Source organism: Gorilla gorilla, chromosome 14 (assembly GCF_029281585.2).
Source record: "Gorilla gorilla gorilla isolate KB3781 chromosome 14, NHGRI_mGorGor1-v2.1_pri, whole genome shotgun sequence".
Lineage (NCBI taxonomy): Eukaryota > Metazoa > Chordata > Mammalia > Primates > Hominidae > Gorilla > Gorilla gorilla.
The window spans coordinates 7,063,560-7,207,738 of NC_073238.2; the positions used below are offsets into that span (position 1 = coordinate 7,063,560).

Below are 144,179 nucleotides of genomic sequence, written 5' to 3' on the forward strand. Positions count from 1 at the left end.
TGTTTGGGGTTGCTGTGGACACAGAGTTCTTATTACAGAACTGACTTATTCTCAATAGGAGGTAAAGACCTAGAGGTGAGGTCTCTGAGCAAGGGAGTCCCATCCCATCCTCTGCCCTCTCTGTTGGCTGTTGTCCTCTCATCTTTATCAGGAGAATTAAAATCATGTAAAGTTTTGGCGGGGGAACTAGATGGTGGTCTCTGCGGCCCATAGACAGGAAAGTTTGCTTATACCCAGCTGGGGGGACCACTAATTGACATTCCTTTCCCCTCCCAGGGACCTTACAGAGTCCCCTTACCCTCACGGTACTGGGGGACAACCCGTGGGTGTAAGGCCAAATAGCAATAACCTTGTTACTTGCCAGGAATTGGGTCAAGATTTGATTTAACAAGCTTGGTTTTGGGAACTAAAAAATGAAAAAAGGAAAAGCCATAATCTTGAAAGGCAACAAGAGAGAAAACTGCTAACAGGATCTTGATTAAATTTCTCCCTCTTACAGAATGTTGGACCGACGACACAAGACCTCAGACTTGTGTTATTCTAGCAGCTGAACACACCTCAGGCTCTTCTGACCGGCAGTGGCTCTGGAAGCAGTCTGGTCTATAGGTAAGCATGTCCAGGGCTTACAGGGAGAAACTCCCAGAAATCCAGCTCTGCCTTGGGTTGCCCTGGTTCACGTCCAAAGATGTGCTTGGGCCACATCTCTGGAGCACAAGGTGGTAGACTGAGAGCTTTGATATTTCTACTCCTACGGCAGATGAGCTGGTATAACTCCAAAGGTATGGAATTTGCTGTTGTCTGTGACCCAGCAAATAAAAATAGAAAAATAATTCGATAGAAAAATAATAGAAATAGAAAAAATTTAAAAAACAAGCCAAGCCTCATTCTATGACATTTTAGGCAGTGTGATAATATGCATATACTGGTCACTTTAATCTTTCCTACAGGGGCAGCTGGTTGCCCTAATGTTGGATGCTCTGTTCAAGGATGGTGAGCTAGTGTTCAGCTCAGGAAGCCACTCCACAGAGATGGCCACCAAAAGGGCTTCAGTGGTCCCATCTCAATTGACACCTGAAACACTGTTAATAATTACAGTAAAGGTCACAAATGGGTTTTTATTAGTGAAATTGATGGCTTACAAAGCAGCATGATGGATGTTACAATTATATGACATTTTAAGATCTGTTAATCAACTAACGTGTTTTGGAGACAGCCCACCCTTGCATAAACAGGATAAAGGTGTATGAGGGTGGCCTGTAGTGTATATTTAGAGACAACACCCAAGGCTTGATCCTCATATGGTCCTATCTCCAGGAAGGTTTAGGAAGATTTTGGCCTCTGAAACATTAGGAATCTGTTGAGAATGAAGTTTTCATGCTTGGAGCACCTAAAGTGCGGAAAGCTTACAGAAGCTTGTGTACTGTGTCTGCTTGCTACTGATTGTTTTGTTAAATGAATATCTGTATGTGTGGCAGATTTGGTCGGAGACCTACTTTTCATTATAACCTGGTAGCATGATTATAAAGGTGTAGCTAACCTTCAGCTAACTCAAACTTCTGTGGTTGCTCCTATCTACCAAAAAGCATTTAAGAATTCTGCATGACCACTTCAGTTTAGGACAGTTTGCAATTCTCACCTTCCTTAGAGGGCAATTTAGCTAGTTACTTATTCATGTCCCATGAGGAAAGTCATTCTGTGCTCCAAAGCAGCTTATCAAAGTATTATTTCAGACTTCATGCAGTACTCTCCCTGAAAGGAGTTCAGGTAACATCTATGGATGTCTCGTGCCCTTTTTGGAGATTAGTTTCCCAAGGAACTTGCTTAGCAATCCTGGCTTGTCACCTGAATCTGGAGTAATTTGAGTGTCTTCCAGTTCTCTTCCTCAGTAGAGGATGTCTGAAAAATCCAGTAATCATTTAATAAGGCTGCTTATGTCAGAAACTCAAATTCTTACCTTTTTGGTGTTTTGAACATTTTCCCCTGTTATGATTTATTAGTGTATTCTGCATAGACAATCCAATTATTCATCCTGCTGAAAAGTAGCGGATGCCTATAGATGCCTTTCTTTTTGTAAAAGGTATTGTTTTTCCTGAGACCTGGATGAATTTCCAGGAGCCATTCAAGGACATGAGAACACCCACTTAGAACTTGAAAGGTTCCCCTCATGGATCTCAGACCAGGCTAATGAGATGCGATAATTTGAACTCTGGCACTCCTTTCCTCACAGGCTGAAAGACTAACACAATATTAGTGTCTGTCTGTGCTTAAAGGTTGGAGCTATTGATCAGAATCCAAAATTAGTTTGTGTAGGGGAACTTTTCTTAAAGACGTAAAAAGATACCATTTAATATATTGTTTCCAAAATGTGTTTCTCACACATTTCCACTGTGAGAAAGAGGTTCTGTGGTCAAATAGGTTAAGAAACCTCAGCACACTCTTAGAGAATCCCAGTTGTTATCAGCAGCAAAAAAATGTATGTGATCAGTTTCTTAAACTTATTTAAATGTTTGAAAAGTTAGAAAATTGTGGCAAAGAGCATTAATTCTTGAGTCTTGGGAGTGTATTACCTTGATGAGAATGTTTGTGTATTTGAAACTAAAAATGTGTATCAGTTTATATTGCCACATACTGATTTTTATGGCATAATATATGGTGTAGAGAGCAGGTTGTCTAAAAACCAATATTGGCAAAATGCTGAATATTCAGCATGGTTTTATGAAGTTGACAGATGTGGAGTGTATTTTGCATGTGTCTTAACTTACAGATGAGGAAATGAAGTAGCAGAGAGATTAAATTAGCCAAGCCAGGGGTTTCGGTGCTAGGAAGTCTTGATATTGTAAAACATAGCCATATAACTTTAAGAAAATGAATCCAGACAAAAAGAAAACAAAATCATTGTAAACACATAATCCACTTTAAGTTCACAAAATGTTTTAAACATAATTAAGGCTATGCTTGACTTATCTACTTGTTTATTTCCTACCAAGGATGACCGGGAACTAGCCATTGATATAGAAACATTCATTATTCTTACATTTTCTTTCTTTTTTCTGTGTCCTCTCTCTCTCTCTCACACACACACACACACAGACACACACACACACACACAGTCTCAGAAGTACTAGTGCTGTATCCTGAAATTGTTTCTTTAGTTCTTGTCAAAATTCCTCCGATTTTATTTTTTGTGTCCTGAAATACTGTTGACATTAACATCCTCATTGCCTTCCAAAATATCTGACTTTATTTTTTGTATGTGCTTTTTACTCTTTGGTAGAGTTATGGATTCACTACCAGATTCTACTGTATGCTCTGACAACTATGACCACAATGGGTGAGTTGACTGATCTAAGTGGTGAAAAACACTGGGAGCATCAATGGCAATAACAGCTTTCTATCAGAGACTTTAAGCATCTTTGGTAACATTGTTTTTGAACCAGAGTGGAAAAAATAAGATCAGGTCAGAAGAGGGATGCTTGGTACTCAAAGATTGTTTGTGACTCTAAGTAATTAGCAAACAAAACCTTAGGAAACTATCAGAATGCCTGTGTATGAGACTCTCTCAAGAGTGATCCAAGAGAGTAGAGAATCCTACTTGGAGAAAGAAGGTGGTAGCATTGGACAGGCAGCAGAGGAGCCCTCAGCATAAAGAAAGGAGCTAAGAGACCCTGTATCTGTCCGTCACCCTTCAGAGCTAGTGCCCCAAACTCAAAGCCATCATCACATTGGATGGAGCCCCTGCCTCAGGTTTAGTCACTTGATCCTATTTGAGGAGAAGCAAAGATATCTGTGACTCATGAAGAGCATGAAGGTGGTGGAGGGACTTGATAATTAGGAAATCAAAATGGGCAAGAATAATGTGTGACTACAAATGGGACATGAATTCGAAGGAAATTTAAGTTAAATTTGCTGCCACACATGATGATCAGGTTCAGTAATAAAGAATTGTATTTAAATCTTGATTCATTAAACTTTTTTGAGAGTCCTAAACAATTTTTATTACCAACACATAGAGACTTGTTTCTAGAGAAAAATCAAGTACCAGGTGCCAAATAACAGATTTACATGAGAATTTTTAGGGACAACACATTGTAATTTGTAGCGCAATCATAGCCAATTTGAACCAAAAAAAAAACAGTCGTGTATGCATTTATGTTGTTTCTTACTATTTACCTTTCAATCCTTTGCACTGACTCCAATGAATTGACATCAGAAATCTGTGCTGGAGTCAACAATGAAAGGTGATGTCATAATATATATTGGAGATGGGAGGAATTCAGGTTTGTGAAATTCAGTCTCAGAATTATTCATGGGAAAATAGTTTTCTGGACACTGATTCTAAAATTCTTTCTAAAAAGTTGGGTCTTAAGTAAGCTAAGTCATATTTATCATATCTTTTAGATTCAAGGAATTTTGTTGTTCAAATAAATTGGTCATATCACCGCTCCATGTGGCAAATCTCTAATATATTTTTGCATTTGATGTTTGAAGTAAAATGCAGCAACCTTACATAGAGCTTTATAATAAGCTTCATGTGTTCAAATATAATTGGTACTTTTATAACCGATGCTGTTTGTTATACTCAGAAAGTTATTTCTTATCGTAAGATTACCAATATAGTCACCAAAATATTTTTTATATTTTGAATTAATTTTCCACATTTAAATAAAACAAGCGCTGCTGCTGTTGTTACTATTCCCTTTTAACGTCTCCCCAAATTAGTGTTTTATTCTGTACACTTTATGAGATGGCAGCTTAACAATACCCTTAATATGGCCCAAGGATTCTACAAAAGGAAATGCTGGTGTGTTTGTCAAAAGTGTTTTCTGGCTGGGCATGGTGGCTCAAGCCTGTAATCCCAGCACTTTGGGAGGCTGAGGCAGGTGGACCACGAGGTCAGGAGTTCAAGACCAGCCTGGCCAATATGGTAGAACCGCGTCTCTACTAAAAATACAAAAATTAGCTGGGCATGGTGGTGCATGCCTGTAGTTCCAGCTACTCGGGAGGCTGAGGCAGAAGGATCACTTGAATCCGGGAAGCAGAGGTTGCAGTGAGCTGAGACAGCACCGCTGAACTGCAGCCTCGATGACAGAGCAAAACTCTGTCTCAAAAAAAAAAAAAAAGTGTTTCCTGTGCAGATTATCTATTCACCACTTGCAGATTTGAAGTTTACTAAGCATGTGTGATATCTAAAAGTTCATTTGAAGAATAAGTTTCAATGCCAAAAATGTTTAAAAGTGGGATATAGGAAGATGATGCAAAGATCGAATATCCAAACATTTCCATTTTCACCAGGAGGACTTAATAGAATGTCTAACAGCTACTTTTAGATATTTTTGAAATGTGAGAGGGGTGAGTTAACACAAAGTAGACTGTGAGATTAAAATGTCTGTTCACTCTAAAATCTCAGCATTCACTTTCTTATTGTCAAGTTATTCATCAGACTCTTTTCAGAGACAACCTAAATGCAAGCTCTTAGAATATTACAACATCTGTTATATGAGATGACAGGAAATAATTTCATGGCCTTTTAAAGGATAGATGAGGGATTTGAATACCACTTTCAGATTAAGTAACTCCTCTATTGAATATTACACTGTTTTATGGTTCATATCTCTATTGTGGTTGAGAGGTATTGCCAGATTTATTCGCTGACAAGTAAATGTTATTCAGTTTATAATTAATATGCACGTTGGGGGGAGATACTTTCTGTCTATGTTAAAACTATCTTCAATGTTCAGTATCCTGTTCCACATAAAACTTTCATGCCCTAGTTTTAGCATTCATTGACTTTTATGTGAATCAGTTGTAACTGTGATCATTACAAAATGGTGATTTTTTTAAAAAAAAGTAGTTTTTCTGTGTTTAGTAAGTATCATTCTATTATAAGGAGAGCTATTCCTACCCCTATTTGTTCACTATTACTATGAACTTATAAATTCTTACATTATTTCAATGAATTACAATCCTTTCTCTCATTATTTATTTTGATCTTTAAATGGTCCCATATTTGGCCAGTGGGACTCCCTAAAAGCTAGCCCCTGTGTCCTTTTGACTTGACATGTTCCCATCACTTTTTGAGCATTTCCCCAGCCCTGGAATCAGCCATTTACCCAAAGAACCTCATGTCCTTTAGAAACCAATCAATATTTTGCATTTGGTATGCTGATTGCCATTGGCTCATTGCTACTTGTAGGCCTTTTTAATATATAGATGAGAGTACAGTTATACATATTGACATATACAGATACATGCACATATGCAACAATTTTAATGTGTTTAATACACAGTATATACATTTATATGTGTTCTGTAAACTACGTATTATTGTTTTGCCTATATGTTTTTAAATTTACTTAAATGGTATTAAGTTGTATCTCATTTTGTTAGTTTTTTGCTTAGTAACATAAGATTATTCTTCTTGTGCATACCTTTTGTTGTTGCTTTTAACTGGTATGAAAAATTGCACAGCATGCATGCATCCCCTAGTGAGGAACAATATATTGCTTCCTACCATTTGCCTTCACAAAGAGTGCCACTAAATGATTATCCTTATGCCAGACCCCTATAGACCTGTTTGAGTATTTCTGTAGGAATATGAAACAGGACTTGATGGGCCATGGGATTGCATATTTTGAATTTTACTGAATACTGCCTATTGCTCTCACAATGGTTATACCAGTCTGCATCTCATGAACAGTGCATGATGGTTCCTACACATACACATTCACAACAACACTTGACATTATCAAACTTTCTAATTTATATAATCAATCTAATAGGTCATAACATATTGCATTATGTTTTACTTTGGATTTATGTGATAACTTATGAATTTGAGCATCATTTTATGTTCTTATAGCATTTGGGATTTCTTCTGTAATGGTTCATTCATGAACTTAGCCCGTTTTTCCACTAGTGTTCCTATCTTTGTCTTGTTAATTTACGTGTGCTGTTTTTGAATATTTTATATTTTAGAATAAGTTAATCAAATTTATTTTAAAATTATGTTTAATTTTCAAAGTGATTATGTTACATTTGTAAACAATATAGCAATGATTCACTCTTTTTAGTAACATTAAAAACATGATGCTATTGTTTGGAGGTTTGTACCCCCACACTGCATGTTGAAGTTTGATCCCCAATGTCGGAGGTGGGGCCTAATGGAAGGTGTTTGGAAGATGAATAGATTAATTCCCTCCCTTGGAGTGAGGTTGAGTGAGTACTCACTCTATTAGTTCTTGCAAGAGCTGGTGGTTTAAAAAGAGACCAGCGGCTTCCCGCACCTTGATTCCCATCTTGCCATTTGATCTCTGCACGTGTCAGTTCCCCTTCATCTTCCACCATAAATGGGAGCAGCCTCAGAAGCAGATGTTGGCATCAGGCTTCTTGTGCAGCACACAACTGTGAGCCAAATAAACCTCTTTTCTTTATAAATTACCCAGCCTCAGGTATCCCTTATTAAACAGACTCAGATGCATGGAATCCCATTCAAAAGTTTGGACTATCGCTTTATGTATTCAAATCATCCTTCATGTCAGTTTGAGACATTGAAGTTATGTTCTCTAATCCGTCATCTGCCTGTTAGCTTTGGCATTGTTGTTCTTCATTATCTTCATGACAGAACTTTTTGCCTTATTATTTTACTTTTGAAGTTTGAAATTTTCCCACTTTCAGTCTACAAAGGTAATTTCTAATCCTCATAGTTTTAATTTACACATTTAATGCTTTAATCTACTTAGTGTCTACCCTTCAATATGGTGTAAGGTAGGGATTTGGTTTCATTTTTCTCCCAATGGTAGGCTGATTTTCCAAATACCATCTATGAAACAATTCATCCTTTTTCCTTGTTTATGTAATCATCGTCAGTGACATATATCTACATAGGTTTATCTCTGAGCTCAATATTTTGCTCCATTGATACTTATGGCATCCCTACACCTTTTTTATTAGCATGATTAGTTAAGTTATTAATGGAGCCTTTATATGTTGACATAGATTTTGTAGTAAGTATGTCAATATTCTAAAAAATTTTGAAAAATACCTATGTGGGCCCTGTGGTGTTTGGGAGAGGGAAGGGCTTTAAATACTAGGTTGATTTCTTTGTTACTTGAGTATTCTATTTCTATATAAATATATTTTCTTGCACTAATGTTAGTGTTTTATATTTGTCTAGGAATTTTTCCATTCCATCTAAGTTTTCACATTTATTAACATATAATTGAATAATCTTATTTTAAAAAATTTTAGTTGTGTTCCAGTTATGCTCCCTTCTTGTACATTTTATTTGGATATTCACTCTGTTTGTTCTTGATTATTCTTGCCACACGTCTATTGTAGTAATCTTTTCAAAGAGACACACTTTTGTTTTGTTAATCTTCTCCACGGTTTTTTCTTCTCCAGTTCAGTGACTTATGCTTACCTCCTTATGTTTTGCTTCCTTATTACTCCATAGACTTTGCCTTGTGCTCCTTTTCCAACATCTCTACTTAAATGTGTACTCTTTGCTTTTAACCATCTTGACTTCTTATTAATGCTTATATATTGGTAAATTTTCTTCTAAATATTGCTTCATTGTATCCTACACACTTTGTCATGTTATTATCAATCAGTTCTTAGTATTTAAAATACTTCATGATTTCCCTTTTAACATAAGAGGCATTCAGTAATGTGTAATTTAGTTTCAAATGTGGGTTTTTTTAAAAAAGCTAATCATATTACAATATATTCAGAGAACAGCAATATGATATTGATCCTGTGGACTTTATCCTGTGGAAGCTTTCTTTATGGTACAGAGAGCTATGATGTTGGTCTGTCCTTGTGCCCTCATAGGTCTTTTGCTGTTTCTAGAAGGTGTTAGAATTTTCTCTTTGTCTCCATTAGATACTTAAAGCTGATATATTTCTTCTTTCTTGAATTTTGGGAAATTTATCATCATAAATTTTCACATTTTATTTTGCATTTTTAGTTTTCATTTCTTCTTAGATTTTCATATTCTAGATGTTAGATAGCTGTTTTTATCCTCCATAACATTCTTCTTTAGTATGTTCTCTTTATTCTTTTCTACTATTTTCTGGGTAAGTTTCTCAATCTAATCTTCTAACTCTAAATTAATTAGCTTTTCACATGTATCCAAACTACTATTTATCCCTCAACAAGTTATATTTTTTTGACAGTCATACTTTTACAGTTAAGGCTTTCTCTTTTATTTTTTCTTACGACTCCCATTCTCATTTCATGTTTCAACATCTTCCTTTGTGTCCTCTTATCCTTAAGAATATTTGTCATGCTTACTTTAAAATCTTGGTCAGTGTGTTCCAGTAGTTTTGCTACAGTCGGTATGCTGTTGTTCAGCTTGTTGTATTTCTTTTTCAGTAGTTGTATTCCTCAGATATCTAATCATGTTGGTTTGTGAACTCAGATTTTTTGTGGCTGTTGGCTACTCTGGTCATTTGTATTGGGGAAGGACTGAAGGACAATCTCAGTCTGCTGCTGTTGTTGCCACATAATTATTAATAGCACCCACTTTTTCCTTTCAAAAGTGTCCTGGTTTGGGCAGGAATTATATAGTCAGTCTCACTGAAATCTAGGACGTAAGCTGTGTCATTGTCAGTAAGTTTAAAATGAAGAGAAGTGATGTGCCCCAGGGTAGAGAGTCTCAGAAACCATGAAACACTGACCAGGCAACTCCTCTGGGTTGTGAAAAGGAAAAACTTTAGACAAGGTAAATTTAAGAGTTTAATAGTGCAAGAATGATTCGTGAGTTGGGAAGCTTTTAGAACGAGAACAAGTTCTGAGAACTGCAAGCTGGCAACGTGGCCAGACAGCATTATGGACAGAAAATGGAAGTGAGGTCCAGAAACAGCTTTGTTGTTTACAACTGGTTACAGCTGGATGTTTTGTCTTATTTGAATCAGTCAGCCACCCGCAATTGACTGAAGCTCAGCTGCTGCAATTGACTGAGACACAGCTATCTGTTACAAGTGTGTATTCTATTCATAATTATGCTGTTAGTTTACACACTAGGTTAGCTTGCAGTTTGTTGCATAAGGACTCAAGTACAGAGGCAACCACAGGGAAAATTTTGTTTAATTAAACAACTATATCACCTTGAAGCTCCTGAACAAAGCAGCATTGGAGGAGACAATCTCTCTGGTTTGTAACCTGGGCTTTGGAGATGGAGGCAGGTGGAGGAGTGAAGGCCCAAGGATGGCTCTTCAGCCCTTCCCTGTTTTCATCAGCCAGCCTAATGCTCTCCTAATTTTACTGTAACTACTCCTGGGTAGTTGCTGTTGTTGTCTATGGAGACAGGCAGGGATGGTCACTATTGTTTCCAAATGGCTAAATTGCATGTGTTTTGTTTTGTTTTGTTTTTTCAGAACAGCTAGTTTATTAGTTGTAGGGTTATTGTAGCTAATTTGAATAAAAATTAAGCCTACAAATTCACATGGTATTTGATTATGTACAATTTAGTTTAATTCTTTAGCTCTGACCCAAATGAAGTGATATCACTAACCCATGATGGAGTCCTCAGTGAAAGTGAAACGATATCACTAGCCTATAATGGAGCCATCAGTGAAAGGTGTTATGTGTGTGTATGTTCATAAAGATACACACAAATGTTAACTATAGAGTTTCTTGGACACTGTTTCTAAAGCACTGGTAGTTTCAGCTTCTGTATGTAACATCCTTTTCTTTTTGGGTCTAGTTGGATACAAGATAAGTAGATCACAAGAAGTCTACTTCTTCTTCCTAGCTGAATTGACTAGTAGCTAAAACTTTTAGAAAACTGTTGGATTGCCTGTGTATGAGATTCTACCAGGTTAGGCTATATTGGTTTCTAGGGCTGCTTTAACAAAGTATCACAAACCAAGTGGCTTAAACAAAAATTAATGATCTCATAGTCCTAGGGACTAGAAATCTGAAATTGAGGTTGTCAGTAGGGTTGGCTTTTTATGAAGGCTATAAGGAAGAATCTGTTTCATACCTCTTTGCTAGCTTTTTCTGGTTGCTGGCAATCTTTGGCATTCCTTGGCAGGTAGACTCTTGTCTAGAGTAACTGCAGCTATTTGACCAAAAGTGTAAGTCCAAATTGTGTTTGTATCTGAGTAATATGCTTTTATAATTCCCCAGCCCACAGCCAATTGAGTTGATGGTAGTAACCTATGATAGAGCCACCCATGAAATGTGAATGAGAAACAGATTTATATACAAGTAAGTGTATATATACATATATACACATAACATACACGCATGCATACACATACACACACAGAAACATAAAACAATGAAAGAGAAAGAGAAGTTGATATTTGTAAAATTCACTGTCAGGTGTATCCTTGGAAATACAGAGTATCTTTGACACTATGTCTAAATCTTCTCACTGTAGGATCTATAGATAACCTTCTATTTTTTTTTCAGACCAAATTGGATAAAAGAGGATGAAGTCATGAAAGGGATGCTTCTTCCTCTTAGTATATTTGTCACTCTCAGTTAGTCGTATCCAATCCCTTAGGAACCTCTGAGGTTTTCCATTTATGAGACTCTCCTACTACTAGAGTGGGCCAAAGGGAGAGAGAATCCTATATGGAGCAATGGGGAGGTAACAGGTGACAGGGAGGAGTGAAGCACTCAGCAAAAAGAACAGAGTTCATGAAACCGTAATGGGTTCCTCACCTTCTAGAGTTCTACCACCATGTGAGGCTGGTGCTCCAAACCCAAACCCACAATCATTTTGTAGGGAGTTCCTGACTCAGGCCTACAGCTACATGGTCATATCTTCTGGGCAGGAAAGACAGCCATGATGGGTGAAAGTAAAGAAGTGACAGAAGGACTTAGGAATCAAGAATTTAGATGGGGTAAGAGGCATGTTTCCTTACAGACTGCAGTTACATTAGAAATAAATGCCACTGGCCAGGCATGGTGGCTCATATCTGTAATCCCAGCACTTTGGGAGGCCAAGACAGCTAGATCACTGGAGGCCAGGAATTTGAGACAAGCCTGACCAACATGGCTAAACCCTGTCTCTACTAAAAATACAAAAATTAGCCAGGTGTTGTGGTGCATGCCTGTAATCCCATCTACTCAGGAGGCTGAGGAAGGAGAATTGCTTGAACCTGGGAGGCGGAGGTTGCAGTGAGCCAAGATGGCACCACTGCACTCCAGCCTCAGTGAGAGTGAGACTCCACCTAAAAAAAAGGATACACCTAGTTCGAATTAGTGATATACACATGAATATTTAAATGTCAACCAGATAGTACATCGTAGAGTAACTGTAGCTGTTTGATTCAAAAAGTAAGTTTAGAATTACATGTGTGTCCAACTATCTACTTTTATATTCCTTTAGCCTGCATACAGAATTGACATCAATGACCTATGATAGAACCACCAATGAAATGTGAATTATAAAATATATATACACAAATATTTAAAGAAATATATATGTAGATATACATACTTCTGTCTATCTAGACACACAGGGAGAGAGAGAAAGGGAGAGAAAGAGAAAAGAGAGAGAGAATCGACAGAGAGAAAGATGAAGATTATGTGCTTACACTCAGGATCATCTATGGCCATACAGAATGTCTTTTACACTGTTTATAAACCTCCTCACTATAGGCCCTGCAGGCCCCTTATCCAACTTTTTGATTAAATTGGATAAAAAAGGAACAGGGCAAAAAAGGGAAACTTCTTGTTATTGTCTTGTCACCCTTAGTAGCAGGCACATACTTAGGAAAGTCAGATTTTCTGTGTATGAGACATACTAGAGTGGACCAAGGGAAGAAAATCCTATGCAGAGCAACAAGCGAGTAACAGTGGACAGGGAGCAGTGGAGCCCTTAGGGAAAAGAAACAGAGCTAATGGCCCTGGCAGGGTTCCTCACACCCAGAGCTCTACCACCATGTGAGGCTAACACTGCAAGCCCACACCCATCATCACATTGTATGGGGCAGTTTCTTGACCCTGTGTGAGAGCAGAGAAGACACCTATAATGGCAAAAACAAGGCACTCATGAAGGGATTTTAGTGTCAGGAAATGAGATGGGGTCAAGGGGATTTGTATACAGAAACTGCAGCTGAATTTGAAATAAAGTAAACCACCAAATTCTTAGTTTGTGCTGTGTTCAATTGTAAAGAACTAAACATCGCTTGTGAGTAATTCAAACCAGAAAGTGAAGTCCAGGATGTCATATTGGTGTTGGACGATACATATATATATTTAAATTCTGTAGCACTGCCAAGTCTAAATTCAAATCAGTACCCTGGAGTGGAGCTGTCAGTGAACTGTGAGACAGAAATAATATAGAGGCTGGGCGCGGTGGCTCACGCCTATAATCCCAGCACTTTGGGAGGCCGAGGTGGGTGGATCATGAGGTCAGGAGATCGAGACCATCCTGGCTAACACAGTGAAACCCAATCTCTACTAAAAATACAAAAAATTATCTGGGTGTGGTGGCGGGTGCCTGTAGTCCCAGCTACTCAGGAGGCTGAGGCAGGAGAATGGCATGAACCCGGGAGGCGGAGTTTGCAGTGAGCCGAGATCGTGCCACTGCACTCCAGCCTGGGCAACAGAGGGAGACTCCCCCTCAAAAAAAGAAAAAAAAGAAAAAGAAAAAGAAATAAATCAATATAGATATAAGGATGTATGAACAAGGGAGGAAACGATTATATACCATTTATATATACCTATATGCATTCATATTAAATCAAGGCATGCACCCACAGGTACTGCAGAGAAATATAAAGGTTGAGGTTAGGGAAGTTCCCATTCAAGGGCATTAATGGAAAAACAAAAAGCTTTTGACACATGTGTCTGCGTGATCTCACTATAGGATATGAAGGTGACTTTATGTCTTGAATGAATTTAGATAAAAGATGGCCACATAAAAAGAAGAATGATTTTTCTTACTAGTCTGTTTGATACTCGAGTAAAAATAAAAAATAATTTTCAGACTGCCTGTATGTGAGACCTTACTATAATGGCTGAGGACAGCAGAGAATCCTCTTTGGAAACAGGATAGCACAGCAGGGACGGAGAGTAGTGAAGACCTCAGGAGAAGAGAAAAAAGCTAACAACCCTAGAAATGTTTTCGACCCTGCAGAACTCTGCCGCAATACAGGGTGGTGCTCAAAACCCCAAATACCATCATATTGGATTGTGTCCTTGACTCAGACCTGCAGTTACTTTATCGTACTTGTGGACCAAGAGAGACAATCAAGTGAAGAAGTAATGGAGGGCTTTCGAGGCAGCACATTTAGTGGAATAAGAGGGCTGACTACCTCCACGCAAAAGTTTAGTTTGAAATAACTGCCACCACAAAGGCTGTCACGCATTGGGACTGAGGTCATAATAAAGAGGTTTATTTAAATCTGAAAGCATTACTATTTTCCCCAGCCTAAGATGTTGGTTGCCATCATATAAATCCTCCTTTTTAATAAAAAAAATGACATTTTAGAACCAAATAGTGCTATACACATGAATAGTCAGAACTTAACTGGTTTATGTGCAGAGTAATGAAAGCTAGTTTTACCAGAAAAGTAAATTTTGAATTGTGTCTCCTGTCTGACTGTATTCTTTTGTCATCCTCTAGTCCACCCACAAATGAATTATCAGGAGTGAACCCAGAGGCACGTATGAATGAAAGGTGAGTTATGCATATGTGTGTCTTTATTTATCGAATTATAACTGAGCATAGAAGTATTCACACACACAGGCACATAAACAAATATATCCATCCATCCATCCATGCATCCATCCGTACACACTTCTCTCAAACACATCCACTAACAAATCCACGCATACAGTGGAAACATACAACAAGGAGACAGACGGCCGGACATTTGTGGAGTTTATTCTGGGAAGCCTGCGTGGCCATAGAGAGTGGTTTTTAACAGGATTTCCAATTCTTCTCCTCGTAGCCTTTGTAGGTAACATTGCTTCCTTTTCTAACGGAGTGATATAAAAAGGAGCAGGTCATAGGAGAGCTGCTGCTTCCTATGTTAGTGTATTTGTCACTGTTAGTTCCTAGTAAGCAGCTTCTTAAAGGACTCAGATTTCCTGAGTTTGAGAGCCCACCAGATTGACAGAAAGGAGGAGAAAATCCTGTTTGCAACATGGAGGAGATAGCAGCTGACAAGGAGCAGTGAAGCCCTGGGCAGAAAAGAACAGAGCTAATGGAACATGGACTTGTCCCTCACACTCCAGAGCTCTGTCAACATATGAGGTTGGTGCTAAAACATAAACACAAGCACACCACCTCATTGGATGCAGCCCTTCCTTAGGCCCACAGCTACTTGCCTGTGTCCCATGGACAGGAAAGACTAGCATGATGGGTGAAAGGAAAGACGTGATGGAGAGATCCAGGAAGTGGGCCATAGATGGGATTAGGAGGAGGAATGCCTACACAGTGGAGTTGAATTTAAAAGAAATTCACCCACAAAAGGCTGTCTGTCGTGCATTGGCCAGCTCCAGTGGTACAGAGTTTTGGTGAACTCTTGAGTCAGTGAGTCTTAGATAGATGTGCTGCAATCATATAAAGTATGATGTGTAGGGTAAATGGCATGGTAGATTCCAAAGAACCAAATACACACATGACTTCTGTAAGGGTAAGGCAATTTACAGGTTGAAAAGTAGTTGGAAGGTCGGGTGCGGTGGCTCAGGCCTGTAGTCCTAGCACTTTGGGAGGCCAGGGCGGGTGGATAACGAGGTCAGTAGTTCAAGGCCAGCCTGGCCAACATGGTGAAACCCCATCTCTACTAAAAATACAAAATTAGCCGGGTGTGGTGGTGGGCACCTGTAGTCCCTGCTACTCGGGAGGCTGAGGCAGGAGAATTGCTTGAACCCGGGAGGCAGATGTTGCAGTGAGCCGAGATCATGCCACTGCACTCCAGCTTGGGTGACTGAGTGAGACTCTGTCTCAAAAAAACCAAAAACAACAACAACAAACAAAAACAAAAAACCAAAACAAAAGCAGTTGGAATTATTTTGAACTGAAAACCTTAAGTCTAGGAAGTTACATGTTGTCTTAGTATGTACATGTTAACTTCTTTGGCATGGCCCTGTGTGTGAATTGAGAGTACCTTCTAGTAGGCTGGCCAATGCACCATGTGATATCAAGGAATACAGTTATACATGTATCTATGCATATACAAACACGTACATACATGCATTCATACACACAAGAGAGACTGAGTAGGGCTACTGAGTGTGACAAGCATCCATGGGAACAAGGAGTTCCCTTGAAACTATTTCTAGAGTCCTCTCAGAATGAGCTTTGTATGCAATATTGTTTTGTTTTTTGGATGGAGGTAGGAAAATGGGGAGGAACTCATAGAGGGAGACTTTTTATGTTAGTGTTTGTCACATTACCTTTCTGTGAGAATGAGACTTTCCTAGTAGCATGAACCAAGGGAGAAGCGAATCCTGCTTGCAGGGAGAAGGAGATAGGAGTGGACAAAGATCAGAGAAATCCCAGCCAAAACAAAGAACAGAGCTAATAACCCTGGAATTATTTCACCCCCTCCAGAGCTCTACCGTTATGTGAGGCTGACTGCCTTTGCCCATACCCACTCTCACATGGGATGGAGCCCTTGCTTGAGGCCTCCAGCTACTTGGCCGCAACTCTTGGGCAGCAAAGAAAACTAGGATGGGTGAAAAGTGAGGAGGTGATTGGAGGTGATAGAGAATGAGGAACTCAAATGGGATTATAAGAAGGGAGACTCAGGAACTAAATTTGAACTAGAATTAAATGCTCTCCAAAAATGCTGTTACACCTTGAGGTGTAGATACCCTTACTTAATCTGCATGCATCGCTATGGTCACAGCCTAAAATGCTCACTGTTGGCATATGAAACCTCATTTCTAATAAAAAGACAAATGCCATCCCAGGTCAATTTAGTGATATACATACATGTGAATAATAAAAGTGTAACTGGGGAATGACACATAGACTAACTGTAGCTATTTGTTGCAAAACATTAGAATTACGCATTGTGTCTGACTCTGACCATATTTGTCCTTTAGTCCCGATCCGACTGACCTGGCGGGAGTCATCATTGGCTCGGCCCCAATGACAGGTGAGTTATAAAAGATGTACACATGACCAGGTGCAATGGTTCACACCTGTAATCTGAGCACTTTGGGAGGCTGAAGCAGGCAGATACCCTGAGGTCGGGTGTTTGAGACCAGGCTGGCAAACATCGTGAAACCCTGTCTCTACTAAAACTACAAGAACTAGCCAGGTGTGGTGGCAGGTGCCTCTAATCCCAGCTACTCAGGAGGCTGAGGCAGGAGAATTGATTGAACCTGGGGAAGTGGAGTTTGCAGTGAGCTGAGAACATGCCGCTGCATTCCACCCTGGGCAGCAGGAGCGAAACTGTTGCAAAAAAGAAAAAAGAAAAAAAAAAAAAGATGTACACACACACACAAAACAGTGACAGAGAAAGAGACCGAGATTAGTGGGATTAACTCTCAGATGTGTTCATGATAATACAGTGTTTCTTTCACACAGGTTATCATCTCACTGTATCATGTATAGATAACTTCCACATTTTTACATTGTTTAGAAAAAAAGAAACTGACTATAGAGAGAGGCTTCCATCTGTTACTGTCTTGTCACCCTTAGTAAGTAGCAGGCAAATGCTTTGGAAAAGCAGATTTTTTGTGTACCAGACATACCAGAGTAGGCCCAGGGAAGAGAGAATCCTGTTTGGAGTGAGGAGGAGGTAGGAGTACTTGGGGAACTGTGAAGCCTTCAGCAGAAAGCAACAGAGGTATGAGCCTTAGAGGTGTTCTCCACCCTCCAGAACCCTGCCACCACAGAGGCTGGTGCTCCAAACCTCAAATCACCATCCTATTGGATTGTGCCCCTGTGTCAGACCTCTAGTTACCTGACCCTTTTTGTGGGACATGAGAAACCACCATGCTGGGTGAACATAAGGAGCTAATGGAGGGCCTTTTAAGCAGGACATTGAATGGAATAAGAGGGCTGACTACCTACAAATTGGAGTTGAGTTTGAAATAACTGCCACCACAAAGCTGTCACACATTGGGACTGAGGTCATAATAAAGAGGTTTACTTAAATCGGGAAGCATTACTATTTTCCCCCGCCTAAGATTTTGGTTGTCGCCATATAAATCCTCATTTCTAATAAAGAGGAAAAAACATTCCAGGTTCCAGTAGTGCTATACACATGAATAGTCAGAAATTAATTGGTTTCTGTCTAGAGTAATGAAAGGTAATTTTTCCAAAATATAAATTCAGAATTATGTCTCCTCTCTGACTGTTTTCTCTTATCATCCACTAGTCCACAGACAAGTGAATTTAAAGGAGCAACCGAGGAGGCACCTGCGAAAGAAAGGTGAGTAATAAATAGTTAAAGTCACCCGTCAGCATAAGTGTGCATAGAACTATACACACACAGGCACATGAGCAAGTATACCCCATCCATCCATCCATCCATCCATTCATCCATCCATCCACACGTCTCTTCAACACACTTACACAAACTAATCCATGCACATGATGGAAACATAGACCAAAGAGAAAGGAGACTGGTGGACATTTGTGGAATTTACTCTCAGGAGCCTGCATGGCCATAGAGATTTTTTTTTTTTTTTAACAGAGTTTCCAATTCGTCTCATTGTAGCATTTGTTAGTAACTTTGCATCCTTCTTTGGTGGAGTTCTATAAAAAGGAGCAGGTCATAGGAGATTTGCTTCTTCCTGTAGTGTATTTGCCACCCTTAGTTCCTACTAAGCAGTTTTTTTATGGGACTCAGATTTCTGACAGGAATTCATTGGTTTCTGTCTAGAGTAATAAAAGCTAATTTTCCAAAAAAGTAAATTTAGAATTGCGTCTCCTATCTGACTGTATTCTTTTATCATCCTCTAGCCCACACACAGGTGAATTTAAAGGAGCAGCCCTCGTGTCACCTATCAGTGAAAGGTGAGTTATAAATACATGAAGACACACGTATGCATAAGAGTGCATAGAGCTATACACACACCAAGCACATACACAAATATATCCATCCATCTTCATCCATACACACTTTTGTCAAGACATTTACACAAACAAACCCATGCACAAAATGGAAACACAAAACACGGAGACAGATGGACATTTGTGGAATTTACTCTCAGGAGCCTGCATGGCCATACAGAGTGTTTTTTAACAGGGTTTCCAATTCTTCTCATTGTAGCATTTGTAGATAACTTTGCACCTTTTTTTGATGGAGTTGTATAAGGAGGTCAGTTCGTAGGAGAGCTGCTTCTTCCTGTTAGTGTATTTGTCACCCTCAATTTCTGGTAGGCAATTTTTTAAGGGATTCAGGTTTCCTGAGTTTGAGACCCTACCACAGTGTTCCAAGAAAGGAGAGAATCCTATTTGCAACATGGAGGAGATAGCAGCCAATAAGGAGTAGTGAAGCCCTGGGAAAGAAAGAACGGAGCTAATGGAACGTGGACTTGTCCCACACACTCGAGAGCTCTGTCCACATGTGAGGTTGGTGCCTAGACCCAACCCAAACCCACCACCTCATTGGATGCCGCTTTCCTCAGGTGTGCGGGTACTTCACTGTGTCTCATGGGCAGGAGAGACTAGCATGATCAGTGAAAGGAAGGAGGTGGTGGAGGGTTTTCCCAATCATGTGAAAACCTCTCCTGGAAATAAATCATAAAGGTGTAAGTAATATGGAAAACCTGATTCAAGTTAATTATAGTGTAATGCTCAAGAAACCTTGCAAAATGAATGAGATTTTACAGAAGGAATAAAAGGATTGTGTTTAATCAGTGGCTGATTAAGGAAACATCTAGGTGAGAATTCTTAGCTGCTCATTAAGCAATAGCATGTGAGTTTTGTATGTAGTATTGATTTTTAAGCCAATAAATAAATTTTTAAAAGAATTTATTTTATAGGACGTTGGAGGCATGGGCAAATTAAAACGTATTTCTATTATTATTATTATTTTTTGAGATGAAGTCTCGCTGTTGCCCAAGCTGGCATGCAGTGGCGTGATCTCGGCTCACTGTAACCTCCATCTCCTGGATTCAAGCGATTTTCCTGCCTCAGCCTCCTGAGTAGCTGGAACTGCAGTCATGTGCTACCATGCCAGACAAATTTTTTGTATTATTGGTAGGGGCAGGTTTTCACTATATTGGCCAGGCTGGTCTTGAACTCCTGCCCTCGTGATCCACCCGCCTCAGCCTCCCAAACTGCTGGGTTTACAGTCATGAGCCATCAGATTGTATGGAGGCCCTGCCTTGGGTCTGTAGTTACTTAACCCTATCTGAGGGGCAGGAAAGACATCCATGATTGGTGAAGAGTTACTGGTGGTATTTGAACGTGAGAAGGCAGAAAATTACAAGGGTGAGCAAGGTGGGTGTTTACAAACTAAAGTTGATTTTATGTAAATTTTGCCAGAAACAGTAACTTGGGGATTAGGTTTAGGAGTAAAGAAATGTATATAAACTTGATTCATTAAGTTTTTTTCACAGGCCAAAAAATTTCATTACAAACCTCTAAAACCTCATTTCCAGAGAAAAATTAAATACCATGTTTCAAATAAATAACTGATTAATGTCCATTTTTCAGGGGAACTAGATTATAAATTGGAGAATAATTATTACTAATTTGTATCAGAAAATTAAGTCTAGGATAACATGTGGAGTCTTGCTATGTTCATTTTTAATCCTTTAGCTATTACCTCATTGAATTAAAAAGAGTAATGTGTGGTAGAGTCATCAATGATGGGTGAGATTTCAAAATACGGAGAGAAAGAAGAGAGGCATATATTAAGATTGGTAAAATTCACTCACAAATGAAGTAATAAAGAACTGCACTTAAATTGTGATTCATTAGTTTGTTTTTTAAGGCCCAAGAGCACCTTTACATAATATAAGGTTTTCTTCTAGGAAAAAATGATATATTAATAGTAGATTCCAAATCACTGACATATACATTTTCAGAGTTCAGCCAGTTTATAAATGTAGAGCAATTGTACATAATTTCAACCAGAAAAGTATGTCTCTGAAGTCACTTGACCTGAAGTGTACATTTTTAATCGTTAGCACTGGCCCGGATAAAATGACATCAGTAGTCTTTCACTAATTTGATATATATTTGATATAACTCACCTTTCAATGGTGGTGTCATTGAAAACTACTGACATTATTAATTTGGGTCAGTGCTAAAGGATCTATCTACACACACACACACACACACACACACATAACACACATGTATATGTGTGTGTGTGTATATATACAGATATATCTTTTAGCTATATATGTAATATATATAGATATATAAATATGTATGTGTGTATATAGATATACATATATCTATATACATATGTCTACATATGTATATAGATACACATATCTATATACATGTCTACATATGTGCATATTTAAATGTGTGTATATATATCTATATATACATATCTATATATAGATATATTCTTTAGCACTGACCCAAATTAATAACATCAGTAGTCATATATATATCCTTTAATATATATATGAGCATGCGTGTGTATATATGTAAACATATATGTATATATCCTTTAGCATATATATGTATATATACACATATATAGTTTATATATACATATATGTGTGTGTATATGCAGGTATATCTTGTTTTCTTGTGCTTTATTTTATTGCCCCTCAGATATTACTTTTTTGTAAACTGAAGGTTTGTAGCAACCCTACATTGAGCAAGTCTCCTGGTTTTATTTTTCCAACAGCGTGTTCTCACTTTGTGTCTCGTCACATTTTAATAATTCTTGCAATATTCCAAACTTTTTATTATCATATCTGTTATGGTGATCTGCGATCAGTGATCTTTGATGTTACTATTGTAATTGTTTTGGGGCAACACGAACCATGTCCATATTAAGATGACAAGCCTAATCAATGACATGTTTGTTGTGACTGCTCCACTGACTAGCCATTCCCCCATCTCTCTCCTTCTCCTTGGGCCTCCCTATTCCCTGAGACACAACAATATTGAAAGTAGGCCATTTAATAAGCCTATGATGGTCTCTGAGTGTCCTAGTGAAGGGAAGAGTCACATGTCTCTCACTTTAAACCAAAAGCTAGAAATGATTGTGAGGAAGGCTAGACTTCTTGCACCACTTCAGCCAAGTTGTGAATGTAAAACAAAAACAAAAACAAAACAAAACAGAAAAGCCAAAAAACTTCTTGAAGAAAATTAAGACTGCTACTCCAGTGAACATACAAATGTTGAGAAAGCAAAACAGTCTGATTGCTAATATGGAGAATGTTGTAGTGGTCTGGATAAAGGATCAAACCAGCCACAGCATTCCCTTAAGCCAAAGCGTAATCCAGGACAAGGCCCTCACTCTCTTTGATTCAGTGAAGCCTGGGAGAGGTAAGGAAGCCGCAGAAGAAAAGCTTGACACTAAAAGGTTTGTTCATGAGGTTTAAGGAAAGAAGCCATCTCCATCACATAGAAGTGCAAGGTAAACAGCCAGTGCCGATGCAGAAGCAGCAGCAAGTTATCCAGAAGATCTAGGTGAGATAACTGATGAATGTGGCCAAACTAAACAACACATTTTCAATGTAGACAAGATAGCCTTTTATTGGAAGAAGATGCCATCTAGGACTTTTATATTTAGAGAGGAGAAGTCAATGCATGGTTTCAAATCTTCAAAGCACAGGCCAATTCTCTTGTTAGGGGCTAATGAAGCTGGTGACTTTAAGTTGAAGCCAACAATCATTGACTATTCTGAAAATCCTGGGGCCCTTACGAATTATGCTAAATCAAGCAAGATGGGTGACTAGAGATGTCTGGTGCTCATCTCCCCTACAAGAAAGAACTGAGGCAAGAAATACACATCTAAGATTTGATTAGAGTGTCAAAGGGATAGTCCTGGAGTGCAGCAAAGGAGTGGAGACACATCTGTGGTGACTGAAAGTTGCCATAGTACGGAAGCACTCAGCCTGTGCAGCCGCTTCTGCCCCATCTGGATTGAATTGGCCCAGAGACAGGAGGGACTTCTCATTGCAGGGTGAAGGTAGGCAGAAGATCCCCACCAGCCCCACTGCCATCACAAACACAAAGTCTTTACAACAAGAGAATCTCACAGTCTTTGCAAGCCCTCAGGCCAGTTTGGAGTATTGCCAAGAATTGACACAGCTGCATGTCCTGGACTAGGAGTACAAGGTGAAGACTTCCCACCCCCAGAGACTTAAGCTGCAGCAACACAGCACCATCTTGAGAACAGAGTCATCTCTTGAGTGTGCCCTCCTCTGGGGGCCAGTAGCCACTGCGCCTCTCCAGCACTGGAACTTTATCTTCAGTACACCAAGCCCACATGGGTGGGTTAAAGCCACAATCCCAGCTGTGTGGAGGTTGGTCCCAGGACTGGCTGTAACTCAAGTAATGCAGAGTAGGGAAATCAACCCCCACCACCACACTTCCAGACAGAGGAATAATCTGCAGTCCCATCCAGGGTAAATTCACTCTTAAGACAGCCAAACCACTACATGCCCTCTCCCAAGTGGGAGAGGCCCCTAAGCCTCTGAGCAGCTGATACACCCGCAGGTCAACAGAGTGACTATGAGCCCATGCTCAGGACCTGAGAAACAGCCTTGCGGGCCCCATCAACCACAGACATGCTCCTGGCGTGCCCAGTAGCCCTCTGCTTTTAATAAGGGCCTGAGAAACAGTCCCACAGGCTGCCCCCAGCAGGCACACCACCAAGTGGGCCTTGCACCTGTGTCTCAGACCTGAGAGACAAGCAACTGTGTATGCCCAAGTCTCAGGGCCGAGAAGCAACCCTGGGAGCTTACTCAGGCCAACTAAGCAGCCACATACCTATGTCCCAGCTTGAGGAAGAGCCCTTTAGGCCACCCCCCACAGAAACACTCCCAGGCCAACTAAGCAGCTGTGCAACCTTGGATGAGCCTGAGAAATACTCCTGTATCCATTCCCAGCAGATGCACCTCCAGACCAGCCAATCAGCCATGAATGCCCATGTCCTGGACCTAAGAAAGAGCTCCATGGGCTACTCCCAGAAGACATGTCCTTACGCCAGCTGAGCAGCCTCGTGTCCACATCCTGGCTCATAGAAGCAGTCCCCAGGGCTTCCCCTGGCAGGCACCACCCAGACCAGCTGAGCAGCAGTGTGTCCACATCCTGAGCTAGAATAGCTCTATGGACTACCCCCAGCAGACACACATCTAGGACAGCTGAGAACTCATTTGACTGTATCCCAGGCCTGAGAAACACCCCTCTTGGCCAGCCCTGGCAAAGATACCTTCAGTCCAGCTTAGCAGCTATGCACCTATATATTTGGCCCATGAGTTTCCCCCAGCAGACTGCCCCCAGGCCAGATGAGCAGCTGTGTACCCACATACCAGTTATGGGAAACAGCCCTTCAGGCCACTCCTGGAGTGCATGCTTCCAGGCCAGGCAAACAGCTGTGTGCCTGCATCCTGGGCCTGAGACACTGTCCTGCAAAGCACATCTGGAAGTCATGCTCTGGTTGAGCAACTGCATCCCCATGCTCCTGGCTAGAGTGACGGCACCATGGCCAGCGGCATAAAGCCATACTCCAAGTTTTCTGACCCACTGTATGCCTGCACACACCCTTACCCTGAGAAACAGCCCAGTGAGCCCACCCCTGGCAAGGCTGCACCACCATCACTACAAACTTCCTTAACCTAGGCCACTGAGTAACTTGCAAATGTTACTAGTGTGGATCACAGCTGAATAAACTACATGGAGACTACACTTACTGCATCCATGTAGAACCAAGGCCGGTATACCCCAATGAACTGACATCCAAGACCCATTCATACAAATTAATTCATACAAGTAAACCTACTCCATAAAATTGGAAAAGGTGACTTTTTCACCAGATGCATAGAAATCAATTTAGAAACACAGCAACCATGAAAATGCAAGAAAACATGTCACCTACAAAGGGAAATAATAATTATCCAGTAATAGAACCCAATCATAAACATATGATGTGACAGAAAAAAGAATAATCTTAAGGAAACTCAGTGAGATGTAAGGTAATACAGATAGACAAGTCAATGAAATCAGGTGAAAGAGAAATTCAGTAAAGATACAGATATCATAAAAATAACCAAACAGAAGCCCTAAAAGCTAAACAGTTCAATGGATGAAATGAAAAAATACAATCAATGGCTTTACAGACAAGAACAAGCAGAAGAAATAATTTCTGAACTTGAAGACAAGTCTTTTGAAATAACACAGACAGGCAAAAAAGGATAAAAAAGAATGAAAAAAGCCTACAGGATTTATGGGACACCATTAATTTGATCAAATATTCATATTATGGGCATTCCAGAAGGAAAAGTGTAGAGAAAATATGAGGAAAGCATATTTAATAAAATAGCATAACACTTCCTAACTCTTGAGAGAGAGCTAGACATCTAGTTCCAGGAAGATCAAAGAACCCCGAATACATTCAACCCAGACATTATAGGCAAATTGTGAAAAATCAAAAGACAAAGATTTTTTAAAATAGCAAAAGAAAAGTAACACACTTATAATGGAATCCCCATTAGACTAACAGCTGATTTCCCAGTGGAAAACCTTAGGCTAGAAGCGAATGGGATGATACATTCAAAGTTCTGAAAGAAAAAAATCTTTCAGCCAATAATATTATAGCCAGCACAGCTATCCTTTACAAATGAAGAAGACATAAAATCTGTCATAGATAAACAAAAACCAAGATAATTCATCACCACTAGACCAACATTACAAGAAATGCCCAAGGGAGTCTTACATCTGGAAGTAAAAAGATGATAACCACCATCATGAAAACATGCAAAACTTTAAAAGTCACTGTTAGAGTCAATACATAAAGGAGAAAGAGAAAGGAATGAAACCTTATCACTACAGAAAACTACCCAACTTCAAAAGTAAACAGGAAGAAAGGAATAAAACATATACAAAACAACCAGAAAACAATAAAACATTGGAAGTAACTCCTCACCTACCAATAATAACTTTGAATGTTAGTAGATTAAATACCCCATGAAGGATATAGACTTACTGAGTGGATTAAAAAATAAGACCCAACTATATTTTATCTAAAAGAAACTCACTTTACCGGTATAGAAACACATAGACTGATAATAAAGGGATGGAAAAAGATATCCTATGCAAATGGAAGCCCAAAGTGAGCAGGGATAGCTATACTTGTATCAGACAAAACAGAGTTCAAGTTAAAAACCATAAAAATTGACAAACAAGAGTATTATGTAATAATAAAGGGTTCAATTCAGCAAGAAATATAATTGTAATATGTGTATAATTGTAAATATGTATGCACTCAAACACCAGAGCACCTAGATATATAAAGCGAATATTACTAGATCTAAAGAGGGAGATAGACCCCATTACAATAAGAGTTGGGCACTTCCGTATCCCACTCTCAGCATTGGACAAATCATCTAGACAGAAAATCAACAAAGAAACATCAGACTTAAACTCCACCATAGACCAAATGGACATAAATAACAAACATATACAGAACATCTCACCTAACAGCTCCAGAATACACATTCTTTTCATCAGCACATGAAACAATATCCAAGATAGACCGTATGTTAGGCTACAAAACAAGTCTCAACAAATTTTTAAAAATTGAAATTCTATCAGGTATCTTATCTTACCACAATGGAATAAAACTAGACATTCATAACAAGAGGAACATTCAAAACTATACAGACATATGGAAATTAAACAACATGCCCTTGAGTTACAGTGAGTGAAGAAAGAAATTAAGAATGAAATTTAAGAATTCCTTGAAACAAATGTAACTAGAAACACAGTATACCAAAACAGGGGACGCAGCAAAAGCAGTTATTAAGAAATATGTTTTTAGCTTCATCCGTGTCCCTACAAAGGACATGAACTCATCATTTTTTCAGCAAACTGTCGCAAGGACAAAACCCCAAACATCACATGTTCTCACTCATAGGTGGGAATTGAACAATGAGAACACTCGGACACAGGAAGGGGGACATCACACACTGGGGCCTGTTGTTGGGTAGGGGGAGGGGGGAGGGATAGCATTAGGAGATATACCTAATGTAAATGACGAGTCAATGGGCGCAGCACACCAACATGGCACATGTATACATGTCTAACAAACCTGCACATTGTGCACATGTACCCTAGAACTTAAAGTATAAAAAAAAAAGTATATTTTTAGCAATAAATGCCTGGATCAAAAAAACTAGAAAACTTTCAAATAAACCACTGAACAATTCTACCTCAAGAAACTAGAATAGTAAGAACAAAGCAAACCCCAAATTATTAAAAGGAAATAAATAATGAAGACCAAACAGAAATAAACAAATTTGAGGCAAAAATTACAAAAGGTTAACAACAAAAAGGTTTAAAAAATATCAACAAACCATTAGCTAGACTAATTAAGAAAAAAGGAAGACCCAAATAAGTAAAATCAGAAACAAAAAAAGAGACCGCATAACAGATAATGACAGAAATAAAAATAATTATTAGAGACTATTATGAGCAACTCTACAATAAATTTGAAAACCTAGAGGAGGTGGACAAAATCCTTGACCCATACGACCTACCAAGACTAAACCAAGAAGAAATAGAAAACCTGAACAGACCAAAAACAAGTAATGAGATTAAATCAGTAATAAAAAGGCTTTCAACAAAGTCCAGGACCTGATGGCTTCACCACTTAATCCTCACTTGTGAAAGGAAGAGCCATTTGCTACAGCAAACTTCATTGTTGTCCTATTTTAAGAAATTGTCTCAGCCACTCCGACCATTGGCAACCACCACTCTGATCAGTCAGCAGCCATGAACATGGAGGCAACGCCCTCCACCAGCAAAAGGTGATCATTAGCATTTTTTAACCAATAAAGTAGTTTTTAATTAAGGTATACACATAAGGTTTTTGAACATAATGCCATTGCAAACTTAACAGGCTACAGTGTAGGGTAAACATAACCTTTATATGCACAGGGAACCCAAAACATTTGTGTGAGTTGCTTAATGCAGTTTTTGCTTTATTGCAGTGGTCTGGAATGAAACCCACAATGTCTTTGAGATATGTCTATACACATATTATTTATATATTATATATCCATATACATATTATTTTATATATCTTTATATACATATATATAGAAAGAGACAGAGACAGAAAAGAAGATAAAAATATGCAAAATTCAGTGTTGGGAGTATCCATGAGGAAAGAGTTTCTGGTTAATGATTGTAATTTTCTTTCTTAAATATTAGGTCTTCCAGTGAGCTAAGTCATGTTTACTATATCCTTTAGATTCATGGGATTCTTGTTATTCAAATATATTTTTCATCACTATTTTGTGTAGCAAATATCTAATGATATATTTTTGCTTTTTTTTTTTTGGTGGCTAAAGTGTGTTAGCACGACTTTCCAAGTTTGAAGTTGAAGATGCTGAAAATGTTGCTTCATATGAGTAAGTCAGTTTGAAGTTTGAAAGGAGGGAGCCATTGATGGATCTCTTACCTTTAGTTGAACAGGGCTTCCGCTGAGGCAAGAAGGAAAAAGGGAAACTATGGAAAGATATCAAAATGTATGGGTGGGAGGGTACACCGTATTTACTCCAGTTGAATTCTTAGACAAGTATTATTTTGAAAAAAAAATTCCATCCATTCAGAAATAAATGTTCTTCTAGCTTGAAAATGTAAAAAGTATTCTTAGAGGAAATTAATTCCATTAAAAGTTTTTTTAAAAAAAAACAGGAATGCAGAATGCTACTTAACTCATCAATAGTGAACGTTTCTCATTTTTACTGGATATGGTGTGATTCCCAATTTTGTACATTTTGCCTATGAGCAAATAGTATTGATAGCAAAAGCAAACATATTTTGCTGACTAAAGACCTCTTTATGCTCGTTGGGATTTTATTCTTATTTGTTTCTAATCTCACTAGAGTACTTCCTGTTGCACTGACCTGAAGGCATTTTATCATGTACTCACTGTAATGAAACAATACATTCTTAGACTGGCTTGTGTCTGAACTGCAGACATATTCAGGAGATTTTTCTTCTGCTTCTTTCTTGCCCAGTTGTATAACCATTCACCAGCTTGTGTCAATGCTGGAGAGGAAGTACCGCCATAGAGGAAGTTAACTCACCAAGGTTGTAAGCTGTTGGTGACTAAACAAAGATTGGAAACAAAGAGGGCAAATAAAAATAGTTCTTCAAATTACCCTGAATTTGCCACTGAATTAAACTGTGTGTCTGCAGATTAGCTATACGTTTTCTGTAATGGAGCTGCCCAGGGCTGAAACAAAATTAGACCGATTAAGCAAGGCAAGCATTTCCTTCTTTCCCCACTCCAAACAAAATAAAGCAGGTTTTCATTTTATTTTATTTTTAAATTACAAAGTCTCATTACATAGATATAGGAGGAATTTGCAGTAGTCCCTGTGAGAAATGCTGGTGTTTCATAACAGGGGAATGATATTGGATTTATAGTAAAAGCTGGAATCAGTGTTTGGCTTTGGCATCATATATTCATTCACCTGATACTCAGCAAGTCACTAACCCTCTTTAACTTTCAGATTATTCAAATGTAAACTGGCTATTATGCAATCCATGTACTGGATATTGTATTTAAAAAATTAGTAATAAAATGAAAATAACATGCAAAAATACTTTGAAAACTCTGTAGTTCTGTAAATAGGTTTTATTCTAAAAGCTAAAAATAACGTAAGAGTTCATTAAGGAAAATCTGAAAATACAATCAACAAATCTACCCACATTTAGTCATTCTTAAACTTTGATGCATGCACTTCTAAGTTCTTTAAGCATACACTTTTTTTGTTTACAGATATGAGACCATACTTATTCTTTTGCAAATAACCTTATTAATGACATCATGGCTATATTTTTTTGTTAATATATATTCATGTGCACTTACAACATTATTTGTAACAGTTGTGTGATATTTCATGGTGTAGATGTGCTATAATTCATTTAATAGTCAGATATTGCTGAACAATTCAGTTTTTTACAAGTTTTTAACTTACAAAAATGAATATATTTGAGGCTAAATCTCCGTATATTGTTGGTTATTTGCTTGTTATAAATTCTCAGAAGTGGAAATTCTGTGTCAAAGGGAATGATTGTGACGCTATTGATATTGATATGTGCTTTAACATCAAGATGCAAAGTGTACATTTCTCCCCTCCCACACTTAACACTAGCCATCATTGATTTCTCTGATATTAGTAAATATATTTGTTCTAATGCATGTTCTTTGACACACCTTCATTTATCCTTTTCTGTCTTTGGGCTGAAAAGTTAAATCTATTGATCCTTTTTCTATTTTATGTAATATAAGCAATTTCTCCCAGGTTGTCTTGCTTTTCACTACATAAAAGCATTTAATCCTCATGTAATCAAATGTATCTGTACTTTTCTTTGTGATTTTGCCTTTAATGTTATTCTCAGAAAGTCCTTCTCACCCCAAGATTTTAAATATATCCACCAAAATTTCTGTTTTGAATTTATTTTCTTCATTTAAATAAAATATCTGCCCTGAATTTACTTTGTCTTAAGGTATAAAGTGTAGAAATTTACTTTTCTCCTAAGTGACTCATAGTTTTTTCAGCATGAACATGTCATCCCTCTGTAATGTCCTTACCCTGTTTTAGTGATCTAGAGTGAGCAGGAAGACCAGAGTCACTACAGTGTTTTTCGTGCTTTGCATCATGGCCACCTCCCTACCCCCAGAGTCTGCACAAGAGAAAAATGTGTCCGGTGGGGGAGATAGCACCTGCCTTCAATACAAATCCCATTTCATTAAACACGGTCTTGTTAGTGTCATGTAGCTTCCACCTTCTATTGATAAAAAATGAGTCATGTTCATAGTTAATATTTGTGCTTTTAATTCAACTTTGATATTATTGGAACTTTCAGTGTATTAAGGTTTAGTATCTCATATCTTTTTTTCTCTCTTTTTTTTTTGAGCCGGAGTCTTGCTCTGTCACCAGGCTGGAGTGCAGTGGCTCCACTCAGCTCACTGCAACCTCCGCTTCCCAGGTTCAAGCGATTCTCCTGCCTCAGCCTCCCGAGTAGCTGGGACTACAGGCATGCACCACCACGCCCAGCTAATTTTTTGTATTTTTAGTAGAGATGGAGTTTCACCATGTTGGCCAGGATGGTCTCGATCTCTTGACCTCATGATCCACCCACCTTGGCCACCCAAAGTGCTGGGATTACAGGTGTGAGCCACCGCGCCTGGCCTCTATCTCTTTATTTTTGAATTGTCATTTAAATTTAGTTTTTGTCTCTCGTGTATAGCATGTAATGCCTTTAATTTCAAAGTTATCTGAGAGTATTTCTCAATATGCAATATGAGAGTAATATGTTTGTATTTATGATTTCTGGTACGTTTGGTTTTACTTATCATCTTTTTCTTTATTAAAAATACTTTGATATTTTCTTTGTAAATTTGTCTATGTTTTGCTATTAATTGATTTGTTTTTATCCCTTGCATTTTTTGTTGATATGCAAGTCAGAAGCCCATTTATAGTCTATCAATGTTTATATTTAAATGTTTAGAAAACATAATTATACCGTTTTTTCCATCAATATCGAGAATAAAACTGGACTTGTACCTGTGAAAGATAAGAAATGCAACCTGCCTTTACTTCTATCTTCTTCCACACCTTGAATCCTAGTGTAAGAATGCCTAAAAATTCAAATCAATACTATTATTCATGATTTTATATCATTTATCTTTACTTTTAGAATCATTTATTTACATGTTCACCTGCTACTTTTTTTTTATTATTATACTGTAAGTTCTAGGGTACATGTGCACGATGTGCAGGTTTGTTACATATTCATGCATGTGCCATGTTGGTGTGCTGTACCCATTAATTCATCATTTACATTAGGTGTATCTCCTAATGCTATCCCTCCCCCATCCCCCCACCCCATGACAGGCCCTGGTGTGTGATGTTCCCCTTCCTGTGTCCAAGGGTTCTCATTGTTCAATTCCCACCTATGAGTGAGAACATGCAGTGTTTGGTTTTCTGACCTTGCGATAGTTTGCTGAGAATGATGGTTTCCAGCTTCATCCATGTCCCTACAAAGGACATGAACTCATCCTTTTTTATGGCTGCTTAGTATTCCATGGTGTATATGTGCCACATTTTCTTAATCCAGTCTATCATTGTTGGACATTTGGGTTGGTTCCAAGTCTTTGCTATTGTGAATAGTGTCGCAATAAACATACGTGTGCATGTGTCTTTATAGCAGCATGATTTATAATCCTTTGGGTATATACCCAGTAATGGGATGGCTGGGTCAAATGGTATTTCTAGTTTTAGATTCTTGAGGAATCGCCACACTGTCTTCCACAATGGTTGAACTAGTTTACAGTCCCACCAACAGTGTAAAAGTGTTCAGTTTCTCCACATCCTCTCCAGCACCTGTTGTTTCTTGACTTTTTAATGATCGCCATTCTAACTGGTGTGAGATGGTATGTCATTGTGGTTTTGATTTGCATTTCTCTGATGGCCAGTGATGATGAGCATTTTTTCATGTGTCTGTTGGCTGCATAAATGTCTTCTTTTGAGAAGTGTCTGTTCATATCCTTTGCCCACTTTTTGATGGGGTTGTTTGATTTTTTTCTTGTAAATTTGTTTGAGTTCTTTGTAGATTCTGGATATTAGCCCTTTGTCAGATGAGTAGATTCCAAAAATTTTCTCCCATTCCGTAGGTTGCCTGTTCACTCTGATGGTAGTTTCTTTTGCTGTGCAGAAGCTCTTTAGTTTAATTAGATCCTGTTTGTCAATTTTGGCTTTTGTTGCCATTGCTTTTGGTCACCTGCTACATTTTTGTTCTTCATTTTGATTCACTGCTCAGCTGACTCAAGCACTTTGAGTAATTGTTTTTAGGAAAGGTACATGGAGGCTATGCTTCGTGTTGCTTCATGTTGGAGTGTCTGTCTGTTGCTCCCGAGTGTGAAAAGTACTTTTCCTGGATATGGATTTACTAAGTCATAGTTATTTCCCTGCAAACTCTGCACATAACTGCTTGAAGATTCATTTACATAGTACTCTTTTTTTAAGCAAAAAAGTCTCAATTGTGTATTTACTTGGTATAGTTTCAGGGTACACTGAAACAGATTAAGGGGCTAAAGCCACCCAAGCCACTTCTTCATGCCTTCGTAATCTGTCAGACTTGGTTCTGTATGGTGACATTGTCAAGTGAGTTCAGATTTATGACATTTCCTTGATACCCAGAGATCTAGTAGACTGTGTGGGATCAGAGGTTCTTGTAGTAAGGGAATGGCAACTTGAGGAGAGAATTCACCTCTTTTGGCCAATTGATCCTCCATCTACATCAGCCTTAACTCTCCAAGCCTGGGTGGAGGTGGTGGGTCCAGGTGGAGAGGGGAAGATTAGAAGGATTGGGGATTTCCTTTATCTCAGTTTAACCTAACATCATTCATCAAAGGCCAATGTTTTTTTTTTTAACTTTTATTTTAGGTTTGGAGGTACACGTGAGGTTTGCTACATAGGTAAACTTGTGTCAGGGAGGTTTTTTTTTATTTTTTACATATTATTTCATCATCCAGGTATTAAGCTCAGTACCCAAATAGTTATCTTTTCTGCTCCTCTCTCTCCTCCTGCCCTCCCCACTTAAGTAGACCCCAGTGTCTATTTCCTTCTTTGTGTTCATAAGTCCTTATGATTTAGCTACCACTGATAGGTGAGAACATTCAGTATTTGGTTTTCTGTTTCTGCACTAGTTTGCTAAGGATAAGAGCCTCCAGCTCCATCGATGTTCCCACAAAATACATGATCTCATTCTTTTTTATGGCTGCATAGTATTCCATGGTATATATGTACCACATTTTCTTTATCCAATCTGTCATTGATGGGTACCTAGGTTGATTCCATGTCTTTGCTATTGTAAATAGTGCTGCAGTGAACATTCATATGCATGTATCTTTATAGTAGAATGATTTATATTCCTCTGGGTATCTACTCAGTATTGGGATTGCTCAGTCAAATAGTTCTGCTTTTAGCTCTTCAAGGTATTGTCATAGTGCTTTTTACAGTGATTGAACTAATTTACACTCCCACCAACAATGTATATGTGTTCCTTTTTCTCTGCAACCTTGCCCGCATCTGTTATTTTTTGACTTTTTAGTAATAGCCATTCTGACTGGTGTGAAATGGTATCTCATTGTGGTTTTGATTTGCATTTCTCTAATCTGTGATATTGAGCTTTTCTTCATATGTTTGTTGGCCACATGCATGTCTTCTTTTGAGAAATGTCTGTTCATGTCAAAGGCCAATTGTCAGTGCCCCAGTTCTGCTCAGTATCTGCCCTCTTTGTTCTCCCGTCTTAGGCACAGGCTGTGAGCATTGTCTTAGGATTCATGGCTCTTGGGGTGGAATTTGAGTCCTGTGTTGGAGGCTTCAGTATGACAGAAACTTCCTGAAGTCTTCTCCTACTGAAGCTTCCTGTGTTGGAGGCTTCTCCTCCTGAAGAGCCTCCAACACAGGAGGCTTCAGTAGGACAAAAAAAATTGTTCCTCATGAGCTACCTTGTCTCCAGCCATAAGGTAAAATGAGGCATTACTGGAGGCTCCATCAAACAGGTTCTCCTTCCTTTGATTAATGGAAGGAGCCCAGTCTTTCGGGTGTTTCTCCTTTGAAGTATATCTTACTAAAATGTCTTACCTCTGAAGTTCGTTTGCAACCTCATATGCGACTCTTGCTAATGTGTATCTGTTCACTAGGTGTCTAGTTTGAGGAGATGACAAGAGCACCATTTACTCCCTATGCTCATTCCTGAAACACCTTATTTTATTGCAGTGGAAACTGAGATCTGGCCAAAGTTTGATGATTTGCCCAGGCTGGCATTAAAATACAGTTCTCTTCTACCACCCTTTTCTGTCTTCATGCTATACTCCTTGAGATGATGACCACAAGTTTAAGTTTAGTATTGCCATAAAGTTGGGGTTGGAGCTTTGCATGCAATGGAAATGTTACTAAACATCCAAAGTTTACTGTCTTATTTGCATATATTCTGGATAGCACAGTAAACAAGTAAAATACTCATGGAGCAGGAAGAATAAAATTTTAGCTATTAGTAAAAAGCATTTTGTTATACAACTTCTGAATAATTTTCTTTTGAAATTATATTTATAAGGCCCTTTGTTTTTTGGTTAAATTTACAATATATGTTAGAAGAAATCTGATTAATTTTATTTTTACTTCTTTTTGCAGCAGCAAGATTAAGAAAATTGTGCATTCAATTGTATCATCCTTTGCATTTGGGTATGTGAGACATAGAAAACACCATGTATTAAATATATCTGAGACTTGGCTGGGCACGGTGGCTCACGCCTGTAATCCCAGCACTCTGGGAGGCCGAGGCGGGCGGATCACATGAAGTCAGGAGTTCAAGACCAGCCTGGCTAACATGGTGAAACCCCATCTCTACTAAAAATACAAAAGTTAGCTAAGCATAATGGTGGGTGCCTATAATCCCAGCTACTCAGGAGGCTGAGGCAGAAGAATCGCTTGAACCGAGGAGGTATAGGTTGCAATGAGCTGAAATTGCACCATTGCACCGCAGCCTTGGCGACACAGCAAGACTCCATGTAAAAAAAAAAAAAAGAAAAGAAAAGAAAATATATGAGTCTCATATATATCTATACATACATATATATATGAGACTTAATACTTCAATGAGAAACACTGAAATAACAAAAAAGCATTTCCACTGTCCATCAGTTGCTAAGTAGCCATGTGCCCCGTCTAATGTAATCTAATTTATCATGGAATTTTGGTTTAAGCTGGACATTAAGAATTGCAAATAAATGGCTTTTGCCTAAGATTAATAGTAATATATTAATATTGTTTTTCTTCCATCTGCAAAAGTAACATTAATGAAAATCAAATGTTAAAATTCTATAATTATTAATAAAGTGTTTTATTAGTACCGTATACATCAGGAATTACTCTTTAATTTTGGAAACAATTTGCTTAGACTCTTCTCTACATAAGAGTAAGATTTCATACTATGATATAGATTTATGCAATATAATTGTTTCCTTTTGAATTAATAATATTTGAATTTGAGCTGCAAGTTTTTAAAAAAGTACTTCAAAGACGAATTCACCTTCATAGACTAGGCAAATAGTCTAATCAATTTATGGAGAATGTATTTAGAATATGTAACAGCAAGTGGCAGGAGGTACTTTAGAGTTCAAGACTCATGTGCCCATCACTCTGCTAGAAGCACCCATAAATATGAAATCATGTGCTTGTTGAAAATGTCACTGATGAAAAATCTTGGTCTTTTAAGAGCTTATGTTACTCATGCTTTCATTTGGTTTTTATTAATAAATTCTTTAGAATTATCTAGATTAATGAGGGTTTATTTTTTATGAGAAATTGGTATAAACTTCTTATGAAATTCGCAAATTTTAAGAAGAGTTTATAAACAGACAGGTGATTTTAATTCAGTTTTACTTTTCTCTCTTGAGGTGTTGGCCTGGTGTGTTTACTGTAAAAGGCCACAATAATATCTTGTGAAGTGGTTTGGTGAGAATTTTGTTTATTAAGAACTGCTTCTATTGGGTGAAAACAGTGATTTTTCTGAGATTCTAAGGCATTACAGTTTTTCCTGCCACTGGGCAGCTTAATACTAAATAATAACATTTTGGTACCTGATCAGTGGCTTAAATATAGTATAGCTACAGGGACAAATGCCCCTTTATCTTTGCATTTATTTATTTATTTGTTTGTTTATTTTAGACTATTTGGAGTTTTCCTGGTCTTACTGGATGTCACTCTCGTCCTTGCTGACCTAATTTTCACTGACAGCAAACTTTATATTCCTTTGGAGTATCGTTCTATTTCTCTAGCTATTGCCTTATTTTTTCTCATGGATGTTCTTCTTCGAGTATTTGTAGAAGGGTACGTTTGATTATTTTTATAATGCATTAAGCTACTTTGTAGTTTTATAAGAAGCACTTTCGGAGGCTGAGGTGGGAGGATCCCAAGGTCAGGAGTTCGAGACAATCCTGGCCAACATGGTGAAACCCCGTCTCTACTAAAAGTACAAAAATTAGCTGGATGTGGTGGTGGTTGCCTGTAATCCCAGCTGCTTGGGAGGCTGAGGCAGGAGAATCGTTTGAACCTGGGAGGCAGAAGTTGCACTGAGCTGAGATCATGCCATTGCACTCTAGCCTGGGTGACAGGGTGAGACTCCATCTCAAAAAAAAAAAAAAAAGCATTTTAAAATAATTAACAGGAGCATTCACTACAAACTGACTTAAGAGCCTTTGGGCCTTATGAGAACATTGGTGGTAGTCTGGCAGTACCCCCCCATGTCCTGTGTTTGAGGTGGCCATGGATTGATGTTCCTCTGCCTTTGGACAGGGGTGGAAAGAGTGGGAGGGACTGCATCTTGTGGTTTGAGTGACAGCTCAGCCATAGCACAATAAAACACTAGGTAGACTTTTACAGTTTTTGATCTAGGCCCTGATTCCCAGACAGCACCTGTGGATCCACCTGGAGGCTAGGAGAACTTGCCATCCTGAAGGCAAGGACACAGGCCTGGCTGTTTTTACCATGTGATGACTGTAGAGCCCCAGGGCCTTCAGTAAACTCCTGCAATAGCTAAGGAGTGGTTACAGCAGGTCTTGGGCAAGACCCCGTGCTGTGCTGGCCTCAGGTCTGACCCAATGCAGTCACAGTAGTGGTGGCCACAGATGTGCTTATGTCACTCAACCCCAAGCTTTAGGTACCTCAGAACAGAGAGAGAGACTCTGTTTGTTTGGGAGAAAGTAAGGGAAGAAAACAAGAGTCTCTTTTTGGTAATGCAGAGAATTATCCTGGATCTTGTCCAAGACCATTAAGGCAGTACCACTATGAGTCTGCAAGAACCAGAGTTTAGGAGGCTTGGGGTGCCCCCTAAAGCAGATAGAGATTAGATCACAGTATCCAAGTTCTTTCAAATATCTGGAAAGCCTTCCCAAGAAAGATGGGTACAAGCAAGCCCTGACAGTGAAAACTACAATAAATACAGTGAAAACTACAACCAATACCTAACTCTTCAATGCCCAGACACCAAAGAATATCTGCTAGCATCAACACTATCCAGGAAAACATGACCTCACCAAATGAACTAAATAAGACACCAGGGGCCAATCCTGTAGAAACAGAGATATGTGACCTTTCAGACAAAGAAATCAAAATAGCTGTGTTGAGGAAGGAAACTCAAAGAAATTCAAGATAACACAGAGAAGGAATTCATAATTCTATTAGATAAGTTTAACAAAGAGATTGAAATCATTTAAAAGAATCAAGCAGAAATTCTGGAGCCAAAAAATGTAATTGGCATGCCGAAGAATGCATTAGTCTTTTAATAGCAGAATTGATAAACCAGAAGAAAGAATTAATGAGCTTGAAGACAGGCTATTTCAAAATACATAGAGGAGACAAAGGAAAGAATAAAAAACAATGACGCCTGCCTACAGGATCTAGAAAATAGCCTCAAAAGGACAAATATAAGTGGTATTGGCCTTAAAGAGGAGGTGGGGAGTGTAGAAAGTTTATTCAAAGGGATGGTAACAGAACGTCCCAAACCTACAGAAAGATATCAATATCCAAGTACAAGAAAGTTATAAAACACGAAGCAGATGTAACTCAAAGAAGACTACCTCAAGGCATTTAATAATCACAGTCCCAAAGATCAAGGATAAAAAGAGGATCTTAAAAGCAGCAAGAGAAAAGAAACCAATAATATACAATGGCGCTACAATATATCTGGCAGCAGACTCTTTAGTAGAAACGTTTCAGGCCAGGAGAGAGTGGCATGACATATTGAAAGTGCTGAAGGAAAAAAACATTTACCCTAGAACAGTGTATCCAGTGAAAATATCCTTCAAAGTGAAGGGGAAATAAAGACTTTTCCACACAAAAGCTGAGGGATTTTGTCAACACTAGACCTGTCCTAGAAGAAATGCTAAAGGGAGTATTTCAATCAGAAAGATAAGGACATTAATGAGCAATAAGTAACAACCTGAAGGTATAAAACTCACTGGTAATAGTAGGTATACGGAAAAATGCAGAATGTTATAACACTGTAACTATGATGTATAAACTACTCTTACTCTAAGTAGAGAGACTAAACTATGAGCCAATCAAAAATATTAACTACAACTTTTCAAGACATAGATGGTATAATAAGATATAAATAGAAATAACAAAAAGTTAAAAAATAGGGAGACTAAGTTGTAGAGTTTTTATTAGTTTTCTTTTTACTTGTTTATGAAAACTTATAAGATTAAAATAATGGATTATAAGATAGTATTTACAAGCCTCATGGTAACCTCAAACCAAAAAATATAACAATGGATACACGAAAAATAAAAAACAAGAAACTAAATCATATCACCAGAGAAAATTACCTTCACTAATGAAAGACAGGAAGGAAAGAAGGAAGAGAAGACCCCAAAACAACCAGAAAACAAATAACAAAATGGCAGGAGTAAGTCCTTACTTATCAATAATAACATTGAATGTCAGTGGACTAAACTTTTCAATCAAAAGATAGAGTGGATGAATGGATGAAAGAACAAGACCCATCCAGGTGTGGTGGCTCACGCCTGTAATCCCAGCAGTTTGGGAGGCCAAGGCAGGCAGATCATGAGGTCAAGAGCTACAGACCATCCTGGCAAACGTGGTGAAACCCTGTCTCTACTAAAAATACAAAAATTAGCAGGGTGTGGTGGTGCACACCTGTAGTCCCAGCTACTCAGGAGGCTGAGGCAGGAGAATCACTTGAACCCGGGAGGCAGAGGTTGCAGTGAGCCGAGATGGTGCCACTGCACTCCAGTCTGGTGACAGAGCAAGACTCCAGCTCAAAAATAAATAAAATAAAAAACCCATTGCTCTGTTGCCTACAGGAAACACTCTTCTCCCATAAAGACACATGTAGGCTGGAAGTGGTGGCTCACTCCCATAATCCCAGCACTTTGGGAGGCAGAGGCGGGTGGTTTACTGGAGGTCAGGAGTTCGAGACCAGCCTGGCTAATATGGTGAAACCCCGTCTCTACTAAAAATACAAAAATTAGCTGGGTGTGGTGCCGGGCACCTGTAATTTCAGCTACTCATGAGGCCGAGGCCAGAGAATCACTTGAACCTGGGAGGCAGAGGTTGCAGTGAGCTGAGATCACACCACTGCACTCTAGCCTGGGTGACAGAGTGAGATTCAGTCTCAAAAAGAATAAAAATAAAAACAAAAAAACCCAAAAACCAAAACCAAAACCAAAAACATGCTAATATATCTGATAAATATTGATGCGAAAATCCTCAACAAGATACTAGAAAACCGAATTCAACAATATATGGGAAAGATCATTCATCATGACAAGTGGGATGTGTCTCTGGGATGCAAGGATGGTTCAACATTTGTAAATCAATCAATGCGATACATTATATCCACACAGTAAAGGATAAAAACCATAAGATCATTTCAGTTGATGCTGAAAAAACATTTGATAAAATTCAACATCCCTTCATGGTAAACACCCTAAAAAAACTGGGTATAGAAGTAACATACCTCAACTTAATAAAAACCGTATATGACAGACCCACAGTCATTACCGTACTGAATGGGGAAAAAATGAAAAGCTTTTCTCTGCGATCTAGAACACAATGAGGATGCCCACTTTTACCACCGTTGTTCAACATAGTACCGGAAGTCCTAGCTAGATCCATTATAGAAGAGAAAGAAAGGGAATAAAAAAAGAAATCCAAATTGGGATGGAAGAAGTAAAATTATCCTTGTGTTTGCAGATGATACATTTTATTTGGAAAATACTAAAGACTCCACCAAAAAAACTATTAGAATTGATAAATTCGGTAAAGTTGCAGGATACAAAATCAATATACAAAAATCAGTAGCATTTCTATATGTCAACAGTGAACCATTTGGAAAGGACATTTAAAAAGTGGTCCTATATACAATAGCCACAAATAAAATTAAATACCTAGAAATTAACCTAACCAAAGAAGTGTAAGATCTTTATAATGAAAATGATAAAACACTGATGAAAGAAATTGAAGAGGACACCAAAAAATGGAAAGAGATTCCATGTTCATGGATTGGAAGAATCAATATTGTTAAAATGTCCATACTATCCAAAGCAATTTACAGATTCAATGCACTCCCTGTCAAAATATGAATGACATTCTTCACAGAAATAGAAGAAACAATCTTAAAATTTATATGGAGCCGCAAAAGACCCAGAATAGCCAAAGCTATTCTAAGCAAAAAGAACAAAGCTGGAGGAATCACATTACCTGACTTCAAATTATACTACAGAACTATATAACGAAAACACCATGGCACTGGCATAAAAACAGACACACAGACCACTGGAATAGAATAGAGAACCCAGAAACAAATCCACACACACTTACAGTGAACTCATTTTTCATAAATGTGCCAAGAACATACATTGAACAAAAGACATCTCTTCAACAAATGGTTCTGGGAAAACTGGATATACACATACAGAAGAATGCACCTAGACCCCTACCTCTCACCATATACAAAAATCAAATCAACATGAATTAAAGACTTAAATCTAAGACCTCAATGAAACTACTATACTACAAGAGAACATTGGGAAGAATCTCCAGGACATTGGTCTGAGCAAAAATTACTTGGGCTATACCTGACAAGCACAGGCAACCAAAGCAAAAATGGGCAAATGGGATCACATCAAGTTAAAAAACTGCTTCATAGCAGAGGAAACAATTAGCAAAGTGAAGAGACAGCCCACAGAATGGGAGAAAATACTTGCAAACTACCCACCTGAAAAGGGATTAATAACCAGAATATGTAAGGAGCTCAAACAACTCTCTAGGAAAAAATCTAATAATCTAATTTTTTAAATGAGGATAAGATTTGAATAGGCATTTCTCAAAACATACAGATGGTAAACAGGCATATCAAGAGATGCTTGACATGATTGATCATTAGAGAAATTCTCAGTGTAGAAAACTACCATGAGATATCATCTCACCCCAGCTAAAATGGTTTATATCCAAAAGTCAGGCAATAACAAATCCTGACAAAGATGTGAAGATAAGAGAACCCTCATACACTGTTCATGGAAATGTAAATTAGTGGAACCAATTGGAGAACAGTTTGGAGGTTACTCAAAAAACTAAAAATAGAACTACCATATGATCCAGCAATCCCACTGCTGGGTAGATACCCACAAAAAAGGAAATCAGTATATAGAAGAGATATCTGCATTCCCTGTTTGTTGCAGCACTGTTCATAATGGCTAAGATTTGGAAGCAACCTAAGTGCCCATCAACAGATGAAGGGGTAAAGAAAATATAGTACATATACACAAGAGAGTATTATTTAGCCATAAAAAACAATAAGATCCTGGCCAAGTGCACTGGCTCATGCCTCTAATCCCAGCACTTTGGGAGGCTGAGGTGGGCAGATCACCTGAAGTCGGGAGTTCGAGACCAGCCTGACCAACATGGAGAAACCCCATCTCTACTAAAAATACAAAAATTAGCTGGGTGTGGTGCCGGGCGCCTGTAATCCCAGCTACTCGTGAGGCTGAGGCAGGAGAATCGCTTTAACCCAGGAGGTGGAGGTTGCAGTGAGCCGAAATCACGCCATTACACTCCAGCCTGGGCAACAAGAGTGAAACTCCATCTCAAAAAAAAAAAAAAAAAAAAAAAAAAGAGATCCTGTCATTTGGAACAACATGGATGGAACTGGAGATCACTATGTTTGTTAAGTGAAATAAGCCAGGCACAGAAGGATAAACATCACATGTTCTCACTTATTATGGAGCTCTAAAAAAAAAAACAAAAAAAAAATTGAACTCATAGACCTAGAGAGTAGACGGATGGTCATCAGAGGCTGGGAATGGTAGTAGGGGCTTGGGGGTGGGGAGGTGGGGATGGTTAATGGGTACAAAAAAATAGAATGAGTAACGCCTACTATTTGATAGCACAACAGATTGACCATAGTCAACAATAACTTGATTGTATATTTTTAAATGACTGAAAGAGTGTAATTGGATTGTTTGTAACATGAATGATAAATGCTTGAGGGGATAGATACCCCATTGTCCACAATGAGGGTGATTATTACGCATTTAGTTATATCTCTTATTATGTTTGAATTGCCATGTTGGTGTTTTAGTCACATATAAGTGTCAAATGATGAATATAATTTTATTGTTTGAAAACTTCCCATGAATGTTATATTTTTCCCTTAGTCTACTCTAGAAAATACATTTTAAATAATTCTTGATAGTAGAATTCTTAATGGGGATGAGTCAATAGTTTGTGGTCTTTAAATATTCCTATCTCTTCTTGCAGGGGGGAATGAACTTATTTTTTTGTTTTATATTACAGGAGACAGCAGTGTTTTTCTGACTTATTTAACATTTTAGATACTGCCATTATTGTGATTCTTCTGCTGGTTGATGTCGTTTACATTTTTTTTGACATTAAGTTGCTTAGGAATATTCCCAGGTATGAAACATAAGACTTACCTCTCTTAAAGTTTTTCATTAATTTTAGCATTTTCTGTGCCTTTTATTCTATATAATCTTTTCAACTTCAAATGTTCTCATTCTATACCAAATACATTGCTTTAAAATGAAATGTTTAGGTAAATTCCCACATACTTTGAAACTAAAAGATTGTGATATTTAGGGACCGGTGAAGAGTATACAGGCTAAGTACCATTAATGGAATAAAGAAGATGCAGTACCCCAAAGAAGGACTTTTACTCTTGTACTAACTTTAACTTCTCTACATTTTGAAGTTCTCGTCAAATTCCCATTTGTATCATTTTTTGGCCTTTTGGCTAAGATCAAGTATAATATTATTATCAGTTTAATATCTGCTATATCAAAAAAATTTATATTGAAAACAATTCCCCTCTCTGCTTCAACTACAAATCCCTTACACATAATGTTCTGTCTGGATTTTTCCTACAGCCAAGAGGGAATTTATTTGAGCATACGCAAAATTAGAGTGACTTCAATCATGAGTTTCTAAAAAATAGCAAACAGAACAGAAACTAGGAGATGACACGTGGCAACACAATAGTAGAGTTTTGCAGTATAGTTGTGGTAGAAACAAAGAAAGCTTAGGCAAAGTTAGAAGTGTTAGGGATTGGGAAACTGAAGAGTATATGAAGCCCTGGTGACTCTTTTTTTACTGTGACAATGAGGAAAATGAAAGAGCAAATGTATACTGGGATGTAGATGGTGGCTTCCTAAGCTTGTTCATGGGTCAAATAGCTGGTTTCTTTTTGTACCCTAGCTTCCCTGGACTACAGCTCAGGCCCTAACTAAAAGCATGTTAAGTGATAGGCTTTTGGAGTTATTTGAAAATAACCTCAGCCAATGTGGTCCTCTGACTAGAAACGTCAGCATCACTTGACAGCTTGCTAGAAATATAAGAAGAAAAATACCTTAGGCCCCACCCTGGACCCACTGAATCAGTATCTCTGGGACCCAGAAATCTGCAGCTTAACAAGCTTTTCCAGGTGGCTCTTATTGATGTGTGCCCAAATCAGAGAAGCACCAGTCCAGACCATCAGTTCTCTGCTTTGGTGGTTCTGATGGTAGGGGAGATTCCAGCTAGCACACTTCAGAAGTATCTCAATCTGTTGCCTCCCTGATGTGTAGTAGCAGCTGTAGTGAACATCTGTTACTCATGGGAATAACAAAGATGAACAAGAATAATCGATTTGTTTTGATGTGGAAAAATTGAAAATGCTAGTCTTAAATCCCAAAATTAAATTTACAGATGCTAAGAGTCTATTGTATCACTATTTCTCTAGACCAGAATTTCTCAGCCTCAGCATTGCTGACATTTTGGGCCAGATCATTGTCATAAGAGGGTGGTGAGTAGTTATATTAATTGTAGGGTGTTTAGCAAAATTCCTGGCCTCTATTCACTAGATGTAAGTAACACACAGACACACACACGCACGCACGCCAGTGGTGAAAACCTAAATGCCTCCAGACATTGCCAAATATCCCCCAGGTAGGTAATTGGGGAGAGGAGGGAAAATTGCCTCTGGTTAACAACTGCTGCTCTAGACATAGTTTATATTGATAAAATTCTGTTTCTGAAGCAAAAATGGATCTTTTAAATTTATTCTTAGATGGACACATTTACTTCGACTTCTACGACTTATTATTCTGTTAAGAATTTTTCATCTGTTTCATCAAAAAAGACAACTTGAAAAGCTGTTAAGAAGGCGGGTAAGTGGGCAAAACATGCTTATGATTCGCAAAAATATTTTGTGTTTTGGGACCCATTGACAAGGGTTGATATCTATACTATATAATGTTTTTTATTTTTATGTTGATGAGTGTTTCACAAACTAATGATGATTTTAAACTGTCAGGTTTCAGAAAACAAAAGGCGATACACAAGGGATGGATTTGACCTAGACCTCACTTACGTTACAGGTTTGTGACACTTAACCGTTGATTTACTTGTATTACTTCACTTTTTCTTGTAAATGTATTTTTTTTTGCCTCATCTAAGACACATTCATTCAAAATATTCTTTATTCACGAGGATATATGCTACTGTGATAGTGTGACATATTTGTGGTTTAGCCCTGGCAATGGAAGATCTGCATGTCTTCTCAATTCAGGACTACTCAGTTGCAGCATAGGAACTTGAATGGATTTTCAGCTGACTCCATTTGAGTTTCAATTTATTAACCTCTAGTAGTTATTTCTGAGTCCCAAGGATCCCACAGAGACCTCTTCTTATCCTAGAATCCCAGAGAATGAGGTCAGTGCTTTGTAGATCTCAGGTTTTCTGAGTCAGAGGGCTGCAAAGCACCTTGGGAGTTCCCACCATCACTGGTGCCCAGAAATCTTGGATTTTCTGTGGTATTTAAGATAAGAAATAAATTCGAAGAACAGGGGGAACTTCAGACTGAGGCCATCATAAATACATGGCATACAGTTAGAACTAGTGGAGACTTAAGAACTCCATGGCAGTTTAATGGTCATTGTGTTGTATAATTTGTTATTTGATTATCCTGAGTATTAGCTCTTTTCTGTCAACCTCAATCTTAAAAGGTTTTTTTCTGTGAAAATGGAGTCTGATCATGTATAAGTTAATTTTTTTGTATGTTATATGAAATCTATAATAATGTTTGTAATAGTGATGATTTTGACTTTTAGAACGTATTATTGCTATGTCATTTCCATCTTCTGGAAGGCAGTCTTTCTATAGAAATCCAATCGAGGTAAGGGTCTTTATCTGACAAATACTCATTTCTTGGTGAATGTAGACTGTGTAGTCATAAGTTTAATACTGACCCAGATATGGCAGTATTCTTTTAAAAATGTACTCTTTCAAGGAAAAAAATCATAATGGATTGATACCAGTTACAGTTGTGCCAGTGGTTACAAACCACCCCAAAACTTACTGGCTTATAACAGCAGCTATTTATTTGGCTCATGATACTGTGGTTTGTGAATTTGGTATGGGCTTAACTGTCCAATTTAGGTGCTTGCAGAAAGGATTTCCTGTCTCAACTAAGCTCATTCATGTATCTGTGGGCAGCTACTGGGTCATCTGAGGACTGGCTAGTCTAAAATGACTTGGCTACCCTCGACTGACAGAGCCACTGCATGCTAAATGCACCCCCCAAGGCCCAAGGCCCATCCCATCTGGCACCCACTGCTGCCAACAGCCCCACCCCCTTCACCAGCAGAGCCACCATTTGCCGCATGCACTTCTAAGGCACTGAGGACTGGCCTGACTGGTGCTTGCCCTGCTGTTGGCAGTACCCCACAACTAGCAAAGCCACTGCAGCTAGCATGCATATGCCTAAGGCCTGAGAACTAATCTGAATGATGGCTCTCACACCAAGAAAAGCCATACCACTGTCTCCACAAACACTCACCATCAGGCCACTGAGGCACTCACAGACACCACTGAATGCTGATTACAGCCAAAAAAGTCACCTGAAGACTATATTACTGCACCCACCCAGATCCAAAGTCAAAGCACCCTACCCAATGAACACTATAGGAGACAACTATTGGAAAAAGTATTTCTCTGTGAAAACTCCCTAACATTGGAAGAGGCAACTGTTCCCCCAGATGTGCAAAAATCAGTTTAGGGCCACAAGAAACGTGAAAAGCAAGGAAACATTACACATCCAAAGAAACACCATAATTCCCCATTAACAGACCCTAAATTTAAAGAGTATATCAAATGGCTAAGAAGGAATTCAAAATAATGATCTTAAGGAAACTATGAGATACAGAGAATACAGATAGACAAATCAATGAAATTAGAAAAACAATTTATGATCTTATGAGAAATTCAACAAGGATATATATATCATTAAAAACCAGACAGAGATTGTGGAGCTGAAGAATTTAAGGAATAAAATAAAAATACAATCAAGAGTCCAGGTGAAGTGGTTCACACCTGTTATCCCAGCACTTTGGGAGGCCAAGACAGTGGATCACTTGAGGCCAGCAGTTCAAGACAAGCCTGATTAACATGGCGAAATCCTGTCTCTAAAAAATATAAAAATTAGTTGGGTTTGGTGGTGCATGCCTGCCATCCAAGCTACTTGGGAGGCTGAGACACAAGAATTGCTTGAATCCAGGAGGTGGAGGTTGCAGTGAGCCAAGATTGTGCCACTGCACTCCAGCCTGGGTGGCACAGTGATACCCTGTCTCAAAAAAAAAAAAAAAACAATAAAGAACTTTAAAAACAGACGTGGGAGAGATATGGCCAAAATCTAGGAAGCTCAAAGGTTCTCAAATAGATTCAACCCAAAAAGGTCTTCTCTGAGGTGCATAGTAGTCAAAAGTCAAAAAGAGGGAATATTCATCAGGTGCGGTGTCTCACACCTGTAATCCCAGCACTTTGGGAGGCTGAGGCCGGTGGATCACTTGAGGCCAGGAGTTCAAGGTGAGCATGGCCAACATGAAGAAACCGCATTTCTACTAATAATACAAAAAAATTACCTGGGTGTGGTGGTGTGAACCTGTAGTTCCAGTTACTTGGGAGGCTGAATCACGAGAATTGCTTAAACCCAAGAGGTGGAGGTTGCAGTGGGCCAAGATCACACCACTGCACTACTGCCTGGGTGACAGAGCAAGACTGTATCCAAAAAAAAAAAAAAAAAAAAAAAAGGAAATGTTAAAAACAGCAAGAAAAAAGCATCAAGTCACATATAAGGGAAACTCCATTTGATTAGCAGTGGATTTCCCAGTGGAAACTTTACAGGTCAGTAGACAATAAGATGGGATGATATATTCAAAGTACTGAAGGAAAAAAAGAAAAAACAACTGTCAACCAAGAATACTATACCTAGTAGAGCTATACCCTAGAAATGAGGGAGGAATAAAGTATTTCCTATACAAGCAAAAACTGAAGGAATTCATTCCCACTAGACTGACCTTACAAGGACTGCTTAAGGTGGTTCTACATCTGGAAGCAAGAGGATGATTACCATTGTCAAAACACACAAACGTGTAAAACTCACCTGTAGTGCAGATATACACATGAAAAAGAGAAAGGAATCAAACTTTGTCACTACAGAAAGTGACCAAACCACAAAGATTAAAAAAAAAAAAGGTGAAGAAAAGAACAAAGGATATACAAAACAACCAGAAAAAAATGAACAAAATGACAGGATAAAACCTAATCTATTAATAGTAACCTTGAATGTAATGTAAACAGATCAAATTCCCAATTAAAAGATACAGAGTTGGCTGCCAAGATTTAAAAAAAAAAAAAAAAAAAAAAGGCCAAACTGTATGCTGCCTACAAGAAACTAACTTCACCTGTAAAGGATCATACAGACTGGAAGTGAAGGGATAGAATAATATATTCCAGGCAAACAGAAAACAAAAGCGAGCAGAGGTAGCCATACTTATCAGATAAAAACAGACTTTAAGTCAAACTGTATGAAGAGACAAAGAAGGTCATTTTATAATAATAAAGACATCAACTTAGCAATAAGATAGAATAATAGTAAATATGTATGTACCCTACACTAGAGCACTCAGATAAACAAGGCAAATATTTTTAGGTCTAAAGGGAAAGATAGACTCCAATGCAGTAACAGTTGGGGCCTTTAGCACCCCACTCTTAACCACTGGACAGATCATCTAGACAGAAAATCAACAAAGAAATATCAGATTTCAGCTTACAGATAGGAATAAGTTCTGGTGTTCTGTAGTGCTGTAGGGTGACTACAGTTAACAATAATTTATTGTATATTTTTAAATAGAGAGGATGTTAAGTGTTCCCAACACAAAGAATGATAAATATTTGAGGTGATAGATATGCTGATTATCCTGATTTGATCATTACACATTGTATACAAGTATTGAGATATCCCTCTCTATCTTATAAATATGAACAAGTATTATGTGTCAATTAAAAATATTTTTAAAGAATGAAGGAAACAGATTTTTTAAATGAAAGGAAAGAATATTACCTGACTTGGCTGAATGGCCCCATGTGGTCTCTCGTTCTCCAGTAGGCTACTTCAGACCTGTTCACATGATGGCAGAGGCAAGAGTCTGAGGAGCGGCAACAAAACAATGCAAATCCTCTTCAGGCCCAGGCTCAAAATTATATATTAATTCTACCCCATTTTATTGGACAATGCAAATTACACTACCAGTCTGGATTCGAGGAGTAGAAAATAAACTCCAACTCTTGATGGAAGGAATTATAAAGAATTGTGGCCGTTTTTGATAGTCTACCATAGGGAAGAAAGATGGGGATGCCATAACCCAAAATGTGTTTTCTTAGGTTGAGATCCTAAATTATAGTCGGGGCATATTGCTTTAGGCTCTGTGGATGACTAAATTAATTTCAAACGTATAATGCTGTTTACTGTGAAATGCCAGCTTGAAAGGATCATTGTTTAATTTTATGTAATTTACAATACTTATACCTCAATAAAAGTCTAACTATCTAGGGCTGCTATCAGTTGCCGAGAGGTGGAAGGAGTACCTCTCTGCAGTGTGTTAGCTCAGTTCTGAACAGGACAGGGCTGCAAGTTCAGCTACTTCCCAGAAAATGTCCTGGATACCTGGCCTGAGTCATCATCCCATGACTAGAGAACGTGGACGGATTGTTTTATCAAGAAACTAGTGATAAACCAAGGGCTATAGGAATTAAGAACTACGGCTAAAAAAGAAATGTTTAGAGTGATGCAAGATGGCCAATTAGAAGCAGCTGCAGTCTGCAGTGCTCACGAAGAATGAAAAGGGGCGAGGGAATTCAGCACCTTCAACTGAGATAACCAGGTTCTCACATTGGGACTGACTGGATGAACAGGTTGACCAATGGAGAATGAAGACAAGCAGGCAGGGGGTGCGACGGCCCAGCCGGGGGCGGCATGGAGCCAAAGGAACCCCCACTCCCAGCCAAGGGAAGCAGTGAGTGAGTGTGCAGTCCTGCCCGGGAAACCGTGTTTCTCTCATGGATCTTTGCAAGCCGTGGATCAAGAGATCCCCTTGTGAGCCCATGCCACCAGGGCTGTGGGTCTGATACACAGACCTGTATGGAGTCTGGGCACATCAGCTGCTCAGGCACACACAGAAACCCAGGAGTTTTACACACTTTAGCCCCGGGGATCTTCAGCACAGTGGGAAATCTGTCCATACGTATCTCTGGGAAGGGGGCTGAATCCAGGGAGCCAGGCAGCATCATTCTGCAGGCCCCATTTCCTTGACACCTCACAAGTTAAGACCTACTGGCTTGGAATCCTAGCCTGCCAACAGCAGCAGGTTGGAATCCACCTCAGATGGGTCTGAGTTCCCGGGGAGGTGGGGAGAGGCAGCCAGCATCACTGTGGTTCATAGACTCAGCCACTCCAGCCTGCCAGCTATGGAGAATACAGACAGTCGGGACAAGGAAGAGTTCCCCACGACACAGCACAGATGGCTTGCCAGATCATGACCAGACTGCCTCTTTAAGCAGGACCCCAATCCATTCCTCTTCACTGGGCAGGAATCCCTGTAGGGGCTTTAACCACTCCAGCAACAGTTCTATGGACAGAGCTTTGATCTCTCCCTGAAATGGAGCTCCTGGTGGGAGGGGCAGCTGCCACCTCTGCAGTTTGGTCAACTCAGCCACTCCAACCTGCTGGCTTTGGAGAATACAGGTGGTCCGGAGGAGGAAGGATCCCTCACAGTGCAGCACACCTGCTCTACCCCAAAGCAGCCAGACTGCTTTTTTGGATGGGTCCCTGATCCCATGCCTCCTGACTGGGTGAGAATGCCCAACAGGAGTCTCCAGCCACCTCTTGCAGGTATGTGCGGGCTGGCTACAGGTCAGTATCCCCCTGGGATGGAGCTTCCAAAGGAAGGAGCTGGCTGCCATCTTTGCTGTTTCTCAGGCTTCACTGGTAATATCTCCTTCAGAGTCTATGAGGAACCTAAATTTACAAGAAAAACACAACCCCATTAAAAAGTGGGCAGAGGATCTGAACAGACACTTCCCAAAAGAGACATGCATGCAGTCAACAAAAATATGAAAAAAAAACTCAACATCACTGATCATTAAAGAAATGCAAACAAAACCACAATGAGATACCATCTCATGCCAGTCACAATGGCTACTATTAAAAAGCCAAAAAATAACAGATGCTGGGAAGGTTGCAGAGAAAAAGAAATGCTGTTGGTGGGTGTGTAAATTAGTTCAAGCCATGTGGAAGACAGTGTGGCAATTCCTCAAAGACCTAGAGGCAGAAATACCATCAGACCCAGCAATCCCATTATGGGGTATATACCCAAAGGAATATAAATCATTGTCTTATAAAAATACATGCATGCACACATATGTTCATTGCAGCAGTATTCACAAGAGCAAAGACATGGAATCAACCTAAATGCCAGTCGATGATAGATTAGATAAAGAAAATATGGTACATAGAGCGGGACATCTGGCTTCTGAGCGGGAACCTTTGTAGTGCCAGTGATGAAAGAGAGAATTAAATATGGGTGATGCTGAGAAAGGCAAGAAAATTTTTGTTCAGAAGTGTGCCCAGTGCCACACCGTGGAAAAGGGAAGCAAGCACAAGACTGAGCCTAATCTCCATGGTCTCTTCAGGTGGAAGACAGGTCAGGCCATTGGATTATCTTAACATAGAGATTGATAAGAACAAAGCCATCACCTGGGGGGAGGATACACCTGAAGTATATAAAACTATTTATCCTTGCCTCCCCCACTATGCAGATTCAGAGTGTTCATCTTTTTGACTTATTATTTCCTCTTAACAGAGATAGCCAGTTTAATAAATGGATGACTTTGATACCTTCATTTTATTTTTCTCAATATTAAGCCAGTAAACATTGCTCTGAGGGTACCATACTAATCAGTTTTAACATTTTGTGTCATTTTTGTTGTTGCACAGAGATATATACGTATGTGTGTGTATGTTTCAGAAAGATGTATTTACTGAAAGTTGGATTCATATAGTGGTATTGATTGTATTTTAAATTATAACTACTATTTGTTTTTCATTTTAAAGGTTATACATATATACATATATATATATACACACACACTTATAGGTACACATATATCTTCATTTAAAAAAATAAAGAGAACAAATGAGCCAAAAAAGTCTCCATATTGTTACCAGTTATTTAAAATTTGATATGTTTATCTTTTTCTATCACACATACACACAATCATACTATATACTTTTTGCATTTATTTGTTTACATGGTGCTTAGATAGACTGTAATATGCAGATCACTCTAAAGATGTATCTATTCAGAATTAAATTTAAATAAGAACGAATATGAATTAGATTTAAACAAGAACCATATTAACTGTGAATTAATGATTTAGAACAAATTACTTAAAGTTAGTTAACCAGCTAATTTACTTATCTGATAGCTTTAAACAGTGTGTATTTACAATAGAGACTCATCTGAGTAGGCAAACATACTTGTGGACTATTTGAAAAATCACAGTGGATTAGAACTTGAAATTTGCATACCCTCTTATTCCCTGAATCTCCCCTAGAAGATGCTAGTGAGAGATAAATTAATAAAAGTAATAACCATTTTAGGTTCCCCCTAGGAAATAGCTTATGTTGGTGCCATGTAAATATGTAAGATATGCGTTTGTCTTTTTTAGGAAGTTGTGCGGTTTCTAGATAAGAAACACTGAAACCACTATCGAGTCTACAATCTATGCAGTATGTACATTACTCTATATTTTGCTACTGTAGATAGAAAACAGATTACTGCACGTAAGAAGATGATTTTGTTTTTTAGATTGCATTTAATCATAAGTATTTGGTAGTGGCAAGGAATGAATTTAAAAATCCCCATCTTGGACTGGCCCCATTTAGTAGAAGGAGTTAGCCCAGCAGCACAAAGTACCATATGAAGGATGTGGCTTTGGCAGGACCAATGAGGCTGCAGTGGAAGCAAACCATTTTAGGGAAGATCTGTTCTAACGATATTAGGTTTAGGAAAATCTTTCTGTTTTTCTTGCCAGATTGCATTATGAGGACATAGACAATTTAACAAATGAGTCTTCTGACCCATCAGCAGTGGCATGTGATGAGAGCAAGGGTCTAGATGGGAAAAAAGCAAAAAACTGTAGAAAATAGGTTGTAACCCAGTTTAATACCCTGTCTCTCTTGATTTTTTCCTCTACCTGTATACTCAATAGACATTTTCAGGGGGCAAACATTCTGGTCAGCTACATTTGCCTCGTGTGGTTTCTAACTACCCTGAAATAATATAATGAATAGTCTGCTAGAAAGTTAAAAATTATACCTATTAAACAAAAATAAGTTGAGTTTAGGTTATATGAGATGGATAAACCACTACCATCCTTACATTTTTGAAACGCTTGCGTTTATTTTAGAGTGGCAGGAGCAACTTGGAAAGCTCTTTTTGAAGATAGATAAGGAATTCTAATAAGATATGTTAACTTATTCATAACTTCCTCATTTATCATGTTATTCCCTATAGAGATATGACATACATGTTATTTATTTTAGGTGAAAGAGCTTATGATCCTAAGCACTTCCATAATAGGGTTGTTAGAATCATGATCGATGATCATAATGTCCCCACTCTACAGTAAGTTTTATGCTAAATTGACTATCAGAAGAGGGCTAAATATATTGGGCTTGATTTTTTGAAATATTTTAACTAAAAATCTTAAACTTGAAATCAGTCAGATGGTGGTTTTCACCAAGGAAGTAAATGAGTGGATGGCTCAAGATCTTGAAAACATCGTAGCGATTCACTGTAAAGGAGGCACAGGTAATAACATTTTCCTTTTTATTTCTCCATTTCTAAAGATATGTAAATATACATAAAGTACAAGAACAAGATACGTATTGCTATTAATGTGTATTAATAATTGTTAGCATTTTTAAATATTAGCTCCAAGACTGAAAGAAGGGAAGGAGAAAGGAAAGAGGAGAGGAGGAAGGGTAGGAGATAGGGAGAGGATAAGGAAGGGAAGAAAGTAGGAAAAAAGAACTAAGGAAGGTTGAGCATATTTTCCCTTGTTTTACTAGTATTTGGATTTCTTTATTTTTGGTTTGCCAGTTTATATCTCTCAAAATACAAACCGTCTTTAATTTTAGAATATCAGAGTACTTTTATTTAAGGCTGATCTTTTTTATTTTTAAATTAACAAATAAAAAACCAATATATTTATGGTGTACAACATGTTTTGATATACGTAAACATTGTGAAATGGCTAAATCAAGCTAATTAACATATGCATTACTCCACATATTTTTGTGTGAGAACATTTAAAATCTACTGTCTCAGCAATTTTCAAGTATACATGATTATTAACTGTGGTCACTATGTTGTACAATACATTTCCTGAATTTATTCTTCCTGTCTAACTGAAATTTTGCATCCTTTAATCAACATCTCAGGCTGGGCACAGTGGCTCATACCTGTAATCCCAGCACTTTGGGAGGTTGAGGCAGGTGGATCACATGGTGAAGCCCCATCTCTACTAAAAATTACAAAACATTAGCCAGGTGTGGTGGCATGCACCTGTAATCCCAGCTACTCGGGAGGCTGAGGCAGAAGAATCGCTTGAACCTGGGAGGCAGAGGTTGCAGTGAGCTGAGATCGCAGCATTGCACTCCAGCCCGAGCAACAAGAACAAAACTCCATCTAAAAAAATAACAATAATCATAAAGTAAAAACCAACATCTTCACAATCCCCCAAGTTTTGTCTCCCCAGCCCCTGGTAACCACCATTCTACTCTCTGCTTCTATGAATTTGACTTTTTTAGATTCCACAAATAAGTGAGACATGCAGTATTTGTCTTTCTACGCCTGGCTTATTTCACTTAGCATAATGTTCTCCAGGTTCGTCCATATTATCTCGAGTGACAGGATCTCCTCTAAGGCTGAATAGTATGCCTTTAATTATATATACCATATATTATTTATCCATTTATCCACTGATGACATTTAGATCGACTCCATAGCTTGGGTATTATGAATAATGCTGCAGTGAACATGGGAGTGCAGATTTCATTTCCTTTGGATATATACCCAGAAGTGGAATCTCCAAATCATATGGTAGTTCTATTTTTGGTTTTTTGAGGAACCTCAGTGCTGTTTTCCACAATAACTACTAATTTACATTCACACCAACAGCGTACAAGGGGGTTCCCTTTTCTCTTCATCCTCACCAACTCTTCTTTTGTCTTTTTGTTAATGACCATCCTAACAGGTGTGAGGATATCTCTTTGTGGTTTTAATTTGCTTTTCCCTGATGATTAATGATGTTTAGCATTTTCTCATTATACCTCTTGGCCATTTGTGTGTCTTCTGTTGAGAAATATCTTTTCAGGTTCTTTGCCCATTTTCTAGAGAAGTAACTTATTCTCTTGCTATTGTGTTGTCTGAATTCCTTTTTTAAAAAATCTGTTAACCTATTATCGAATGTATGCTTTGTAGATATTTCTCCCATTCTGTAGGTTGTCTCTTTACTCTATAAATATTTCCTTTGCTGTGCAAAAGCGTTTTAGTTTGATACAGTATCATTTGTCTACTTTTTCTTTCGTTGCCTATGCTTTTCAGTCATATCCAAAAACATCTTGGCCCAGACCAACGTCAAGAAGATTTTCACCTATCTTTTCTTCTAGTAGTTTTCCAATTTCATGTTTCACAGTTAAGCATTTACTTTGAGATGATTTTTGTATATTGGGTGAGATAGGTTGCAATTTCATTTTTCTGCAAGTGGATATTCAGTTTCCCCAGTATCGTTCATTGAAGAGACTGTCCTTTCCCCATCTTGGATTCTTGGCACCTTTGTTGAATATCAGCTGAGTATAAATGCATGGATTTTTTCTGGGCTTTGTATTCTGTTCCATTGGTCTATAAGTCTGTTTTTGTTCCAGTAATATTTAAGGTTGTTCTTAAACTTTGTGAGAACATTTTAGATTAAGGGAGCCAACAGAGATGCTATATCAAAAATTATACTGGAATTTTTATAGTGTAATGATACGAAGAAGTTGACATTGGTGGGGTGAAAATGGGGAAAAAAAGCCATTTGTAAATCCAACCAATTTAAGTTTAGTTAGATTTTCTCTCATTCAGGTTTAGGCTTTAAATAATCATCTAAGCATATTTCACAAATTTTGACAGACATAAATAATTACATTTTTAGTGGGCTCTAAATCAATTTTTATATCAAATTCCAGGAAAACATAGCACCATCAACTGACTTATATAATTCAGTAAAATCAAGTTTTAGTCTTATTGACTAGTTTCAAGCCCATTAGTTAAAACACAGGTTCTGTGTTTAGCTGTATATTAGTTAATATACAGGTTCTGTGTTTAGCTGTATATTAGTTAATATACAGGTTCTGTGTTTAGCTCTACAGGTTGGAATATTGTATATAAACTGGCAATTTACAGTACCATAGTTAAGAATATAGAGGTTGAATCATTTGAAATTGCCAGTTTTTAACCATCTTTTGCTTTAAAAATGGCCATTTCACATTGTCCAACCTAAAATGTTATTATTAAAGAAGTTAGCATCAGTTTTCTATTAACTAATGCTAATTCCTTGCTTGAAGGAAAACAATCATTTCAAATTTGACTTTTTTTCTTTTTTGCTGAGAGGGGGTTTACATTATTCTGTGTTCACATAATATTTTGTTGATTTTGTTAAAGTTTGTTTAGAGGGCTAATATTCAGCTGGTATGTACGAGAGCAGCCTCTTTTTTATGTGTTCATTCATATTAGTCTTGCTATCTTCTGGTTGGTTGCTGCCTGCAGGTTACCAGTAGTATCATGATAGTAAAAATATTTTATATTGATTTATAGGAGTTCTTTAAAGAATCTGAATGCCAATTTTTCTTAGTATTGTAATTATATTCTCCCCACATGTTGCCTTTTAAATTTGATTGTGATTTATTTTGTTGTACAAAAGTTTGTAAATTTTTGTTTTGTTTTGAGACATGATCTCACTGTGTCACTCAGGCTGGAGTGCAGTGGCACGATCTCGGCTCATTGCAGCCTGAACCTCCCGGGGTTCAAGCGATCCTCCCATCTCAGCCGCTCTGAGTAAGTGGGACTACAGGTGAGCGTCACCATGCCTGGCTAATTTTTGTATTTTTTATAGAGACAGGGTCTCACTGTGTTGTCCAAACTGGTCTCGAACTCCTAGACTCAAGTGATCCACCCACCTCAGCTTCCCAAAGTGCCGGGATTACAGGCATGAGCCATCATGCCTGGAGAGAAGTTTGTAATTTTGAATATAGTAAAATTTGTTTTTCTATGTGTGTGTATATATTTCACGCTTTTCTGTCATGTTTATGAAATTCACCCCCCTATACTGATGTAGTAAAGATATTCAACATTTCTTCAAAAATATTCAAGTTCCATTTTCAATATTTGGGTCTTTAATCTAATTGGAAGTTGGGGGAAGTGTTTTTTTCATATAGATAGCCAATTGTCCTAACACCATCAATTGCGTGCTGTTTTGTTCTCCATTAATTTGTAATCCCTCTCAGTAATATACCAAGTTTCTATAAATATTCAAAACTGCTCCTAAGTTCTCTCTACCACACTTTTGTAATTATTGTAGCTTTATAATGTGGTTTGATAAAGGCATAATTGTCTTGCTCTTCTTGGAACTTTATTGTTACATTCAATTTTAAAATCATTTTGTGAAGCGCCATAATAAAACACTTTTAGGATTTTTATTGGAACTACATTGAATTTATAGATTAACTTGAGAGAAGTGACAACTTTGCGATATTGAGTTGTACATGTGAGTCATCTTGTTCATTCTTTAATAATATTTTATACTTTTTTTATCATGTCTTTGCACATCTTTTCAAATACTCATTCTTGCACAAATTGTGACTGAAAATTGAATCTCTTTTTTTCTATTACATTTGGGTTGTTTCCAATTTTTATTGTGATAAATTATGTTTTTTGTTTTTTTGTTTTGAGATTAAGTCTCACTCACCCAGGCTGGAGTGCAGTGACATGATCTCAGTTCATTGCAACCTCTGCCTCCTGGGTTCAAGCAATTCTCATGCCTGAGCCTCCAGAGTAGCTGGGATTACAGGCGTCCACCACCACACCCAGCTAATTTTGTATTTTTAGTAGACATGGGGTTTTGCCATGTTGTCCAGGCTGGTCTCAAATTCCTGACCTCAAGTGATGTGCCTGCCTCTGCCTCCCAAATTGCTGGGATTACAGGCATGAGCCACCGTGCCTAGCCCAATAATACTGCTTTTAAAAATACACGTTTCTTGTTGCACATGTGGCCACATTTTTGTTGAATGTATACCTCAGACTAAAATTGTTCTGTCTTAGGGTAATGAATCTTGAACTTTATTTGATAATGTCACCTGTTTTCTAAAACAGTTGTACCAATTTTTACTCCACTGGTATTGTAGACTTCAAGCATTCCATATCTTCCCCAATACTTGCAATTCTGAGTATTTTTATCTTTAGCCTTTGGGTGTTTGTGTGATGGCATCTTGTGGTGGTGATCATTTGCATTTCTGTAATTAATAAGATTGAGGAAGTTTTTTTTAAGATTATTAAGTATCTGGATATCCTTTTTTGTAAAGTAACTTTTTAATTTTCTTAACCACTTTTCTCCTGGATTATTCATCTTTTTTCTCCTGATTGTAGTTCTTTGTGTATTCTGATTTCAATTCTGTTATTGGTCATAAATGTATTTCAAGAAAGCTTTCCTGCTCTGTGATTTGCCTTTTCTGTCTCTCAGGAGTAGCTTTTGGTTAACAGAAGTTCTTAGTTGTATTACCATCATATGTATCATGCTTTCCCTTTATAAAGTTTGTGTTTTTGTGTCCTGATTAAGAAAATTTTCCTTGAGTTTAAAGGACATTTTACTACTGTATTTTCTTCGGGAAGGTTCATTCGTTTTAAAATTGATCTATGTGTGTGGTGTGAGGAAGGCGTCAGGTTTCATCTTTTTTCATGTATGGCTATACAGTTATTCCAGCACACTGGTTCAGAAGATTTTCATTTCTTTACTACCCTGAGGAACATGAATCTGTTTCTGACCTTTCTCTTCTGTTCATTGATTTTTCATCTGTGTGCCAATAGCACAACTATCTTACTGTAGCTTTCTAATATGTCCTCATCATCTTCTTCTTATTCTTCACAATTGTTTGGGTATTTTAGGTCATCTATATTTCCATATAAATTTGGGAATCAACTAGTCAAATTACACACACTGGGTAGAAATTTGTTTGGAATTGCATTGAATTTATAGACTGGGGAGAATTGAATCTTTACAATATTGACTCATCCCACCCATGAACAGAGGTATTCTCTCATTTAATTAGGTCCTCTTCAATTTCTCTTTACAATGCTTTCTCATTTTCTGTATAGAAAGCTTGCATATTTTTGGTGAGATTTATTCTTAGATTTTTTTGTGGTTATTTAAATGATATCCCTTTAAAATGTTTATTTTCTAAATGTTTTTTGTTGTTTTAAATGCACTTCATTTTATTTATTAATCTTGCAGTTAGCAACTTTCCTAAACTCACTTTTTTTTTTTTTTGAGGCAGTCTCATTCTGTCACCCAGGCTGGAATGCAGTGGCATGATCATGGCTCACTACAGCCTCAACCTCCCTGAGCTCAGGTGATCCTCCTATAGCAGCCTCTTGAGTAGCTAGCTCTGCAGGCAGGTGACACCATGCCCAGCTAATTTTTTCATTTTTTTGTAGAGATGGGGTTTCGCTATGTTGCCCAGGTTGGTCTCAAACTTCTGTGCTCAAGTGATCTGCCAGCCTCAGCCTCCACCTCCCAAAGTGCTAGGACTGCAGGCCTGAGCCACCGTGCCCAGCCAAAATTCACTTATTAGTACTACTAATTTATCTATAGATTCTTTTGGATTTTATGGTACATGATTACATCATATGAAAATAATAAATTATACTTTTTCCATTTCAGTCATTCATCTCCCCTATCACTGGCTAGAACATTCAGTACAGTGTAGAATTAGAAGTGGCAATAGCAGCCATCAACATACAGTTCCATTATCAAAGGAAAAGCTTTCAACATCTCTCCAAATGCTTTGCGAGTGTGTGTGTGTGTGTGTGTGTGTGTGTGTGTGTGTGTGTGTGTGTGTGTGTATTAGTGACCATTTATCGATTAAGAAATTCCTTGGCTGGGAGCCTTGGCTTACACCTGTAATCCCAGCACTTTGGGAGGCCCAGTGGGGGCAGATCACTTGAGGCCAGGAGTTTAAGACCAGCCTAGGCAACATGGTGAAACCCTGTCTCTACTAAAAAATACAAAAATTTGCCAGGTGTGGTGGCACATGCCTGTAATGCCAGCTACTCCGGCTGAGGCACAAGAATCACTTGAAACCAGGAGGCAGAGGTTCCAGTGAGCCAAGATCGCACCACTGCTCTCCAGCCTGGATGACAGAGGAAGACTCTGTCTCAAAAAATGAAACAAAAAAAAAAAAAAAAGAAAGAAGGAAAAAAGAAATTCGTTTAGCTTGCTAAGAGTTTTTTTTTTTTTAAATCATGAATGGATGTTGAATTCTTAAAGATTTTTCTGAATCTTTGAGATGATAATTTTTCTACTTTATCCTATAAATAAATGTGGTTAATTACATTGATTAAGTGGTAAACCAACATGTTTCTGGAATAAATGTAATTTAGTTGTGCTGTATTATTTTGTTAAATACTTATTAAATTATTTTATTATTAAATTGCTGGATTCTGTCCGTTAATATTTTGTTTAGGATTTTCAAATTCATGTCGTCTGAGCGATTGGTTATAATTTTCCTTTCTCATAGTTTTTTCAAATCTTGGCTTCGTAAAGTGAGTTAAATTTCATTTTCTCTGTTTTTATTCTCTGGGTAAATTTATGCACGCTGATTTTTTTCCTTCTTAAGTGTAAAGTGAAATTCACCAGTGAACGCACATTGGCCTAGAGTTTTCTCTGGAGAGAAGTCTTTAAATTATGGCTCAATTCCCTATATAGAATGTTTTTATAATTTTATTTCTTTTGCCCATTTTGGTAGATTATAGTTTTCCCAGCATTTGTCCATTTAATCTAACTTTGCAAATTGTCTTGCCATCAAATTGTTCACAATATCATTTTACCATTTTAGTGTCTGCAGAGATGTTCCCTTTTTTATTCCTGACTTTGCTTTCTTGGTGCCTTCTCTCCTTTTTTCTTCTGAGTAGTCTCACCAGGGATTTATCAATTTTACTAGTCTTTTAAAAGAACCAAGTTTTGGTCCTATTTGTGGTCTCTATTTTTTACTTATTTTTTATTTCATCAATTACTATTATATTTAGTACTTTATTCTGTACTCCTTGGGTTAATTTGTTTTTTTCCTGACTTCTTGACATGGATAATTCTTAGAGTGTCAACCACTATCTTTTCTATTTACCATTTAAGGCTACAAGTTTTCCTCTAAGAATTGCTTTAGTTTCGTCCCATAAATTTTTATTTTTAGTGTTTTTATTTTACTTAGTTCAAACTATGTTCCAACTTTGTGCTTGTTTTTTTTTTTTTGACCCATGAGTTATGTAGAAGTATACTTCCTTATTTCCAAACATATGAGAATTTTGTATTTATCTTTAAATTTTTGATTTCTGATTATATTGTGTGGTGGACACAGAACATACTATGTATTTTTTTTTTTTTAGTTCTTTGAAATTTGTTTAGACTTGCTTAATGGCCCAGAATTTGGTCGATATTGTCAAATGTTTTCTGTACATTTGAAAAGAACATGTATTATGCATTGTTGAGAACAGTGTTCTATGTACATCTATTTTATTTAACTCTTCTGTTTTCCTACTGACATTCTGTTTTCATTCGATTGAATTTTAATAATATAATTCTTTCCTTCTCACCGTCTGTCATTACCTTGGAAGTCATATACTCTTTTTCTATGTTTTTAGTAATTACTGTAAAGATTTCAACCTGCATCCTTGATTTAGCTATTAATTTTTATGTTGAGCCTGCATCTAGAAATCTTCCTGAATTCTCTCATTAGATTAAGGAGTTATTCTAAAGATTTACTTACTACACTGACTTTCTACACTGGTTAGGCTCTGTAGTATACTGTTAAATGGAAGCAGTGAAGAGAAGGCATTTTTGTTTAATTCCAGGCTTTAAAGAAAATGCTGTCAATATTATGTCATTAATATGATGTTCCTGGTAGATATTTTGGTAGATTCTCTTTGCTGAGTTAAGGAAGTTTCCTAGTTGTTAATTTTTAAAGTCACAGGTGCAGGCTGAATTTTAGTGAATGCTTTTTCCTGCATTAATTGAGATAATTGTAAGGTGTGTCTTCTTTAATTAATGAATATGATAAATTGCATTAATATAGATATCTGATGTAGGATGATTCTTGTATTTGTTATTATTTGTTTTTTAATGGGCAAAAGACTTTGTTTTTCTTTTTGAGCTTAGATTTTTGGTATAAATTAACTTTTAGATTTGGAAGTGCATATACAGGTTTATTGGTAATATTGTGTGATGCTGAGGTTTGGGGTATGATTGATCGCATCACCCAGGTACTGAGCACAGGACCCAATAGTTAGGTTTTCAAACTGTGCCCTTTTCTGCTGTGCCCCTTCTAGAACTCCCCAGGGTCCATTATTGCCACCTTGATGTCCATGAGCACCCATTGTTTAGCTTTCACTTATGAGTGAGAACATATGGTATTTGGTTTTTTGTTCCTGCATTAATTTGCTCAGGATAATGACTTCCAGCTGCGTCCATGATGCTGCAAAGGAAATGATTTCTTTTTTTTTTTTTTGAGAGGGAGTTTCGCTCTTGTTGCCCATGCTGGAGTGCAAGGGTGCAGTCTTGGCTCACTGCAACCTCCACCTCCCAGGTTCAAGCGATTCTCCTGGCTCAGCCTCCCAAGTAGCTGGGATTACAAGCGCCTGCCACCACACCCAGCTAATTTTTGTATTTTTAGTAGAGATAGGGTTTCACCAAGTTGGCCAGGCTGCTCTCGAACTCCTGACCTCAGGTGATCCACCCACCTCAGCCTCTCAAAGTGCTGGGATTATAGGCATGAGCCACCGCGCCCAGCCTATTTTTTGTTTGTTTGTTTTTGAGATGGAGTCTTGCTCTGTCACTCAGGCTGGAATGCAGTGGTGCAATCTCGGTCACTGCAACCTCCGCCTCCTGGGTTCAAGCGATTCTCCTGCCTCAGCCTTCTGAGTCACTGGGATTACAGGTGTGCACCACCATGCCCGGCTAATTTTTGTATTTTTAGTAAAGATGGAGTTTCACTGTGTTGGCCAGGCTGGTCTTGAACTCCTGACCTCAAGTGATCTGCCTGCCTTGGCCTCCCAAAGTGCTGGGATTACAGATGTGAGCCACAGGGACATGGGAGATTGTGGGATACTGGTGATGACTGGTGAAGCCCTAGGGGATGGTGAATGGTAGCTCCGGATCCCTGGTGAGGAGCTTCCTCTTAAGTCTGAGTTTCTGAGAGGGGAGAGGGAGAAGCTGGGTGAGGCTAGCATGGATCTTGGGGAGTCCGGGCTGGGGTACCGTTCATAAGAAGAGCCAGACAAGACCCTAGTGTTCTTAGATGCAGACATGATTAGGAAACCTGCAGCTCCCAGAGACCCCTACTAATTTCCTAACCCGCAGAATGAAGGAGTGTGTGTGTGTGTGTGTGTGTGTGTGTGTGTGCGCGTGTGTGTTTGTGTGTGTGGGGTGTGAGGTATGTGGTCCTTAAGAAAATGGAAATAAACCAACCAATGAGACAGACAGACAGACAGACAGAGATTCACTTGCCCAAGTGTTCTGTCCTGTCCTCTGAATCCGCTTCCAAGTTCCAAGACGCCGTGAGCTCCAAGTCCACGCAGAGTCCGCCAAACGCTCCGGCCGCGGCTCCGCTCTGCGAAGATCTGAGTACAGGCCAGCCAGGGTGGGTTTAAATAGCCTCGGGCGCAGCCTAGCAGCGGAAAGGGCGGAGCTTCACTCCTCCTTTCCATCAGTCACCCCCAACTTTCCCAGGCTACACCTCCTAGGAAACTGTTCTCCTGATTTGATTTCATGCGCCACCTTTGGGACAATCTGAGAACTTACAAGTTTTCCTGGCCAAAGGTATGATGAATTAAATGCACGGAAACACTGAAAACCAACTAGGGGTTCTGTGGTTCCCACGTTGTGGTTTTGACACCAGCAGCATCCTTGTCACCCTCAAACCCCGGAGATCCACAGATCTGTGTGGTAACAAGCCCTCCCCCTGACCCTGATGCATGGCACTTGAAGAATTACCCTTGTAAGCGAAAAGACTTTGAAGAAGAGGTGGAGATAGGCGTTGCAGAAACATCCTTTTGCTCTGGAACCCCGTAGAGGCTTGGGAGCCAGTTGGGTGGAGCATTCGTTGGATGTGGGTGCTCGGGTTAGGAATATCAAGGTGTGGCTCCAGATAATTCCATCATCTAGTTAAGCTTCCAGTTATGCTAATCTGTTTTAAAATTCCGTTTGTGTAAATTCTTTTACTCAGACTGAGAATGGCAAAGCCTCAACCCCAATTTCCAGGGAGGGTTGAGAGTCTCAAGTTGAGTTGATCACCAATAGCCTATGGTTTAACCCATCATGCCTATAGAATGAGGTCTCTATAAAAACCCAAAAGGACTGGGTTTAGAGAGCTTCTGGATAACACTTCCTGGAAGGCAGTGCGCCCCTCCCCACATGCCGGGCCCAAAAGTTTTTTCTGAAGTTTTTGCAATATCCGCCAAAATACAGAAAATGGGAAATGTCAGTGTTTCCCTGCGTGCTGTGAGCTCTTCCAGCAAATGAATGCAACTAAAACTGGGAGTGGTGGAAACCTGATTTATAGCCAGTTGCTGAGAAGCACAGGTAAAACAACGTAGGGCTTCCCATTGTTATTAGTGTGGGAGGCCAGTCTTGCGGGACTCGGCCCTTTGGAATCTAATGCTATGTCCCGGTAGATAGCGTCACCGTTGAACTGGAAGCCACACGTATGTTGAGAACAATTTTTCTGGTCATCCGCTGCATGTCTTCTTTACAATACGTAATCAAATTCTTTATCCTGACCTTATGGCACCTGGGTCGAGAACCATGATTTGAACCAAAAATTGGTCTGTCACTTTCTGAGTTTGAAACTTTGTTTTGCCGTTGGCGTTTTGCTATTGCTTTCTCGTTTTCTTTGCTTTCGTTTTGTTTCTAAGTTCTGGGATATATGGGCAGGGTGTGCAGATTTGTTACTAAGGTAAACGTGTGCCATGGTGGTTTGCTGCACCTGTCAACCCATCACCTAGGTATTAAGGCCAGCATGCAGTAGCTGTTTTTCTTAACGCTCTGCCTCCCGAAAGGCCCCAGTGTGTGTTGTTCCCCTTCCTGTGTCCATGTGATCCCATTTTTCAGCTCCCATTATAAGTGAGAATGTGGCGTTTGGTTTTCTGTTCCTGGATTAGTTTGCTGAGGATAATGACTTCACATCACCAGTGTCTTTGTTTTTTATTATAAAGAGTAGTATTTTATTGAATAAGATTTACTTCCAGAAAAATAAGCTTTAATCTACCGTGAATGCCAGACTCTACAGCAGAAAGCAATTTTCTCAGTTTTCCACACACAAAGGTTCCTACTAAGTGAAAAAAGCCACAGAATTTCATACACAAATGTACTACTCTGTCTCAAAACATCTCACATAATCATGCACTGTACTAATACCATTAGATGAGCTCTTCAGTCAGGTTAAATTATCCCTCTAATAACTGATTTTTATAATGTTATCCACATCCACGCCCAATCAGTCTGCCATTGTTAATGGTGTACAGCATTATTGAAGACAATGGAATTGATGGAGCCCATATCCACTGACAATCCGTGACTTATGTTGGTTTGATTTATGGTTATGTTATTTATGGTTATGGTTATGTTATTTGATTTATGATTTTTCAACATTATGATGGGTTTATTGGAATATTAGATGCGTTTCTGAGATACACTGGGTTTATGAGTATGCGACCCTATACTCCAGAAACAGGTGTATAAAGAAAAACAGGTGTACCTAATTAAAATATACTTAGTGACCTGGGATAAACCAATAGATGCTTACAACTGATGGAGAACCATGAAAGAGAGATAGCAGTAAATAATCACAATAACACAATTTTCCAGCACCTGTTGAGGATTCCCCAAAAGGACGCAGGATGTAGGATGCACCTAAGGCATATGAAAGAGAGAGGGCAGAGGGAATAAGAGAGAAATAGGAGGAAGGAAGGAAGGAAGGAAGGAAGGAAGGAAGGAAGGAAGGAAGGAAGGAAGGAAAGAAGGAAGGAAGGAAAGACGGAAGGAAGGAGAAAACACCCGGTCTTACTGAAACCACAAAATGCGGTTTCCCGCTGTGGGTAAGGCTGCAATGTGGATGAATCTTGAAAATATTGTGCTAAAAGTGTTATGTCAGTCATAAAAGCTCACGTATTGTGCAATTCCGTTTATAGGAAATGTGCACAATATGGAAATCTATGCATATGGGGTTGATCGTTCTATGCAGTTGTTACCTAGGGCTGAGGGTCAGGGAGAGGGTTTGAGACAGAATGATGAGTGACTAATGTCCACAGGGTTTTTCTCTGGTCGGGGGTGATAAAACCTTCTAAAATGGATTGCGAATTAAAATTGAATGTGCACAAGCACAAATATACTAAAATCCGATCAATTCATGTCTTTTAATGGGGCAATTTTATGTGGCACACTCTTCTGGAGACCACGGCAGACATAGTGAGAGAGAAAAAGGTGAGTAAATCTCTGAAACGGAGGCAGAAACAGAGAGAATGAGAAGCCCTGTGAATGGAAGGGAGAGAGAAAAGGGAAAATGGTCCTATTTACAAATGACAGCTGTGAAACTGGGGTTCACATCAGCAGTGTCACTGCCAGGAAGGAGGGTCATGCGAGCCATGTCACCGGTAGTGTGGCCCGCAGGGACGCCGACATGCTGGAGCGTCGTGCCAGCATGGGCTCTGGCAGCCACGTGGGCCAGCAGGAGGGTCCCGCTGCACAGCTGTGGGGTGAGGATAGACTGGGCGGTGATATCGGCCATTATAGGGGCCTCTTCTGCTGGCAAGAGTGTGACAGTAGCAAGTGGATGGAAAGGCCTGTGTGTGAGGACGGAATGCAGGAGAGGCTCTTCTGCGGCTGGGTGTGTGGCCCTCCCCAGAAATGTGGAGACATGGCCAGATAGCTGCATCATGTTGGCTAGTAGATTGGCTAGGGCTTCGAACTGAAGGACAATAACTGGGAGTAGCTGTCAGGCCCTGGGAGTGTCTGAGTGTAAGTGGAGATGGGTTTGGGGTCCCTGAGGGAAGCGTGGGAGCCATCCCTGTATAGATACAGGTCATTGGGAGGTAGCCTGGTGAGGCCTGTGAGTGTCCAGGGTTCCCCTGGGTGCCTGGGGCTGACTGTGGCAGAAATCTGGGGAAGGCTGGAGAGAAGCTGGGAGACACAGGAGAGTCCCTGAAGGCAGGGGGTGAAGAGGTGAAAGAAATGGGGGAGGGTTGCAGTAAGGTCCGTGAGTTTGTAGGTGATACCTGGGTGTGGGAAGCTGACCCACGGTGTAATGTGGAGATGGTTGGAGAGTAGCTGAGAGAGACAGAAGAGTCCCTGAGGGCTGGGGGTGAGAACATGAGAGAGACTGGGGAGTAAGTCAGTGAAATTCGTGAGTTCGGTTGTGTGTCGTGGGTGCCTGGAACTGAGTCCAGCTGGAAAGCTGGAATCTAGAGAAGTTTTGAGAGTAGCTGAAAGAGACACAAGAGTCCCTGTGGGCTGAGGGCAAAGACCTGAGAGAGACCAGGGAGGACCTCCGTGAAGTCTGTGAGTCTGTAGGTGATTCTGGAGTGTGGGAGGCTGACTCCCTCTGAAATCTGGGCATGGTGGTAGAGTAGCTGGGACAGACATGAGAGTCCCAGGGGGCTGGGGGTGAAGACATGAGAGAGACTGAGGAGTAACACAGTGAAACTGCTGAGTTTGTATGTAATTCCTGGGTGCCTGGAACGGACTCCTGCTGAAATGTGGGCATGGTTGGAGAGTAGCTGGGACAGACAGGAGAGTCCCTGAGGGCTGGTGAAGACATGAGAGAGACTGGGGAGTAACGCAGTGAAATTGGTGAGTTTGGTGGTGATTTCTGGGTGCCTGCAACGGACTCTCACTGAAATGTGGGGGTGGTTGGAGAGTAGCTGGGACAGACAGCAGAATCCCTGAGGGTTGAAGGTGAAGACATGAGACAGACCGGGGAGTAACTCAGTGAAACTGGTGAGTTTGGTGGTGACTCCGGGGTGTCAGGAACTGACTCCAGCTGAAATGTGGGGGTGGTTGGAGAGTAGCTGAGAGAGACTGGAGGGTCCTTAAGGGCTGGGGGTGAAGACGTGAGAGAGACTGGCGTTGATCTCACTGAGGTCTGTGAGTTTCTAGGTGTTTCTTGGGTGTGGGATACCGATGCCCGCTGAAATCTTGGCGTAGTTGGAGAGTAGCTGTGACAGACAGGAGAGTCATTGGTGGCTGGGGGTGAGCTGTTGGATGATGACAGTAAGAACATATGGTATATTATTGATGAATGGGGTGACTGTGAGGAATCTCCCGAGGAGGACACGGGAGAACACAATGACATGAGTGATTGTCCTTCTTGGTTAGGAAAGGGAAATGTAAAGTTGTGGAATTCTGTCGATGACGGATGTGAGAGTGGTGAAGCCCTGCGGGATGATGTAGAGTACTTCCACATCCCTCGTGAGGAGCTGCCCCTTGGGTCAGTTCCTGGGAGGGGAGAGGTAGATGCTGGGTGAGGCAGGCATGAATCTTGAGGAGTCAGGGCTGGGGGACCGCTCATATGCTCCCGAAACCTGTGAGTCTCTGGGGGACTCCTGGGTGCATGGGCTTGATTCCCGCAGGAACCTGGGGATGGCTTGAGAGTAACTGGGAGCCACAGGAGAGTCCCTGAGGCCTGGGGGTGAAGAGATGAAAGACATAGGGGAGGAGCACCGTGGGGCTCGTGAGTTTGTAGGTGACTCCTGGGTGTGGGGGGCTGACTCCAGCTGAAATCTGGGGTTGTTTGGAGAGTAGCTGGGAGACCCAGAAGACTTCCCGAGAGCTGGGGGTGAGCTGCTGGGTGATGGCAGTAGGAACATGTGGTATATTACTGATGAACGTGGTGACTCTGAAGAATCCTCAGAGGAGGACACGGGAGAGCTCAATTTCTTCATTGATTGCCCATCACGGAGAGGACAGGGAAATGGGAGATTGTGGGATACTGGCGATGACAGAGGTGAGTGTGGTGGAGCCCTAGGGGATGGTGAATGGTAGCTCCGGATCCCTGGTGAGGAGCTTCCTCTTAAGTGTGAGTTTCTGAGAGGGAAGAGGGAGAAGCTGGGTGAGGCTGGCATGGATCTTACGGAGTCCGGGCTGGGGGACCGTTCAAAAGAAGAGCCAGACAAGACCCTAATGTTCTTAGGTGCAGACATGATTAGGAAACCTGAAGCTCCCAGAGACCCCTACTAAGTTCCTAACCAGTAAAATGAAGGAGTGTGTGTGTGAGTGTGTGTGTGTGTACACCAAATATATCTTATATACTGTACAGAAAATATCAAAATACAAAATAATATATATTTTATACTGCATAGAAGATATCAAAGTACACCAAATATATATTATATACTGTCCATAAAATATCAAAGTATACCTAATATATATTTTATACTGTACATAAAATATCAAAGTACAAAAAATATATATTATATAGTGTACATAAAGTATCAAAGTACAACGAATATATATAATGAACTGTACACAAAATATCAAAGTACAGCAAATATATATTATATATTGTACATAAAATATCAAAGTACACCATATAATATACTGTACACAAAATATCAAAGTACAGCAAATATATTAAATACTGTACATAAAATTTCAAAGTACACCAAATATATATTATACACTGTATGCAAAATGTCAAAGTACACCAAATATATATTATATACTGTACATAAAATATCAAAGTACACCAAATTTATATTATATATTCTACATTTAACATCAAGCTACACCAAATCAATATTATATAATGTACATAAAATACAAAGTACACTAAATACATATTATATACTGTATATGAAACATCCAGTACAGCAAATATATTACATACTGTACATAAAATATCAAAGTACACCAAATATACATTATACACTCTACATAATATATCAAAGTATACATAATAGATATTATATACTGTACATAAAATATCAAATTTCACCAAATATATATTATATACAGTACATAAAATATCAAATTTCACCAAATATATATTATATACTGTACATAAAATATCAAATTTCACCAAATATATATTATATACTGTACATAAAATATCAAATTTCACCAAATATATACTATATACTGTACATAAAATATGAAAGTACACCAAATATATATTATATACTGTACATAAAAAATCAAATTTCACCAAATATATACTACATACTGTACGTAAAATATGAAAATACACCAAATATATAGTATATACCTTATATAAAATATCAAATTCCACCACATATATATTTTATACTGTACATAAAATATCAAATTTCACCAAATATATATTATATACTGAACATAAAATATCAAATTTCACCAAATATATATTATCTACTGTACATAAAATATCAAATTTCACTATATACTATATACTATACATAAAATATCAAATTTCACCAAATATATATTATATACCGTACATAAAATAACAAATTTCACCAAATATATATTATATACTATACATAACATATCGAATTTCACCAAATATATACTATATACTGTACATAAAATATGAAAGTACACCAAATATATAGTATATACTGTATATAAAATATCAAATTTCACCAGATATATATTTATACTGTACATAAAATATCAAATTTCACCAAATGTCTATTTACTGCACTTAAACTATCGAAGTACACCAAATATATATTAGTGTACATAAAATACAAAAGTACACAAATATATATTATAGACTGTACATAAAATATATTTCACTAAACATATTATATACAGTACATAAAATATAAATGTACACCAAATATATATTATATACTGTACATAAACTATCAAATTATACCAAATATATATACTGTACATAAAATATAAAAGTACAACAAATATATACTATATACTGTACATAAACTATCAAAGCACAACAAATATATATTATATACCGTACATAAAATATAAAATTTCACCAAATATATATTATATGCTGTACATAAAATATAAAAATTCACCAAATATATACTACATACTGTACATAAAATATGAAAGTACAGCAAATATATATTATATACCATACATAAAATATCAAATTTCACTGAATATATACTATATACTGCACAAAAAATATGAAAGTACAGCAAATGTATACTATATAGTGTACGTATAGTATCAAATTTCACCAAATATATATTATCTACTGTACATACAATATCAAATTTCACTAAATATATACTATATAACATACATAAAACATCAAATTTCACCAAATATATATTATATACACTACATAAAATATCAAATTTCATGAAATACATATTATATACAGTACATAAAATATCAAATTTCACAAAATATATATTTTATACTGTACATAAGATATCAAATTTCACAGAATATATACAATATACTGTACAGAAAATATGAAAGTACACCAAATATATCTTATATACTGTACAGAAAATATCTAATTTTCACCAAATATATATTATATACTGTACATAAAATATGAAAGTACACCAAATATATATTATATACTATATATAAAATATCAAATTTCACCAAATATGCTTTATATACTATACATAAAACATCAAAGTTCACCAAATATATATACAGTACATAAAATATCAAATTTCATCCAATATATATTATATGCTGTACATAAAACATCAAATTTCACCAAATATATATTATATACCGCACACAAAATATCAAATTTCAAGAAATATATATTAAATACTGTACATAAAATATCAAATTTCCAAAAATATATATTATATAATGAACATGAAATATCAAACTACACCAAATATATATTATATACTGTACATAAAATATCAAACTACACCAAATATATATTATATACTGTACATAAAATATCAAATTTCACCAAATTTATATTGTGTTCCGTACATAAAATATGAAATTTCACCAAATATATATTATACACTGTACATAAAATATCAAACTTCAACAATTATATACTATACACTATACATATAATATCAAATTTCACCAAATATGTATTATGTACTGTACATGAAATATCAAATTTCACCAAATATATATTATGTACTGTATATAAAATACAAAACTACACCATATATATTATATACTGTACTTAAAATATCAAAGGACACCAAATATATTTTATAAACTGTACATAAAATATCAAATTTCACCAAATATATATGATATACAGTACATAAAATATCAAACTAAACCAAATATATATTATATACTGTACATTAAATATCAAGCTACACCAAATATATATTATATACTGCACATAAAATATCAAATTTCACCAGATATTTATTAAATACTGGGCATAATTTAGCAAATTTCACCAAATATATATTACAGACTGTACATAAAATATCAAATTCCACCAAATATATATTTACTGTATATAATATATCAAATTTCACCAAATATATATTATATACTGTACATAAAATATCAAATTTCACCAGATATATATTACATACTGTACATAAAATATCAAACTACACCAACTATATATTATATACTCTAAATAAAATATCAAATGACACCAAATATATATTATACTGTACATAAAATATCAAATTTCACCAAATTTATATAGTATACTGTACATGAAATACCAAATTTCACCAGATATATTAAGCACTGTACATTAAATATCAAATTTCACCAAATATGTATTATATACGGTACATAAAATATCAAATTTCACCAAATATATAATATATACTGCAGATAAAATATCAAATTTCACCAAATATATATTATACACTGTACACAAAATATCAAATTTCACCAAATATATACTGTATACTGTACATAAAATATCAAATTTCAACAAATATTTATTACATACTGTACATAAATTAGCAAACTACACAAAATATATATTATATACTGTACATAAAATATCAAATTTCACCAAATATATGTTATATACTGTACATTAAATATGAAAGTTCACCAAATATATAATATATACTGTACATATAATGTGAAAGTACACCAACGATATATTATATACTGTACATAAAATAGCAAATTTCAGCAAATATATATTACATATTGTACATAAAATATCAAAATTTTACCAAATATATACTGTACATATAATATCAAATTTCACTAAATATATGTTATATACTGTACATAAAATATGAAAGTACACCAAATATATATTATATACTTTACATAAAATACTGAATTTCAAAAAATATGTATTATATACTGTAATTAAAATAACAAATTTCACCAAAGATATATTATATACTGTACATAAAATATGAAATTTCACAAAATATATATTATACACTGTACTGAAAATGTCAAATTTCACCAAATATATAGTATATACTGTACATAAAATATGAAAGTACACCAAATATATATTACATACTGTACATAAGATATCAAATTTCACGAAATTTATAGTATATGCTGTACATGAAATATGAAAATACACCAAATATATAGCATATAACGTATACAAAATATCAAATTTCACCACATATATATTTTATACTGTACATGAAATATCTAATTTAACCAAATATATATTATATACTGTACATAAAATATCAAATTTCACAAAATATATACTATATAGCGTACAGAAAATATGAAAGTACAGCAAATATATATTATATACTGTACACAAAATATCAAATTTCACCAAATATATATTATATACTGTAGATAAAATATGAAAGTACACCAAATATATATTATATACTGTATATAAAATATCAAATTTCACCAAATATATATTATACACTGTACACAAAATATCAAAATTCACCAAATATATATTATATACTGCACATAAAATATGAAATTTCACCAAATATATATTATATCCTGTACATAAAATATCATATTTCAACAAATATATATTATATACTGTACATAAAATATCAACTTTCACCAAATATATATTATATACTGTACATGAAATATAAAACTACACCAAGTACATATTGTATACTGTACATAAAATATCAATGTGCACCCAATATACATTATATACACTTCACAAAATATCAAAGTACACCAAATATATAATATATACTGTACATAAAATATCGAATTACACCAAATATATAATATATACTGTATATAAAATATCAAATTTCACCAAATATATAATACATATTGTACATAAAATATCAAATTTTTCCAAATATGTATTATATACTGTACATAAAATATCAAATTTCACTAAATATATGTTATATACTGTACATAAAATATGAAAGTTCACCAAATATATAATACATATTGTACATAAAATATCAAATTTTTCCAAATATGTATTACGTACTGTACATAAAATATCAAATTTCACTAAATATATGTTATATACTGTACATAAAATATGAAAGTTCACCAAATATATATTATATACTGTACATATAATATGAAAGTACACTAACTATATATTATATACTGTACATAAAACAGCAAATTTCACCAAATATATGTTATATACTGTACGTAAAATATGAAACTTTACCAAATATATAGTATATACTGTACATATAATGTGAAAGTACACCAACTATATATTATATACTGTACATAAAATAGCAAATTTCACCAAATGTTTATTATATACTGTACATAAAATACAAAATTTCAATGAATATATATTATATACTGCACTTAAAATATCAAATTTCAAAAAATATATATTATATACTGTACATAATATATCAAATTTCACCAAATATATATTATATACTGAACATAAAATATCAAATTTCACCAAATATATACTACGTACAGTACATAAAACATCAATTTTCACCAAATATATATTATATACTGTACATAATATATCAAATCTCATCAAAAACATTTTATATACTGTACGAAAAATATGAAATTTCACCAAATATACTGTACATAAAATATCAAATTTCACCAAATATATGTTATATACTGTACATGAAATATCAAACTACACCAAATGTACAATATATACTGTAGATAAAATATCAAGTTTCACCAAATATATATTATATACTGTAGATAAAATATGAAAGTACACCAAATATATATTATATACTGTATATAAAATATCAAATTTCACCAAATATATATTATACACTGTACATAAAATATCAAAATTCACCAAATATATATTATATACTGCACATAAAATATGATATTTCACCAAATATATATTATATCCTGTACATAAATTATCATATTTCAACAAATATATACTGTGCATAAAATATCAACTTTCACCAAATATATATTATATACTGTACATGAAATATAAAACTACACCAAATACATATTGTATACTGTACATAAAATATCAATGTACACCCAATATATATTATATACACTTCACAAAATATCAATGTACACCAAATATATGTTATATACTGTACATAAAATATCAAATTACACCAAATATATACTATATACTGTATATAAAATATCAAATTTCACCAAATATATATTACATACTGTACATAAAATATCAAATTTTTCCAAATATGTATTATGTACTGTACTTAAAATATCAAATTTCACTAAGTATATGTTATATACTGTACATAAAATATGAAAGTTCACCAAATATATATTATATACTGTACATATAATATGAAAGTACACTAACTATATATTATATACTGTACATAAAATAGCAAATTTCACCAAATATATGTTATATACTGTACGTAAAATATGAAAGTTTACCAAATATATATTATATAGTGTACATTTAATGTGAAAGTACACCAACTATATATTATATACAGTACATAAAATAACAAATTTCACCAAATGTTTATTATATACTTTACATAAAATACCAAATTCCAAAGAATATATATTATATACTGCACTTAAAATATCAAATTTGAAAAAATATATATTAAATACTGTACATAATATATCAAATTTCACCAAATATATATTACATACTGAACATCAAATATCAAATTTCACCAAATATATACTATGTACTGTACATAAAACATCAAATTTCACCAAATACATATTATGTACTGTACATAATATATAAAATCTCATGAAACACATTTTATATACTGTACGAAAAATATGAAATTTCACCAAATATACTGTACATAAAATATCAAATTTCACCAAATATATGTTATATACTGTACATGAAATATCAAAGTACACCAAATATACATTATATACTGTACATAAAATATCAAAGTACACCAAATATATATTATATACTGTACATAATATATCAAAGTACACCAAATATATATTATATACGGTATATAAAATATCATATTTCAACAAATATATATTATATACAGTACATAAAATATCAATTTTCACCAAATATATAATATACTGTACATGAAATATCAAATTACACCTAACATATTTGATATACTGTAGATTCAATATCAAAGTACGCCACATATATATTATATACTCTACAGAAAATATCAAAGTACACCAAACATATATTATATTCTGTACACAAAATATCAAATTTCACCAAATATATATTATATACTCTATATAATATATGAAAGTACACCAAATATATATTATATACTGTTTTTAAAATGTCAAATTTCTCCAAATATATATTATAAACTGTACATAAAATATCAAAATTCACCATGTAGATATTATATACTGCACATAAAATATGAAATTTCCCCAAATATATATTATATACTGTACATATAATGTGAAAGTACACCAAATATATACTATATACTGTACAAAAAATATGAAAGTACAGCAAATATATATTATATACTGTACATAAAATAACAAATTTCACCAAATATATACTATATACTGCACATAAAATATGAAATTAAAGCCATTATATATTATATACCGTATATAAAATGTCAAATTTCACCAAATATATATTATCTACAGTACATAAAATATCAAATTTCACTAAATATATACTACATACTATACATAAAATATCAAATTTCACCAAATATATATTATATACTGCACATAAAATGTCAAATTTCACCAACTGTATATTATATACTGTACATTAAATATCAAATTTCACCAAATATATACTATATACTGTACATAAAACATCAAATTTCACCAAATTTATATTATATACTGTACATAAAATATCAAATTTCATCAAATACATAATATATACTGTACAAAGAATATCAAATTTCACCAAATATATATTATATACTGTACATAAAATATATTTCACCAAATATATATAATATACTGTACAAGAAATATCAAAGTACACCAAATGTATATTATATACTGTACATAAAATCATATTTTAACAAATATGTATTATATACTGTACATAAAATATCAACTTTCACCAAATATATATTATATAGTGTACTTGAAATATAAAACTTCACCAAATATATATTATATACTGCACATAAAATATCAATGTACACCGAATATATATTATATACTCCTCACAAAATATCAAAGTACACCAAATATTTTATATATACTGTACATAAAATATCCAATTACACCAAATATTACATACTGTACATAAAATATCAAATTTTTCCAAATATGTATTATATACTATACATAAAATATCAAATTTCACTAAATATATGTTATATACTGTACATAAGGTATGAAAGTTCACCAAATATATATTATATTCTGTATATATAATGTGAAAGTACACCAACTATATATTATATACTGTACATAAAATAGCAAATTTCACGAAATGTTTATTATATACTGTATATAAAATACCAAATTTCAACAAATATATATTTTATACTGTACATAAAATCTCAAATTTCACCAAAGATATATTATATACTGTACATGAAATATCAAACTACACCTAACATATATGATACACTGTAGATACAATATAAAAGTACACCAAATATATATTATATACTCTACAGAAAATATCAAAGTACTCCAAATATATATTATATACTGTACACAAAATATCAAATTTCACCAAATAAATATTATATACTGTAGATAAAATATGAAAGTACACCAAATATATATTATATACTGTATATAAAATGTCAAATTTCTCCAATTATATATTATACACTGTACATAAAATATCAAAATTCACCAGGTAGATATTATATACTGCACATAAAATATCAAATTTCAGCAAATATATATTATATCCTGTACATAAAATATCAAATTTCACCAAATATATACTATATACTGCACATAAAATATGAAATTACACCAAATATGTATTATATACCGTATGTAAAATATCAAATTTCACCAAATATATATTATCTACAGTACATAAAATATCAAATTTCACTAAATATATACTATATACTATACATAAAATATCAAATTTCACCAAATATATAGTATATACTGTACATAAAACATCAAATTTCACCAAATTTATATTATATACTGTACATAAAATATCAAATTTCATCAAATACATAATGTATACTGTACAAAAAATATCAAATTTCACCAAATATATATTATATACTGTACATAAAATATCAAATTTCACCTAATATATATAATATACTGTACATGAAATATCAAAGTACACCAAATGTATATTATATACTGTACATAAATTATCAAAGTACATCAAATATATATTATATACTGTACATAAAATATCATATTTCAACAAATACATAGTATATACTGAACATAAAATATCAACTTTCACCTAATATATATTATATAGTGTACATGAAATATAAAACTACAGCAAATATGTATTATATACTGCACATAAAATATCAATGTACACCCAATATATATTACTCTTCACAAAATATCAAAGAACACCAAATATATATTATATACTGTACATAAAATATCAAATTACACCAAATATATATTGTATACTGTACATAAAATATCAAATTTCACCAAATATATATTACATACTGTACATAAAATATTAAATTTTTCCAAATATGTATTAAATACTGTACATGAAATATCAAATGTCACTAAATATATGTTATATACTGTACATAATATATGAAAGTTCGCCGAATATATATTATATACTGTACATATAAGGTCAAAGTACACCAACTATATATTATATACTGTACATAAAATAGCAAACTTCACCAAATGTTTATTACACACTGTTCATAAAATACCAAATTTCAACAAATATATATTATATACTGTACATAAAATATCAAATTTCACCAAAGATATATTATATATTGTACATAAAATATGAAATTTCACCAAATATTTATTATATAGTGTACATAAAATAGCAAATTTCACCAAATATATGTTGCGTACTGTACATAAAATATGAAATTTCACCTAATATATATTATATACTGCACTTAAAATATCAAATTTCACCAAATATATATTATATACTGTACATAATATATCAAATTTCACCAAATATATATTATATACTGAACATAAAATATCAAATTTCACCAAATATATACTATGTACTGTACATAAAACATCAAATTTCACCAAACATATATAATATACTGTACATAAAATATCAAATTTCATCAAATACATTTTATATACTGTACGAAAAATATCAAATTTCACCAAATATACTGAACATAAAATATCAATTTTCACCAAATATATGTTATATACTGTACATGAAATATCAAAGTACCCCAAATATACATTATTTACTGTACATAAAATATCAAAGTACACCAAATATATATTATATACTGTACATAATATATAAAATTACACCAAATATATATTATATACGGTTTATAAAATATCATATTTCAAGAAATATATATTATATACTGTACATAAATTGTCAGTTTTCACCAAATATATATTATATAATGTACATGAAATATCAAACTACACCTAACTTATATGATATACTGTAGATACAATATCAAAGTACACCAAATATATATTATATACTCTACAGAAAATATCAAAGTTCACCAAATATATATTATATACTGTACACAAAATATCAAATTCCACCAAATATATATTATATACTGTAGATAAAATATGAAAGTGCACCAAATTCATGTTATATACCGTATATAAAATATCAAATTTCACCAAATATATATTATATACTGCACTTAAAATATCAAAATACACCAAATATATATGATATGCTGTACATAAAATATCAAATTCCACCAAATATATACTATATACTGTACATGAAATATCAAAGTACACCAAATGTATATTATATACTGTACATAAAATGTCAAAGTACATCAAAAATATATACTGTACATAAAATAACATATTTCAACAAATATATATTATATCCTGTACATAAAATATCAAATTTCACCAAAGATATATTATATATTGTACATAAAATATGAAATTTCACCAAGTATATGTTGGGTACTGTACATAAAATATCAAATTTCACCTAATATGTATTATATACTGCAATTAAAATATCAAATTTCACCAAATATATATTATATACTGTACATAAAATATCAAATTTCACCAAATATATATTATATACTAAACATAAAATATCAAATTTCACCAAATATATGCTATGTACTGTACATAAAACATCAAATTTCACCAAACATATATTATATACGGTACATAAAATATCAAATTTCATCAAATACATTTTATGTACTGTACGAAAAATATCAAATTTCACCAAATATACTGTACATAAAATATCAAATTTCACCAAATATATGTTATACACTGTACATGAAATATCAAAGTACCCCAAATTTACATTATTTACTGCACATAAAATATCAAAGTACACCAAATATATATTATATACTGTACATAATATGTAAAATTCCACCAAATATATATTATATACTGTATATAAAATATCATATTTCAAGAAGTATATATTATATACTGTACTTAAAATGGCAGTTTTCACCAAATATATATTATATACTGTACATGAAATATCAAACTACACCTAACTTATATGATATACTGTAGATACAATATCAAAGTACACTAAATATAGATTATATACTCTACAGAAAATATCAAAGTACACCAAATATATATTATATACTGTACACAAAATATCAAATTCCACCAAATATATATTATATACTGTAGATAAAATATGAAAGTGCACCAAATTCATGTTATATACCGTATATAAAATATCAAATTTCACCAAATATATATTTTATACTGCACTTAAAATATCAAAATACACCAAATATATATGATATGCTGTACATAAAATATCAAATTCCACCAAATATATACTATATACTGTACATGAAATATCAAAGTACACCAAATGTATATTATATACTGTACATAAAATGTCAAAGTACATCAAAAATATATTATATACTGTACATAAAATAACATATTTCAACAAATATGTATTATATCCTGTACATAAAATATCAAATTTCACCAAAGATATATTATATATTGTACATAAAATATGAAATTTCACCAAATATATGTTGCGTACTGTACATAAAATATCAAATTTCACCAAATATATATTATATACTGCACTTAAAATAACAAATTTCGCCAAATATATATTTTACATAAAATATCAATGTACACCCAAAATATATTATATAATCTTCACAAAATATCAAAGTACACCAAATATATATTATGTACTGTACAGAAAATATCAAATTACACCAAATATATATTATATACTGTACATAAAATATCAAATTTCACCAAATATATATTACATACTGTACATAAAATATCAAATTTTTCCAAATATGTATCAAATACTGTACATAAAATATCAAATTTCACTAAATATATGTTATATACTGTACATAAAATATGAAAGTTCGCCAAATATATATTATATACTGTACATATAAGTTCAAAGTACACCAACTATATATTATATACTGTACATAAAATAGCAAATTTCACCAAATGTTTATTATATACTGTACATAAAATACCAAATTTCAACAAATATATTTTATATACTGTACATAGAATATCAAATTTCACCAAAGATATATTATACATTGTACATAAAATGTGAAATTTCACCAAATATTTATTATAAAGTGTACATAAAATAGCAAATTTCACCAAATATATGTTGCATACTGTACATAAAATATCAAATTTAACCAAATATATATTATATACTGCACTTAAAATATCAAATTTCACCAAATATACATTATATACTGTACATAATATATCAATGTACACCCAATATATATTATATACTCTTCACAAAATATCAAAGTACACCAAATATATATTATATACTGTACATAAAAAATCAAATTTCACCAAATATATATTATATACTGTACATAAAATATCAAATTTCACCAAATATATATTACATACTGTACATAAAATATGAAATTTTTCCAAATATGTATTAAATACTGTACATAAAATATCAAATTTCACTAAATATGTGTTATATACTGTACATAAAATATGAAAGTTCGCCAAATATATATTATATACTGTACATATAAGGTCAAAGTACACCCACTATATATTATATACTGTACATAAAATAGCAAATTTCACCAAATGTTTATTATATACTGTACATAAAATACCAAATTTCAACAAATATATATTATATACTGTACATAGAATATCAAATTTCACCAAAGATATATTATACATTGTACATAAAATATGAAATTTCACCAAATATTTATCATATAGTGTACATAAAATAGCAAATTTCACCAAATATGTGTTGCATACTGTAAATAAAATATCAAATTTCACCAAATATATATTATATACTGCACTTAAAATATCAAATTTCACCAAATATATATTATATGCTGTACATAAAATATCAATGTACACCCAATATATATTATATACTCTTCACAAAATATCAAAGTACACCAAATATATATTATCTACTGTACAGAAAATATCAAATTACACCAAATATATATTATATACTGTACAAAAAATATCAAATTTCACCAAATATATATTACATACTGTAGATAAAATATCAAATTTTTCCAAATATGTATTACTGTACATAAACTATCAAATTTCACAAAATATATGTTATATACTGTACATAAAATATGAAAGTTTGCCAAATATATATTATATACTGTACATATAAGGTCAAAGTACACCAACTATATATTATATACTGTACATAAAATAGCAAATTTCACCAAATGTTTATTATATACTGTACATAAAATACCAAATTTCAACAAATATATATTATATACTGTACATAGAATATCAAATTTCACCAAAGATATATTATACATTGTACATAAAATATGAAATTTCACCAAATATTTATCATATAGTGTACATAAAATAGCAAATTTCACCAAATATATGTTGCATACTGTAAATAAAATATCAAATTTCACTAAATATATATTATATACTGCACTTAAAATATCAAATTTCACCAAATATATATTATATGCTGTACATAAAATATCAATGTACACCAAATATATATTATATACTCTTCACAAAATATCAAAGTACACCAAATATATATTATCTACTGTACAGAAAATATCAAATTACACCAAATATATATTATATACTGTACATAAAATATCAAATTTCACCAAATATATATTACATACTGTAGATAAAATATCAAATTTTTCCAAATATGTATTAAATACTGTACATAAACTATCAAATTTCACAAAATATATGTTATATACTGTACATAAAATATGAAAGTTTGCCAAATATATATTATATACTGTACATATAAGGTCAAAGTACACCAACTATATATTATATACTGTACATAAAATAGCAAATTTAAACAAATGTTTATTATATACTGTACATAAAATACCAAATTTCAACAAATATATATTATATACTGTACATAGAATATCAAATTTCACCAAAGATATATTATACATTGTACATAAAATATGAAATTTCACCAAATATTTATTATATGGTGTACATAAAATAGCAAATTTCACCAAATATATGTTGCGTACTGTACATAAAATATCAAATTTCACCAAATATATATTATATACTGCACTTAAAATATCAAATTTCACCAAATATATATTATATACTGTACATAAAATATCAATGTACACCCAATAAATATTATATACTCTTCACAAAATATTAAAGTACACCAAATATATATTATATACTGTACAGAAAATATCAAATTACACCAAATATATATTATATACTGTACTTAAAATATCAAATTTCACCAAATATATATTACATACTGTACATAAAATATCAAATTTTTCCAAATATGTATTAAATACTGTACATAAAATATCAAATTTCACTAAATATGTGTTATATACAGTACATAAAATATGAAAGTTCGCCAAATATATATTATATACTGTACATATAAGGTCAAAGTACACCAACTATATACTATATACTGTACATAAAATAGCAAATTTCACCAAATGTTTATTATATACTGTACATAAAATACCAAATTTCATCAAATATATATTATATACTGTACATAGAATATCAAATTTCACCAAAGATATATTATACATTGTACATAAAATATGAAATTTCACCAAATATTTATTATATAGTGTACATAAAATAGCAAATTTCACCAAATATATGTTGCATACTGTACATAAAATATCAAATTTCACCAAATATATATTATATACTGCACTTAAAATATCAAATTTCAAAAAATATATATTATATGCTGTACATAAAATATCAATGTACACCCAATAAATATTATATACTCTTCACATAATATCAAAGTACACCAAATATATATTATATACTGTACAGAAAATATCAAATTACACCAAATATATATTATATACTGTACATAAAATATCAAATTTCACCAAATATGTATTACATACTGTACATAAAATATCAAATTTTTCCAAATATGTATTAAATACTGTACATAAACTATCAAATTTCACAAAATATATGTTATATACTGTACATAAAATATGAAAGTTTGCCAAATATATATTATATACTGTACATATAAGGTCAAAGTACACCAACTATATATTATATACTGTACATAAAATAGCAAATTTAAACAAATGTTTATTATATACTGTACATAAAATACCAAATTTCAACAAATATATATTATATACTGTACATAGAATATCAAATTTCACCAAAGATATATTATACATTGTACATAAAATATGAAATTTCACCAAATATTTATTATATGGTTTACATAAAATAGCAAATTTCACCAAATATATGTTGCGTACTGTACATGAAATATCAAATTTCACCAAATATATATTATATACTGCACTTAAAATATCAAATTTCACCAAATATATATTATATACTGCACTTAAAATATCAAATTTCAAAAAATATATATTATATACTGTACATAAAATATCAATGTACACCCAATAAATATTATATACTCTTCACAAAATATCAAAGTACAACAAATATATATTATATACTGTACAGAAAATATCAAATTATACCAAATATATATTATATACTGTACATAAAATATCAAATTTCTCCAAATATATATTACATACTGTAAATAAAATATCAAATTTTTCCAAATATGTATTAAATACTGTACATAAAATATCAAATTTCACTAAATATGTGTTATATACTGTACATAAAATATGAAAGTTCGCCAAATATATATTATATACTGTACATATAAGGTCAAAGTACACCAACTATATATTATATACTGTACATAAAATAGCAAATTTCACCAAATGTTTATTATATACTGTACATAAAATACCAAATTTCATCAAATATATATTATATACTGTACATAGAATATCAAATTTCACCAAAGATATATTATACATTGTACATAAAATATGAAATTTCACCAAATATTTATTATATGGTGTACATAAAATAGCAAATTTCACCAAATATATGTTGCGTACTGAACATAAAATATCAACTTTCACCAAATATATATCATATACTGCACTTAAAATATCAAATTTTACCAAATATATATTATATACTGTACATAAAATATCAATGTACACCCAATAAATATTATATACTCTTCACAAAATATCAAAGGTCACCAAATATATATTATATACTCTACAGAGAATATCAAATTACACCAAATATATATTATATACTGTACATAAAATATCAAATTTCACCAAATATATATTACATACTGTACATAAAATATCAAATTTTTCCAAATATGTATTAAATACTGTACATAAAATATCAAATTTCACAAAATATATGTTATATACTGTACATAAAATATGAAAGTTCGCCAAATATATATTATATACTGTACATAAAATATATAAAATATGAAAGTTCGTGAAATATATATTATATACTGTACATATAAGGTCAAAGTACACCAACTATATATTATATACTGTACATAAAATAGCAAATTTCACCAAATGTTTATTATATACTGTACATAAAATACCAAATTTCAACAAACATATTTTATATACTGTACATAGAATATCAAATTTCACCAAAGATATATCATGCATTGTACATAAAATATGAAATTTCACCAAATATTTATTATATTGTGTACATAAAATAGCAAATTTCACCAAATATATGTTGCGTACTGTACATAAAATATCAAATTTCACCAAATATATATTATATACTGCACTTAAAATATCAAATTTCACCAAATATATATTATATACTGTACATAAAATATCAATGTACACCCAATAAATATTATATACTCTTCACAAAATATCAAAGTACACCAAATATATATTATATACTGTACAGAAAATATCAAATTACACCAAATATATATTAATTACTGTACATAAAATATCAAATTTCACCAAATATATATTACATACTGTACATAAAATATGAAATTTTTCCAAATATGTATTAAATACTGTACATAAAATATCAAATTTCACAAAATATATGTTATATACTGTACATAAAATATGAAAGTTCGCCAAACATATATTATATACTGTACATATAAGGTCAAAGTACACCAACTATATATTATATACTGTACATAAAATAGCAAATTTCACCAAATGTTTATTATATACTGTACATAAAATACCAAATTTCAACAAATATATATTATATACTGTACATAGAATATCAAATTTCACCAAAGATATATTATACATTGTACATAAAATATGAAATTTCACCAAATATATATTATATGGTGTACATAAAATATCAAATTTTTCCAAATATGTATTAAATACTGTACATAAAATATCAAATTTCACCAAATATATATTATATACTGTACATAAAATATCAATGTACACCCAATAAATATTATATACTCTTCACAAAATATCAAAGTACACCAAATATATATTATATACTGTAAAGAGAATATCAAATTACACCAAATATATATTATATACTGTACATAAAATATCAAGTTTCACCAAATATATATTACATACTGTACATAAAATATCAAATTTTTCCAAATATGTATTAAATACTGTACATAAAATATCAAATTTCACAAAATATATGTTATATACTGTACATAAAATATGAAAGTTCGCCAAATATATATTATATACTGTACATATAAGGTCAAAGTACACCAACTATATATTATATACTGTACATAAAATAGCAAATTTCACCAAATATTTATTATATACTGTACATAAAATACCAAATTTCAACAAATATATATTATACTCTACATAGAATATCAAATTTCACCAAAGATATATTATACATTGTACATAAAATATGAAATTTCACCAAATATTTATTATATGGTGTACATAAAATAGCAAATTTCACCAAATATATGTTGCGTACTGTACATAAAATATCAAATTTCACCAAATATATATTATATACTGTACATAAAATATCAATGTACACCCAATAAATATTATATACTCTTCACAAAATATCAAAGTACACCAAATATATATTATATACTGTAAAGAGAATATCAAATTACACCAAATATATATTATATACTGTACATAAAATATCAAGTTTCACCAAATATATATTACATACTGTACATAAAATATCAAATTTTTCCAAATATGTATTAAATACTGTACATAAAATATCAAATTTCACTAAATATGTGTTATATACTGTACATAAAATATGAAAGTTCGCCAAATATATATTATATACTGTACATAAAATATATAAAATATGAAAGTTCGTGAAATATATATTATATACTGTACATATAAGGTCAAAGTACACCAACTATATATTATATACTGTACATAAAATAGCAAATTTCACCAAATGTTTATTATATACTGTACATAAAATACCAAATTTCAACAAATATATTTTATATACTGTACATAGAATATCAAATTTCACCAAAGATATATCATGCATTGTACATAAAATATGAAATTTCACCAAATATTTATTATATTGTGTACATAAAATAGCAAATTTCACCAAATATATGTTGCGTACTGTACATAAAATATCAAATTTCACCAAATATATATTATATACTGCACTTAAAATATCAAATTTCACCAAATATATATTATATACTGTACATAAAATATCAATGTACACCCAATAAATATTATATACTCTTCACAAAATATCAAAGTACACCAAATATATATTATATACTGTACAGAAAATATCAAATTACACCAAATATATATTAATTACTGTACATAAAATATGAAATTTCACGAAATATATATTACATACTGTACATAAAATATGAAATTTTTCCAAATATGTATTAAATACTGTACATAAAATATCAAATTTCACAAAATATATGTTATATACTGTACATAAAATATGAAAGTTCGCCAAATATATATTATATACTGTACATATAAGGTCAAAGTACACCAACTATATATTATATACTGTACATAAAATAGCAAATTTCACCAAATGTTTATTATATACTGTACATAAAATACCAAATTTCAACAAATATATATTATATACTGTACATAGAATATCAAATTTCACCAAAGATATATTATACATTGTACATAAAATATGAAATTTCACCAAATATTTATTATATGGTGTACATAAAATATCAAATTTTTCCAAATATGTATTAAATACTGTACATAAAATATCAAATTTCACCAAATATATATTATATACTGTACATAAAATATCAATGTACACCCAATAAATATTATATACTCTTCACAAAATATCAAAGTACACCAAATATATATTATATACTGTAAAGAGAATATCAAATTACACCAAATATATATTATATACTGTACATAAAATATCAAGTTTCACCAAATATATATTACATACTGTACATAAAATATCAAATTTTTCCAAATATGTATTAAATACTGTACATAAAATATCAAATTTCACAAAATATATGTTATATACTGTACATAAAATATGAAAGTTCGCCAAATATATATTATATACTGTACATATAAGGTCAAAGTGCACCAACTATATATTATATACTGTACATAAAATAGCAAATTTCACCAAATATTTATTATATACTGTACATAAAATACCAAATTTCAACAAATATATATTATATACTGTACATAGAATATCAAATTTCACCAAAGATATATTATACATTGTACATAAAATATGAAATTTCACCAAATATTTATTATATGGTGTACATAAAATAGCAAATTTCACCAAATATATGTTGCGTACTGTACATAAAATATCAAATTTCACCAAATATATATTATATACTGTACATAAAATATCAATGTACACCCAATAAATATTATATACTCTTCACAAAATATCAAAGTACACCAAATATATATTATATACTGTAAAGAGAATATCAAATTACACCAAATATATATTATATACTGTACATAAAATATCAAGTTTCACCAAATATATATTACATACTGTACATAAAATATCAAATTTTTCCAAATATGTATTAAATACTGTACATAAAATATCAAATTTCACTAAATATGTGTTATATACTGTACATAAAATATGAAAGTTCGCCAAATATATATTATATACTGTACATATAAGGTCAAAGTACACCAACTATATATTATATACTGTACATAAAATAGCAAATTTCACCAAATGTTTATTATATACTGTACATAAAATACCAAATTTCATCAAATATATATTATATACTGTACATAGAATATCAAATTTCACCAAAGATATATTATACATTGTACATAAAATATGAAATTTCACCAAATATTTATTATATAGTGTACATAAAATAGCAAATTTCACCAAATATATGTTGCATACTGTACATAAAATATCAATTTTCACCAAATATATATTATATACTGCACTTAAAATATCAAATTTCAAAAAATATATATTATATACTGTACATAAAATATCAATGTACACCCAATAAATATTATATACTCTTCACAAAATATCAAAGTACCACAAATATATATTATATACTGTACAGAAAATATCAAATTACACCAAATATATATTATATACTGTACATAAAATATCAAATTTCACCAAATATATATTACATACTGTAAATAAAATATCAAATTTTTCCAAATATGTATTAAATACTGTACATAAAATATCAAATTTCACTAAATATGTGTTATATACTGTACATAAAATATGAAAGTTCGCCAAATATATATTATATACTGTACATATAAGGTCAAAGTACACCAACTATATATTATATACTGTACATAAAATAGCAAATTTCACCAAATGTTTATTATATACTGTACATAAAATACCAAATTTCATCAAATATATATTATATACTGTACATAGAATATAAAATTTCATCAAAGATATATTATACATTGTACATAAAATATGAAATTTCACCAAATATTTATTATATAGTGTACATAAAATAGCAAATTTCACCAAATATATGTTGCATACTGTACATAAAATATCAAATTTCACCAAATATATATTATATACTGCACTTAAAATATCAAATTTCAAAAAATATATATTATATACTGTACATAAAATATCATTGTACACCCAATAAATATTATATACTCTTCACATAATATCAAAGTACACCAAATATATATTATATACTGTACAGAAAATATCTAATTACACCAAATATATATTATATACTGTACATAAAATATCAAATTTCACCAAATATATATTACATACTGTACATAAAATATCAAATTTTTCCAAATATGTATTAAATACTGTACATAAACTATCAAATTTCACAAAATATATGTTATATACTGTACATAAAATATGAAAGTTTGCCAAATATATATTACATACTGTACATATAAGGTCAAAGTACACCAACTATATATTATATACTGTACATAAAATAGCAAATTTAAACAAATGTTTATTATATACTGTACATAAAATACCAAATTTCAACAAATATATATTATATACTGTACATAGAATATCAAATTTCACCAAAGATATATTATACATTGTACATAAAATATGAAATTTCACCAAATATTTATTATATGGTTTACATAAAATAGCAAATTTCACCAAATATATGTTGCGTACTGTACATGAAATATCAAATTTCACCAAATATATATTATATACTGCACTTAAAATATCAAATTTCACCAAATATATATTATATACTGTACATAAAATATCAATGTACACCCAATAAATATTATATACTCTTCACAAAATATCAAAGTACACCAAATATATATTATATACTGTACAGAAAATATCAAATTACACCAAATATATATTATATACTGTACATAAAATATCAAATTTCACCAAATATATATTACATACTGTACATAAAATATCAAATTTTTCCAAATATGTATTAAATACTGTACATAAAATATCAAATTTCACAAAATATATGTTATATACTGTACATAAAATATGAAAGTTCGCCAAATATATATTATATACTGTACATATAAGGTCAAAGTAAACCAACTATATATTATATACTGTACATAAAATAGCAAATTTAAACAAATGTTTATTATATACTGTACATAAAATACCAAATTTCAACAAATATATATTATATACTGTACATAGAATATCAAATTTCACCAAAGATATATTATACATTGTACATAAAATATGAAATTTCACCAAATATTTATTATATGGTGTACATAAAATAGCAAATTTCACCAAATATATGTTGCGTACTGAACATAAAATATCAACTTTCACCAAATATATATTATATACTGCACTTAAAATATCAAATTTTACCAAATATATATTATATACTGTACATAAAATATCAATGTACACCCAATAAATATTATATACTCTTCACAAAATATCAAAGTACACCAAATATATATTATATACTGTACAGAAAATATCAAATTACACCAAATATATATTATATACTGTACATAAAATATCAAATTTCACCAAATATATATTACATACTGTACATAAAATATGAAATTTTTCCAAATATGTATTAAATACTGTACATAAAATATCAAATTTCACAAAATATATGTTATATACTGTACATAAAATATGAAAGTTCGCCAAATATATATTATATACTGTACATATAAGGTCAAAGTACACCAACTATATATTATATACTGTACATAAAATAGCAAATTTCTCCAAATGTTTATTATATACTGTACATAAAATACCAAATTTCAACAAATATATATTATATACTGTACATAGAATATCAAATTTCACCAAAGATATATTATACATTGTACATAAAATATGAAATTTCACCAAATATTTATTATATGGTGTACATAAAATAGCAAATTTCACCAAATATATGTTGCGTACTGTACATAAAATATCAAATTTCACCAAATATATATTATATACTGTACATAAAATATCAATGTACACCCAATAAATATTATATACTCTTCACAAAATATCAAAGTACACCAAATATATATTATATACTGTAAAGAGAATATCAAATTACACCAAATATATATTATATACTGTACATAAAATATCAAGTTTCACCAAATATATATTACATACTGTACATAAAATATCAAATTTTTCCAAATATGTATTAAATACTGTACATAAAATATCAAATTTCACAAAATATATGTTATATACTGTACATAAAATATGAAAGTTCGCCAAATATATATTATATACTGTACATAAAATATATAAAATATGAAAGTTCGCCAATATATATTATATACTGTACATATAAGGTCAAAGTACACCAACTATATATTATATACTGTACATAAAATAGCAAATTTCACCAAATGTTTATTATATACTGTACATAAAATACCAAATTTCATCAAATATATATTATATACTGTACATAGAATATCAAATTTCACCAAAGATATATCATGCATTGTACATAAAATATGAAATTTCACCAAATATTTATTATATTGTGTACATAAAATAGCAAATTTCACCAAATATATGTTGCGTACTGTACATAAAATATCAAATTTCACCAAATATATATTATATACTGCACTTAAAATATCAAATTTCACCAAATATATATTATATACTGTACATAAAATATCAATGTACACCCAATAAATATTATATACTCTTCACAAAATATCAAAGTACACCAAATATATATTATATACTGTACAGAAAATATCAAATTACACCAAATATATATTATATACTGTACATAAAATATCAAATTTCACCAAATATATATTACATACTGTACATAAAATATGAAATTTTTCCAAATATGTATTAAATACTGTACATAAAATATCAAATTTCACAAAATATATGTTATATACTGTACATAAAATATGAAAGTTCGCCAAATATTTATTATATACTGTACATATAAGGTCAAAGTACACCAACTATATATTATATACTGTACATAAAATAGCAAATTTCTCCAAATGTTTATTATATACTGTACATAAAATACCAAATTTCAACAAATATATATTATATACTGTACATAGAATATCAAATTTCACCAAAGATATATTATACATTGTACATAAAATATGAAATTTCACCAAATATTTATTATATGGTGTACATAAAATAGCAAATTTCACCAAATATATGTTGCATACTGTACATAAAATATCAAATTTCACCAAATATATATTATATACTGTACATAAAATATCAATGTACACCCAATAAATATTATATACTCTTCACAAAATATCAAAGTACACGAAATATATATTATATACTGTAAAGAGAATATCAAATTACACCAAATATATATTATATACTGTACATAAAATATCAAGTTTCACCAAATATATATTACATACTGTACATAAAATATCAAATTTTTCCAAATATGTATTAAATACTGTACATAAAATATCAAATTTCACAAAATATATGTTATATACTGTACATAAAATATGAAAGTTCGCCAAATATATATTATATACTGTACATAAAATATATAAAATATGAAAGTTCGCCAATATATATTATATACTGTACATATAAGGTCAAAGTACACCAACTATATATTATATACTGTACATAAAATAGCAAATTTCACCAAATGTTTATTATATACTGTACATAAAATACCAAATTTCATCAAATATATATTATATACTGTACATAGAATATCAAATTTCACCAAAGATATATCTTGCATTGTACATAAAATATGAAATTTCACCAAATATTTATTATATTGTGTACATAAAATAGCAAATTTCACCAAATATATGTTGCGTACTGTACATAAAATATCAAATTTCACCAAATATATATTATATACTGCACTTAAAATATCAAATTTCACCAAATAGATATTATATACTGTACATAAAATATCAATGTACACCCAATAAATATTATATACTCTTCACAAAATATCAAAGTACACCAAATATATATTATATACTGTACAGAAAATATCAAATTACACCAAATATATATTATATACTGTACATAAAATATCAAATTTCACCAAATATATATTACATACTGTACATAAAATATGAAATTTTTCCAAATATGTATTAAATACTGTACATAAAATATCAAATTTCACAAAATATATGTTATATACTGTACATAAAATATGAAAGTTCGCCAAATATATATTATATACTGTACATATAAGGTCAAAGTACACCAACTATATATTATATACTGTACATAAAATAGCAAATTTCTCCAAATGTTTATTATATACTGTACATAAAATACCAAATTTCAACAAATATATATTATATACTGTACATAGAATATCAAATTTCACCAAAGATATATTATACATTGTACATAAAATATGAAATTTCACCAAATATTTATTATATGGTGTACATAAAATAGCAAATTTCACCAAACATATGTTGCGTACTGTACATAAAATATCAAATTTCACCAAATATATATTATATACTGTACATAAAATATCAATGTACACCCAATAAATATTATATACTCTTCACAAAATATCAAAGTACACCAAATATATATTATATACTGTAAAGAGAATATCAAATTACACCAAATATATATTATATACTGTACATAAAATATCAAGTTTCACCAAATATATATTACATACTGTACTTAAAATATCAAATTTTTCCAAATATGTATTAAATACTGTACATAAAATATCAAATTTCACAAAATATATGTTATATACTGTACATAAAATATGAAAGTTCGCCAAATATATATTATATACTGTACATAAAATATATAAAATATGAAAGTTCGCCAATATATATTATATACTGTACATATAAGGTCAAAGTACACCAACTATATATTATATACTGTACATAAAATAGCAAATTTCACCAAATGTTTATTATATACTGTACATAAAATACCAAATTTCACCAAATATATATTATATACTGTACATAGAATATCAAATTTCACCAAAGATATATCATGCATTGTACATAAAATATGAAATTTCACCAAATATTTATTATATTGTGTACATAAAATAGCAAATTTCACCAAATATATGTTGCGTACTGTACATAAAATATCAAATTTCACCAAATATATATTATATACTGCACTTAAAATATCAAATTTCACCAAATATATATTATATACTGTACATAAAATATCAATGTACACCCAATAAATATTATATACTCTTCACAAAATATCAAAGTACACCAAATATATATTATATACTGTACAGAAAATATCAAATTACACCAAATATATATTATATACTGTACATAAAATATCAAATTTCACCAAATATATATTACATACTGTACATAAAATATGAAATTTTTCCAAATATGTATTAAATACTGTACATAAAATATCAAATTTCACAAAATATATGTTATATACTGTACATAAAATATGAAAGTTCGCCAAATATATATTATATACTGTACATAAAATATATAAAATATGAAAGTTCGCCAATATATATTATATACTGTACATATAAGGTCAAAGTACACCAACTATATATTATATACTGTACATAAAATAGCAAATTTCACCAAATGTTTATTATATACTGTACATAAAATACCAAATTTCACCAAATATATATTATATACTGTACATAGAATATCAAATTTCACCAAAGATATATCATGCATTGTACATAAAATATGAAATTTCACCAAATATTTATTATATTGTGTACATAAAATAGCAAATTTCACCAAATATATGTTGCGTACTGTACATAAAATATCAAATTTCACCAAATATATATTATATACTGCACTTAAAATATCAAATTTCACCAAATATATATTATATACTGTACATAAAATATCAATGTACACCCAATAAATATTATATACTCTTCACAAAATATCAAAGTACACCAAATATATATTATATACTGTACAGAAAATATCAAATTACACCAAATATATATTATATACTGTACATAAAATATCAAATTTCACCAAATATATATTACATACTGTACATAAAATATGAAATTTTTCCAAATATGTATTAAATACTGTACATAAAATATCAAATTTCACAAAATATATGTTATATACTGTACATAAAATATGAAAGTTCGCCAAATATATATTATATACTGTACATATAAGGTCAAAGTACACCAACTATATATTATATACTGTACATAAAATAGCAAATTTCTCCAAATGTTTATTATATACTGTACATAAAATACCAAATTTCAACAAATATATATTATATACTGTACATAGAATATCAAATTTCACCAAAGATATATTATACATTGTACATAAAATATGAAATTTCACCAAATATTTATTATATGGTGTACATAAAATAGCAAATTTCACCAAATATATGTTGCGTACTGTACATAAAATATCAAATTTCACCAAATATATATTATATACTGTACATAAAATATCAATGTACACCCAATAAATATTATATACTCTTCACAAAATATCAAAGTACACGAAATATATATTATATACTGTAAAGAGAATATCAAATTACACCAAATATATATTATATACTGTACATAAAATATCAAGTTTCACCAAATATATATTACATACTGTACATAAAATATCAAATTTTTCCAAATATGTATTAAATACTGTACATAAAATATCAAATTTCACAAAATATATGTTATATACTGTACATAAAATATGAAAGTTCGCCAAATATATATTATATACTGTACATAAAATATATAAAATATGAAAGTTCGCCAATATATATTATATACTGTACATATAAGGTCAAAGTACACCAACTATGTATTATATACTGTACATAAAATAGCAAATTTCACCAAATGTTTATTATATACTGTACATAAAATACCAAATTTCATCAAATATATATTATATACTGTACATAGAATATCAAATTTCACCAAAGATATATCATGCATTGTACATAAAATATGAAATTTCACCAAATATTTATTATATTGTGTACATAAAATAGCAAATTTCACCAAATATTTGTTGCGTACTGTACATAAAATATCAAATTTCACCAAATATATATTATATACTGCACTTAAAATATCAAATTTCACCAAATATATATTATATACTGTACATAAAATATCAATGTACACCCAATAAATATTATATACTCTTCACAAAATATCAAAGTACACCAAATATATATTATATACTGTACAGAAAATATCAAATTACACCAAATATATATTATATACTGTACATAAAATATCAAATTTCACCAAATATATATTACATACTGTACATAAAATATGAAATTTTTCCAAATATGTATTAAATACTGTACATAAAATATCAAATTTCACAAAATATATGTTATATACTGTACATAAAATATGAAAGTTCGCCAAATATATATTATATACTGTACATATAAGGTCAAAGTACACCAACTATATATTATATACTGTACATAAAATAGCAAATTTCTCCAAATGTTTATTATATACTGTACATAAAATACCAAATTTCAACAAATATATATTATATACTGTACATAGAATATCAAATTTCACCAAAGATATATTATACATTGTACATAAAATATGAAATTTCACCAAATATTTATTATATGGTGTACATAAAATAGCAAATTTCACCAAATATATGTTGCGTACTGTACATAAAATATCAAATTTCACCAAATATATATTATATACTGTACATAAAATATCAATGTACACCCAATAAATATTATATACTCTTCACAAAATATCAAAGTACACGAAATATATATTATATACTGTAAAGAGAATATCAAATTACACCAAATATATATTATATACTGTACATAAAATATCAAGTTTCACCAAATATATATTACATACTGTACATAAAATATCAAATTTTTCCAAATATGTATTAAATACTGTACATAAAATATCAAATTTCACAAAATATATGTTATATACTGTACATAAAATATGAAAGTTCGCCAAATATATATTATATACTGTACATAAAATATATAAAATATGAAAGTTCGCCAATATATATTATATACTGTACATATAAGGTCAAAGTACACCAACTATGTATTATATACTGTACATAAAATAGCAAATTTCACCAAATGTTTATTATATACTGTACATAAAATACCAAATTTCATCAAATATATATTATATACTGTACATAGAATATCAAATTTCACCAAAGATATATCATGCATTGTACATAAAATATGAAATTTCACCAAATATTTATTATATTGTGTACATAAAATAGCAAATTTCACCAAATATTTGTTGCGTACTGTACATAAAATATCAAATTTCACCAAATATATATTATATACTGCACTTAAAATATCAAATTTCACCAAATATATATTATATACTGTACATAAAATATCAATGTACACCCAATAAATATTATATACTCTTCACAAAATATCAAAGTACACCAAATATATATTATATACTGTACAGAAAATATCAAATTACACCAAATATATATTATATACTGTACATAAAATATCAAATTTCACCAAATATATATTACATACTGTACATAAAATATGAAATTTTTCCAAATATGTATTAAATACTGTACATAAAATATCAAATTTCACAAAATATATGTTATATACTGTACATAAAATATGAAAGTTTGCCAAATATATATTATATACTGTACATATAAGGTCAAAGTACACCAACTATATATTATATACTGTACATAAAATAGCAAATTTCTCCAAATGTTTATTATATACTGTACATAAAATACCAAATTTCAACAAATATATATTATATACTGTACATAGAATATCAAATTTCACCAAAGATATATTATACATTGTACATAAAATATGAAATTTCACCAAATATTTATTATATGGTGTACATAAAATAGCAAATTTCACCAAATATATGTTGCGTACTGTACATAAAATATCAAATTTCACCAAATATATATTATATACTGTACATAAAATATCAATGTACACCCAATAAATATTATATACTCTTCACAAAATATCAAAGTACACCAAATATATATTATATACTGTAAAGAGAATATCAAATTACACCAAATATATATTATATACTGTACATAAAATATCAAGTTTCACCAAATATATATTACATACTGTACACAAAATATCAAATTTTTCCAAATATGTATTAAATACTGTACATAAAATATCAAATTTCACAAAATATATGTTATATACTGTACATAAAATATGAAAGTTCGCCAAATATATATTATATACTGTACATAAAATATATAAAATATGAAAGTTCGCCAATATATATTATATACTGTACATATAAGGTCAAAGTACACCAACTATATATTATATACTGTACATAAAATAGCAAATTTCACCAAATGTTTATTATATACTGTACATAAAATACCAAATTTCATCAAATATATATTATATACTGTACATAGAATATCAAATTTCACCAAAGATATATCATGCATTGTACATAAAATATGAAATTTCACCAAATATTTATTATATTGTGTACATAAAATAGCAAATTTCACCAAATATATGTTGCGTACTGTACATAAAATATCAAATTTCACCAAATATATATTATATACCGTACATAAAATATCAATGTACACCCAATATATATTATATACTCTTCACAAAATATCAAAGTACACCAAATATATATTATATACTGTACAGAAAATATCAAATTACACCAAATATATATTATATACTGTACATAAAATATCAAATTTCACCAAATATATATTACATACTGTACATAAAATATGAAATTTTTCCAAATATGTATTAAATACTGTACATAAAATATCAAATTTCACAAAATATATGTTATATACTGTACATAAAATATGAAAGTTTGCCAAATATATATTATATACTGTACATATAAGGTCAAAGTACACCAACTATATATTATATACTGTACATAAAATAGCAAATTTCTCCAAATGTTTATTATATACTGTACATAAAATACCAAATTTCAACAAATATATATTATATACTGTACATAGAATATCAAATTTCACCAAAGATATATTATACATTGTACATAAAATATGAAATTTCACCAAATATTTATTATATGGTGTACATAAAATAGCAAATTTCACCAAATATATGTTGCGTACTGTACATAAAATATCAAATTTCACCAAATATATATTATATACTGTACATAAAATATCAATGTACACCCAATAAATATTATATACTCTTCACAAAATATCAAAGTACACCAAATATATATTATATACTGTAAAGAGAATATCAAATTACACCAAATATATATTATATACTGTACATAAAATATCAAGTTTCACCAAATATATATTACATACTGTACACAAAATATCAAATTTTTCCAAATATGTATTAAATACTGTACATAAAATATCAAATTTCACAAAATATATGTTATATACTGTACATAAAATATGAAAGTTCGCCAAATATATATTATATACTGTACATAAAATATATAAAATATGAAAGTTCGCCAATATATATTATATACTGTACATATAAGGTCAAAGTACACCAACTATATATTATATACTGTACATAAAATAGCAAATTTCACCAAATGTTTATTATATACTGTACATAAAATACCAAATTTCATCAAATATATATTATATACTGTACATAGAATATCAAATTTCACCAAAGATATATCATGCATTGTACATAAAATATGAAATTTCACCAAATATTTATTATATTGTGTACATAAAATAGCAAATTTCACCAAATATATGTTGCGTACTGTACATAAAATATCAAATTTCACCAAATATATATTATATACCGTACATAAAATATCAATGTACACCCAATATATATTATATACTCTTCACAAAATATCAAAGTACACCAAATATATATTATATACTGTACAGAAAATATCAAATTACACCAAATATATATTATATACTGTACATAAAATATCAAATTTCACCAAATATATATTACATACTGTAGATAAAATATCAAATTTTTCCAAATATGTATTAAATACTGTACATAAACTATCAAATTTCACAAAATATATGTTATATACTGTACATAAAATATGAAAGTTTGCCAAATATATATTATATACTGTACATATAAGGTCAAAGTACACCAACTACATATTATATACTGTACATAAAATAGCAAATTTAAACAAATGTTTATTATATACTGTACATGAAATACCAAATTTCAACAAATATATATTATATACTGTACATAGAATATCAAATTTCACCAAAGATATATTATACATTGTACATAAAATATGAAATTTCACCAAATATTTATTATATGGTGTACATAAAATAGCAAATTTCACCAAATATATGTTGCGTACTGTACATAAAATATCAAATTTCACCAAATATATATTATATACTGCACTTAAAATATCAAATTTCACCAAATATATATTATATACTGTACATAAAATATCAATGTACTCCCAATAAATATTATATACTCTTCACAAAATATCAAAGTACACCAAATATATATTATATACTGTACAGAAAATATCAAATTACACCAAATATAGATTATATACTGTACATAAAATATCAAATTTCACCAAATATATATTACATACTGTACATAAAATATCAAATTTTTCCAAATATGTATTAAATACTGTACATAAAATATCAAATTTCACAAAATATATGTTATATACTGTACATAAAATATGAAAGTTCGCCAAATATATATTACATACTGTACACATAAGGTCAAAGTACACCAACTATATATTATATACTGTACATAAAATAGCAAATTTCACCAAATGTTTATTATATACTGTACATAAAATACCAAATTTCAACAAATATATATTATATACTGTACATAGAATATCAAATTTCACCAAAGATATATTATACATTGTACATAAAATATGAAATTTCACCAAATATTTATTACATGGTGTACATAAAATAGCAAATTTCACCAAATATATGTTGCGTACTGTACATAAAATATCAAATTTCACCAAATATATATTATATACTGCACTTAAAATATCAAATTTCACCAAATATATATTATATACTGTACATAAAATATCAATGTACACCCAATAAATATTATATACTCTTCACAAAATATCAAAGTACACAAAATATATATTATATACTGTAAAGAGAATATCAAATTACACCAAATATATATTATATACTGTACATAAAATATCAAATTTCACCAAATATATATTACATACTGTAGATAAAATATCAAATTTTTCCAAATATGTATGAAATACTGTACATAAAATATCAAATTTCACTAAATATATGTTATATACTGTACATAAAATATGAAAGTTCGCCAAATATATATTATATACTGTACATATAAGGTCAAAGTACACCGACTATATATTATATACTGTACATAAAACAGCAAATTTCACCAAATGTTTATTATATACAGTACATAAAATACCAAATTTCAACAAATATATATTATATACTGTACATAGAATATCAAATTTCACGAAAGATATATTATACATTGTACATGAAATATGAAATTTCACCAAATATTTATTATACAGTGTACATAAAATAGCAAATTTCACCAAATATATGTTGCATACTGTACATAAAATATCAAATTTCACCAAATATATATTATATACTGCACTTAAAATATCAAATTTCAAGAAATATATATTATATACTGTACATAAAATATCAATGTACACCCAATATATATTATATACTCTTCACAAAATATCAAAGTACACCAAATATATATTATATACTGTACAGAAAATATCTAATTACACCAGATATATATTATATACTGTACATAAAATATCAAATTTCACCAAGTATATATTACATACTGTACATAAAATATCAAATTTTTGCAAATATGTATTAAATACTGTACATAAAATATCAAATTTCACAAAATATATGTTATATACTGTACATAAAATATGAAAGTTTGCCAAATATATATTATATACTGTACATATAAGGTCGAAGTACACCAACTATATATTATATACTGTACATAAAATAGCAAATTTCACCAAATGTTTATTATATACTGTACATAAAATACCAAATTTCATCAAATATATATTATATACTGTACATAGAATATCAAATTTCACCAAAGATATATTGTACATTGTACATAAAATATGAAATTTCACCAAATATTTATTATATAGTGTACATAAAATAGCAAATTTCACCAAATATATGTTGCATACTGTACATAAAATATCAAATTTCACAAAATATATATTATATACTGCACATAAAATATCAAATTTCACCAAATATATATTATATACTGTACATAAAATCTCAATGTACACCCAATATATATTATATACTCTTCACAAAATATCAAAGTACTCCAAATATATATTATATACTGTACAGAAAATATCTAATTACACCAAATATATATTATATACTGTACATAAAATATCAAATTTCACCAAATATATATTACATACTGTACATAAAATATCAAATTTTTCCAAATATGTATTAAATACTGTACATAAAATATCAAATTTTACAAAATATATGTTATATACTGTACATAAAATATGAAAGTTTGCCAAATATATATTATATACTGTACATATAAGGTCAAAGTACACCAACTATATATTATATACTGTAAATAAAATAGCAAATTTCTCCAAATGTTTATTATATACTGTACATAAAATACCAAATTTCAACAAATATATATTATATACTGTACATAGAATATCAAATTTCACCAAAGATATATTATACATTGTACATAAAATATGAAATTTCACCAAATATTTATTATATGGTGTACATAAAATAGCAAATTTCACCAAATATATGTTGCGTACTGTACATAAAATATCAAATTTCACCAAATATATATTATATACTGTACATAAAATATCAATGTACACCCAATAAATATTATATACTCTTCACAAAATATCAAAGTACACCAAATATATATTATATACTGTAAAGAGAATATCAAATTACACCAAATATATATTATATACTGTACATAAAATATCAAGTTTCACCAAATATATATTACATACTGTACACAAAATATCAAATTTTTCCAAATATGTATTAAATACTGTACATAAAATATCAAATTTCACAAAATATATGTTATATACTGTACATAAAATATGAAAGTTCGCCAAATATATATTATATACTGTACATAAAATATATAAAATATGAAAGTTCGCCAATATATATTATATACTGTACATATAAGGTCAAAGTACACCAACTATATATTATATACTGTACATAAAATAGCAAATTTCACCAAATGTTTATTATATACTGTACATAAAATACCAAATTTCATCAAATATATATTATATACTGTACATAGAATATCAAATTTCACCAAAGATATATCATGCATTGTACATAAAATATGAAATTTCACCAAATATTTATTATATTGTGTACATAAAATAGCAAATTTCACCAAATATATGTTGCGTACTGTACATAAAATATCAAATTTCACCAAATATATATTATATACCGTACATAAAATATCAATGTACACCCAATATATATTATATACTCTTCACAAAATATCAAAGTACACCAAATATATATTATATACTGTACAGAAAATATCAAATTACACCAAATATATATTATATACTGTACATAAAATATCAAATTTCACCAAATATATATTACATACTGTAGATAAAATATCAAATTTTTCCAAATATGTATTAAATACTGTACATAAACTATCAAATTTCACAAAATATATGTTATATACTGTACATAAAATATGAAAGTTTGCCAAATATATATTATATACTGTACATATAAGGTCAAAGTACACCAACTACATATTATATACTGTACATAAAATAGCAAATTTCAACAAATATATATTATATACTGTACATAGAATATCAAATTTCACCAAAGATATATTATACATTGTACATAAAATATGAAATTTCACCAAATATTTATTATATGGTGTACATAAAATAGCAAATTTCACCAAATGTATGTTGCGTACTGTAGATAAAATATCAAATTTCACCAAATATATATTATATACTGCACTTAAAATATCAAATTTCACCAAATATATATTATATACTGTACATAAAATATCAATGTACACCCAATAAATATTATATACTCCTCACAAAATATCAAAGTACACCAAATATATATTATATACTGTACAGAAAATATCAAATTGCACCAAATATATATTATGTACTGTACATAAAATATCAAATTTCACCAAATATATATTACATTCTGTAGATAAAATATCAAATTTTTCCAAATATGTATTAAATACTGTACATAAAATATCAAATTTCACTAAATATATGTTATATACTGTACATAAAATATGAAAGTTCACCAAATATATATTATATACTGTACATATAAGGTCAAAGTACACCGACTATATATTATATACTGTACATAAAATAGCAAATTTCACCAAATGTTTATTATATACAGTACATAAAATACCAAATTTCAACAAATATATATTATATACTGTACATAGAATATCAAATTTCACCAAAGATATATTATACATTGTACATGAAATATGAAATTTCACCAAATATTTATTATACAGTGTACATAAAATAGCAAATTTCACCAAATATATGTTGCCTACTGTACATAAAATATCAAATTTCACCAAATATGTATTATATACTGCACTTAAAATATCAAATTTCAAGAAATATATATTATATACTGTACATAAAATATCAATGTACACCCAATATATATTATATACTCTTCACAAAATATCAAAGTACACCAAATATATATTATATACTGTACAGAAAATATCTAATTACACCAAATATATATTATATACTGTACATAAAATATCAAATTTCACCAAGTATATATTACATACTGTACATAAAATATCAAATTTTTCCAAATATGTATTAAATACTGTACATAAAATATCAAATTTCACAAAATATATGTTATATACTGTACATAAAATATGAAAGTTTGCCAAATATATACTGTACATATAAGGTCAAAGTACACCAACTATATATTATATACTGTACATAAAATAGCAAATTTCACCAAATGTTTATTATATACTGTACATAAAATACCAAATTTCATCAAATATATATTATATACTGTACATAGAATATCAAATTTCACCAAAGATATATTATACATTGTACATAAAATATGAAATTTCACCAAATATTTATTATATGGTGTACATAAAATAGCAAATTTCACAAAATATATGTTGCATACTGTACATAAAATATCAAATTTCACCAAATATATATTATATACTGCACTTAAAATATCAAATTTCACCAAATATATATTATATGCTGTACATAAAATATCAATGTACACCCAATATATAATATATACTCTTCACAAAATATCAAAGTACACCAAATATATATTATATACTGTACAGAAAATATCTAATTACACCAAATATATATTATATACTGTACATAAAATATCAAATTTCACCAAATATATATTACATACTGTACATAAAATATCAAATTTTTCCAAATATGTATTAAATACTGTACATAAAATATCAAATTTCACAAAATATATGTTATGTACTGTACATAAAATATGAAAGTTTGCCCAATATATATTATATACTGTACATATAAGGTCAAAGTACACCAACTATACATTATATACTGTACATAAAATAGCAAACTTCACCAAATGTTTATTATATACTGTACATAAAATACCAAATTTCAACAAATATATATTATATACTGTACATAGAATATCAAATTTCACCAAAGATATATTATACATTGTACATAAAATATGAAATTTCACCAAATATTTATTATATGGTGTACATAAAATAGCAAATTTCACCAAATATATGTTGCGTACTGTACATAAAATATCAAATTTCACCAAATATATATTATATACTGCACTTAAAATATCAAATTTCACCAAATATATATTATATACTGTACATAAAATATCAATGTACACCCAATAAATATTATATACTCTTCACAAAATATCAAAGTACACCAAATATATATTATATACTGTACAGAAAATATCAAATTACACCAAATATAGATTATATACTGTACATAAAATATCAAATTTCACCAAATATATATTACATACTGTACATAAAATATCAAATTTTTCCAAATATGTATTAAATACTGTACATAAAATATCAAATTTCACAAAATATATGTTATATACTGTACATAAAATATGAAAGTTCGCCAAATATATATTACATACTGTACACATAAGGTCAAAGTACACCAACTATATATTATATACTGTACATAAAATAGCAAATTTCACCAAATGTTTATTATATACTGTACATAAAATACCAAATTTCAACAAATATATATTATATACTGTACATAGAATATCAAATTTCACCAAAGATATATTATTCATTGTACATAAAATATGAAATTTCACCAAATATTTATTATATGGTGTACATAAAATAGCAAATTTCACCAAATATATGTTGCGTACTGTACATAAAATATCAAATTTCACCAAATATATATTATATACTGCACTTAAAATATCAAATTTCACCAAATATATATTATATACTGTACATAAAATATCAATGTACACCCAATAAATATTATATACTCTTCACAAAATATCAAAGTACACAAAATATATATTATATACTGTAAAGAGAATATCAAATTACACCAAATATATATTATATACTGTACATAAAATATCAAGTTTCACCAAATATATATTACATACTGTAGATAAAATATCAAATTTTTCCAAATATGTATTAAATACTGTACATAAAATATCAAATTTCACTAAATATATGTTATATACTGTACATAAAATATGAAAGTTCGCCAAATATATATTATATACTGTACATATAAGGTCAAAGTACACCGACTATATATTATATACTGTACATAAAACAGCAAATTTCACCAAATGTTTATTATATACAGTACATAAAATACCAAATTTCAACAAATATATATTATATACTGTACATAGAATATCAAATTTCACCAAAGATATATTATACATTGTACATGAAATATGAAATTTCACCAAATATTTATTATACAGTGTACATAAAATAGCAAATTTCACCAAATATATGTTGCATACTGTACATAAAATATCAAATTTCACCAAATATATATTATATACTACACTTAAAATATCAAATTTCAAGAAATATATATTATATACTGTACATAAAATATCAATGTACACCCAATATATATTATATACTCTTCACAAAATATCAAAGTACACCAAATATATATTATATACTGTACAGAAAATATCTAATTACATCAAATATATATTATATACTGTACATAAAATATCAAATTTCACCAAGTATATATTACATACTGTACATAAAATATCAAATTTTTGCAAATATGTATTAAATACTGTACATAAAATATCAAATTTCACAAAATATATGTTATATACTGTACATAAAATATGAAAGTTTGCCAAATATATATTATATACTGTACATATAAGGTCGAAGTACACCAACTATATATTATATACTGTACATAAAATAGCAAATTTCACCAAATGTTTATTATATACTGTACATAAAATACCAAATTTCATCAAATATATATTATATACTGTACATAGAATATCAAATTTCACCAAAGATATATTGTACATTGTACATAAAATATGAAATTTCACCAAATATTTATTATATAGTGTACATAAAATAGCAAATTTCACCAAATATATGTTGCATACTGTACATAAAATATCAAATTTCACAAAATATATATTATATACTGCACTTAAAATATCAAATTTCACCAAATATATATTATATGCTGTACATAAAATCTCAATGTACACCCAATATATATTATATACTCTTCACAAAATATCAAAGTACTCCAAATATATATTATATACTGTACAGAAAATATCTAATTACACCAAATATATATTATATACTGTACATAAAATATCAAATTTCACCAAATATATATTACATACTGTACATAAAATATCAAATTTTTCCAAATATGTATTAAATACTGTACATAAAATATCAAATTTTACAAAATATATGTTATATACTGTACATAAAATATGAAAGTTCGCCAAATATATATTATATACTGTACATATAAGGTCAAAGTACACCAACTATATATTATATACTGTACATAAAATAGCAAATTTCACCAAATGTTTATTATATACTGTACATAAAATACCAAATTTCAACAAATATATATTATATACTGTACATAGAATATCAAATTTCACCAAAGATATATTATGCATTGTACATAAAATATGAAATTTCACCAAATATTTATTATATGGTGTACTTAAAATAGCAAATTTCACCAAATATATGTTGCGTACTGTACATAAAATATCAAATTTCACCAAATATATATTATATACCGTACATAAAATATCAATGTACACCCAATATATATTATATACTCTTCACAAAATATCAAAGTACACCAAATATATATTATATACTGTACAGAAAATATCAAATGACACCAAATATAGATTATATACTGTACATAAAATATCAAATTTCACTAAATATATGTTATATACTGTACATGAAATATGAAAGTTCGCCAAATATATATTATATACTGTACATATAAGGTCAAAGTACACCGACTATATATTATATACTGTACATAAAATAGCAAATTTCATCAAATGTTTATTATATACAGTACATAAAATACCAAATTTCAACAAATATATATTATATACTGTACATAGAATATCAAATTTCACCAAAGATATATTATACATTGTACATAAAATATGAAATTTCACCAAATATTTATTATACAGTGTACATAAAATAGCAAATTTCACCAAATATATGTTGCATACTGTACATAAAATATCAAATTTCACCAAATATATATTATATACTGCACTTAAAATATCAAATTTCAAGAAATATATATTATATACTGTACATAAAATATCAATGTACACCCAATATATATTATATACTCTTCACAAAATATCAAAGTACACCAAATATATATTATATACTGTACAGAAAATATCTAATTACACCAAATATATATTATATACTGTACATAAAATATCAAATTTCACCAAGTATATATTACATACTGTACATAAAATATCAAATTTTTCCAAATATGTATTAAATACTGTACATAAAATATCAAATTTCACAAAATATATGTTATATACTGTACATAAAATATGAAAGTTTGCCAAATATATATTATATACTGTACATAAAAGGTCAAAGTACACCAACTATATATTATATACTGTACATAAAATAGCAAATTTCACCAAATGTTTATTATATACTGTACATAAAATACCAAATTTCATCAAATATATATTATATACTGTACATAGAATATCAAATTTCACCAAAGATATATTATACATTGTACATAAAATATGAAATTTCACCAAATATTTATTATATGGTGTACATAAAATAGCAAATTTCACCAAATGTATGTTGCGTACTGTAGATAAAATATCAAATTTCACCAAATATATATTATATACTGCACTTAAAATATCAAATTTCACCAAATATATATTATATACTGTACATAAAATATCAATGTACACCCAATAAATATTATATACTCCTCACAAAATATCAAAGTACACCAAATATATATTATATACTGTACAGAAAATATCAAATTGCACCAAATATATATTATGTACTGTACATAAAATATCAAATTTCACCAAATATATATTACATTCTGTAGATAAAATATCAAATTTTTCCAAATATGTATTAAATACTGTACATAAAATATCAAATTTCACTAAATATATGTTATATACTGTACATAAAATATGAAAGTTCACCAAATATATATTATATACTGTACATATAAGGTCAAAGTACACCGACTATATATTATATACTGTACATAAAATAGCAAATTTCACCAAATGTTTATTATATACAGTACATAAAATACCAAATTTCAACAAATATATATTATATACTGTACATAGAATATCAAATTTCACCAAAGATATATTATACATTGTACATGAAATATGAAATTTCACCAAATATTTATTATACAGTGTACATAAAATAGCAAATTTCACCAAATATATGTTGCCTACTGTACATAAAATATCAAATTTCACCAAATATGTATTATATACTGCACTTAAAATATCAAATTTCAAGAAATATATATTATATACTGTACATAAAATATCAATGTACACCCAATATATATTATATACTCTTCACAAAATATCAAAGTACACCAAATATATATTATATACTGTACAGAAAATATCTAATTACACCAAATATATATTATATACTGTACATAAAATATCAAATTTCACCAAGTATATATTACATACTGTACATAAAATATCAAATTTTTCCAAATATGTATTAAATACTGTACATAAAATATCAAATTTCACAAAATATATGTTATATACTGTACATAAAATATGAAAGTTTGCCAAATATATACTGTACATATAAGGTCAAAGTACACCAACTATATATTATATACTGTACATAAAATAGCAAATTTCACCAAATGTTTATTATATACTGTACATAAAATACCAAATTTCATCAAATATATATTATATACTGTACATAGAATATCAAATTTCACCAAAGATATATTATACATTGTACATAAAATATGAAATTTCACCAAATATTTATTATATGGTGTACATAAAATAGCAAATTTCACAAAATATATGTTGCATACTGTACATAAAATATCAAATTTCACCAAATATATATTATATACTGCACTTAAAATATCAAATTTCACCAAATATATATTATATGCTGTACATAAAATATCAATGTACACCCAATATATAATATATACTCTTCACAAAATATCAAAGTACACCAAATATATATTATATACTGTACAGAAAATATCTAATTACACCAAATATATATTATATACTGTACATAAAATATCAAATTTCATCAAATATATATTACATACTGTACATAAAATATCAAATTTTTCCAAATATGTATTAAATACTGTACATAAAATATCAAATTTCACAAAATATATGTTATGTACTGTACATAAAATATGAAAGTTTGCCCAATATATATTATATACTGTACATATAAGGTCAAAGTACACCAACTATACATTATATACTGTACATAAAATAGCAAACTTCACCAAATGTTTATTATATACTGTACATAAAATACCAAATTTCAACAAATATATATTATATACTGTACATAGAATATCAAATTTCACCAAAGATATATTATACATTGTACATAAAATATGAAATTTCACCAAATATTTATTATATGGTGTACATAAAATAGCAAATTTCACCAAATATATGTTGCGTACTGTACATAAAATATCAAATTTCACCAAATATATATTATATACTGCACTTAAAATATCAAATTTCACCAAATATATATTATATACTGTACATAAAATATCAATGTACACCCAATAAATATTATATACTCTTCACAAAATATCAAAGTACACCAAATATATATTATATACTGTACAGAAAATATCAAATTACACCAAATATAGATTATATACTGTACATAAAATATCAAATTTCACCAAATATATATTACATACTGTACATAAAATATCAAATTTTTCCAAATATGTATTAAATACTGTACATAAAATATCAAATTTCACAAAATATATGTTATATACTGTACATAAAATATGAAAGTTCGCCAAATATATATTACATACTGTACACATAAGGTCAAAGTACACCAACTATATATTATATACTGTACATAAAATAGCAAATTTCACCAAATGTTTATTATATACTGTACATAAAATACCAAATTTCAACAAATATATATTATATACTGTACATAGAATATCAAATTTCACCAAAGATATATTATTCATTGTACATAAAATATGAAATTTCACCAAATATTTATTATATGGTGTACATAAAATAGCAAATTTCACCAAATATATGTTGCGTACTGTACATAAAATATCAAATTTCACCAAATATATATTATATACTGCACTTAAAATATCAAATTTCACCAAATATATATTATATACTGTACATAAAATATCAATGTACACCCAATAAATATTATATACTCTTCACAAAATATCAAAGTACACAAAATATATATTATATACTGTAAAGAGAATATCAAATTACACCAAATATATATTATATACTGTACATAAAATATCAAGTTTCACCAAATATATATTACATACTGTAGATAAAATATCAAATTTTTCCAAATATGTATTAAATACTGTACATAAAATATCAAATTTCACTAAATATATGTTATATACTGTACATAAAATATGAAAGTTCGCCAAATATATATTATATACTGTACATATAAGGTCAAAGTACACCGACTATATATTATATACTGTACATAAAACAGCAAATTTCACCAAATGTTTATTATATACAGTACATAAAATACCAAATTTCAACAAATATATATTATATACTGTACATAGAATATCAAATTTCACCAAAGATATATTATACATTGTACATGAAATATGAAATTTCACCAAATATTTATTATACAGTGTACATAAAATAGCAAATTTCACCAAATATATGTTGCATACTGTACATAAAATATCAAATTTCACCAAATATATATTATATACTACACTTAAAATATCAAATTTCAAGAAATATATATTATATACTGTACATAAAATATCAATGTACACCCAATATATATTATATACTCTTCACAAAATATCAAAGTACACCAAATATATATTATATACTGTACAGAAAATATCTAATTACACCAAATATATATTATATACTGTACATAAAATATCAAATTTCACCAAGTATATATTACATACTGTACATAAAATATCAAATTTTTGCAAATATGTATTAAATACTGTACATAAAATATCAAATTTCACAAAATATATGTTATATACTGTACATAAAATATGAAAGTTTGCCAAATATATATTATATACTGTACATATAAGGTCGAAGTACACCAACTATATATTATATACTGTACATAAAATAGCAAATTTCACCAAATGTTTATTATATACTGTACATAAAATACCAAATTTCATCAAATATATATTATATACTGTACATAGAATATCAAATTTCACCAAAGATATATTATACATTGTACATAAAATATGAAATTTCACCAAATATTTATTATATAGTGTACATAAAATAGCAAATTTCACCAAATATATGTTGCATACTGTACATAAAATATCAAATTTCACAAAATATATATTATATACTGCACTTAAAATATCAAATTTCACCAAATATATATTATATGCTGTACATAAAATCTCAATGTACACCCAATATATATTATATACTCTTCACAAAATATCAAAGTACTCCAAATATATATTATATACTGTACAGAAAATATCTAATTACACCAAATATATATTATATACTGTACATAAAATATCAAATTTCACCAAATATATATTACATACTGTACATAAAATATCAAATTTTTCCAAATATGTATTAAATACTGTACATAAAATATCAAATTTTACAAAATATATGTTATATACTGTACATAAAATATGAAAGTTCGCCAAATATATATTATATACTGTACATATAAGGTCAAAGTACACCAACTATATATTATATACTGTACATAAAATTGCAAATTTCAACAAATGTTTATTATATACTGTACATAAAATACCAAATTTCAACAAATATATATTATATACTGTACATAGAATATCAAATTTCACCAAAGATATATTATGCATTGTACATAAAATATGAAATTTCACCAAATATTTATTATATGGTGTACTTAAAATAGCAAATTTCACCAAATATATGTTGCGTACTGTACATAAAATATCAAATTTCACCAAATATATATTATATACTGTACATAAAATATCAATGTACACCCAATATATATTATATACTCTTCACAAAATATCAAAGTACACCAAATATATATTATATACTGTACAGAAAATATCAAATGACACCAAATATAGATTATATACTGTACATAAAATATCAAATTTCACTAAATATATGTTATATACTGTACATAAAATATGAAAGTTCGCCAAATATATATTATATACTGTACATATAAGGTCAAAGTACACCGACTATATATTATATACTGTACATAAAATAGCAAATTTCATCAAATGTTTATTATATACAGTACATAAAATACCAAATTTCAACAAATATATATTATATACTGTACATAGAATATCAAATTTCACCAAAGATATATTATACATTGTACATGAAATATGAAATTTCACCAAATATTTATTATACAGTGTACATAAAATAGCAAATTTCACCAAATATATGTTGCATACTGTACATAAAATATCAAATTTCACCAAATATATATTATATACTGCACTTAAAATATCAAATTTCAAGAAATATATATTATATACTGAACATAAAATATCAATGTACACCCAATATATATTATATACTCTTCACAAAATATCAAAGTACACCAAATATATATTATATACTGTACAGAAAATATCTAATTACACCAAATATATATTATATACTGTACATAAAATATCAAATTTCACCAAGTATATATTACATACTGTACATAAAATATCAACTTTTTCCAAATATGTATTAAATACTGTACATAAAATATCAAATTTCACAAAATATATGTTATATACTGTACATAAAATATGAAAGTTTGCCAAATATATATTATATACTGTACATATAAGGTCAAAGTACACCAACTATATATTATATACTGTACATAAAATAGCAAATTTCACTAAATGTTTATTATATACAGTACATAAAATACCAAATTTCAACAAATATATATTATATACTGTACATAGAATATCAAATTTCACCAAAGATATATTATACATTGTACATGAAATATGAAATTTCACCAAATATTTATTATACAGTGTACATAAAATAGCAAATTTCACCAAATATATGTTGCCTACTGTACATAAAATATCAAATTTCACCAAATATATATTATATACTGCACTTAAAATATCAAATTTCAAGAAATATATATTATATACTGTACATAAAATATCAATGTACACCCAATAAATATTATATACTCTTCACAAAATATCAAAGTACACCAAATATATATTATATACTGTACAGAAAATATCTAATTACACCAAATATATATTATATACTGTACATAAAATATCAAATTTCACCAAGTATATATTACATACTGTACATAAAATATCAAATTTTTCCAAATATGTATTAAATACTGTACATAAAATATCAAATTTCACAAAATATATGTTATATACTGTACATAAAATATGAAAGTTTGCCAAATATATACTGTACATATAAGGTCAAAGTACACCAACTATATATTATATACTGTACATAAAATAGCAAATTTCACCAAATGTTTATTATATACTGTACATAAAATACCAAATTTCATCAAATATATATTATATAATGTACATAGAATATCAAATTTCACCAAAGATATATTATACATTGTACATAAAATAAGAAATTTCACCAAATATTTATTATATGGTGTACATAAAATAGCAAATTTCACAAAATATATGTTGCATACTGTACATAAAATATCAAATTTCACCAAATATATATTATATACTGCACTTAAAATATCAAATTTCACCAAATATATATTATATGCTGTACATAAAATATCAATGTACACCCAATATATAATATATACTCTTCACAAAATATCAAAGTACACCAAATATATATTATATACTGTACAGAAAATATCTAATTACACCAAATATATATTATATACTGTACATAAAATATCAAATTTCACCAAATATATATTACATACTGTACATAAAATATCAAATTTTTCCAAATATGTATTAAATACTGTACATAAAATATCAAATTTCACAAAATATATGTTATGTACTGTACATAAAATATGAAAGTTTGCCCAATATATATTACATACTGTACATATAAGGTCAAAGTACACCAACTATACATTATATACTGTACATAAAATAGCAAACTTCACCAAATGTTTATTATATACTGTACATAAAATACCAAATTTCAACAAATATATATTATATACTGTACATAGAATATCAAATTTCACCAAAGATATACTATACATTGTACATAAAATATGAAATTTCACCAAATATTTATTATATGGTGTACATAAAATAGCAAATTTCACCAAATATATGTTGCGTACTGTACATAAAATATCAAATTTCACCAAATATATATTATATACTGCACTTAAAATATCAAATTTCACCAAATATATATTATATACTGTACATAAAATATCAATGTACACCCAATAAATATTATATACTCTTCACAAAATATCAAAGTACACCAAATATATATTATATACTGTACAGAAAATATCAAATTACACCAAATATAGATTATATACTGTACATAAAATATCAAATTTCACCAAATATATATTACATACTGTACATAAAATATCAAATTTTTCCAAATATGTATTAAATACTGTACATAAAATATCAAATTTCACAAAATATATGTTATATACTGTACATAAAATATGAAAGTTCGCCAAATATATATTACATACTGTACACATAAGGTCAAAGTACACCAACTATATATTATATACTGTACATAAAATAGCAAATTTCACCAAATGTTTATTATATACTGTACATAAAATACCAAATTTCAACAAATATATATTATATACTGTACATAGAATATCAAATTTCACCAAAGATATATTATACATTGTACATAAAATATGAAATTTCACCAAATATTTATTATATGGTGTACATAAAATAGCAAATTTCACCAAATATATGTTGCGTACTGTACATAAAATATCAAATTTCACCAAATATATATTATATACTGCACTTAAAATATCAAATTTCACCAAATATATATTATATACTGTACATAAAATATCAATGTACACCCAATAAATATTATATACTCTTCACAAAATATCAAAGTACACAAAATATATATTATATACTGTAAAGAGAATATCAAATTACACCAAATATATATTATATACTGTACATAAAATATCAAGTTTCACCAAATATATATTACATACTGTAGATAAAATATCAAATTTTTCCAAATATGTATTAAATACTGTACATAAAATATCAAATTTCACAAAATATATGTTATATACTGTACATAAAATATGAAAGTTCGCCAAATATATATTATATACTGTACATATAAGGTCGAAGTACACCAACTATATATTATATACTGTACATAAAATAGCAAATTTCACCAAATGTTTATTATATACTGTACATAAAATACCAAATTTCATCAAATATATATTATATACTGTACATAGAATATCAAATTTCACCAAAGATATATTATACATTGTACATAAAATATGAAATTTCACCAAATATTTATTATATAGTGTACATAAAATAGCAAATTTCACCAAATATATGTTGCATACTGTACATAAAATATCAAATTTCACAAAATATATATTATATACTGCACTTAAAATATCAAATTTCACCAAATATATATTATATGCTGTACATAAAATCTCAATGTACACCCAATATATATTATATACTCTTCACAAAATATCAAAGTACTCCAAATATATATTATATACTGTACAGAAAATATCTAATTACACCAAATATATATTATATACTGTACATAAAATATCAAATTTCACCAAATATATATTACATACTGTACATAAAATATCAAATTTTTCCAAATATGTATTAAATACTGTACATAAAATATCAAATTTTACAAAATATATGTTATATACTGTACATAAAATATGAAAGTTCGCCAAATATATATTATATACTGTACATATAAGGTCAAAGTACACCAACTATATATTATATACTGTACATAAAATTGCAAATTTCAACAAATGTTTATTATATACTGTACATAAAATACCAAATTTCAACAAATATATATTATATACTGTACATAGAATATCAAATTTCACCAAAGATATATTATGCATTGTACATAAAATATGAAATTTCACCAAATATTTATTATATGGTGTACTTAAAATAGCAAATTTCACCAAATATATGTTGCGTACTGTACATAAAATATCAAATTTCACCAAATATATATTATATACCGTACATAAAATATCAATGTACACCCAATATATATTATATACTCTTCACAAAATATCAAAGTACACCAAATATATATTATATACTGTACAGAAAATATCAAATGACACCAAATATAGATTATATACTGTACATAAAATATCAAATTTCACTAAATATATGTTATATACTGTACATAAAATATGAAAGTTCGCCAAATATATATTATATACTGTACATATAAGGTCAAAGTACACCGACTATGTATTATATACTGTACATAAAATAGGAAATTTCATCAAATGTTTATTATATACAGTACATAAAATACCAAATTTCAACAAATATATATTATATACTGTACATAGAATATCAAATTTCACCAAAGATATATTATACATTGTACATGAAATATGAAATTTCACCAAATATTTATTATACAGTGTACATAAAATAGCAAATTTCACCAAATATATGTTGCATACTGTACATAAAATATCAAATTTCACCAAATATATATTATATACTGCACTTAAAATATCAAATTTCAAGAAATATATATTATATACTGAACATAAAATATCAATGTACACCCAATATATATTATATACTCTTCACAAAATATCAAAGTACACCAAATATATATTATATACTGTACAGAAAATATCTAATTACACCAAATATATATTATATACTGTACATAAAATATCAAATTTCACCAAGTATATATTACATACTGTACATAAAATATCAAATTTTTCCAAATATGTATTAAATACTGTACATAAAATATCAAATTTCACAAAATATATGTTATATACTGTACATAAAATATGAAAGTTTGCCAAATATATATTATATACTGTACATATAAGGTCAAAGTACACCAACTATATATTATATACTGTACATAAAATAGCAAATTTCACCAAATGTTTATTATATACTGTACATAAAATACCAAATTTCATCAAATATATATTATATACTGTACATAGAATATCAAATTTCACCAAAGATATACATTGTACATAAAATATGAAATTTCACCAAATATTTATTATATGGTGTACATAAAATAGCAAATTTCACCAAATGTATGTTGCGTACTGTAGATAAAATATCAAATTTCACCAAATATATATTATATACTGCACTTAAAATATCAAATTTCACCAAATATATATTATATACTGTACATAAAATATCAATGTACACCCAATAAATATTATATACTCTTCACAAAATTTCAAAGTACACCAAATATATATTATATACTGTACAGAAAATATCAAATTGCACCAAATATATATTATATACTGTACATAAAATATCAAATTTCACCAAATATATATTACATTCTGTAGATAAAATATCAAATTTTTCCAAATATGTATTAAATACTGTACATAAAATATCAAATTTCACTAAATAAATGTTATATACTGTACATAAAATATGAAAGTTCACCAAATATATATTATATACTGTACATATAAGGTCAAAGTACACCGACTATATATTATATACTGTACATAAAATAGCAAATTTCACCAAATGTTTATTATATACAGTACATAAAATACCAAATTTCAACAAATATATATTATATACTGTACATAGAATATCAAATTTCACCAAAGATATATTATACATTGTACATGAAATATGAAATTTCACCAAATATTTATTATACAGTGTACATAAAATAGCAAATTTCAGCAAATATATGTTGCATACTGTACATAAAATATCAAATGTCACCAAATATGTATTATATACTGCACTTAAAATATCAAATTTCAAGAAATATATATTATATACTGTACATAAAATATCAATGTACACCCAATATATATTATATACTCTTCACAAAATATCAAAGTACACCAAATATATATTATATACTGTACAGAAAATATCTAATTACACCAAATATATATTATATACTGTACATAAAATATCAAATTTCACCAAGTATATATTACATACTGTACATAAAATATCAAATTTTTCCAAATATGTATTAAATACTGTACATAAAATATCAAATTTCACAAAATATATGTTATATACTGTACATAAAATATGAAAGTTTGCCAAATATATACTGTACATATAAGGTCAAAGTACACCAACTATATATTATATACTGTACATAAAATAGCAAATTTCACCAAATGTTTATTATATACTGTACATAAAATACCAAATTTCATCAAATATATATTATATACTGTACATAGAATATCAAATTTCACCAAAGATATATTATACATTGTACATAAAATATGAAATTTCACCAAATATTTATTATATGGTGTACATAAAATAGCAAATTTCACAAAATATATGTTGCATACAGTACATAAAATATCAAATTTCACCAAATATATATTATATACTGCACTTAAAATATCAAATTTCACCAAATATATATTATATACTGTACATAAAATATCAATGTACACCCAATAAATATTATATACTCTTCACAAAATATCAAAGTACACCAAATATATATTATATACTGTACAGAAAATATCAAATTACAACAAATATATATTACATACTGTACATAAAATATCAAATTTTTCCAAATATGTATTAAATACTGTACATAAAATATCAAATTTTACAAAATATATGTTATATACTGTACATAAAATGTGAAAGTTCGCCAAATATATATTATATACTGTACATATAAGGTCAAAGTACACCAACTATATATTATATACTGTACATAAAATAGCAAATTTCACCAAATGTTTATTATATACTGTACATAAAATACCAAATTTCAAAAAATATATATTATATACTGTACATAGAATATCAAATTTCACCAAAGATATATTATACATTGTACATAAAATATGAAATTTCACCAAATATTTATTATATGGTGTACATAAAATAGCAAATTTCACCAAATGTATGTTGCCTAATGTACATAAAATATCAAATTTCACCAAATATATATTATATACTGCACTAAAAATATCAAATTTCACCAAATATATATTATATACTGTACATAAAATATCAATGTACACCCAATAAATATTATATACTCTTCACAAAATATCAAAGTACACCAAATATATATTATATACTGTACAGAAAATATCAAATTGCACCAAATATATATTATATACTGTACATAAAATATCAAATTTCACCAAATATATATTACATACTGTAGATAAAATATCAAATTTTTCCAAATATGTATTAAATACTGTACATAAAATATCAAATTTCACAAAATATACGTTATATACTGTACATAAAATATGAAAGTTCGCCAAACATATATTATATACTGTACATATAAGGTCAACGTACACCAACCATATATTATATACTGTACATAAAATAGCAAATTTCACCAAATGTTTATTATATACTGTACATAAAATACCAAATTTCATCAAATATATATTATATACTGTACATAGAATATCAAATTTCACCAAAGATATATTATACATTGTACATAAAATATGAAATTTCACCAAATATTTATTATATAGAGTACATAAAATAGCAAATTTCACAAAATATATGTTGCATACTGTACATAAAATATCAAATTTCACCAAATATATATTACATACTGTACATAAAATGTCAAATTTTTCCAAATATGTAATAAATACTGTACATAAAATATCAAATTTCACAAAATATGTGTTATATACTGTACATAAAATATGAAAGTTCGCCAAATATATATTATATACTGTACATATAAGGTCAAAGTACACCAACTATATATTATATACTGTACACAAAATAGCAAATTTCACCAAATGTTTATTATATACTGTACATAAAATACCAAATTTCAACAAATATATATTATATACTGTACATGGAATATCAAATTTCACCAAAGATATATTATACATTGTACATAAAATATGACATTTCACCAAATATTTATTATATGGTGTACATAAAATAGCAAATTTCACCAAATATATGTTGCGTACTGTACATAAAATATCAAATTTCACCAAATATATATTATATACTGCACTTAAAATATCAAATTTCACCAAATATATATTATATACTGTACATAAAATATCAATGTACACCAAATGAATATTATATACTCTTCACAAAATATCAAAGTACACCAAATATATATTATATACTGTACAGTAAATATCAAATTACACCAAACATATATTATATACTGTACATAAAATATCAAATTTCACCAAATATATATTACATACTGTACATAAAATATCAAATTTTTCCAAATATGTATTAAATAATGTACATAAAATATCAAATTTCACAAAATATATGTTATATACTGTACATAAAATATGAAAGTTCGCCAAACATATATTACATTCTGTACATATAAGGTCAAAGTACACCAACTCTATATTGTATACTGTACATAAAATAGCAAATTTCACCAAATGTTTATTATATACTGTACATAAAATACCAAATTTCATCAAATATATATTATATACTGTACATAGAATATCAAATTTCACCAAAGATATATTATACATTGTACATAAAATATGAAATTTCACCAAATATTTATTATATAGTGTACATAAAATTGCAAATTTCACCAAATATATGTTGCATACTGTACATAAAATATCAAATTTCACCAAATACATATTATATACTGCACTTAAAATATCAAATTTCACCAAATATATATTATATACTGTACATAAAATATCAATGTACACCCAATAAATATTATATACTCTTCACAAAATATCAAAGTACACCAAATATATATTATATACTGTACAGAAAATATCAAATTACACCAAACATATATTATATACTGTACATAAAATATCAAATTTCACCAAATATAACATACTGTACATAAAATATCAAATTTTTCCAAATATGTATTAAATACTGTACATAAAATATCAAATTTCACAAAATATATGTTATATACTGTACATAAAATATGAAAGTTCGCCAAACATATATTACATACTGTACATATAAGGTCAAAGTACACCAACTCTATATTGTATACTGTACATAAAATAGCAAATTTCACCAAATGTTTATTATATACTGTACATAAAATACCAAATTTCATCAAATATATATTATATACTGTACATAGAATATCAAATTTCACCAAAGATATATTATGCATTGTACATAAAATATGAAATTTCACCAAATATTTATTATATAGTGTACATAAAATTGCAAATTTCACCAAATATATGTTGCATACTGTACATAAAATATCAAATTTCTCCAAATATATATTACATACTGCACTTAAAATATCAAATTTCACCAAATATATATTATATACTGTACATAAAATATCAATGTACACCCAATAAATATTATATACTCTTCACAAAATATCAAAGTACACCAAATATATATTATATACTGTACAGAAAATATGAAATTACACCAAATATATATTATATACTGTACATAAAATATCAAATTTCACCAAATATAACATACTATACATAAAATATCAAATTTTTCCAAATATGTATTAAATACTGTACATAAAATATCAAATTTCACAAAATATATGTTATATACTGTACATGAAATATGAAAGTTCGCCAAACATATATTATATACTGTACATATAAGGTCAAAGTACACCAACTCTATATTATATATTGTACATAAAATAGCAAATTTCACCAAGTGTTTATTATATACTGTACATAAAATACCAAATTTCATCAAATATGTATTATATACTGTACATAGAATATCAAATTTCACCAAAGATATATTATACATTGTACATAAAATATGAAATTTCACCAAATATTTATTATATAGTGTACATAAAATAGCAAATTTCACCAAATATATGGTGCATACTGTACATAAAATATCAAATTTCACCAAATATATATTATATACTGCACTTAAAATATCAAATTTCACCAAATATATATTATATACTGTACATAAAATATCAATGTACACCCAATAAATATTATATACTCTTCACAAAATATCAAAGTACACCAAATATATATTATATACTGTACAGAAAATATCAAATTACACCAAACATATATTATATACTGTACATAAAATATCAAATTTCACCAAATATATATTATATACTGTACATAAAATATCAATGTACACCCAATAAATATTATATCCTCTTCACAAAATATCAAAGTACACCAAGTATATATTATATACTGTACAGGAATATCAAATTACACCAAATATATATTATATACTGTACATAAAATATCAAATTTCACCAAATATATATTACATACTGTACATAAAATATCAAATTTTTCCAAATATGTATTAAATAATGTACATAAAATATCAAATTTCACAAAATATACGTTATATACTGTACATAAAATATGAAAGTTCGCCAAACATATATTATATACTGTACATATAAGGTCAAAGTACACCAACTATATATTATATACTGTACATAAAATAGCAAATTTCACCAAATGTTTATTATATACTGTACATAAAATACCAAATTTCATCAAATATATATTATATACTGTACATAGAATATCAAATTTCACCAAAGATATATTATACATAGTGCATAAAATATGAAATTTCACCAAATATTTATTATATTGTGTACATAAAATAGCAAATTTCACAAAATATATGTTGCATACTGTTCATAAAATATCAAATTTCACCAAATATATATTACATACTGTACATAAAATATCAAATTTTTCCAAATATGTAATAAATACTGTACATAAAATATCAAATTTCACAAAATATGTGTTATATACTGTACATATAATATGAAAGTTCGCCAAATATATATTATATACTGTACATATAAGGTCAAAGTACACCAACTATATATTATATACTGTACATAAAATAGCAAATTTCACCAAATGTTTATTATATACTGTACATAAAATACCAAATTTCAACAAATATATATTATATACTGTACATAGAATATCAAATTTCACCAAAGATATATTATACATTGTACATAAAATATGAAATTTCACCAAATATTTATTATATGGTGTACATAAAATAGCAAATTTCACCAAATATATGTTGCGTACTGTACATAAAATATCAAATTTCACCAAATAAATATTATATACTGCACTTAAAATATCAAATTTCACCAAATATATATTATATACTGTACATAAAATATCAATGTACACCCAATAAATATTATATACTCTTCACAAAATATCAAAGTACACCAAATATATATTATATACTCTACAGAAAATATCAAATTACACCAAACATATCTTATATACTGTACATAAAATATCAAATTTCACCAAATATATATTACATACTGTACATAAAATATCAAATTTTTCCAAATATGTATTAAATAATGTACATAAAATATCAAATTTCACAAAATATATATTATATACTGTACATAAAATAAGAAAATTCGCCAAACATATATTACATACTGTACATATAAGGTCAAAGTACACAAACTCTATATTTTATACTGTACATAAAGTAGCAAATTTCACCAAATGTTTATTTTATACTGTACATAAAATACCAAATTTCATCAAATATGTATTATATACTGTACATAGAATATCAAATTTCACCAAAGATATATTATACATTGTACATAAAATATGAAATTTCACCAAATATTTATTATATAGTGTACATAAAATAGCAAATTTCACCAAATATATGTTGCATACTGTACATAAAATATCAAATTTCACCAAATATATATTACATACTGTACATAAAATATCAAATTTTTCCAAATATGTAATAAATACTGTACATAAAATATCAAATTTCACAAAATATGTGTTATATACTGTACATAAAATATGAAAGTTCGCCAAATATATATTATATACTGTACATATAAGGTCAAAGTACACCAACTATATATTATATACTGTACATAAAATAGCAAATTTCACCAAATGTTTATTATATACTGTACATAAAATACCAAATTTCAACAAATATGTATTATATACTGTACATAGAATATCAAATTTCACCAAAGATATATTATACATTGTACATAAAATATGAAATTTCACCAAATATTTATTATATGGTGTACATAAAATAGCAAATTTCACCAAATATATGTTGCGTACTGTACATAAAATATCAAATTTCACCAAATAAATATTATATACTGCACTTAAAATATCAAATTTCACCAAATATATATTATATACTGTTCATAAAATATCAATGTACACCCAATAAATATTATATACTCTTCACAAAATATCAAAGTACACCAAATATATATTATATACTCTACAGAAAATATCAAATTACACCAAACATATCTTATATACTGTACATAAAATATCAAATTTCAACAAATATATATTACATACTGTACATAAAATATCAAATTTTTCCAAATATGTATTAAATAATGTACATAAAATATCAAATTTCACAAAATATATATTATATACTGTACATAAAATAAGAAAGTTCGCCAAATATATATTACATACTGTACATATAAGGTCAAAGTACACCAACTCTATATTTTATACTGTACATAAAGTAGCAAATTTCACCAAATGTTTATTTTATACTGTACATAAAATACCAAATTTCATCAAATATATATTATATACTGTACATAGAATATCAAATTTCACCAAAGATATATTATACATTGTACATAAAATATGAAATTTCACCAAATATTTATTATATGGTGTACATAAAATAGCAAATTTCACCAAATATATGTTGCGTACTGTACATAAAATATCAAATTTCACCAAATAAATATTATATACTGCACTTAAAATATCAAATTTCACCAAATATATATTATATACTGTACATAAAATATCAATGTACACCCAATAAATATTATATACTCTTCACAAAATATCAAAGTACACCAAATATATATTATATACTCTACAGAAAATATCAAATTACACCAAACATATCTTATATACTGTACATAAAATATCAAATTTCACCAAATATATATTACATACTGTACATAAAATATCAAATTTTTCCAAATATGTATTAAATAATGTACATAAAATATCAAATTTCACAAAATATATATTATATACTGTACATAAAATAAGAAAATTCGCCAAACATATATTACATACTGTACATATAAGGTCAAAGTACACAAACTCTATATTTTATACTGTACATAAAGTAGCAAATTTCACCAAATGTTTATTTTATACTGTACATAAAATACCAAATTTCATCAAATATATATTATATACTGTACATAGAATATCAAATTTCACCAAAGATATATTATACATTGTACATAAAATATGAAATTTCACCAAATATTTATTATATAGTGTACATAAAATAGCAAATTTCACCAAATATATGTTGCATACTGTACATAAAATATCAAATTTCACCAAATATATATTACATACTGTACATAAAATATCAAATTTTTCCAAATATGTAATAAATACTGTACATAAAATATCAAATTTCACAAAATATGTGTTATATACTGTACATAAAATATGAAAGTTCGCCAAATATATATTATATACTGTACATATAAGGTCAAAGTACACCAACTATATATTATATACTGTACATAAAATAGCAAATTTCACCAAATGTTTATTATATACTGTACATAAAATACCAAATTTCAACAAATATGTATTATATACTGTACATAGAATATCAAATTTCACCAAAGATATATTATACATTGTACATAAAATATGAAATTTCACCAAATATTTATTATATGGTGTACATAAAATAGCAAATTTCACCAAATATATGTTGCGTACTGTACATAAAATATCAAATTTCACCAAATAAATATTATATACTGCACTTAAAATATCAAATTTCACCAAATATATATTATATACTGTTCATAAAATATCAATGTACACCCAATAAATATTATATACTCTTCACAAAATATCAAAGTACACCAAATATATATTATATACTCTACAGAAAATATCAAATTACACCAAACATATCTTATATACTGTACATAAAATATCAAATTTCAACAAATATATATTACATACTGTACATAAAATATCAAATTTTTCCAAATATGTATTAAATAATGTACATAAAATATCAAATTTCACAAAATATATATTATATACTGTACATAAAATAAGAAAGTTCGCCAAATATATATTACATACTGTACATATAAGGTCAAAGTACACCAACTCTATATTTTATACTGTACATAAAGTAGCAAATTTCACCAAATGTTTATTTTATACTGTACATAAAATACCAAATTTCATCAAATATATATTATATACTGTACATAGAATATCAAATTTCACCAAAGATATATTATACATTGTACATAAAATATGAAATTTCACCAAATATTTATTATATAGTGTACATAAAATAGCAAATTTCACCAAATATATGTTTCATACTGTACATAAAATATCAAATTTCACCAAATATATATTATATACTGCACTTAAAATATCAAATTTCACCAAATATATATTATATACTGTACATAAAATATCAATGTACACCCAATAAATATTATATACTCTTCACAAAATATCAAAGTACACCAAATATATATTATATACTGTACAGAAAATATCAAATTACACCAAACATATATTATATACTGTACATAAAATATCAAATTTCACCAAATATAACATACTGTACATAAAATATCAAATTTTTCCAAATATGTATTAAATACTGTACATAAAATATCAAATTTCACAAAATATATGTTATATACTGTACATGAAATATGAAAGTTCGCCAAACATATATTATATACTGTACATATAAGGTCAAAGTACACCAACTCTATATTATATACTGTACATAAAATAGCAAATTTCACCAAGTGTTTATTATATACTGTACATAAAATACCAAATTTCATCAAATATATATTATATACTGTACATAGAATATCAAATTTCACCAAAGATATATTATACATTGTACATAAAATATGAAATTTCACCAAATATTTATTATATAGTGTACATAAAATAGCAAATTTCACCAAATATATGTTACATACTGTACATAAAATATCAAATTTCACCAAATATATATTATATACTGCACTTAAAATATCAAATTTCACCAAATATATATTATATACTGTACATAAAATATCAATGTACACCCAATAAATATTATATACTCTTCACAAAATATCAAAGTACACCAAATATATATTATATACTGTACAGAAAATATCAAATTACACCAAACATATATTATATACTGTACATAAAATATCAAATTTCACCAAATATATATTATATACTGTACATAAAATATCAATGTACACCCAATAAATATTATATACTCTTCACAAAATATCAAAGTACACCAAGTATATATTATATACTGTACAGAAATATCAAATTACACCAAAGATATATTATATACTGTACATAAAATATCAAATTTCACCAAATATATATTACATACTGTACATAAAATATCAAATTTTTCCAAATATGTATTAAATAATGTACATAAAATATCAAATTTCACAAAATATATGTTATATACTGTACATAAAATATGAAAGTTCGCCAAACATATATTATATGCTGTACATATAAGTTCAAAGTACACCAACTCTATATTATATACTGTACATAAAATAGCAAATTTCACCAAATGTTTATTATATACTGTACATAAAATACCAAATTTCATCAAATATATATTATATACTGTACATTGAATATCAAATTTCACCAAAAATATATTATACATTGTTCATAAAATATGAAATTTCACCAAATATTTATTATATAGTGTACATAAAATAGCAAATTTCACCAAATATATGTTGCATACTGTACATAAAATATCAAATTTCACCAAATATATATTATATACTGCACTTAAAATATCAAATTTCACCAAATATATATTATATACTGTACATAAAATATCAATGTACACCCAATAAATATTATATACTCTTCACAAAATATCAAAGTACACCAAATATATATTATATACTGTACAGAAAATATCAAATTACACAAAATATATATTATATACTGTACATAAAATATCAAATTTCACCAAATATAACATACTGTACATAAAATATCAAATTTTTCCAAATATGGATTAAATACTGTACATAAAATATCAAATTTCACACAATATATATTATATACTGTACATAAAATATGAAAGTTCGCCAAACATATATTATATACTGTACATATAAGGTCAAAGTACACCAACTCTATATTATATACTGTACATAAAATAGCAAATTTCACCAAATGTTTATTATATACTGTTCAGAAAATACCAAATTTCATCAAATATATATTATATACTGTACATAGAATATCAAATTTCACCAAAGATATATTATACATTGTACATAAAATATGAAATTTCACCAAATATTTATTATATGGTGTACATAAAATAGCAAATTTCACCAAATATATGTTGCGTACTGTACATAAAATATCAAATTTCACCAAATATATATTATATACTGCACTTAAAATATCAAATTTCACCAAATATATATTATATACTGTACATAAAATATCAATGTACACCCAATAAATATTATATACTCTTCACAAAATATCAAAGTACACCAAATATATATTATATACTGTACAGAAAATATCAAATTACACCAAACATATATACTGTACATAAAATATCAAATTTCACCAAATATAACATACTGTACATAAAATATCAAATTTTTCCAAATATGTATTAAATACTGTACATAAAATATCAAATTTCACAAAATATATGTTATATACTGTACATGAAATATGAAAGTTCGCCAAACATATATTATATACTGTACATATAAGGTCAAAGTACACCAACTCTATATTATATACTGTACATAAAATAGCAAATTTCACCAAGTGTTTATTATATACTGTACATAAAATACCAAATTTCATCAAATATATATTATATACTGTACATAGAATATCAAATTTCACCAAAGATATATTATACATTGTACATAAAATATGAAATTTCACCAAATATTTATTATATAGTGTACATAAAATAGCAAATTTCACCAAATATATGTTGCATACTGTACATAAAATATCAAATTTCACCAAATATATATTATATACTGCACTTAAAATATCAAATTTCACCAAATATATATTATATACTGTACATAAAATATCAATGTACACCCAATAAATATTATATACTCTTCACAAAATATCAAAGTACACCAAATATATATTATATACTGTACAGAAAATATCAAATTACACCAAACATATATTATATACTGTACATAAAATATCAAATTTCACCAAATATATATTATATACTGTACATAAAATATCAATGTACACCCAATAAATATTATATACTCTTCACAAAATATCAAAGTACACCAAGTATATATTATATACTGTACAGAAATATCAAATTACACCAAAGATATATTATATACTGTACATAAAATATCAAATTTCACCAAATATATATTACATACTGTACATAAAATATCAAATTTTTCCAAATATGTATTAAATAATGTACATAAAATATCAAATTTCACAAAATATATGTTATATACTGTACATAAAATATGAAAGTTCGCCAAACATATATTATATGCTGTACATATAAGTTCAAAGTACACCAACTCTATATTATATACTGTACATAAAATAGCAAATTTCACCAAATGTTTATTATATACTGTACATAAAATACCAAATTTCATCAAATATATATTATATACTGTACATAGAATATCAAATTTCACCAAAAATATATTATACATTGTACATAAAATATGAAATTTCACCAAATATTTATTATATAGTGTACATAAAATAGCAAATTTCACCAAATATATGTTGCATACTGTACATAAAATATCAAATTTCACCAAATATATATTATATACTGCACTTAAAATATCAAATTTCACCAAATATATATTATATACTGTACATAAAATATCAATGTACACCCAATAAATATTATATACTCTTCACAAAATATCAAAGTACACCAAATATATATTATATACTGTACAGAAAATATCAAATTACACAAAATATATATTATATACTGTACATAAAATATCAAATTTCACCAAATATAACATACTGTACATAAAATATCAAATTTTTCCAAATATGGATTAAATACTGTACATAAAATATCAAATTTCACACAATATATATTATATACTGTACATAAAATATGAAAGTTCGCCAAACATATATTATATACTGTACATATAAGGTCAAAGTACACCAACTCTATATTATATACTGTACATAAAATAGCAAATTTCACCAAATGTTTATTATATACTGTTCATAAAATACCAAATTTCATCAAATATATATTATATACTGTACATAGAATATCAAATTTCACCAAAGATATATTATACATTGTACATAAAATATGAAATTTCACCAAATATTTATTATATAGTGTACATAAAATAGCAAATTTCACCAAATATATGTTGCATACTGTACATAAAATATCAAATTTCACCAAATATATATTATATACTGCACTTAAAATATCAAATTTCAAGAAATATATGTTATATACTGTACATAAAATATCAATGTACACCCAATATATATTATATACTCTTCACAAAATATCAAAGTACACCAAATAAATATTATATACTGTACAGAAAATATCTAATTACACCAAATATATATTATATACTGTACATAAAATATCAAATTTCACCAAGTATATATTACATACTGTACATAAAATATCAAATTTTTCCAAATATGTATTAAATACTGTACATAAAATATCAAATTTCACAAAATATATGTTATATACTGTACATAAAATATGAAAGTTTGCCAAATATATATTATATACTGTACATATAAGGTCAAAGTACACCAACTATACATTATATACTATACATAAAATAGCAAACTTCACCAAATGTTTATTATATACTGTACATAAAATACCAAATTTCAACAAATATATATTATATACTGTACATAGAATATCAAATTTCACCAAAGATATATCATGCATTGTACATAAAATATGAAATTTCACCAAATATTTATTATATTGTGTACATAAAATAGCAAATTTCACCAAATATAACATACTGTACATAAAATATCAAATTTTTCCAAATATGTATTAAATACTGTACATAAAATATCAAATTTCACAAAATATATGTTATATACTGTACATGAAATATGAAAGTTCGCCAAACATATATTATATACTGTACATATAAGGTCAAAGTACACCAACTCTATATTATATACTGTACATAAAATAGCAAATTTCACCAAGTGTTTATTATATACTGTACATAAAATACCAAATTTCATCAAATATATATTATATACTGTACATAGAATATCAAATTTCACCAAAGATATATTATACATTGTACATAAAATATGAAATTTCACCAAATATTTATTATATAGTGTACATAAAATAGCAAATTTCACCAAATATATGTTGCATACTGTACATAAAATATCAAATTTCACCAAATATATATTATATACTGCACTTAAAATATCAAATTTCACCAAATATATATTATATACTGTACATAAAATATCAATGTACACCCAATAAATATTATATACTCTTCACAAAATATCAAAGTACACCAAATATATATTATATACTGTACAGAAAATATCAAATTACACCAAACATATATTATATACTGTACATAAAATATCAAATTTCACCAAATATATATTATATACTGTACATAAAATATCAATGTACACCCAATAAATATTATATACTCTTCACAAAATATCAAAGTACACCAAGTATATATTATATACTGTACAGAAATATCAAATTACACCAAAGATATATTATATACTGTACATAAAATATCAAATTTCACCAAATATATATTACATACTGTACATAAAATATCAAATTTTTCCAAATATGTATTAAATAATGTACATAAAATATCAAATTTCACAAAATATATGTTATATACTGTACATAAAATATGAAAGTTCGCCAAACATATATTATATGCTGTACATATAAGTTCAAAGTACACCAACTCTATATTATATACTGTACATAAAATAGCAAATTTCACCAAATGTTTATTATATACTGTACATAAAATACCAAATTTCATCAAATATATATTATATACTGTACATAGAATATCAAATTTCACCAAAAATATATTATACATTGTACATAAAATATGAAATTTCACCAAATATTTATTATATAGTGTACATAAAATAGCAAATTTCACCAAATATATGTTGCATACTGTACATAAAATATCAAATTTCACCAAATATATATTATATACTGCACTTAAAATATCAAATTTCACCAAATATATATTATATACTGTACATAAAATATCAATGTACACCCAATAAATATTATATACTCTTCACAAAATATCAAAGTACACCAAATATATATTATATACTGTACAGAAAATATCAAATTACACAAAATATATATTATATACTGTACATAAAATATCAAATTTCACCAAATATAACATACTGTACATAAAATATCAAATTTTTCCAAATATGGATTAAATACTGTACATAAAATATCAAATTTCACACAATATATATTATATACTGTACATAAAATATGAAAGTTCGCCAAACATATATTATATACTGTACATATAAGGTCAAAGTACACCAACTCTATATTATATACTGTACATAAAATAGCAAATTTCACCAAATGTTTATTATATACTGTTCATAAAATACCAAATTTCATCAAATATATATTATATACTGTACATAGAATATCAAATTTCACCAAAGATATATTATACATTGTACATAAAATATGAAATTTCACCAAATATTTATTATATAGTGTACATAAAATAGCAAATTTCACCAAATATATGTTGCATACTGTACATAAAATATCAAATTTCACCAAATATATATTATATACTGCACTTAAAATATCAAATTTCAAGAAATATATGTTATATACTGTACATAAAATATCAATGTACACCCAATATATATTATATACTCTTCACAAAATATCAAAGTACACCAAATAAATATTATATACTGTACAGAAAATATCTAATTACACCAAATATATATTATATACTGTACATAAAATATCAAATTTCACCAAGTATATATTACATACTGTACATAAAATATCAAATTTTTCCAAATATGTATTAAATACTGTACATAAAATATCAAATTTCACAAAATATATGTTATATACTGTACATAAAATATGAAAGTTTGCCAAATATATATTATATACTGTACATATAAGGTCAAAGTACACCAACTATACATTATATACTATACATAAAATAGCAAACTTCACCAAATGTTTATTATATACTGTACATAAAATACCAAATTTCAACAAATATATATTATATACTGTACATAGAATATCAAATTTCACCAAAGATATATTATACATTGTACATAAAATATGAAATTTCACCAAATATTTATTATATGGTGTACATAAAATAGCAAATTTCACCAAATATATGTTGCATACTGTACATAAAATATCAAATTTCACCAAATATATATTATATACTGCACTTAAAATATCAAATTTCACCGAATATATATTATATACTGTACATAAAATATCAATGTACACCCAATAAATATTATATACTCTTCAAAAAATATCAAAGTACACCAAATATATATTATATACTGTGCAGAAAATATTAAATTACACCAAATATATATTATATACTGTACATAAAATATCAAATTTCACCAAATATATATTACATACTGTACATATAATATCAAATTTTTCCAAATATGTATTAAATACTGTACATAAAATATCAAATTTTACAAAATATATGTTATATACTGTACATAAAATATGAAAGTTCGCCAAATATATATTATATACTGTACATATAAGGTCAAAGTACACCAACTATATGTTATATACTGTACATAAAATAGCAAATTTCACCAAATGTTTATTATATACTGTACATAAAATACCAAATTTCAACAAATATATTTTATATACTGTACATAGAATATCAAATTTCACCAAAGATATATTATACATTGTACATAAAATATGAAATTTCACCAAATATTTATTATATGGTGTACATAAAATAGCAAATTTCACCAAATATATGTTGCGTACTGTACATAAAATATCAAATTTCACCAAATATATATTATATACTGCACTTAAAATATCAAATTTCACCAAATATATATTATATACTGTACATTAAATATCAATGTACACCCAATAAATATTATATACTCTTCCCAAAATATCAAAGTACACCAAATATATATTATATACTGTACAGAAATATCAAATTACACCAAACATATATTATATACTGTACATAAAATATCAAATTTCACCAAATATATATTACATACTGTACATAAAATATCAAATTTTTCCAAATATGTATTAAATACTGTACATAAAATATCAAATTTCACAAAATATACGTTATATACTGTACATAAAATATGAAAGTTCGCCAAACATATATTATATACTGTACATATAAGGTCAAAGTACACCAACCATATATTATATACTGTACATAAAATAGCAAATTTCACCAAATGTTTATTATATACTGTACATAAAATACCAAATTTCATCAAATATATATTATATACTGTACATAGAATATCAAATTTCACCAAAGATATATTATACATTGTACATAAAATATGAAATTTCACCAAATATTTATTATTTAGTGTACATAAAATAGCAAATTTCACAAAATATATGTTGCATACTGTACATAAAATATCAAATTTCACCAAATATATATTACATACTGTACAGAAAATGTCAAATTTTTCAAAATATGTAATAAATACTGTACATAAAATATCAAATTTCACATAATATGTGTTATATACTGTACATAAAATATGAAAGTTCGCCAAATATATATTATATACTGTACATATAAGGTCAAAGTACACCAACTATATATTATATACTGTACACAAAATAGCAAATTTCACCAAATGTTTATTATATACTGTACATAAAATACGAAATTTCAACAAATATATATTATATACTGTACATGGAATATCAAATTTCACCAAAGATATATTATACATTGTACATAAAATATGAAATTTCACCAAATATTTATTATATGGTGTACATAAAATAGCAAATTTCACCAAATATATGTTGCATACTGTACATAAAATATCAAATTTCACCAAATATATATTATATACTGCACTTAAAATATCAAATTTCACCGAATATATATTATATACTGTACATAAAATATCAATGTACACCCAATAAATATTATATACTCTTCAAAAAATATCAAAGTACACCAAATATATATTATATACTGTACAGAAAATATTAAATTACACCAAATATATATTATATACTGTACATAAAATATCAAATTTCACCAAATATATATTACATACTGTACATATAATATCAAATTTTTCCAAATATGTATTAAATTCTGTACATAAAATATCAAATTTTACAAAATATATGTTATATACTGTACATAAAATATGAAAGTTCGCCAAATATATATTATATACTGTACATATAAGGTCAAAGTACACCAACTATATATTATATACTGTACATAAAATAGCAAATTTCACCAAATGTTTATTATATACTGTACATAAAATACCAAATTTCAACAAATATATTTTATATACTGTACATAGAATATCAAATTTCACCAAAGATATATTATACATTGTACATAAAATATGAAATTTCACCAAATATTTATTATATGGTGTACATAAAATAGCAAATTACACCAAATATATGTTGCGTACTGTACATAAAATATCAAATTTCACCAAATATATATTATATACTGCACTTAAAATATCAAATTTCACCAAATATATATTATATACTGTACATAAAATATCAATATACACCCAATAAATATTATATACTCTTCCCAAAATATCAAAGTACACCAAATATATATTATATACTGTACAGAAATATCAAATTACACCAAACATATATTATATACTGTACATAAAATATCAAATTTCACCAAATATATATTGCATACTGTACATAAAATATCAAATTTTTCCAAATATGTATTAAATACTGTACATAAAATATCAAATTTCACAAAATATACGTTATATACTGTACATAAAATATGAAAGTTCGCCAAACATATATTATATACTGTACATATAAAGTCAAAGTACACCAACCATATATTATAAACTGTACATAAAATAGCAAATTTCACCAAATGTTTATTATATACTGTACATAAAATACCAAATTTCATCAAATATATATTATATACTGTACATAGAATATCAAATTTCACCAAAGATATATTATACATTGTACATAAAATATGAAATTTCACCAAATATTTATTATTTAGTGTACATAAAATAGCAAATTTCACAAAATATATGTTGCATACTGTACATAAAATATCAAATTTCACCAAATATATATTACATACTGTACATAAAATGTCAAATTTTTCCAAATATGTAATAAATACTGTACATAAAATATCAAATTTCACAAAATATGTGTTATATACTGTACATAAAATATGAAAGTTCGCCAAATATATATTATATACTGTACATATAAGGTCAAAGTACACCAACTATATATTATATACTGTACACAAAATAGCAAATTTCACCAAATGTTTATTATATACTGTACATAAAATACCAAATTTCAACAAATATATATTATATACTGTACATGGAATATCAAATTTCACCAAAGATATATTATACATTGTACATAAAATATGACATTTCACCAAATATTTATTATATGGTGTACATAAAATAGCAAATTTCACCAAATATATGTTGCGTACTGTACATAAAATATCAAATTTCACCAAATATATATTATATACTGCACTTAAAATATCAAATTTCACCAAATATATATTATATACTGTACATAAAATATCAATGTACACCAAATAAATATTATATACTCCACAAAATATCAAAGTACACCAAATATATATTATATACTGTACAGTAAATATCAAATTACACCAAACATATATTATATACTGTACATAAAATATCAAATTTCACCAAATATATATTACATACTGTACATAAAATATCAAATTTTTCCAAATATGTATTAAATAATGTACATAAAATATCAAATTTCACAAAATATATGTTATCTACTGTACATAAAATATGAAAGTTCGCCAAACATATATTACATACTGTACATATAAGGTCAAAGTACACCAACTCTATATTGTATACTGTACATAAAATAGCAAATTTCACCAAATGTTTATTATATACTGTACATAAAATACCAAATTTCATCAAATATATATTATATACTGTACATAGAATATCAAATTTCACCAAAGATATATTATACATTGTACATAAAATATGAAATTTCACCAAATATTTATTATATAGTGTACATAAAATAGCAAATTTCACCAAATATATGTTGCATACTGTACATAAAATATCAAATTTCACCAAATATATATTATATACTGCACTTAAAATATCAAATTTCACCAAATATATATTATATACTGTACATAAAATATCAATGTACACCCAATAAATATTATATACTCTTCACAAAATATCAAAGTACACCAAATATATATTATATACTGTACAGAAAATATCAAATTACACCAGACATATATTATATACTGTACATAAAATATCAAATTTCACCAAATATATATTATATACTGTACATAAAATATCAATGTACACCCAATAAATATTATATACTCTTCACAAAATATCAAAGTACACCAAGTATATATTATATACTGTACAGAAATATCAAATTACACCAAATATATATTACATACTGTACATAAAATATCAAATTTTTCCAAATATGTATTAAATAATGTACATAAAATATCAAATTTCAAAAAATATATGTTATATACTGTACATAAAATATGAAAGTTTGCCAAATATATATTATATACTGTACATATAAGGTCAAAGTACACCAACTATACATTATATACTATACATAAAATAGCAAACTTCACCAAATCTTTATTATATACTGTACATAAAATACCAAATTTCAACAAATATATATTATATACTGTACATAGAATATCAAATTTCACCAAAAATATATTATACATTGTACATAAAATATGAAATTTCACCAAATATTTATTATATGGTGTACATAAAATAGCAAATTTCACCAAATATATGTTGCATACCGTACATAAAATATCAAATTTCACCAAATATATATTATATAATGCACTTAAAATATCAAATTTCACCGAATATATATTATATACTGTACATAAAATATCAATGTACACCCAATAAATATTATATACTCTTCAAAAAATATCAAAGTACACCAAATATATATTATATACTGTACAGAAAATATTAAATTACACCAAATATATATTATATACTGTACATAAAATATCAAATTTCACCAAATATATATTACATACTGTACATAAAATATCAAATTTTTCCAAATATGTATTAAATAATGTACATAAAATATCAAATTTCACAAAATATATGTTATATACTGTACATAAAATATGAAAGTTCGCCAAACATATATTATATGCTGTACATATAAGTTCAAAGTACACCAACTCTATATTATATACTGTACATAAAATAGCAAATTTCACCAAATGTTTATTATATACTGTACATAAAATACCAAATTTCATCAAATATATATTATATACTGTACATAGAATATCAAATTTCACCAAAAATATATTATACATTGTACATAAAATATGAAATTTCACCAAATATTTATTATATAGTGTACATAAAATAGCAAATTTCACCAAATATATGTTGCATACTGTACATAAAATATCAAATTTCACCAAATATATATTATATACTGCACTTAAAATATCAAATTTCACCAAATATATATTATATACTGTACATAAAATATCAATGTACACCCAATAAATATTATATACTCTTCACAAAATATCAAAGTACACCAA

General features: G+C 29.5%; 1 protein-coding gene and 1 pseudogene across 1 annotated transcript; both read left to right on the top strand.

Moving 5' to 3' along the window:
• Nucleotides 1-14,498: 14,498 nt before the first annotated feature.
• Nucleotides 14,499-54,526, top strand: LOC129528187 (putative tyrosine-protein phosphatase TPTE). Its single transcript, XM_055368006.2, is given in 14 exon segments — nucleotides 14,499-14,641; nucleotides 17,020-17,076; nucleotides 18,303-18,356; nucleotides 18,890-18,943; nucleotides 28,426-28,485; nucleotides 35,290-35,340; nucleotides 36,826-36,987; nucleotides 43,477-43,596; nucleotides 45,245-45,344; nucleotides 45,491-45,554; nucleotides 46,287-46,351; nucleotides 53,242-53,302; nucleotides 54,119-54,200; nucleotides 54,298-54,526. Coding segments are annotated over 14 exon segments (1,218 nt in total). The 3' UTR covers nucleotides 54,443-54,526.
• Nucleotides 43,914-44,010, top strand: LOC134757102 (uncharacterized; annotated as a pseudogene).
• Nucleotides 54,527-144,179: the final 89,653 nt, after the last annotated feature.